The following is a 118161-nucleotide window of genomic DNA, read 5'->3' on the forward strand; positions in this document are numbered from 1 at the left end:
GTCTCCCGGAAGTGAACACATCGAAAACTAGGAGCAGATAAATTCCGGAAAACCAGAATGCTAAAAGTGTTGACCAGCTATTAAAACGAAATGTGACACATCATATTTGATATTCAAACACTAAATGTTGTGACCCAATAATAATTATTACTTAATCAATAACAAAAATATACAGAACATACACACTCGTAACAAGCTCCACTGTATAGGATGTTGGGGTCCATTCTTGCAACAAAGGAAATTCTGTCTCCTTCCTCCAGCTCGGCAATTTCATTAAGACGGGGCGGATCGAGAATGATTGTGGTGCATGGGTCCCCAAGGCAACAAAACCAAACACCAACCGACCACCATGATTCTTTCTTCATGATTTTAGGCCAGGATCAGCAATATTCCAGCTATATGGCGACGGTCTGTAAATAATCGTGTCTGGACCAGACAATCCAGTGATCCAAACCAAACCTTTCTGATCAGTTTGCTCGTGGTTCCATATGCTTGACTATACTATAAACTATATCGAATCGTCACTTTGAGAGAAGACAGAATGCGAAATCCAACGCTGTGTTTGAGTGAATGATGTTTTGAAAACATACATAATGTAGCTAAATAAATAATCGGATGTTATAGTTTGTTTGTCTTAACAAGATGTTTTAGTAGACTACACATTTTATCCGAGACTTGAGAACCCACAAAACAACAGTCACTACAAACAGATGATGGTATCCCTCTTTTGATCTTATCTGCACTGCCATACGTCTACCTGTCGAGTTTTTATCCAGTCACACGATTTTAGTCCGAAAAAGTCAAACAGGTGACTGTTCAACCAGTTCAGTGCGGACGTGACTGTTCAACCAGTTCAGTCTGCACGTGACTGTTCATACAGTTAAATCAGCATGTGGCTGAGCAAACAATTAAATCTGCATGTGACTGTTACATTAGTTCAGTCTGCATGTAACTGGTATTATATTTCTGCCCTCTTTTGAATTTTCGGATGTTTCATTCTCAATATAACAGAATAACTAAAAAAAAAGAAAACAGATATCGTCCAGATATAGAACCATAGACGTGTCACATAGACGTGTGTCCTGGCACAGACCAACGCGCATGTTACATCTGTGTCCAGGCATACATCCATAGAAGTTCTTACGGAGACGTTGACGGAGGCAGATGATATAAACTCCAGAAATGTCCGTGTTGCCACACGGCAACTAGCCTATTTATATATATTTACTAATAGGCATTTCCCGAAAGTTCAGAAACAAACGAACATCGTCAACACTGTAGGATGCCCTAGAATAAGTCTCCCGGAAGTAGACACATCGAAAACTAGGAGCAGATAAATTCCGGCAAACCAGAATGCTAAAAGTGTTAACCAGCTATTAAAACGAAATGTGACACATCATATTTGATATTCAAACACCCAATAATAGTAATTAATACTGAATTAAATGACAAAATATACAGAAAATACACACTCGTAGCAAGGCATACATCCATAGACGTGTTACATGTATGTGCAGGTATAAATCTCTACACGTGTTTCATCTGTGTCCAGGCCTACATCCACAGACGTGTTACATCTATGTCCAGACACACATCAATAGACGTGTTACATCTATGTCCAGACACACATCCATAGACGTGTTACATCTATGTCCAGACACACATCCAAAGACGTGTTACATGTATGTGCAGCTATAAATCCCTACACGTGTTACATCTGTGTCCAGGCCTACATCCACAGACGTGTTACATCTGTGTCCAGACACACATCCATAGACGTGTTAAATCTATGTCCAGACACACATCCATAGACGTGTTACATGTGTGTGCAGCTATAAATCCCTACACGTGTTACATCTGTGTCCAGGCCTACATCCATAGACGTGTTACATCTACGTCGAGACACACACCCATAGACGTGTTACATCTATGTCCAGACACACATCCATAGACGTGTTACATCTATGTCCAGACACACATCCATAGACGTGTTACATGTGTGTGCAGGTATAAATCCCAACACGTGTTACATCTGTGTTCAGGCCTACATCCACAGACGTGTTACCTCTTTTTCCAGACATAGACACACACACGTGTTAACCTGTGTCCAGGCACAGATCCATGTACGTCTTACATCTATGTCCAGACAAGGACCCATGCACATGCAATCCTACATCAACCCATGGCCCCAAGGGACCAGCGAACTAGGTATTTATCTTACCCAGCATCTCAATGTCAATTTTTAACTTTTCGAAGCATGGATATCGGATCTTACACTTCAGCCAGCCTGTGTGAATCAAACGATTCGAATCTTGCATCTTGTTGCTTTTCCCTGCAGGTATTCTCTTAGTAAAATCTCCACGGTGTATTTTCCCTTCTTCGTATTCACAATGTTTTCTTAGCGATCGCTAGATTTTACAGACGACATAAGAAAAACAGATTTAAAGTTATCTCCCTTCCATCCGTTTCCATTCGCAAAATATCGGTAATTTCCGTGCATCATGCATCTTTCAATGTTTTTTCGACAGAGAGAAGTACTACAACGAAGTACCGAATGAGTTGCCATTGGCAGCGGGGTACATTGCAATATACCTCGCTTGTAAGAGGGGTACACTGAATAATATATAAGAGCGCTTTGCCGATGAAAACGGCATTTATGTGTAATGTAAGATAATAAACTTTACTCTCAAAATGTGCTTGAAATTTTCACTCTCCTGGGTATTTATCAATTATCAGAGAGAATGTGTAAATTTTCACAGAAATCAAGGGGTTTGGGATATAAAATAAAATACAATAAAATCCACCTTCCCGACCTATAGTTCTTTGAAAAAGTGATGGCCTACTTTATATATGGCCTAATGGATAGTTAACTGAAAGACCGGCAGTAATATGAAAATCAACGACAAACACACGCCACTCCGTCATGAGCGTCTGACCAGACAATCCTGTGATCAACATCACGAGCATTGCTCTACACAATTGGTATACGATGATATGAATTAACTAAGTCAACGAGCTCAACCACCCGATCCTGTCCTAACCCCGGACCTTCACGGGTAAGAACATATTAAATCCAAAGGAAGAACACCATCAGTGATTTGTAATGACTATCGGATTGTTGGTTCTCAAGTCTTGGATAAAAGGTGTAAACGCAGAATGTTCATTTAGCTATGATGGTTTTGTTGTTGTTGTTTTGTTTTTCTTTTTATTCTCTCCTTCTCTGTGTGTGTGGAGGGGGTGGGGGTGAGGGGGTATTTCTCTCTCTCTCTCTCTTCTTTGGTCTTTGTTAACATTGTTTTATTGTCCGTTAAACATGATTTAGCTATGGTGTTAACCCAATGTAAAGGGAACATGCCAAGGGAAAAGGTCAGTTGTTATGTTGTGTGCGTGTTCTCAACTGTTGGATAAAGGTTGAAGCTTAGAAAATGCAGCTTTAGGCAAACAAACTGTAAATTCAGATGATTTATTTAGCTATAATGTTAAGACAATATTCACTCAAATAAGACGTTTGTCATTACAATGCACTATTCATTCATACACAAAGGTGACGTATGGAGTTCAAGTTCTATTTCTCTCAAAGTGACGATTCGGTGCATAGGAACATCAGTACATTCATTGAAAAGAGGCACTAACAGGACATTGACTAATAATCGTCTCTAAAGTGTCACTTAAAGTTATCATTCATACGAGATTCGGACGTTGACGTCAGTGACGGCACTTTCAACGTCAGCAGATACACGTAGATACAACGACGGTGACCCAGATGGAAGCTGGTATGTCAGCTCGTTTGTTGCCATGGACACCGGGGTTGATAACTCAGAGTTGTCATAAATGGTAAAGTTGATGGAGTAGTCCTGTCTGGATGACGTTACGACGACGCGGGTTGACTCCGATGAAGGCGACAACATAAATACAGGACGGTGGGCGGAGGAGACGGTGAGATCTGTCAGGTTCTCGCTCTCAGACACCGTTTCCATGAAGGTCGGCTCATCACACCCACTGAAAGTAATTCCTACCACCTGGAAGGATCGTTTTATCACCAGATAATCATAGCCGAGGTCATAGCATGCACGCATAACGTCACAGGCACCTTCCTCAAAAGTGGTGGAACGACCCCAGTAGATGATGTTAGCTCGGAGGAAACACTCGAAAGCCTGTCTGATCGGCATGTTGTTTTCTTTCACTATCTGGTAGAATGCGCGGTTGAAGATACCGCTGCTGTAGTGAACATCGACGTCGTCGTTGTAGTCCTTGGTGTGGTTGAGAGACCTACCGTCTCTTCTAGGGTTTTCAAAGTAACGCAGGGCACCAGTGGTACTCTTAAAGATTTCAGATCCCACCAGCCAGTCATTGGAACCACGGGCAAACATCTCAGTTGTCTCCCCTGTAATATCCGAGAATGCTTCGTTGATGCCGCCAGACTGATCGTCGTAGATGAGGTTGGAGTTTTGGCTTGTGACTCCATGGGCAAGTTCGTGGGCTACGACATCCTGGTTGACCAGCGGATAGAACGTTCTTCGACCGTCCCCGAAGGTGAGACTGCTACCGTCCCAGAAGGCGTTCTCGTAGTTGGTACTGTAGTGGACGAATAGCACTGGCTTGAAGTTAAGGGGGGTGATCTTGTACCATTCGATAAACATACGGGCAGATTTGGTGCCAAAGTTCATGGCGTCCAGAACGGGGGAGTAGGCACCGTTGACAGCGTCGTCGTAGCCGTCGGCACACGTATAGGTGGAGGCGACACGACTGCTCCTATCTGTTCCCTGTTTCAAGTCTACCACTTTGACGTAGGCGTTCTCTAGAGTGCAGATGGAGCCACTGACGGTAGTATTGAGGCACAGAGGAGGAACGCCGTACACGTATTTACCGACCTTCTCGTTGCCGCCTTCACCTCTGGCAGGGTCGACACAGGCTGTTGGGTCAGTGGTTGTTGGTGCTGTTGTTACTGGCGTGCCTGTGTTCCTGCCTTGAGTTGTATCTGCGTCACACTGGTCATCGGTGGTTTCTTCGCTGGAGGTAGGGTCCTCAGGAGTCGTTGTCGGCTCGGGCTCTGGAGAGGTGTTTTCTTCACATTCGTCCTGACGTCTCACCACGACGCTGTCCTGGATATTGTTGAAAGTGAGGAGGACACTCAGGTCGCAGGCATCCACGAAATAACAGGGCCGACTTGGCCTGTCACCCTTCATGTAGAAGAAGTTGATTTCATAGGTCAGACGAGCAACGCCGTCCTTTTTTACGTAGACGTTCTTCTTGACCTGGAAATTACTGACCTGAGACTCTGTGATCCCTTCCTGGTTGAGCGCTACCCTCATGACGGTGGCGTGTGGTTGCTGACAGTCCTCGGGGTTGGGGATATCTTCCTCCAGGGATGTGTAAATTTCACCACTGACAACACCCGTGTAACCGAGACTGGGGTTGACGTCGGCAGCTACATTCCCTCCAACTACTTCCAGACCCCCGTAGGTTTGCTGGAGACGCTCCTTGACCATCCCACGTGCTGTTTTTAGCGACCCCCCAGCGACGATGGCGTTCTTCCCATGTAGCCCCAACTCTGAACACAGCTCTGCACGAGTGCCGTGATATCCGGGCTCTGATTTCAGACGTCGGGCGACTCCAGCAACATTCACTCGCCATGCCGCCTCGACACTGTACACAGTCAGGGCCAACAAACCTGAAAATAAAACCAAGCATATGAACATATCTGTTTTGGCCATTATAGAATAATCATAGAGATCAGTCACCAAGCAAAAATAGGCGATGTGTATCAATTCAATGGGGTACAGCTCAGTATACCAGCAAATACATTCCCTGTATGAGCATCGTGACGTGTTAACTGTTTGGAGTGGCCCTTGACATTTTTTTTTTTTTTTTTTTGGGTGGGGGGGTCAGTGGGTTGGCCATGTGGTTAAAGTGTTCGCACGTCGCGCCGAATACCCAGGTTCGAGTCCCCAATATGTGATGCGCATTTCTGGTGTCCCCCCGCCGTGAGATTGCTGGAATATTGCTAAACGCGGCGTAATACTAAACTCACTCACTCACTCACTCCGTGACATATAGTTGAAAGTTCTGCTCAACAGTCAATGAGAGTGAGTGAGTGATTTTAGTTTTACGCTTAGGCAGCAATAATCCAGCTACATGGTCACTGTCAGCCCTTAACTAATAGAGTCCCAGATAATCCAGTGATCAACAGTGTGAGCATCAGTCTACGCAAATGGGATGCGATGTCTTGTGTCAACCGTGTCAACGAGCCAGACCACTCGATCCCGTTTGTCGCCTCTAAGGACAAGCATGTGGTACCGAAGATCAGTTTTAGTATCGGTTCTAGTCAATACGAAGACTGATACTAACTTACCTAGGTGTATAAGCGGGAGATTCATCCTGTTCAGACAATGGTGTGACTGGTCTGTAAGAAACGGGAAAACAAATATTCAATCTGCGTATTTACAGTATTGAGGAAATCAGACTCAAAACCTATAATAAAGGGTTCGAATGAGAGGTGGGGCTCTTGTTTCTTGGTCTCTCAGTTCTATATACTCACGGGTTGCCCCAAATCTGCGAACTGTTTATATCTAGTAGCCGTATTTAACTAAAAAATACTTTTCACACGATGTCAAGTACATCCCTCTCGGTGTTATGAAGCTCGTCCATTTAGTCAAGTAGATGTTATTAACTAAATAAGAAGTATAACCAAAGCTCCACTTACCTGTGAGGAAGTGTGAGGAGGATCCTATTCCAAGAGGAGGATGACCAGTGACCAGTGTCCACGGTTTATATATCATGGCGATACAACAACGGACACCTGCTCTGAAAAGTAATAATTAACCATCTATGTCCCCCAGCTATTTTTTCAATGATGAAGCCCACTCTGCACCACTGCAGACAATGATGTAAATACAACTCTAATTAAGAGAGATACAGGTCAGGTTATTCCATCAATGGACCCGAGGAATGTCCCACGTGTTGTAGGTTAGTATTATGTAATATAAGACTGTAATTTACGTTATCACTGTATTAATTATAATAATTATATTGTAGCTATGTGTCAGTGATGGAATATAATATACTGCAGTTTTGCAGATGTTTGTGTAAAATAGATTGTGAGTTAGTGTGTAAGTTTACTTTTATGCCTTACACAGCAATATTCGAGCTATATGGTGGCGGTCTGTAAATAATCAAGTCTGGACCAGACAATCCAGTGATCAACAAAACTAAACTCATTGAAAACTACGAAATCATATAATCTCGAAATCAGGATTTGTAGTACGAAACATTTTTGTAAACATTTCTTGTTTATTTTTGCTAATGTATGCGTTTTCCACATTATTTATTCCTTTTAATGAGAACGAGAATTTCCACAATTACAAACTTTTAAATGCTTTCATTTTGCGATGATAACTTTCACATATACATGTATGGAAGCAAGATTTTATAAGCCATACACTGCCTCAATAGTGGCGTTCCACGGCAAAGCAGAAGAAACACGTGTATCTGGGTACATTGATCCAAAATTTTACGACAGATGAATAACATTCATATACACACGCACACTCGCACACTCGCACACTCGCACACACGCACACACGCACGCAGGAGACGGTATAATTTGAATGCTTTCACAAGCGACGTTCTCCTCAACTCCCTCAATCATTGCTCCATAAACACAAAAGGCATACTGTCAATAGCTTAGTCAACAGTGCAACTTTACAAACCACATATCTGATCATTTACACATGAAAGAGGCGATAGCCAAGCGATGAGAGTGACGATGTCTTTGAGTGGGAGTACTGACTGTCATTGAAAGTAAGACAGAATGGGTAGAAATATTTCTACTCGTACCCCCGTTTATTTTGCGTTTGTCCCTTACCATGACACGTTCTGGCGATTTCACTCAGTGATACCTGCTGAAAAAAACGTGTTCAAAGGGAATACATAAAAAAAAACACTCAAAACTAGTTATGGCGGTCCAATTTTGACGCATCACTGATAAGAATAGCTCAGATTTGTTGATAGGTAAGATACAAAGCGTTCACGCTGTTCATGTTAGTGAACGCTATGTATCTTAGCTAATTTGTTGCTAGGTAAAACTGACATGCCTTTGCATGTGTTCGTGACACTGACACCGAGAGTCAGAACATGTATCATCTTTTTATTATAATGATTTCAAAACAGTGGCTCATGATCTGTTCCTTGTTCATCCACTGCGACAGCCCTAAAAGTCACGTGTGTCCCCTGCTTGTTATTGGGATTATGCAGCACGATGCCGGAAGTATATAAAAATGTAAACAATAAACACCTCGGGAAATCTCGCACATTACACGACTCATAGATGTGATGAGTTCATCACTTAAAGTTAAATACATGCTTCTGGTAATAATTTTGTGTTACGGTTCGGCCTCTCTTGTAATTATCGGTCTTTCAGTGTCGTAAATCGAGGTTCGACCATTGCCATTTGTGACGGGACAAACAAGTGACGTCACATTAAGCTGTATGACACAATAATCACGAGAAGATGTTTGAACCCGAAATGGTTTTACGAAACGTCGACAGGCCAGTCAATTCTAAGAGTCTTAATGAGTAATGACGATGACTGAAATATGGCTTTTATATTCGAGGCAACAGTCATAAACCCAACCACGCCATAAGTCGCTTCACAAGGATAGCCTCAATCAATCAGCATGCTAGCATGCTATCACAGAACGTGTACAGTTCTAAATACATGTGTCATAAAGTGACCGGTAGCTTGTAAATCATCTGCTAATATTTGCACTGAACAACAGCCAGACCACCAGTTGTATGGAGTTTATAAGACTGCAGGGGTATCTTTCGTTGCTTGCGTCAGTGGCTGCTTCAAAACTACAAAGGAACTTTAAATTAAAGTTGCGCCGAACACGAGATGTGGGCCTATACATTATACTCTCGGAAAATATGAATACATACAACGCCTTTCAGAACATAACTTGTGATCTCACTTTCTCAGTAAAGTACAAATACTTGTACTTTGGGGGGTTAAGACCCACACGGGATTCGAACCCACGCTATCAGAGTTAGGCTCCTAATTATTAGCACAAAGCCAAGGCTTTAACCCATCGTGCAGAGTTATGTGCCTTGGGCACACCAGGCACCTATGATCATGTGTTCCCGCAAAGGCAAACTGTAACGCAAATGGGGTTGCGGAGTATAGAGAATATGACAAGTCTGCTATATGCAGCTATATACGTGTTACATCAGTGTCCAGGCATAAATCCATATACATGTTACATCTGTGTCCAGGCATACATCCATACACGTGTTACATGTGTGTGCAGGTATATATCCCTACATGTGTTACATCTCTGTCCAGGAATAGATCTATGTATGTGTTACATCCGTGTCCAGGCATACATCCATAAACGTGTTATATCTGTGTCCAGGTATAAATCCATATACGTGTTGACCTGTGTCCAGTTACAGATCCACATACGTCTTACATCTGTGTCCAGACAAGGACCCATGCACATGCAATCCTACATCAACCCATGGGCCCCAAGGGACCAGCGAACAAGGTATTTATCTTACCCATGCGAATCTTGCATCTTGTTGTTTTTCCCCGCAGGTATTCTCTTATTAAAATCTCCGCGGTGTATTTTCCCTTCTTCGTATTCACAGGGACTACATTTGAACGTTTTGTGAAATGTTTTCTTAGCGATCGCTAGATTTTACAGACGACATAAGAAAAGCATCCATTTCCATTCGCAAAATATCGGTAATTTTCGTACATCATGCATCTTTCAATGTTTTTTCGACAAAGAGAAGTACTACTACGAAGTACGGAATGAGTTGCCATTGGCAGCGAGGTACACTGCAATATACCTCGCTTGTAAGAGGGGTACACTGAATAATATATAAGAGCGCTTTGCCGATGAAAACGGCATTTATGTGTAATGTAAGATAATAAACTTTACTCTCAAAATATGCCTGAATTTTTCACTCTCCTGGGTATTTATTAATTATCAGAGAGAATGTGTAAATTTTCACAGAAATCAAGGGGTTTGGGACATAAAATAAAATACAATAAAGTCCACCTTCCCGACCTAAAGTTCTTTGAAAAAGTGATGGCCTACTTTATACATGGCCTAATGGGTGGTTAATTGAAAGACCGGTAGTAATATGAGAATCAACGACAAACACACGCCTCTCCGTCATGTACGTCTGACCAGACAATCCTGTGATCAACATCACGAGCATTGATCTATACAATTGGGATACGATGATATGAATTAACTAAGACAACGAACTCAACCACCCGATCCTGTCCTAACCCCGGACCTTCACGGGTAAGAACATATGAGATCCAAAGGAAGAACACCATCAGTGATTTGTAATGACTATCGGATTGTTGGTTCTCAAGTCTTGGATAAAAGGTGTAGACGCACAACGTTCATTTAGCTATGGTGGTTTTGTTGTTGTTGTTTTGTTTTGTTTCCAAAGTTTTGTTTTGTTTTCTTTTTCTTTTCTTTTTTGTCTCCTTCTCTGTGTGTGTGGAGTGGGGTGAGGGGGTATTTCTTTCTCTCTCTCTTCTTCTTTGTTAACATTGTTTTATTGTTCGTTAAACATGATTTATCAATGGTGTTAACCCAATCTAAAGGGAACATGCCAAGGGAAAAGGTCGGTTGTTATGTTGTGTGCGTGTTCTCAACTGTTGGATAGAGGTTGAAGCTTAGAAAATGCAGCTTTAGGCAAACAAACTGTAAATTCAGATGATCTATTTAGCTATAATGTTCCGACAATATTCACGATATAAGGAAGAACACCATCAGTGATTTGTAATGACTGTCGGACTGTTGGTTCTCAAGTCTTGGATAAAAGGTGTAGACGCACAACGTTCATTTAGCTATGATGGTTTTGTTCTTGCTGTTTTTGTTGTTTTGCTTTGGTTTTTTTTTTGTTTTTTGTTTTGTTTGTTTGTTTATTTTTCTTTGTGTGTGTGTGTGTGTGTGGGTGGGTGTGGGTGGGTAGGTGTCGGGTGGGGGGTGAGGGGGTATTTCTCTCTCTCTTCTTTCTTCTTTGTTAACATTGTTTTATTGTTCGTTAAACATGATTTAGCTATGGTGTTAACCCAATGTATCCTAACATGCCAAAGGATTAAGGTCAGTTGTTATGTTGTGTGCGTGTTCTCAACTTTTGGGGAAAGTTTGAAGCTTAGAAAATGCAGCTTTAGGCAAACAAACTGTAAATTCAGATGATTTATTTAGCTATAATGTTAAGACAATATTCACAATATAAGACGTTTGTCATTACAATGCACTATTCATTCATACACAAAGGTGACGTATGGAGTTCAAGTTCTATTTCTCTCAAAGTGACGATTCGGTGCATAGGAATATCTGTACATTCATTGAAAAGAGGCACTAACAGGACATTGACTAATAATCGTCTCTAAAGTGTCACTTAAAGTTATCATTCATAAGAGATTCGGACGTTGACGTAAGTGAAGGCACTTTCAACGTCAGCAGATACACGTAGATACAACGACGGTGACCCAGATGGAAGCTGGTACGTCAGCTCGTTTGTTGCCATGGACACCGGGGTTGATAACTCAGAGTTGTCATAAATGGTAAAGTTCATGAAGTAGTCCTGTCTGGATGACGTTACGACGACGCGGGTTGACTCCGATGAAGGCGACAACATAAATACAGGACGGTGGGCGGAGGAGACGGTGAGATCTGTCAGGTTCTCGCTCTCAGACACCGTTTCCATGAAGGTCGGCTCATCACACCCACTGAAAGTAATTCCTACCACCTGGAAGGATCGTTTTATCACCAGATAATCATAGCCGAGGTCATAGCATGCACGCATCACGTCACAGGCACCTTCCTCAAAAGTGGTGGAACGACCCCAGTAGATGATGTTAGCTCGGAGGAAACACTCGAAAGCCTGTCTGATCGGCATGTTGTTTTCTTTCACTATCTGGTAGAATGCGCGGTTGAAGATACCGCTGCTGTAGTGAACATCGACGTCGTCGTTGTAGTCCTTGGTGTGGTTGAGAGACCTACCGTCTCTTCTAGGGTTTTCAAAGTAACGCAGGGCACCAGTGGTACTCTTAAAGATTTCAGATCCCACCAGCCAGTCATTGGAACCACGGGCAAACATCTCAGTTGTCTCCCCTGTAATATCCGAGAATGCTTCGTTGATGCCGCCAGACTGATCGTCGTAGATGAGGTTGGAGTTTTGGCTTGTGACTCCATGGGCAAGTTCGTGGGCTACGACATCCTGGTTGACCAGCGGATAGAACGTTCTTCGACCGTCCCCGAAGGTGAGACTGCTACCGTCCCAGAAGGCGTTCTCGTAGTTGGTACTGTAGTGGACGAATAGCACTGGCTTGAAGTTAAGGGGGGTGATCTTGTACCATTCGATAAACATACGGGCAGATTTGGTGCCAAAGTTCATGGCGTCCAGAACGGGGGAGTAGGCACCGTTGACAGCGTCGTCGTAGCCGTCGGCACACGTATAGGTGGAGGCGACACGACTGCTCCTATCTGTTCCCTGTTTCAAGTCTACCACTTTGACGTAGGCGTTCTCTAGAGTGCAGATGGAGCCACTGACGGTAGTATTGAGGCACAGAGGAGGAACGCCGTACACGTATTTACCGACCTTCTCGTTGCCGCCTTCACCTCTGGCAGGGTCGACACAGGCTGTTGGGTCAGTGGTTGTTGGTGCTGTTGTTACTGGCGTGCCTGTGTTCCTGCCTTGAGTTGTATCTGCGTCACACTGGTCATCGGTGGTTTCTTCGCTGGAGGTAGGGTCCTCAGGAGTCGTTGTCGGCTCGGGCTCTGGAGAGGTGTTTTCTTCACATTCGTCCTGACGTCTCACCACGACGCTGTCCTGGATATTGTTGAAAGTGAGGAGGACACTCAGGTCGCAGGCATCCACGAAATAACAGGGCCGACTTGGCCTGTCACCCTTCATGTAGAAGAAGTTGATTTCATAGGTCAGACGAGCAACGCCGTCCTTTTTGACGTAGACGTTCTTCTTGACCTGGAAATTACTGACCTGAGACTCTGTGATCCCTTCCTGGTTGAGCGCTACCCTCATGACGGTGGCGTGTGGTTGCTGACAGTCCTCGGGGTTGGGGATATCTTCCTCCAGGGATGTGTAAATTTCACCACTGACAACACCCGTGTAACCGAGACTGGGGTTGACGTCGGCAGCTACATTCCCTCCAACTACTTCCAGACCCCCGTAGGTTTGCTGGAGACGCTCCTTGACCATCCCACGTGCTGTTTTTAGCGACCCCCCAGGGACGATGGCGTTCTTCCCATGTAGTCCCAGCTCTGAACACAGCTCTGCACGAGTGCCGTGATATCCGGGCTCTGATTTCAGACGTCGGGCGACTCCAGCAACATTCACTCGCCATGCCGCCTCGACACTGTACACAGTCAGGGCCAACAAACCTGAAAATAAAACCAAGCATATGAACATATCTGTTTTGGCCATTATAGAATAATCATAGAGATCAGTCACCAAGCAAAAATAGGCGATGTGTATCAATTCAATGGGGTACAGCTCAGTATACCAGCAAATACATTCCCTGTATGAGCATCGTGACGTGTTAATTGTTTGAAGTGGCCCTTGACATCTCGGGTTCAGTGGGGTGGCCTTGTGGTTAAAGTGTTCGCACGTCGCGCCGAATACCCAGGTTCGAGTCACCCAATATGTGATGCGCATTTCTGGTGTCCCCCCGCCGTGAGATTGCTGGAATATTGCTAAACGCGGCGTAATACTAAACTCACTCACTCACTCACTCCGTGACATATAGTTGAAAGTTCTGCTCAACAGTCAATGAGAGTGAGTGAGCGATTTTAGTTTTACGCTTAGGCAGCAATAATCCAGCTACATGGTCACTGTCAGCCCTTAACTAATAGAGTCCCAGATAATCCAGTGATCAACAGTGTGAGCATCAGTCTACGCAAATGGGATGCGATGTCTTGTGTCAACCGTGTCAACGAGCCAGACCACTCGATCCCGTTTGTCGCCTCTAAGGACAAGCATGTGGTACCGAAGATCAGTTTTAGTATCGGTTCTAGTCAATACGAAGACTGATACTAACTTACCTAGGTGTATAAGCGGGAGATTCATCCTGTTCAGACAATGGTGTGACTGGTCTGTAAGAAACGTGAAAACAAATATTCAATCTGCGTATTTACAGTATTGAGGAAATCAGACTCAAAACCTATAATAAAGGGTTCGAATGAGAGGTGGGGCTCTTGTTTCTTGGTCTCTCAGTTCTATATACTCACGGGTTGCCCCAAATCTGCGAACTGTTTATATCTAGTAGCCGTATTTAACTAAAAAATACTTTTCACACGATGTCAAGTACATCCCTCTCGGTGTTATGAAGCTCGTCCATTTAGTCAAGTAGATGTTATTAACTAAATAAGAAGTATAACCAAAGCTCCACTTACCTGTGAGGAAGTGTGAGGAGGATCCTATTCCAAGAGGAGGATGACCAGTGACCAGTGTCCACGGTTTATATATCATGGCGATACAACAACGGACACCTGCTCTGAAAAGTAATAATTAACCATCTATGTCCCCCAGCTATTTTTTCAATGATGAAGCCCACTCTGCACCACTGCAGACAATGATGTAAGTACAACTCTAATTAAGAGAGATACAGGTCAGGTTATTCCATCAATGGACCCGAGGAATGTCCCACGTGTTGTAGGTTAGTATTATGTAATATAAGACTGTAATTTACGTTATCACTGTATTAATTATAATAATTATATTGTAGCTATGTGTCAGTGATGGAATATAATATACTGCAGTTTTGCAGATGTTTGTGTAAAATAGATTGTGAGTTAGTGTGTAAGTTTAGTTTTATGCCTTACACAGCAATATTCGAGCTATATGGTGGCGGTCTGTAAATAATCAAGTCTGGACCAGACAATCCAGTGATCAACAAAACTAAACTCATTGAAAACTACGAAATCATATAATCTCGAAATCAGGATTTGTAGTACGAAACATTTTTGTAAACATTTCTTGTTTATTTTTGCTAATGTATGCGTTTTCCACATTATTTATTCCTTTTAATGAGAACGAGAATTTCCACAATTACAAACTTTTAAATGCTTTCATTTTGCGATGATAACTTTCACATATACATGTATGGAAGCAAGATTTTATAAGCCATACACTGCCTCAATAGTGGCGTTCCACGGCAAAGCAGAAGAAACACGTGTATCTGGGTACATTGATCCAAAATTTTACGACAGATGAATAACATTCATATACACACGCACACTCGCACACTCGCACACTCGCACACTCGCACACACGCACACACGCACGCAGGAGACGGTATAATTTGAATGCTTTCACAAGCGACGTTCTCCTCAACTCCCTCAATCATTGCTCCATAAACACAAAAGGCATACTGTCAATAGCTTAGTCAACAGTGCAACTTTACAAACCACATATCTGATCATTTACACATGAAAGAGGCGATAGCCAAGCGATGAGAGTGACGATGTCTTTGAGTGGGAGTACTGACTGTCATTGAAAGTAAGACAGAATGGGTACAAATATTTCTACTCGTACCCCCGTTTATTTTGCGTTTGTCCCTTACCATGACACGTTCTGGCGATTTCACTCAGTGATACCTGCTGAAAAAAACGTGTTCAAAGGGAATACATAAAAAAAAACACTCAAAACTAGTTATGGCGGTCCAATTTTGACGCATCACTGATAAGAATAGCTCAGATTTGTTGATAGGTAAGATACAAAGCGTTCACGCTGTTCATGTTAGTGAACGCTATGTATCTTAGCTAATTTGTTGCTAGGTAAAACTGACATGCCTTTGCATGTGTTCGTGACACTGACACCGAGAGTCAGAACATGTATCATCTTTTTATTATAATGATTTCAAAACAGTGGCTCATGATCTGTTCCTTGTTCATCCACTGCGACAGCCCTAAAAGTCACGTGTGTCCCCTGCTTGTTATTGGGATTATGCAGCACGATGCCGGAAGTATATAAAAATGTAAACAATAAACACCTCGGGAAATCTCGCACATTACACGACTCATAGATGTGATGAGTTCATCACTTAAAGTTAAATACATGCTTCTGGTAATAATTTTGTGTTACGGTTCGGCCTCTCTTGTAATTATCGGTCTTTCAGTGTCGTAAATCGAGGTTCGACCATTGCCATTTGTGACGGGACAAACAAGTGACGTCACATTAAGCTGTATGACACAATAATCACGAGAAGATGTTTGAACCCGAAATGGTTTTACGAAACGTCGACAGGCCAGTCAATTCTAAGAGTCTTAATGAGTAATGACGATGACTGAAATATGGCTTTTATATTCGAGGCAACAGTCATAAACCCAACCACGCCATAAGTCGCTTCACAAGGATAGCCTCAATCAATCAGCATGCTAGCATGCTATCACAGAACGTGTACAGTTCTAAATACATGTGTCATAAAGTGACCGGTAGCTTGTAAATCATCTGCTAATATTTGCACTGAACAACAGCCAGACCACCAGTTGTATGGAGTTTATAAGACTGCAGGGGTATCTTTCGTTGCTTGCGTCAGTGGCTGCTTCAAAACTACAAAGGAACTTTAAATTAAAGTTGCGCCGAACACGAGATGTGGGCCTATACATTATACTCTCGGAAAATATGAATACATACAACGCCTTTCAGAACATAACTTGTGATCTCACTTTCTCAGTAAAGTACAAATACTTGTACTTTGGGGGGTTAAGACCCACACGGGATTCGAACCCACGCTATCAGAGTTAGGCTCCTAATTATTAGCACAAAGCCAAGGCTTTAACCCATCGTGCAGAGTTATGTGCCTTGGGCACACCAGGCACCTATGATCATGTGTTCCCGCAAAGGCAAACTGTAACGCAAATGGGGTTGCGGAGTATAGAGAATATGACAAGTCTGCTATATGCAGCTATATACGTGTTACATCAGTGTCCAGGCATAAATCCATATACATGTTACATCTGTGTCCAGGCATACATCCATACACGTGTTACATGTGTGTGCAGGTATATATCCCTACATGTGTTACATCTCTGTCCAGGAATAGATCTATGTATGTGTTACATCCGTGTCCAGGCATACATCCATAAATGTGTTATATCTGTGTCCAGGTATAAATCCATATACGTGTTGACCTGTGTCCAGTTACAGATCCACATACGTCTTACATCTGTGTCCAGACAAGGACCCATGCACATGCAATCCTACATCAACCCATGGGCCCCAAGGGACCAGCGAACAAGGTATTTATCTTACCCATGCGAATCTTGCATCTTGTTGTTTTTCCCCGCAGGTATTCTCTTATTAAAATCTCCGCGGTGTATTTTCCCTTCTTCGTATTCACAGGGACTACATTTGAACGTTTTGTGAAATGTTTTCTTAGCGATCGCTAGATTTTACAGACGACATAAGAAAAGCATCCATTTCCATTAGCAAAATATCGGTAATTTTCGTACATCATGCATCTTTCAATGTTTTTTCGACAAAGAGAAGTACTACTACGAAGTACGGAATGAGTTGCCATTGGCAGCGAGGTACACTGCAATATACCTCGCTTGTAAGAGGGGTACACTGAATAATATATAAGAGCGCTTTGCCGATGAAAACGGCATTTATGTGTAATGTAAGATAATAAACTTTACTCTCAAAATATGCCTGAATTTTTCACTCTCCTGGGTATTTATTAATTATCAGAGAGAATGTGTAAATTTTCACAGAAATCAAGGGGTTTGGGACATAAAATAAAATACAATAAAGTCCACCTTCCCGACCTAAAGTTCTTTGAAAAAGTGATGGCCTACTTTATACATGGCCTAATGGGTGGTTAATTGAAAGACCGGTAGTAATATGAGAATCAACGACAAACACACGCCTCTCCGTCATGTACGTCTGACCAGACAATCCTGTGATCAACATCACGAGCATTGATCTATACAATTGGGATACGATGATATGAATTAACTAAGACAACGAACTCAACCACCCGATCCTGTCCTAACCCCGGACCTTCACGGGTAAGAACATATGAGATCCAAAGGAAGAACACCATCAGTGATTTGTAATGACTATCGGATTGTTGGTTCTCAAGTCTTGGATAAAAGGTGTAGACGCACAACGTTCATTTAGCTATGGTGGTTTTGTTGTTGTTGTTTTGTTTTGTTTCCAAAGTTTTGTTTTGTTTTCTTTTTCTTTTCTTTTTTGTCTCCTTCTCTGTGTGTGTGGAGTGGGGTGAGGGGGTATTTCTTTCTCTCTCTCTTCTTCTTTGTTAACATTGTTTTATTGTTCGTTAAACATGATTTATCAATGGTGTTAACCCAATCTAAAGGGAACATGCCAAGGGAAAAGGTCGGTTGTTATGTTGTGTGCGTGTTCTCAACTGTTGGATAGAGGTTGAAGCTTAGAAAATGCAGCTTTAGGCAAACAAACTGTAAATTCAGATGATCTATTTAGCTATAATGTTCCGACAATATTCACGATATAAGGAAGAACACCATCAGTGATTTGTAATGACTGTCGGACTGTTGGTTCTCAAGTCTTGGATAAAAGGTGTAGACGCACAACGTTCATTTAGCTATGATGGTTTTGTTCTTGCTGTTTTTGTTGTTTTGCTTTGGTTTTTTTTTGGTTTTTTGTTTTGTTTGTTTGTTTATTTTTCTTTGTGTGTGTGTGTGTGTGTGGGTGGGTGTGGGTGGGTAGGTGTCGGGTGGGGGGTGAGGGGGTATTTCTCTCTCTCTTCTTTCTTCTTTGTTAACATTGTTTTATTGTTCGTTAAACATGATTTAGCTATGGTGTTAACCCAATGTATCCTAACATGCCAAAGGATTAAGGTCAGTTGTTATGTTGTGTGCGTGTTCTCAACTTTTGGGGAAAGTTTGAAGCTTAGAAAATGCAGCTTTAGGCAAACAAACTGTAAATTCAGATGATTTATTTAGCTATAATGTTAAGACAATATTCACAATATAAGACGTTTGTCATTACAATGCACTATTCATTCATACACAAAGGTGGCGTATGGAGTTCAAGTTCTATTTCTCTCAAAGTGACGATTCGGTGCATAGGAATATCTGTACATTCATTGAAAAGAGGCACTAACAGGACATTGACTAATAATCGTCTCTAAAGTGTCACTTAAAGTTATCATTCATAAGAGATTCGGACGTTGACGTAAGTGAAGGCACTTTCAACGTCAGCAGATACACGTAGATACAACGACGGTGACCCAGATGGAAGCTGGTACGTCAGCTCGTTTGTTGCCATGGACACCGGGGTTGATAACTCAGAGTTGTCATAAATGGTAAAGTTCATGAAGTAGTCCTGTCTGGATGACGTTACGACGACGCGGGTTGACTCTGATGAAGGCGACAACATAAATACAGGACGGTGGGCGGAGGAGACGGTGAGATCTGTCAGGTTCTCGCTCTCAGACACCGTTTCCATGAAGGTCGGTTCATCACACCCACTGAAAGTGATCCCTACCACTTGGAAGGATCGTTTTATCACCAGATAATCATAGCCGAGGTCATAGCATGCACGCATCACGTCACAGGCACCTTCCTCAAAAGTGGTGGAACGACCCCAGTAGATGATGTTAGCTCGGAGGAAACACTCGAAAGCCTCTCTGATCGGCATGTTGTTTTCTTTCACTATCTGGTAGAATGCGCGGTTGAAGATACCGCTGCTGTAGTGAACATTGACGTCGTCGTTGTAGTCCTTGGTGTGGTTGAGAGACCTACCGTCTCTGCTAGGGTTTTCAAAGTAACGCAGGGCACCAGTGGTACTCTTAAAGATTTCAGATCCCACCAACCAGTCATTGGAACCACGGGCAAACATCTCAGTTGTCTCCCCTGTAATATCCGAGAATGCTTCGTTGATGCCGCCAGACTGATCGTCGTAGATGAGGTTGGAGTTTTGGCTTGTGACTCCATGGGCAAGTTCGTGGGCTACGACATCCTGGTTGACCAGCGGATAGAACGTTCTTCGACCGTCCCCGAAGGTGAGACTGCTACCGTCCCAGAAGGCGTTCTCGTAGTTGGTACTGTAGTGGACGAATAGCACTGGCTTGAAGTTAAGGGGGGTGATCTTGTACCATTCGATAAACATACGGGCAGATTTGGTGCCAAAGTTCATGGCGTCCAGAACGGGGGAGTAGGCACCGTTGACAGCGTCGTCGTAGCCGTCGGCACACGTATAGGTGGAGGCGACACGACTGCTCCTATCTGTTCCCTGTTTCAAGTCTACCACTTTGACGTAGGCGTTCTCTAGAGTGCAGATGGAGCCACTGACGGTAGTATTGAGGCACAGAGGAGGAACGCCGTACACGTATTTACCGACCTTCTCGTTGCCGCCTTCACCTCTGGCAGGGTCGACACAGGCTGTTGGGTCAGTGGTTGTTGGTGCTGTTGTTACTGGCGTGCCTGTGTTCCTGCCTTGAGTTGTATCTGCGTCACACTGGTCATCGGTGGTTTCTTCGCTGGAGGTAGGGTCCTCAGGAGTCGTTGTCGGCTCGGGCTCTGGAGAGGTGTTTTCTTCACATTCGTCCTGACGTCTCACCACGACGCTGTCCTGGATATTGTTGAAAGTGAGGAGGACACTCAGGTCGCAGGCATCCACGAAATAACAGGGCCGACTTGGCCTGTCACCCTTCATGTAGAAGAAGTTGATTTCATAGGTCAGACGAGCAACGCCGTCCTTTTTGACGTAGACGTTCTTCTTGACCTGGAAATTACTGACCTGAGACTCTGTGATCCCTTCCTGGTTGAGCGCTACCCTCATGACGGTGGCGTGTGGTTGCTGACAGTCCTCGGGGTTGGGGATATCTTCCTCCAGGGATGTGTAAATTTCACCACTGACAACACCCGTGTAACCGAGACTGGGGTTGACGTCGGCAGCTACATTCCCTCCAACTACTTCCAGACCCCCGTAGGTTTGCTGGAGACGCTCCTTGACCATCCCACGTGCTGTTTTTAGCGACCCCCCAGGGACGATGGCGTTCTTCCCATGTAGTCCCAGCTCTGAACACAGCTCTGCACGAGTGCCGTGATATCCGGGCTCTGATTTCAGACGTCGGGCGACTCCAGCAACATTCACTCGCCATGCCGCCTCGACACTGTACACAGTCAGGGCCAACAAACCTGAAAATAAAACCAAGCATATGAACATATCTGTTTTGGCCATTATAGAATAATCATAGAGATCAGTCACCAAGCAAAAATAGGCGATGTGTATCAATTCAATGGGGTACAGCTCAGTATACCATCAAATACATTCCCTGTATGAGCATCGTGACGTGTTAATTGTTTGAAGTGGCCCTTGACATTTTTTTTTTTTTTTTTTGGGTGGGGGGGTCAGTGGGTTGGCCATGTGGTTAAAGTGTTCGCACGTCGCGCCGAATACCCAGGTTCGAGTCCCCAATATGTGATGCGCATTTCTGGTGTCCCCCCGCCGTGAGATTGCTGGAATATTGCTAAACGCGGCGTAATACTAAACTCACTCACTCACTCACTCCGTGACATATAGTTGAAAGTTCTGCTCAACAGTCAATGAGAGTGAGTGAGTGATTTTAGTTTTACGCTTAGGCAGCAATATTCCAGCTACGTGGCCATTATCAGCCCTTAACTAATAGAGTCCCAGATAATCCAGTGATCAACAGTGTGAGCATCAGTCTACGCAAATGGGATACGATGTCTTGTGTCAACCGTGTCAACGAGCCAGACCACTCGATCCCGTTTGTCGCCTCCAGTGACAAGCATGTGGTACCGAAGATCAGTTTTAGTATCGGTTCTAGTCAATACGAAGACTGATACTAACTTACCTAGGTGTATAAGCGGGAGATTCATCCTGTTCAGACAATGGTGTGACTGGTCTGTAAGAAACGGGAAAACAAGTATTCAATGTGCTCATTTACGGTATTGAGGAAATCAGACTCAAAACCTATAATAAAGGGTTCGAATGAGAGGTGGGGCTCTTGTTTCTTGGTCTCTCAGTTCTATATGCTCACGGGTTGCCCCAAATCTGCGAACTGTTTATATCTAGTAGCCGTATTTAACTGAAATACTGTTCAACACGATGTCAAGTACATCCCTCTCGGTGTTATGAAGCTCGTCCATTTAGTCAAGTAGATGTTATTAACTAAATAAGGAGTATAACCAAAGCTCCACTTACCTGTGAGGAGGTGTGAGAGGGATCCTATTCCAAGAGGAGGATGACCAGTGACCAGTGTCCACGGTTTATATATCATGGCGATACAACAACGGACACCTGCTCTGAAAAGTAATAATTAACCATCTATGTCCCCCAGCTATTTTTTCAATGATGAAGCCCACTCTGCACCACAGCAGACAATGATGTAAGTACAACTCTAATTAAGAGAGATACAGGTCAGGTTATTCCATCAATGGACCCGAGGAATGTCCCACGTGTTGTAGGTTAGTATTATGTAATATAAGACTGTAATTTACGTTATCACTGTATTAATTATAATAATTATATTGTAGCTATGTGTCAGTGATGGAATATAATATACTGCAGTTTTGCAGATGTTTGTGTGAAATAGATTGTGAGTTAGTGTGTAAGTTTAGTTTTATGCCTTACACAGCAATATTCGAGCTATATGGTGGCGGTCTGTAAATAATCAAGTCTGGACCAGACAATCCAGTGATCAACAAAACTAAACTCATAGAAAACTAAGAAATCACATAATCTTGAAATCAGGATTTGTAGTACGAAACATTTTTGTAAACATTTCTTGTTTATCTTTTCTAATGTATGTGTTACACGTTATTTATTCCTCTTAATGAGAACAAGAATTTCCACAATATTACATACTTTTAAATGCTTTCATTTTGCGATGTTAACTTTCACATATACATGTATGGAAGCAAGACTTTATAAGCCTTACACTTCCTCAATAGTGGCGTTCCACGGCAAAGCAGAAGAAACACGTGTATCCGGGAACATTGATCCAAAATTTTACGACAGATGAATAACATTCATATTCACACGCACACACGCACACACGCACACACGCACGCAGGAGACGGTATAATTTGAATGCTTTCACAAGCGACGTTCTCCTCAACTCTGTCAATCACAGCTCCATAAACACAAAAGGCCTACTGTCAATCGATTAGTCAACAGTGCAGCTTTACAAACCACATATCTGATCATTTACACATGAAAGAGGCGATAGCCAAGCGATGAGAGTGACAATGTCTTTGAGTGGGAGTACTGACTGTCATTGAAAGTAAGACAGAATGGGTACAAATATTTCTACTCGTACCCCCGTTTATTTTGCGTTTGTCCCTTACCATGACACGTTCTGGCGATTTCACTCAGTGATACCTGCTGAAAAAACGTGTTCAAAGGGAATACATAAAAAAACACTCAAAACTAGTTATGGCGGTCCAATTTTGACGCATCACTGATAAGAATAGCTCAGATTTGTTGATAGGTAAGATACAAAGCGTTCACGCTGTTCATGTTAGTGAACGCTATGCATCTTAGCTAATTTGTTGCTAGGTAAAACTGACATGCCTTTGCATGTGTTCGTGACACTGACACCGAGAGTCAGAACATGTATCATCTTTTTATTATAATGATTTCAAAACAGTGGCTCATGATCTGTTCCACTGCGACAGCCCTAAAAGTCACGTGTGTCCCCTGCTTGTTATTGGGATTATGCAGCACGATGCCGGAAATATAAAAAAATGTAAACAATAAACACCTCGGGAAATCTCGCACATTACACGACTCATAGATGTGATGAGTTCATCACTTAAAGTTAAATACATGCTTCTGGTAATAATTTTGTGTTACGGTTCGGCCTCTCTTGTAATTATCGGTCTTTCAGTGTAGTAATTCGAGGTTCGACCATCGCCATTTGTGACGGGACAAACAAGTGACGTCACATTAATCTGTATGACACAATAATCACGAGAAGATGTTTGAACTGAAAATGGTTTTACGAAACGTCGACAGGCCAATCAAATCTAAGAGTCTTAATGAGTAATGACGGTGACTGAAATATGGGTTCTATATTCGAGGCAACAGTCATAAACCCAACCACGCCATAAGTCGGTTCACAAGGATAGCCTCAATCAATCATCATGCTAGCATGCTATCACAGAACGTCTACAGTTTTAAATACACGTGCCATAAACTGACCGGTAGCTTGTAAATCATCTGCTAATATTTGCACTGAACAACAGCCAGACCACCATTTGTATGGAGTATATAAGATTACAGAGGTATCTTACGTTGCTTACGTCAGTGGCTGCTTCAAAATCACAAAGGAACTTTAAATCAAAGTTACTCCGTACACATTAGAAGATGTGGGCCTATACATTATACTCTCGGAAAATATGAATACATACCATGCCTTTCAAAACTTAAATTGCGATCTCACTTTCTCAGTAAAGTACAAATACTTGTACTTTGGGGGATTAAGACCCACACGGTATTCGAACCCACGCTATCATAGTTAGGCTCCTAATTATTAGCACAAAGCCAAGGCTTTAACCCATCGTGCAGAGTTATGTGCCTTGGGCACACCAGGCACCTATGATCATGTGTTCCAGCACAGGCAAACTGTAACGCAAATGGGGTTGCGGAGCATAGAAAATATGACAAGTCTGCCATATGCGAGCGAAGCGAGCAAATGTTGGCAACGTACTTTCCTCGCTTCGGATCGAAAAATATTTTTCATAGCAAAACAAAATATCGCCACCATCAAAAGTATACACCCATTTCTTCACTCTGTTGTCCCCTCACATTTCCAACCCAATGTTGAACAATTATCCACGTGAAATATTTGTTTTTCCAAATTATATAGCGCAACTGGTGGTAGATCAGACCGTTCTTCGCCTCCACTCCCCCTTCCAGCTTCCGGTTCAACGGAGTGAAGGAACAGGAGGGTATTATTCCATATGGAATACTTACAGTTACCTCCCCTGCTTCATTTGCCCGTGACGCCAGAAGTGGTGGGTTCTTTTTTCATGTACAATACATGTTTCGTAAATTCTAACAATAGCGACGACAGATAAGACAAATAAACTCCAACAGGTTCATGATAAGATTAAGCAGTATGGTATTTCTTCTTGATTTCTGCTTATTCTTGTTCCGTTACTTCGTTCAACCGGAAGCTGGCAGGAGTAACGGACACGAGGAACGAGTTTCCCTGTGGTTCCAGTTCCGGTTTGTTCCCGCTATGTTCTCAGCACTGCAATTATCCTCGGTCTGCTAACTGGATACACAAAATCTTCGAGAACCAAAGAAAAAAATACCGTGGCCTAATGTCATGCTTTTCTGTCATTATTGCTCACGGTTTACGAGGCTCTTCATTCGACTGATTGTAACTCATACGTGCACGTGCGACCATAAAGGTTATGAGACATCATATGTTGTCTGTGCTGGCATTGTGCTAGAGGGCTTTCCCCGTAAGGATAAGCACACCTGTCATAGTTAGTCTATCAACACTTCTCGAGACCATATGCATAGAGAGAAAGTTTTGGGGGAGAAAATAAGAATAATGTATACTTTTGTTTGTTTATGTCGTTGTCAACATCCAATTACAATGAAGTAATAAAGTGTCAGTCTGACAAATTGGGCTTTACGGGTAAAGCTGATTAACTGTTTATTGTTTCAATCCCTCTTTCGAGATAATAATTAATAATAGTAGTTATTCCAACAAACACACTCACTCAGGGTGGTACACATAAACATCAGAACACAACCAACTCCATTTTTTTAGCAATAATTAACCGTACATAAGTACAGCAGGATGTTTTCGCTTGGTGTCAGGGTCAGAATGATTTACAGCCAGCGACAGCCCTCAAGTGTTCAACAATAAAACTCCAGCACGTTGAAAACAGTTTATCCTCTCCCTGTCGCCGATTTCAAAATGGCGTCACGTGGATGTCAGGCCCACTATAGACGTCCCACACCTCACATATGGACGTGGTGTCTTTGTTTGTTGATGTATCGTGTGTTGACAACGGTGATAGGTAAGTCAGCTCTTGATTATCCGTGTTATTGTCACAATCACTGAGATACCAAACGAGGAAGAGAAAAGAACATTATAAAGACTGAATTTAATTACGTCTATAAGACGGTTGCGGTAAGCAGTACAATAACCTACTGACAATACTACTGTTACTGCAGGTAGGCTACTACTTTGAGGAGGAATCATGATGGTATTTCACTTGAAACACGTCATTTCCATAGGGTGAAATGTCTTCTCAGTGCTGATAGACACAACGGTTCTCTTTATTGGCATTCCGCGAGATACACAATAATGGTGATTAATGGATGTTTCTTGTCAAGTAATATCTGTATAATATATGGCCTACAATGTCGTGTTAATTAGATCTTTAACTCCGACATGATCTCATAATGTGCCTCTAACTAATCACTCACGTACAATAAATACAAATTACTCTTAATCGGAAAATGGTTCATATTCATTTTCTTAACATGTTGAATCAATCTTAAAAACAACAAGTGGAATCACAACACTTTTGTCGTTCAGCATTACTATATTTCAAATGGTTATACCAGGTATTCCGCACACCGAAAACATCATCCAGACTACAAGGAGCAGCTGGTGGAATTCTGCACTAGGATGTGAGGGGTTAGGAGGAAAGCTCTACATACCACCTTCCTTTGAAAGTCATCAAGATCTGGAGGCCATTTTGGATCCCGGGAAGACATATTGGATAGGCGCCATGGAGTACTCAACTTGGACTTGGACTTGTACCTATTAGCAATGTTTTAAGCTATATTTATCAAATCAGGGAATTTCAATAAACTGTGATGTTATAGGTGGTTTTGTAATGCCTCAGAGACAAAAAGAGTTTAATAGATGGAATATGTAAGTCTACACATAAGAGGTGCTATTACTGAAGGAACAGGAGTCATTATAATATGTCTGGGTAATATTGGTATCTCCTTGCATATACCACATACAAACACTGTCAGCTGGCGAGCATCTTGTGTTGTGTTCTTGTGTACTTAATTATCAGTTTACTAATCACAAATTATTTTAAGCTAAAAGTAACACACATATACACACACACACAAACACACACATACATACATACATACATACATACATACATACATACATACATACATACATACATACATACATACATACATACATACATACATACATACATACATACATACATACATACATACAGTATCGGTTTACTAATCACTAATTATTTTAAACTAAAGAGGTATATACACACAGATATATATATATATATATACACACATATACACACACATACACACACACACATATGTATGTGTGTGTATGTGTGTGTGTGTATATATATATATATATATCTGTGTGTATATACCTCTTTAGTTTAAAATAATTAGTATATATATATATATATGTGTGTGTGTGTGTGTGTGTATGTGTATACACACACATACACACACATATATATGTGTGTGTGTATGTGTGTGTGTGTGTGTGTATATATATATATATCTGTGTGTATATACCTCTTTAGTTTAAAATAATTAGTGATTAGTAAACCGATACTGTATGTATGTATGTATGTATGTATGTATGTATGTATGTATGTATGTATGTATGTATGTATGTATGTATGTATGTATGTGTGATTCGAAGATGTGTTCGTGACACATTTGTCGCGCTGTGGCTGATTTAATGTATTGATTTGATAATTCAATGTGACAATGTCGACCTTATTTGTTAATCCTGGTTCCATGTTAATACTCCAAAATATATTATTTTCATCCAGTGACAAAACAGAGTTGCATCCTCCTAAGAAAATGCACAATAACTCACGTTATATGTTATTCTTTACGTGGTCTGATCTTCCAGCTGATAACTCCCCACTGTATGAACATACGGGTTATATACAGTTCCCCCCAAGTGGAAAGCCGACAGAGATACAAGGAAACGCGGCCTTCCTGTGTCATCTACGTTGCGGCAAGACATATACAAGAGTCGGTCTCAGCGTAAGCTGTTTTCTGAGTCTGTGAGTCAGTGAATGTATAATTGTTATCAATGATCACCTTGAAATTGCAGTATGTGTGCCCATCACCTCAATCCCATTACCGAATTATTGTTATTAATTTGAAATGAAGTATATTCATTTTAGTAGGATTTTTATGGGTTTTCTTTCAATTTTAAAATGTTTGTGATGTTGTTCCAGGGAAAGTCCTGTTACTGCCTTGTTGATAAAGGATATCACACTAACATAGGCAAAACGGTTACGGAAGTCAGATGTCCCGGGAACTATGACGAATGGTGTGGAGATGGCAAGGGCGTGTCAGTGTATGAAATAGGTATCTATTTCACCATCAGGTCCAATGTCATAACATGGCTGGAATACTGACGACGCGATTTTCACTTACTGAAACACCTCTATGACGTTAATCTAGTATTTTATCGATACATTGTTTTCAGGAACTGCACTTCTTGTGCACCTCGTAATGCCCACTGAAACCTATCATTTCAGTTAATGTAAGCTGTGAACTGTTCTTCCTTTTGACCTAATATGTTTTTATTCGGGATAGAATTGGTCTTCAGCAACCCGTGCTTGTCGTGCGAGGCGACTAACAGGACAGGGTGGTCGTCTTCGCTAACGTGGTTGACAAATTGCCTCGTATTTCAGTTGCGTAGATCGATGTTCATTTTGTCAATCACTGGATTGTCTGGTCCAGACTCGAATAATTACAAACCGCGGCCTTTTAGTCGGAATATTGCTGAATGCGGCCTAAAACTAAATTCACTCATTCATAATGTCAATCACTGGATTGTCTATTCCAGACTCGATTATTCCCAGACCACGATCATGTGACTTGAGTGCGGTAATACACAAAGAACAGTTTCATATCCATATGCAGTTCATGGTTCTGTGCCAGACAGTTCTCAGAAGGCGTCCTGTATGTGGAACATGACTTAATTCATATGCCTAACACAATTCGGCCGTTGTTTTTCAGTTGACATTGACATCACCCAAGCACCCGACGGACAGTGTGTTTATGCAAAGAAAAACAAAAAAGGATCAAATCTGTACTCCTCGTCTTTCCACAACGATGGTAACTGTAGCACCCAGAGATCACTCGCATATACACAAACAGGTAACCCCGTTTATCACTCTTTGCTCCATACATTTATAATTTTGTTTGTTTGGGTTTTTTCTTTGTCAACTTGTAAATTCATTGTGTTACGGTCAAACATTTGCCGTGTCAAGAAATAAGACATCCCCTCAGAACCAACAAAATATAACACTGAGAAGTCTGAAATTTTCAATAATTTGTATTAACAGAAAGCAAGATACAGAGATTCACAATAGAGGTTTCATATACAATATAAATGAGTCAAATCTAAAGTAATGTGTCATAAATATAATGTCAACTCATCGAAGTCTTGGTGTGAGAGTGAGGAACAGTTTTACTGAATGTAACACATGCGGTCAGGCAGCGGTTATGTAGGTCAAGCGTTGACGGAGGCAGGTTGATATACTCCAGTTATCTCCGTGTGTCGTCAACACAACCAGCCTTTACAGACAAAGTCACCGAGTCTTGAAGTCTTGAATATTCGAGCACATACGACCATCGCCATCAAAGTAGAATTCTCCCGGAAGTAAACAAATAATCAAGGGGGGTAACTCTAGAGCTCTTCCTTAAAGCTCTGCTGCCAAAATACTAAAAGCACTGAACATTATGATACGAAAGTGACCCATAATAATTATCACTTAATCAATAATACAATTTACAGAAAGTACACTCTCGTAACAACTGAAATTCAGGAATGGACTGAAACTCTCCTTTGAATAGTATTCTAGCACGTAATGAGAATATCTCGCTGCAACAGTTACAAAATTACGTTAGATGAGTAAGTTTACGTTTACGCCTCTCTCTGCTGTATAGCGGTGTAAATAATCGAGTCTCTACCAGACAATCCAGTGATCAGCATTATGAGCATATGCCTACAACAAGCTGAAGAATTAGTTCGAGTGTGTCGCAAGTTCCATGTATTCTTACGGTTAAGAATTTGTCGTGACTAACGATGTAGGAAACCCCCTGTGAACCAGCGAAACAGAACAAAGACAAGTCTAAAAACATTCAAATTATGTATTATTATGCAACGAGAGCAAGGTATACAAAGTCACAATACCGATTCAATTACAATACAAGTGAGACAAAATCCAAGGCAACGGGTCACAAAATATAATGTAGCAAACTCACCAAAGTATTTGTGAAACAGTTATGCCGAATGCAACACGGCGAGCGGTCTGAGGCGGTTTCAGGCGTTGGCGGATATTGATGATGATAACTCGAGTGAATGTGAGTCCCACCAACACGGCAACTAGCCTTTATATATATATTCAGTCATTTCCCCAAAGATCGGGCACATACGACCATTTCCAGCACTAGTACCGTAGAAATCTCTAGCTGTCTGAAGGAAGTAACACATAGAAAACCATACTCTCCTACCCAGAGTTATACGCGGCGAGCCAGCATAGTATGCTATGCTAAGTCATCGCCGGGCTGGAGTGTGAGAAAACCAGATAATTTCAGGACAGCCTGCTACCAAAATCTCAAAAATGCTGACCATCTATTATACGAAATGTGATGCATCATAATCATTATTCAAAACACTAAACGTTGTGACCCAGTAATAATTATTACTTAATAAATTACAAAAATATACAGAAAATACACACTCGTAACAGTATCACACACCCAGTTCTCATCCTGCTAGTTGAAATAGGAAGGAGGGGATATCTAAGGCCACAACGAGTTCCATCTCTAATGAATTAGATGTTTTTGTTTAAGGTTTAATGCTGCACTCAGCAATAGCTAAATAACGACAGTATGTAAATAATCGAATCGGGACCAGACCATCTAGTGAATGACATCATGATCTACGTATCTGGAATACGATAACGTGCATTGACCACGTCAGTTTACCTGACCATCCGATTTCGTAAGTCACATCTTTCGCAAATCATAGGCTGTCGAAGACCAATTCCTGGAACTCCACTGGTAAATTACGTGCTCACCTAACCTTGTAAAACTGGCCTTAGCGGCTGTCATCATTGTTCACAGACGGAGTACCCAGTTCAGGTAGATGCCGAGGCAGCTCTTGTGTTGAGCATGGGTACAGAAGCTGGGACCAGTCCGAGGCTAGATATACACTGCTGAAAGTGTCTGACGCCAACCTCGACGACCTGACTGACGCCATGGCGTATTTCGCTTTCTCTCATAACTACTACACGTACTGGATTGGCCTGAGACGTCTGTACCGACGGGTGTGGATTAACGGTATGTTACTTGCTTGCTGGTTGTTTTTTTTTCGTAAGGCGGAACAGAGCATCTTTAGGTAATACACCTTTTAGTGAAATGGAAAGTTAACACATTCTGGTTCTTATGTCATTCTGCGTCTTAATATTTTAATGTACATTATTCAAAAAAAGAAACGCAAAATGAAATTCAAAACTGATACTTACAAGTTTGTACACATATGTAAACTCAAGCACTTTTTAGGGTAGCACATTGTTTCCGGAATATTTTAGAAGATCATGCATGACCAAATGCAACCAAATGCAAAGATGATTTTGAACGGTTTTATTAATCAGGGTTGTCATGATGTGCGTGAATGTCATGCAGCACGAATATCAGGCACAAACGATTGTTTCTCACGTGTATGATTACAGTATGTAACTATAAAGGACTCAAATGAATCTCACATCCACGATCTTTGCAAGTACTGTATACGAAAATGGGACGTCTCAGCACTGCCGGTCGAAATCAGGCAATTGGACGATTGCAGGCTGGCGAATCAAAGAGTGAGGTGGCAATGATCTTCAACGTTCATCCAAGCAAAATAACTGCACCTCATACAGCCGCAGATCTGTACTTGTGCTTGTCCAAGACAATCTGACGGCCAATCGCTTCACTGACCAGATTCTCCGTCCGCACGTCCTTCACCTTGTTGACCATCAACGACAGCTCTTCCAACAGGACAACGCCCGGTCCCACACAAAGTACGTGCCACCGTGGACTACCTGGCCAATAAGAACATCAATACCCTCTCCTGACCCTCCAGATCCCCGGATCTAAACCCAATCGAACACCTTTGGGGTCAGATAGATAGACGGGTACGTCGATGTCGTAATCCATCACAGAATCTTCAACAGTTGCTCCACATGCTGCTGGAGGAATGGAGAGAAGGATTCCACATCAAAACATCCAACGACTGATTCGATCTGTACCCAGGAGGTGTCGGGACAGCGGCAGCAGCTGGAGGTTTGTCATACGAGGAACTGACTTCAACACCACCTGGTGGAGAGCAGTAATAACTGTTATTCTCATGAAGTATGGACAAGTTTACAATGCATTGCTCCACAAAATTTCATTCATGTATCTTTGCTTTCCGCTGATTTACACGTCCTTGAATAACACCAAATTGTCATTGAGATTTGGGTTTTGCGTTTCCTTTTTGAAGAGTGTATATTAACGCCATTAAATTTGTCATTGAGTGATGATCCCAGTCAGAACTATCGTTGTGACTGTTATCTTGTGAATGAATTGTTTTACTATGATGTAAGAGTGCTTCATATAAATATGTTATAATGTACGTAAGGTTGAATTAAGAACTTAGTTCATGTGTTGAGACATAATATATTAATGTGTGTTAGGTGTTTTCAACTTGCTGGAGTCCTGAAAGGACTACGGTCAGTGGCCAGGGATCTTTAACTAAGTCCGAACGTAGTTCGAGAGTTCAGCTTCACCCACCGAAGGAAGTACATCCTCCGCGTTGTATTTCAAACCGTAGGATAACCCCAGGCTTGTCGTAAGAGGCGACGAACGGGATCAAGGGTGGTCAGGCTCGCTGACTTGTTCGACACATCATCGTAACCCAGCTGTTTAGACTGATGCTCATGATGCTGGCCAGTAGATTGTCTGGGATTTACAGACAATACATTAGTATGTATTACTTACAGACCGTCCCCATATTGCTGGAACACTGCTAAGTGCGGCGTTAAATAACAAAAAAAACCCAACCAAACAAACCTAGCCATGCTGATATGACATCGTTCTCGTGACTTTCTGGATCATTACGTATGCATATTACAGTGCTAATCTACCACTATTTACAACGGGTGTTTTCTGCCATCTAGGTAGTGACGTCAACCTGGGTAATGGCGTCCACAATGACCAGCACTGTCTGTCTATACACAAGTCCCTCTACAACCACACACATCTGTCCTGGAATCCCTGTGATCATTTGCAGATGTCAGTGTGTCAAGTCGGTATGTGTTATCTCACAGGGGCTTGTATTGCTGAAAATAAAACATCCTGATGTATATGGATATCAGTGTAGGCTTGTTGGACCCAGGATGTTTTATTTTCAGCAATACAGGCCCCTGTGATTTAGCAGTCATCGAAGAAGTGATGTTGAGCCTTCGTATATATTACCCGTGGGGTCCAGAGCCCGTTCCTCAATACGACCTTAGCACTAAGCTGATCGTAACTTCCATACTTTGACATAGCTTTTGGGCCTGACGTAGCTACCCGTGAAGGTCCCGGGGTAGATTAGGCCTTCAGCAACCTATGCTTGCCATAAAGGGCGACAATGCTTGTCGAAAGAGGCGACTAACGGGATCGGGTGGTCAGGCTCGCTGACGTGGTTGACACATCGGTTCCCAGTTTGGCAGATCGATGCTCATGTTGTCACTGGATTGTCTGGTCCAGACTCGATTATTTACAGATTATTTACTCATCACTCACCCCTGACGTAGCGCTACGGTCGCTTTTAGGAACGGAAACCAGGGGAACCCACGTACCAACCAGTTTCCATAATGTGTATTCAGTGCTGTCAATATCGTGTGGTTGTGTGTGGTTATAATCTTGTATAAGATGACTATCCTAAACATTGTAAAAAATGAAAATATCACCCTTCTATTTATGTTGTATATTTATTTCATCGTTACAAGCCACGTCCTGTTGTTGCAGGAACGGTTCTATTTTAATTGACTGTGGCAGTAACATCAGCTCTGTTCGTTTCTGTTCTATTTTAGGCCCTTTTCTGTTTTCATTTCATAGCTGTCACTATTTACCTTCAGCGAGAACACTTAGTTCTTCTACAATCAGCGACTACAGCACCATGACATCTACGCCGACATCCTCACCAACATGTACCCCTGTAGCAGAGACGGGGACCTCACCGGGGACAGATTCGCCCTCTACGACTCACGTCAAGTTCACAACAAGCAGCTCTGCAATTGTCCAGCTCAATACGGGTATCATTTCTTACATGGTTGTATACTAGCACTAATAACCAAAGAGTAACTTCTAGTTCAAAAGACTCAAAAGATATACACATAAAGAAAATGTATTGAAATGATCAAAATCTCAGCGAAATGTAGTGGAAGCTATCTAAGCTGGCACTCATTGGGACTGAAGAAATAATCCGGTTTATGCGATGTGCTGGATTGTAGAGCTGATGCTAAATGTCCAAGCCACGGATGGGATGATGTTTTATGCCAGTGTTGACAACTTGCCGGATTGGACAGATGCCGGTTATGAAGGCTTCCAGTGTACATGTTATTTGCACGACAGTTGCCAATCAAGGTTGAGCAGCAAAACAAACTGTCAGTGTAATGGATGAAATTCAATGTAAGGGCACACACACCTCCGCAATTGTTCACATGTTCAAAGACAAGTCACAATTTATTTAAACGCACAAAGACCCTCCAGGGGTATAGAAAAAGTGTTTCGTCGGACCACTTTACGTCCGATGCCATTCTTCTTGGAGGGCTTGGGTCATCAGTTGTTCTTTGAGTTGAGTATCTGTGGAACAAGACGGCCCGTGATATCCGTGAGATGTTCTTCCAGGAACACGTCTGGTGAGCGTGACTGTCATGGCAATACGTTGACATTGACTGCAAGGACACGCCTATTAACGCTCAGTTGTCACAAATATGTTAACGATGCCACTGGTGTTTCTTTTACCCACGAATTCCTCCCCAACCTCGAGGAACACCCCCTGAACTGAAGGGCATAAACGCAACATGCCGCCTGTCGATCTCCCCTTTGCCGGTCAACACGTCGTCTTCCATCTGTTCGGAACAGACAGTACTGGCTTGCATCAGTGCAGACGACAGTTTGGGCCCATTTCAATCCCAGACGACGTTGTGTCATCATCAACTCTCTGCTGTGTCTGTGATCATTACGTCTTTGAGACCTGCCTCCCCTGGGCACTTAGGCTTACCAAATGCCCAAAGACATCGTCACTGATGAAGTCATTCTGAAGATGCCAGTCTTCGTTTAGCGTAGTTACGCTGGATCAGCCTGTTCTAATCGGACGTCTGCCCAAAGGCCCTAGAAATGTGTCCACTGGTCCTTAATATGCCTAAAGTTTCGTTTGGCCGTCAGTTAGTTAAATCTTGAGGAAAGTATATCAAAACAGAAAGCCACTGTCACCTAATGTTCAATGTTCACCTAATGAGAACAGAATAAGTGAAATGGTAAACTTGTTGCTATTAGCATCTCTATGACATATTGGCATGAGACATTGACGCAGCAAACAGGCATCCTCTCTTTTTCCTAAGACCTACTTGGACCAGAAGTAAGATCTATTTGCTCCCAACAGATTAATCGAACCTTCATACACTAAGTAGGCCTAGTGCAAATGTTTATATTAACCGTGCAACAACATATATTCACTATCTAGATAGTTTGTTGACATAACGAGATCATCTGCTTAAAGATGAAACATCAAGAAACCAATTTACGCAGGTATCCTCCACATGCATGACTGTCAGTTGTCTCCCCTTCTCCTGAAACAGCGACATAAGACTCGTACCTACACATTCTTTGATCAACATTCAAAGCCACTGTATAGTTTTCATAAGATTTTTGAAAGACAGAACATTTCCAAATTTGATGCACCTGTTACCAAAATGGCGTCTGTTGCGCTTCACTGCTTTGGTTTGTACCAGTCTTTTACAACTAACTTTGAAAGTATTTGTGGTATGTTTCCATTAATGAGTACAAAATGCTGATCAGCAATGTATATAGAATAATAAATATAACAGTTCATGCCACAATACCCATGGCTTCACTCACTCTATGTTACATCTTCTGTGCATTGTGTTACAGGCATTCGCATAGGTATCTCAGTGGTCTGTGTGGCCATACTCGCAGTGACGGTCGCTGTTTTTATGACCATCAAAAGGTAGGTGGGACGACACACGAATACTACATATTTCCTGTATACCATGTAGTTTGCTGCTCCAGCGAACTCGATTATATATCTCATGAAATGGAGACTGTTAATAAGAAATCTTCAAGAGAAGGCATGCTTGACATGAAACGGTATCCGGGAGATTCGGGTTAGAACTGGTTTTTCAGTAACCCATGCTTGTCGTAAGAGGCCACTGACGGGACAGGACGCACCTGGTTGACATATTGTTGTTGATCACTGGATTGTCTGATCCAGACTTGATTATTTACCGTCGCCCTATAGCTTGAGCATTGCTGAATGTGACATTGAACGACAAACCAACCAACCAGTGACATGGAATTGTTACAAAATGAGAGCTTTTTCTGCCTTTATGTTCTGTGTTGTACATTTCTCCAATATATTAACTGACTTAATACTGCCTTCCAGACGCAAGCTGCTCTTCTTTGGTAAAAAACCAAAGATTTACAGTGACGTCAGCGCCAGGTTTGAAAACAGTGCGTATACGACATCTTCAGAGGAGCACATCTACGACACCGTGACGGAATACCCAGAGAGACACAGTCAACCACCCATCCCCGTCGCCACCGTCAGACCCATGTCAAACGTCTATGTGAACGTCCCTAAGTCCAAAGAAGAAGGGTATGATGTCCTTTCCCAGTGTAGCTCGTTCTTTCCTCCTTCCGTAAAACCGTATGATCGTGTAGTAATGGGCGGTGATGGCACAGTATCTCACGGTGGTTACGATCGAGCGAGAATCTCAAACGGACGGCCTAAATTCAATAGCAGTTTGGGTCTGGATGATAATGGGTGTCCGGATCAAAATGAAAAGATCAATCATGAAGACGACCCTAGACAAGTGGAGAATGGTCATTCTGCGAAACCAGCCAGAGCAGACGACAAAAATCCCACAATCCCGGGTTCACAAATGACGTATGGCCAACATCAGAACAGAAGAGTTGCTGATCCTGTGTATGTAAACGTCTCCCCACGTCAGCAGAACTTCAGCAACGACGGCTATGTCAACATGGAAAACGTCTGTAGAAACGCGATACCCTCGCATAATCGATGTTACTCTAACAATGGACAGGTGGTGGGAACAGAAATCGCCATTGAAAAAGATGGACGTCAGCGTCCACGAGAAGCGACAGACGCATGACGAATGTTCGACGTCCTCATCAGATCATATAGATAACAGTATCCTGCGTTTATGATATACTGCTTTCATGGTGGACTTACGTCCCATTACGTGTCCGGATCCAAAGATGGTTGCCATGACTAGCCTTATGACAAGAAATACATCTAGGAGTGAACTCCCTTGTAAGTTTGTTGCCGTGCCGGCACATAGAAAACTGAATTTATCCAGGCCACTGCTTCCAGATTCAGAACGTTATCTAAATATATCTAAGCATATAATCCCTGTTGTTTGACCCAGTTATATAGAAACACGTACTGAGATTTTTTACTCGGTGTTGTACTCGGTGTTATTCTAGGTTCACTTCCATAAATTCCACACACTCAACCTTTATGTATATCACTTCTTAATGCCATTTCAAAGAGTGTGTTTATAATAACATCATATATTTCATGTCTTATTACAGACAACACCATTCTGCTTTGGAGATTGCACCTGCATGTTCGCTTTCTTTGTTGACTGAGTGTCATCGTGAGATCATGAGATGTGATTATACATGCAACAGTGGTTATCACATATACTACAAATTAGTTGCTTATATACATATAGACCAGAAAGCTGCAACTGTCAGCAGATCGTAGAGATAGCGGAATATTTCCGAGTTACCAGATCCTATGATACTGGGAAATGTACACTGTAAGTATTTAGCTCCGCTTCCGTGTTTTCTTCTATTCATATGCACTGTCAGTACTGACACATGTCTGAGACACAAGATATATGACACAGCCCGGTACTTGAACACAGAATGTTTCTCCAGGGTGTGCAAGAATCATGTATGAGAAGCAACACATGATGCAATCAGAATGGTAACTGAATACGAATTACCAATACATTGTCAAAACATGTCATTCCATCGATTTCAATTTCTGTGCTTTAGTTCGAGTGGACCCCTGCTGATGTCTATTATGTCAATCGCTTTAACTTACCTATGTTTCGACCTCTTAAAATGAATACATTTTAATGAATAAATTTGTCTTCCACAGCTGAGCCACGTCTTGATGTAAATATTCTGATGCCTTTGAAACAAATCATGACACGCATAAATATGAATATTTTCTAAACACGCATACCGCGAGCCTTTTTGTGATTAACAGAAATATGATACATACACGAGGGTACGTACGCGCATGGTTATGTGAGGAATACGTCACGTCGCTATATAGCTGAAACAATGCCGATACGACGTAAAATTTTAACTGACAAACATGATTCGAAACCGTTGCAAAGTGAACTATACGTCTGGTGAACTCTTTTACCAGTAAGTTTCTAATGTAAGCATATAAATTACTGCCTACCGAGTAAGCCTAACGTGGAGACAGATACAGATAACTTCTTAAAATTACACTTCATATAGTTAGTGGGTTTACTTGATGGCATGTATTTAAAAAAAGCTTTCATAGAGCCACAGGCAAACTGTAGCCCAAATGTGGTTGCACAGCGTAGAGAAAATGACCAGTCTTCATTATATGCGAACGAAGCGCTTCGCTCGCATATATGAAAACTGGTCATATTCTCTACGCTGCGCAACCCTACTTGCGCTACAGTTTGCCTGTGACAGAGCTGATGTGTCCTGCAATGTACAAGTTAGTGATGAAATATCTGATGTCCCATAATATATCGAAAGTATAGTATTCTATCGGTTACAGGCAAACCCTCATTATCGTTATGTGAAAAGGCTTATTGCTTTTCGGGTTTTAATTGGAATTAGATACCAGGGTCTAGATTTTCGAAGCTCTCTTAGAGCTAAGATCGTCGTAGGTTAATATTAATGTGTGACACTTACGATTTGCCATACATTAACACTAACGTGCGACTCTCGATGAGAGCTTCAAAAATCTAGGCCACTATTTCAATTTTGACCAATCTGAACCAATAACTTTCAGTATCATGGTGAATTGCACACTAAATTACAGCAACAACTTTCATGTTCTGTGTCATCATACTGCCATGTTGTAGAAACAAGAGTTAATATCACCAAGCCCCGATAATGATCTATATTAACGTATACTGGACAAAATGAGGGATATTCGTATTTTATCATTGATGTTTCATGAGTATGTTAAGTATCAATATTCATCATTTATGTATATCCCTAAATATTTTGTCCAGTATATTACTGACCTGCGCGAGTGCGCGTCATAGACTAAGTGTATGTTACTCACTTAAACCTTGGACGTTGTCAATTACAGAGCTCCAATTCAATCCAAAAACCGTTTCCGTAATCATAAAAATCCTTTGCAAAAGCAGAGTGTACGATGTAGATTGTCAACTGAGCATGTATTTATGAAACAAAAGATTCGAGCGAATCTTTCCCCAAGGACTGCGTGCGTCATGAAAACTTGCAAAGTCCTAGAAAGACATGTGTTACGTATTTTTATCAGTAGATCTACGGGGAGAAATGACAACGTGCACAGGCATATTTATCAATGTCATATTAATCATGCAAGCGTTGATGATAAAAGCTTCATTTTTACAATGCTCCAAATTATCCAAATTGACATCCCCTCGAAAACACATATTAGTACAATATCTCAGAAAGGAAACATATCATATCGGAATACACATCTCAAAACACTATCTAAGAGAGTTTATAAAAAGAAGAAAGAACAAACGGATTCAATCACCGGGGGCTACTCATTTCTTAGATCATTTCACCTATGTCACTCCAATAACAGTAAATTCAGACCGATTGCGTTTGGGTTCATTCAGATGACCGCGCGTTTCACCCTTGACGGACTGAGGGCATTTGGTAAGACAATGAGGTCCTTCCTTTCCAAATCCGCTGACACAGCAAGCGTGTCCAAAAATCCTATTGATTGGTGTCTCAGTAAAATAGAGGCTGCTCGACTCACAAACAACACTGCTTTCACTCCATTCAGCTGTGAGGCTAGCTCAAGAGCAACTTCTGGATTTAGACAATCGCATGAGACGAGGTCCAGTCTAGAAGGGAGAACCTTCTTGATTTCAGCAACCCACAGGACCTCGAAGTCTCCATCAGCCTGAACAAAACTACGCATACAGGATACAAGTATCTCGGTCTTCAAGTGAAGCAAGTCGTGTGCAGTCGCGGAGCTGACAAACAGTTGCAGACGACATTCAACTGGGACGTAAAAGCGCTGCCAGCTAACCATCGATATATATTCAGTGTTCGCACCACGGCGAAACCGTTGTCGCAGCAGCGTCCTCTTGTGACGAGATTCTCGATCAGCTGCACAAGACTCAGGCAGGCTTTCCTTAATAGGTTCTCTTGGCATCATGGGATTCGATTTCGGCGATTTCTCTGGGGATTCCGTTAAGCTGCTTTCACTTTTAGACGAGTTCAAGGATGAGTTAAGGTTTTCACTGGTTTGTCGTTTCAGCTTGAGATCATAATACTTAGAATACCACAGCTGCATGTCCAACCATACAGTTTTGGAATTGGCCATGCTTCCCCTGGGGTAAAGTGGACCCCACACTTTTCGGACAGGAATATACTTGCAGTACTTCTGAAGGTCGGATACGTGTATGTCCAGAGGACAAAACGATGATTCTGTATTGCTTTCATCACAATCGGTGCAGCTGCGAGATCGGAGGTGATCGCTGGTTTGAACCACATCACTGCCTAACGCGCTTTGGTTCACATTGCCGGTATGTGATTTAAGGAGATTTCCGATATTGTCCACCTTACAGATTCGTCCTAAACCCTTTCTGTTCTTGCAAAGCTTCTCTTTTCCTCTTTTGAAGACGGATTTTACTTTATCTAATGCTTTGGCTCTCTTTGCCGTTTTAACAATTTCATGTCCAGACCCCATCTTCGAGAATTCTCTGCAATGTTCACCGCGTAACCTGAAATTAAATCACACATTATTATGGCTCGATAATCGTTTAGTGGGAGATACATTTAATAGCGTATATAAGGACAGAATGTTGCTTAGTTTGAGACACGTTTCTTTGTTAATATTAAATAAACCGGACACCTTTAGAATATAGAACCACAACTAACCTTACCCTACCCTACCCTTCCCTACCCTATCCTAACCCTACATCTAGCCCTTACCCAAACCCTAACCCTAATCACCGACAGCTACGTATTATGATGTGTTTCTAAAGTGTGGTGTTGCATTCCAAAGTTAGGCCAAGAAACCTTGATGTATATGGGGGGATAACCAGAAAACAAACGTGTTATGTTCACTAACATGGCAACCCCAAATCATATTTAAATATTAAAAGCAGGAATTAATTCAACCCGCTAGGGAGTAACAATGAAATCCTGGACATCCTTGACCAATGTGAAGGATTCGGCTGTTGTGGATGTATTGTAAACATGTACTATTTGGGAGGAATTATCTGTTTCACACTTACTGTCATCTAAGCACTTTTAGGAAGGTGACTGAGTGAGTGAGTTTAGTTTTACGCCGCACTCAGCAATATTCCAGCTATGTGGCTGCGGTCTGTAAATAATTGAGTCTGGAAAAGAAAATCCAGTGATCAACAGCATGATCATCGGCCTATACAACTGGGAACCGATGACATGTCAGCTAAGACAAGAAGCTCTTTCAGGAAGGGCTATGGTAATAACAGTAATAGATTAGTAATACATAATAACCTTAATGACCTAATAAAGTACGGGATTTGTGAAACATGAATATAAACCAGTCTAAGTAAACGTATCCTCAGTACTTTTCGTTACACTCCACTACTGAGTCTAACAAAACCTTATGGGAGGTCGCGTCAGGTAACCTTTGAGATTGACCAATCAGAACACAGCTTACCAAATCGCGAAAGTGCACATTCGCACATAACTTTTAAACTTCTTATCTCGAAAAGGTTCGTACCCAAACGATTCCGAATGCTATTTAGCGTACGCTCGCTTCCGGGTAATGCACACGGCGTGCGTACAGCCATGACAACAATGAGTAAACAATCGCTGAAAATAGTGTTTATGGCAATATTCAAGGATGTTATCTTGCGGAAATATTAGCTAATGCTAACCATGTCAACAGAAACCCCAAAGCGTATATACTGCAGGTCAAATAATTGTGTTATATGCGGATTTTTGTTTGTGGAGAGATCTGTGTCGGTGACCTGAATATTTTGAAAGTCCCTCCGATCCCTAAATAGTGGCCGTTGTCTGATTGGTTAAATCTATTTAACCGTCTCGCGTTTGATTGGAAGGTCATTGGTCGCTCAAAGGTTACCTGACGCGACCTTCTACTAGGTTTTGTTAGACTCAGTGGTGGGGTGTGACGAAATACACTGAGACTAAGTTTACTAAGACTGGAATATAAACACCAAGTATTGCAATAAAATAATCACGGCAGACATGAAAGATGGTTTTATGTCTATATGATCCAACATTTATTCGACTGATCGATTCCGCCTGTCATACAGTTTGGATTTAGTTGGCTTCGTTCAACGTTTGTGTGTGTGTTAGTGAAGTATCCGCAACACAGGGAGTCTCCACAGGTTTGCAAGTCTCTTCAAACAGAGGTTACTTGTCATATCTTCCTACGAACATGTGACAAGTAACCTCTGTGGGAAGAGAATGCAGGTTTCCTGGTACATGACAAACTTCTGTTTACAGTAGTGAAAACGTTCAGAGTTTTGAACAGTCTGTGATTAGTTGACAAAGCACCTCGTACCAGCAAACACAAATGATAAAGTTAGACAGGGCGTCACGGTTAACAGTTTGAGTAAACTTATCCTCAGTACACTGAGACCAAGTTTACTTAGACTGCACGGTTAAAAGACAAGAACGGGATTGAGTGATCCGAAATCAGGCAATACAAAATCGAACGACGAATTCAATTTCAGCATACTGTTCAGTGTCAATGTACTGGAGTGCGTGTTACATTACCGTAAGCAATGTGGTCCAAATTCGTACATTGTTATAATACCAAAATACATATATAAAAAGAATCTAGTACAGACCACACACATAACGAGGAACCCAATGCTAAACAGAAAACGTCAAGGTGAATTCAAGACAATATAGGCACCATAGACTTTCTTGTTTTCGGCACAGGGGCTTATAACGCTAAAAACTGCCATCAAGGTATTTATTGTCCCTAATGGGGTATTAGTACTATAAAAGGATCCTTTTTATAGTACTAATACCCCATTATGGACAATATATACCTTGAATCTTGTGGTTTTCGGTATGTCTATAAAGATTACGATGGAATATGAATTTGAGACTATATTATTGATATTAGATTAAATTCAAACAAAATGATGACAAGAAAAGCAAACAAAATATGTTACCACATACTCCTAACGAAATCGATGCAGTAACATCACTTTAACATGACTTTATTCACTTACCTACTGACGTCATTTTGTTTTTCAGAAATGTTATCCGTTAGGCCCAGTTTGCACTTTGTTGGGTTCTTCGCCGCCTTTAGTCTTTTTTTCTTCCGAAGAAGCAGCGGCATGATTAAATTGGTTCAACAATCCCCCAACCCCATAGTATATAGCTTTTAAACGAAGCGGCCAACCAGCGCGTACGTAAAATCATCTGAGAGCCGCCTGTGACAGTTACAGCACGTGACTTTGTTTACAGGTGGCGCTGTGATTATACTTCCGCTTCCGGAATAAACACATGTTTCGTTCTGCTGAAAGCAATGTGCAATCGGAAATTTGTTTTGTGAATCCATAGTTTGTAGTTGCGTTGTATGAAGAGAAAGCAGACACAATCACACTACTTTATTCACAGCTATGGCTAGACTGATACAGGAAGGAGATCAAGTCCTGCTGAAAAGAGATGACAATTCAGGGGTGTTTCAAGTGAAACGAAACAGGTAAAATCTGAACTAAGAAACGTGAAAGGTGTCTTCTTTATTTTAATTCCTGAAACAAAATCATGTATTTCTTTTATTACAGATAGAGTTTATTTTTATTGTAATTCAATTTTGCTTGAATAAATATTCCTGATATTTTCAGATGAATTGTTATAGGATTTTGATTGTACTTAAAATATTACATTTCATGACTAAATATGTTGGTAAGAATTATGGGAACTAGTATGTTCAACGAAAAATGTTCAGTTAATGGTTAGTAGAAAAAACAAAAGATGTAAAATAAAAACAGTTTGCATGGTGCATTAGGCTAAATTAGGTTATCTATCCCCCTATTCATAATGAATGATACATAGTATAGAGTAAATTGTTAGTCTTGAAAAATTATTGCAGCATTTGTAAAACTCTCTAATCAATGTTGAATATATTATTTTGTTGTAACAAAATGAATTTAATAATACATTAATTGTAACATTTATATTGTCAATGCATGAATAACTTTTACACGCCCAAAATGTAATAACAGTAAATTATTTAACACTGTATTTTATTCCTCATGCATGGAAAATACTAAAGTTAATATTTTTTAGGTTTTCACTTACCAAATCATTAACTCATTCAATAGAAATAGTCTTACACTTAGGGTCGTTTAGTATCCTCTATCAGGGACATGGCCTAACAGTTTATAATCCACAAGTTTTAAAAGTTTCAAGAACTGTTTAAATTTTTTCTCATCTAAGGTATATCTTGAAGAAGTTATGTGCAGCATAAATATATCATCTGTAATAGTAAGAAAGAAGAAACTAAGAAAGTGTAATCCGAAATATGACATATATGTTGCATTTGACCACTTTCAAAATGTCATTGTGTAATCATACAATTTGTGTGACATGTATATGTAAAGTCCACACAAAGAACACTCAAAGCTTATACATCTGAATGTTGTACATGTAATGTCGTTCATCATTCCATTTTCATCATTATCAATGTCAAATATGGAGACTCCGAGCAATGCTTTCAGTTAATCAACAACTCTGGTAATTGTAACTTATTTTCAGACAACTTCACTTTGACAAAGCCAAATTTACATTAAATGGACTCATTGGGCATCCATTTGGTGCAACGTTCAAGGTAGAAAGAGGAGAAATGATCAGAATTGATGATGCAGAAGAGGTTCTTAATGAACTAATGGAAGCAGAATCATCAGGTACTGTATCGTGATATACCAGTATTTCTGCAAATACAAACAGCATGGTCAGTGTGTTGCAATTTGATGTAGGATAGACATCCTACAAACATATATCATTGTTTGGAGGATTTCTGGCCCTGTTGCAGTCCCACGTTTTTTATTGACAATAACAAGCAAAGTATTGGTGTCATTGCCCATTTTTGAAAATCTTCTCTACCCACAAAGTTTTGACATCACACAATGACACCACCCACACAACTAGTGTTAAGAAACCTTGTAATCTGTTAATTCAAATGTATGACACTGAATGTATAAGGTAATGCACATTTATGGTGAAGTGACTGAATTAATCATCTATTATTCATTTCAGATTTGCTGTAAACACAGTTTACCATTTTAGACCATGTTGTAGTACATGTTCCTGAAATGTTTCATTCTGAGCACTTCAGATTTAAGGTGTCTTTTAAATTAAATAATAATCAAGTATACTTGATATTCAAAAATGCCATTTGTTGTTGCAGCAGCTGTCCGTGGTAAGGACAACCGGGACTTGGTTGCTGCAGGATCAAACCAAAAGCTATCTCAAGATGACATCCTCAAGATGAAGGAAGACGGCAAGAAAGGAGAGGTAATCTCCCTGAGCCTCAGTTACAAAGGATTCTTTTGATATAGATTTTTTTTAATCCAGTTCCTGGGAACCAAGATGAATTCCATTTGGTTTATACTTTTTCCACTTTGTTCCAGGAAATCATTCAGGAGCTGATTACAAACAGTGAGACATTTGAAAACAAGACAGAGTACTCACAGAGGAAGTATCTGCGGAAGAAAATGAAGAAGTATGCAAGAAGGGAAAGGAGACTTTGTTCAAGGATTTTCTGACAATTTTCAGATATCACTTAATGTTTTGATTATTGTTGTGTGTTAAATCACATTATACCTCCATTTAAATGGTAAAAGCATGGAACTGTCTGCATCATAAATCCTACATAGCAGGTAAACAGAACATGAAATAGTGTGTCTACATCATAAATACAACATAGCAGGTAAACAGAACATGAAATAGTGTGTCTACATCATAAATACAACATAGCAGGTAAACAGAACATGAAATAGTGTGTCAACATCATAAATACAACATAGCAGGTAAACAGAACATGAAATAGTGTGTCAACATCATAAATACAACATAGCAGGTAAACAGAACATGAAATAGTGTGTCTACATCATAAATACAACATAGCAGGTAAACAGAACATGAAATAGTGTGTCAACATCATAAATCCTACATAGCAGGTAAACAGAACATGAAATAGTGTGTCAACATCATAAATACAACATAGCAGGTAAACAGAACATGAAATAGTGTGTCAACATCATAAATACAACATAGCAGGTAAACAGAACATGAAATAGTGTGTCAACATCATAAATACAACATAGCAGGTAAACAGAACATGAAATAGTGTGTCAACATCATAAATCCTACATAGCAGGTAAACAGAACATGAAATAGTGTGTCTACATCATAAATACAACATAGCAGGTAAACAGAACATGAAATAGTGTGTCTACATCATAAATACAACATAGCAGGTAAACAGAACATGAAATAGTGTGTCTACATCATAAATACAACATAGCAGGTAAACAGAACATGAAATAGTGTGTCAACATCATAAATACAACATAGCAGGTAAACAGAACATGAAATAGTGTGTCAACATCATAAATACAACATAGCAGGTAAACAGAACATGAAATAGTGTGTCAACATCATAAATACAACATAGCAGGTAAACAGAACATGAAATAGTGTGTCAACATCATAAATACAACATAGCAGGTAAACAGAACATGAAATAGTGTGTCAACATCATAAATACAACATAGCAGGTGAACAGAACATGAAATAGTGTGTCTACATCATAAATACAACATAGCAGGTAAACAGAACATGAAATAGTGTGTCTACATCATAAATCCTACATAGCAGGTAAACAGAACATGAAATAGTGTGTCTACATCATAAATACAACATAGCAGGTAAACAGAACATGAAATAGTGTGTCTACATCATAAATACAACATAGCAGGTAAACAGAACATGAAATAGTGTGTCAACATCATAAATACAACATAGCAGGTAAACAACATGAAATAGTGTGTCAACATCATAAATACAACATAGCAGGTAAACAGAACATGAAATAGTGTGTCAACATCATAAATACAACATAGCAGGTAAACAGAACATGAAATAGTGTGTCAACATCATAAATACAACATAGCAGGTAAACAGAACATGAAATAGTGTGCTTACAGCTGAAAGGAATAGCTGTGTGGATGTTCTTAACAGAAAAAGAAAGTGTCATTAATCATTTGAACATCAATTGATAGGATTTGATGTTTTCTGAAGAATTTGTTTCAGAGGGAAACCTGGAATAAATATACATCAGGTAATTTATGTTCTCTTAGCAGAGAACTCTTTCATATACAAGCATCATCTGTTGTTTTTTTTGTTGTTTTTTTTTCAGGCATATCTTCATCTTCACAGCCCTGAAGCCAACGGCCAGATTGCTTATTGAGATGGTGTATACCAAATCTCCTGAAAAAATCAGGCAAGTATGTCTGAAGAAATACTGGTACAGCAGATATATATGTATTGTGTAGTTTCAGCTGTAAGAATTTATCAATGCATTATAGACTTGATGATGCACAATACCAGTATATCGGATTGATATTTTTGAAATTTACATTACATTTTAAAATTACCCAGACATTATAACCTCAATGATAATGATTGCTTCTATTATCTTGCTGCCTTTTGTGAAACATACTAAATGTATTGTATATGCTAACATCATACTCACTCTGGGGTTTTTTTGCAGAATATTTTTCCTTAAAATGAAAAAGTTGTTTGACAAACTATCATTAAAATATTGACACAGTTCACTATTTGGTATGAGGGAGGAGTGCAGAGAAATGGACAGCCAGGTGTGTGAGAAAACATGGAGAGAGCAGAGCACAGGATAATGAATAAATAACTTTCTTGGCACATGCTTCTTGAACACCTGGCTGTGCCTTTTCTGCACTCCTCTCACGTAATAAACAGTGAACTGTGTCAATATTTTAATGATAGTTTGTTAAACAACTTTTTTTATTATTAGGACAAAACAATTTGCAAAACCTCACAGAGTTGGTATGATGTTTTGATTATGATCAACGTTTCATTGAGTGTATTATGCTTATTAGTTTTCGAGTGACACTGCAATTCATCCGTCCGCTTTGAGCCATACAGACTGTAGTCCTTGGTCCTTGCAGGGTGGCAACCTTAAAGTTATGTGACTTATACTCATTTTAGTTATGTAACCACCATTTCAGCCATCTCCGAATAGACAGCTTGTCACAGATCCTGCAATGTGCCAACATCATGGCCGGCATCGAGGTTGCTATTGTTGACACTTTACAGGGGCTGGTTTTGGGGTCAGTGATGGAGAGAATGGGAGGTAATTCATGCTGTTATTTCACATGTAAAATGTGCGTGAGTGTGTGTCAACTTGTCAAATATTGATAGCTTTAATATAGCTTTAATAGCTTTTGCGATTGACAAATGGAGTTATTTATCAAGATAGAGGTACATGTTTGGAGTCAGTTTGGAGTCTGATGTTTGTGAAAAATCTTAAGTAGATATCCCAATTAATGTTTTATAGTTATGTCACTAATGTTATGACTTTGGTGATATGGTAGCAATGACTTTTTCTTCTGTGATAACAGAACAAAGACTTGTTGAAAACAAAGAGGCTTTGCAGTTTAGTTTTGTATTATTGCAGTGAATTTTATTTTTTAATGACAAGCCATTTTTATCCAGTCATTCTTCCATGGACCCTTAGTCTGTAATCACATATAATCTCAGCTGACTTGTGTATGTTCCTTATGCTGTACAGGTATAGGGAAGGTTGTCCAGTTCTACCCAGGGTCAGATCTCAACAGGTACTGAGTTTTTCTGTTTTTTGCGCCACTTTCTGACAATATTCAAGGAATATCAGAAGTCAAGAGTGGAAGAAAGAAAAAATGGTTATGTGAATAAAATGTATATCAATACCAATTCCCAATCAGTGCTCAATACTGCATCGTGTGATGAAATCTCTTGATAATAGCATCGGTATGGATTACCTTTCTATAAAATATAGGTATCTGGAAGATCTCAGGAGAAGATTTTGGTATGCAAAATTGTTCTTATCAGATTTATTTCACTGTAAACTTCCAGACTTACATTTTTTTCTTTTATTTACTTTTTAACAGGAATGTGTTAAATTTCTTCGACTTCCCATCAGGATTCAAAGACAATTTGTACAATTTTGCACTTAAGAACTTGTCTGAATTAAAGTCAAGTAGTCAAGGGACTGTTGAGTGCCCAGATACAAAGATGGATACTAAGGAAATGGGAGATAACTCTGGAGAGACAAATTGTGACAATAGTAATAAGAGTGGACAAGAATGTGCTGAATGTCCAGATATGAAGATGGAGACTGAAGAGAAGGGAGATAACTCTGGAGAGAAAAGCTGTGACATTAGTGGTAACAAAGGACAAGAATGTGCTGAATCACCAGATATGAAGATGGCGACTAGTGAGAAGGGAGATAACTCTGGAGAGAAAAAGTGCGATAGTAAGAACAGTGTTCTATGTCAGGACAGTCATGTAAAGGCAGACGGCAGTCTGTCTGGGGAGAAGAGGAAGGGAGATAACTCTGAGGTAACCCATTAACATCAAATGAAAAATGAGATTTTGCTTTGCCTACATTGTACCTTGTGGAGGAAAGTTAAACATGTTTTCCATGTAGTTAGTTTGTGTTTTGTTGTAGAAAGAAGACAAAAGATTGGAAAAAGCCAGAATTCAGGAATACGTGAAAACTCTTATTTTACAGAAGGATTTTGACTGGTAAGAATAGGTAGAACAATTACATAAAAATTTACAGTATCTAGCAAAACATCACTTTCAGTATTTCAGTTATCAGAATTCATTAATTTTGTTTTGTAATAGTTAAACCTCATATTGACCTGGGCCCGCTTGCACAGAGCAATCTTAGTTACAATCAATCTTAGGCCCCTACAATCAACTTTACAATCACCATACAATTGCCCTAATCCACTTGCACAAAGACGATCTTAAGACATCATGGACTCTTCAACTCTTCAACGTTGGACGTAGAAATTTCTTAAACTCGACTCCTGTCTACAGTTGTCTTCAAGTGCGCATAGCATGCAGCGCAAATACAATGTGGAACTGGTTACTGCACACAGATGACATTCCTTCTTTAATCGCACCTTGCAGATTTTTCATGACAACAAATATAAAAAAAACAAACAAACAAAAGAAAAACCCAAACAACCCCAACCCACAAATCTTTGAAGTGAATAATAACGTTGAAGGAAGCGATAACGTAGAAGGTAACATGTATAATCACTCGTACCTCAAGGGTTATTCTCTATTTTTTCTACATTCTAATTTTTTTATGAACTAAACATGTGATACTGCAACCACAGAAATATCATGTTTTATGCAAATACTGAAATACAAACAAATACATTAACAGATTGGGTCTTGAGTTATTGACCTAATAATCATGAAATTAAAAGATAACACATAAATAGAATTTCCTTATGACATAACACCTAAATGTACCATGATTTGCCAGTGACTGTCAGTTGAACATAGTTTGGCATCGATGTTATTTGGAGTAAAATCCCATATATATCCCACAAGCATTAAATTTGTAAGGATATGAAAGTGTGACATGACTGTGGGAGTGTTTCTTGATAATTATTTTTTCGCTTTGTTAAAAAAAAAATCACATACCCTAGCTAGTGTATTTTTCCGTTTGAAAAATACTTGTATTATATTTAAAATATATAGATTAAAACTCTTGTCTCTCGTCAGATTCAATTTTTACAAGTAGAAAAAAACATAATTTTGTACTTTATCCAACTGTAGATTATTTCAATGATAAACTAAGACAAAATCATTAACCGAAAAGAAATATGTGGATATCTGTTCTGTCACTACAGAACATGCATTGTATTTGGGCATGGCAGATTTTATGGCAACGGCATAATCTACAAAGGGAAACCACTCCCATCTTGCGTAAAAACTAAAATTAGCTGCCCTTGAGTTATTGAAAAGGTCATGGCCACTGCTAATCGCATGTAGACCCCCTTCGTTAGATCTACTATCCTTTCTTTGTTTATCAAAAAGGTATGGTGTTCATACTTTTCCCAACACTGAACCGGGTGAGAATTGTACTCTATGATATCGACTCGATAATGATGTTGTTCACTACCGCAAATAACGATATTTCTGACGTTAAATCGATGTTGCATTCTCTGTGTCGCTGAAGTGTCAAGGCGAATCATACAGTATTATGCAATATGAAAGCAATCCCCAAACGTAGAGCTAATTATTTGCGTGAAATTGACACCAACTTGGACGCCATTTTGCTACTGACTACAATGATCTTAGCTCCTTACAATTGGTTCCGACCAATTGTAAGTTTTGATTGTAACTTACAATGATCTTAGCCTACAATTGCTTTGTGCTAGTGGATGGCGATTGTAGCCGAAGCCTAAGATCGTGATCTTAAGGATTTACAATAATTGTAGCTCTAAGATCGTTTTGTGCAAGTGGGCCCTGGATCTCATCTTAGTATTTCACCTTCAAGCTCTTGGTATACCAACCAGTGCAGAATCTGTATAAGAAAAACATTCTAGGAATTAATCTATAGTGTCTAAGGTTAATGTTCAGTATAATCAAATGATAATGGTAGCTTCTTTGTCTACAGTTTGATTGTGGCCTGCAAGCACCACCCGACACCTATAGTCCTGGCACTGCTGGAATATGTTGCCCCATCGAGGCCGGTTGTGGTGTACTCATCTTACAAAGAGGTATCTTTTCTGCCAGACTGACCTCAAGGCTGTTCATTATCCTTGCTACATGTTTAGCAGGGTATTGATATGTGCTTTGTCATTGCACATTTGTCTTTTTCAGAGCAGAACTTTAAAACCTTTCAGTATTTCTTCAATAAACTTAGCACATGCAGGTGAACTGATGCCTTTTGGTAGTCTTGGATTTGATTAAAATATGGCAACAAATTTGACCTTGACTAAACGTGTTAGTGCTCTTGTCAGGAGCTGAAGTTTAAAACTGTTGAATATCTTCACCAAACCTTGACAGATAGATAGATTTTGTGATGAACTGGTGCCCTTTGGTAGTTTTGGATTCCTGATTATAATATTTTTGGCATTTCCATGGCAACACATTTGACTTTGACTGAAATTGGTGTTGGTGCTCTTTTACAGAACCAAACTTAAAACCTTTGAATACTCTCCTTCCACTTAGCAGTACAGTCACTGTCTTGGTTGACACATACCAGTTGTGTAGATCGATGCTCATACTGTTGATCACAGGGTTTTCATGTGCAGATTCTCTTATTTACAGACTGCTTCCATATAGAGGGAAGATTGCTGAGTGTGGCATAAAACTAAACTCACCCACTCACTCACTCACTCACTGCTATATACACACCAACACATTTGACCCAGTGATAACTTGTTGACCATTCATGAAGAGTATTTTGCCATTGTGGGGGGAGTTTGGTGACCTTGTCTTCTTGTTCTTGTAACTAACTAGGGTATCAAGTGGTCCAAACTGTGGTCAATATGACTGTATTGGGTGATCATGCGAAACAATGTATTGTACCTCTACAGCATTGAAGAATGCTCCCAGTATCAGGAATGATAAACCAAGGCTGACAAGTAACACTGAGATTATGAAAGAAAAATCAAAGTAACACCCTTTAAAACTGTAAATTCAGACTCCTCTGTTGCTGGCTAAATATGAAGAGAACCTCACAAAAGCAAATCATAGTGGTCATGTTTCTTGGAAGACGTTCTTTGATCTCACCCAAGTAGTAAGTCCTGTGGAAGGCAATATTTGAGGAGGACCTCTTAAAAAAGATGGAGTAATTGTTAGGCTTAACATGCCAATAATTTGCATTTTATCGTTTGCTGTAGAAATTGAAAGTTATTTCATATGTAGTATTTCATAAGGTACCTCTAGCCCTATTGGTCTGTAAGTCAATGATGTTTTGTCTGATGCAGGCACTGATGGTCTGTAAGTCAATGATGTTTTGTCTGATGCAGACACTGATGGTCTGTGAGTCAATGATGTTTTGTCTGATGCAGGCACTGATGGTCTGTAAGTCAATGATGTTTTGTCTGATGCAGGCACTGATGGTCTGTGAGTCTATGATGTTTTGTCTGATGCAGGCACTGATGGACTGCTACAACTGTGTGAGGGAGCGAGGTGGTGCACTGAATCTCCGACTGACCGAAACATGGTACAGAGAATACCAGGTAGGAGACTGTTGGGGTTACCAGGGGTTAAAGTCAGGGGAATGTGTATTTTCACAAGACCAAGTGTTGTCATCAAATTGTCATGTACCTAATACAGTATTTGTATCGTGGCTCTGGACATGAAGATACAAACTGCTTGTTTTATGGATGGGGCATGGCATATATTTCTCTCTGATGGCTCACTTAGCCTGTACACACCCTGATGCAGATGATATTGAGATGGGGGACAACTCAGTAACTGTACAGCATACCTGCACTTCTAGTTCACAATCACCATAACTATATAAGTATGCAGTTGATCGGGAATTGGGGCGTGGGATCATTCACTCCACAACCTATGTACATGAAATGATTATAAATGATCACATGACCTCATTTCTCTGGCTGAAATATGCTAGTGTGATGTAAAACCCTCTCAACTCAACTCAACTCCTTCACTGTATGTCCAAAAGGTACTGCCAGCTCGGACTCACCCAACTATGCAGATGACAGGTACCGGTGGATACCTTTTGACATTCACCACGGTCAGTCGCTAGGTCAGCACCAGGAAGAATGTGCAGCATTAACCCACCATCAAAGACTTACAGCAGGCACCTGCCTAATTGGATCCCAGTTATAAGAAACATATGAGTATGCAAATATGTTCTGACATGACAAATTATGGACTAGAAAAGCTAGCTGTAGTCAACCAGTGTCGAATTGCCAGAAAGATAATGATCAGACATCCAGGAGCATGATGTTGTTTTAGTAGGCTCTGTCACAGTGCGAACAAACTTTTACACTATCTGATTTCAGTCACAATCAGGACCATGGTGTACATTCCTAACTAGGCGCTTTCTAAACTAGAAATATGGATGTATATAGAGGATATTTTATTCGTGCCCGTGTCATACTGTGTTTACAATACGAGTGCCTAAATGTTTCCCGAGCAAGTGTCACATTTAGGCACAAGTGTTGGAACATAGTATATTATGGGCACGAATATAATATTTTGTTGATTACCAAAGTCAAAATACACCCAAATCTCCTTTCAAGCATAGGATAGCTACCCACCGTCTCCGCATGTAGACCGCAAGATGAACCGTGATGTCATAGCACTGTTTATGACGTCATGTCACCATGACAATGTAATATTTTGCCCTAGGGCATCATATGAACCCCAGTTTGTTCGCCATCATAGGTAATAATATCTTTTATCATGAATGCATGATTGTCTCCGTGCTGACATAATTGTCTTAACAACCTTCCCTGTTAAGATCATCATATGAGTAAAAACTGAAGGTGTGAAACAAAAATATCTATATCATGTGTTGTTGTTTATGAAGAACCATCTTGCGCCATACTCACTTATGTTTATGAACTCCAAATATATTTGCCCACCAGTCTGGTTCTCCACAATGACCATCTGACTGTATGGTTCAGTTCAGCTATTGAGTGACGTTAGTTTTATGCTACTTTTAGCTGTATTCCAGCTATATCACAGCTGGGAACACTAGAAATGGGTTTCACACATTTTACCCATTTGGGGAATTAAACCTGGGCCCTTGCATGACGAGCGGATGCTTTAACCACTCAGTTTTGCTCTAGACATACTCTTGCTCACAGACAATAACCACTTATTACAATACTGCATCACCTCTGATTCATTGCTAGATATTTATGCAGTTGTTGTATTATGTATGTTGTTACGCTATTTGTTTCCAACATTACAGCAATATCATTGGAGGCATTACCAGCAAGTTTGTTTGAAATGTGTAGTTTCATGCAGAATGGAACACTTCAGAGTGTTGAATGAAAGCAGAGCAAAACCCTGCTCACTCACTCAATCTAACATATCATATGCATCAAAATAACACGCACCCAAGTGAGTTTTGAATATACCTTTATTAATATAGTTCATGGAGTAAGTAAAAACAAAAATTCATAAGTTTATTATATTAACCCTGTCTGAATTTCTACAAGCATGCAAAATGAAGAACAGTTTGAAATATTTCAAGTGAAGAAACTATCTGACCAGAACCATGTCCACAAACAATCATCACCATTCTCATACTTCAGGTGTATGTCTCCAACTTGCTCCATGCTTTCCTCAACACTGACACTGAAACAATTTGACCTTCACATGAACCCTCAAGGGAGGTGACCCCACCACAAACATGTCGGTGAATGAGTGAGTGTAGTTACACTGGATACACTCAGTATTCTAGCATTATCACAGCAGGAGACACCACAAATGGGCTTCCCACATTAAGCCCACATGTGGGGAGTTGAATCCGGGTCTTGGGCGTGACGAGCGAACGCTTTAACCATAAGGCTACCCCACTGCTCCGAACATGTCGGTAGTCACCTAGGGTTAGTGTTAAGGTATAAAAGGCACATACACAACTGGGCTTTCATGATGATCAATCAATAAGGAACTTTAAATAACTTTTTGGCACACAAATATGTAACTGGCCTCTTTGTCAATACATATACAACTGTTTCATTATTATTACTGAATGCTGATTTGTTATTTTTGGTTTCGTTTGTTTATTCAACATCATGACATTCTGCAAACGTATAACTAAACACATCACATGAAGATAGAATCAAGTTGAGACAAAGGTAGACAACTTTTTATCCCACCAAAGTCATCAACTGATTTGCCTCTCAAGGGACAAGGAGGACTATTTAAAATTGAGCCTCTGATGAGATGTCAAAATGTTACCATACCAAGCAGTGATACAAGTCTGTTCCTGAATTAATCCAGTTATCATTCAACCTGATGTCTGTACATTCACAGCAACCATTTGTAAATAAGGCCTTAGAAAGTCTGGGTTTTCAAAAAACACCATAATCACACCAATAAAACCTCAACCTGGCACTAAGCATTTGTTTCCAAACTGACACCAGAAAACAAATAGAGGCCATAACTTGGAAACCTGTATGTAGAACAGACAGAGCTTAAATATGTGAATATAGTTTTGCTTACATACCTGGATTTCACTTAACATATGATATTCAAAAATGAAGTATTTTTAAACCAGAACCTTTGATTTTTACATGAGCTTACATGGGCGAACATGACATTACGAATGTTACTATCAAACATGAATATATACAAGCTTTCACCTTAAAAAATATTCCAATATGGGCATTGAGTAACATATCGAGATCTTACAGACTAATAACAGAATAGACTAAATTCAGTGGTGCAACAGAGCCTGTATATAAATGAGTAAATTAAAACATATAAATAACTAAAAGAATAAAAGAAGCATAAAAACATGGCACAAGAATACAAAACAAATATTGCACAGAATGAAAAATCTGACTGGCCATAGCCATAAAGGGAGACTACTCTCACAGACAGCTGTCCTAGCAGTTTGACCCAAGGTTACTTTCTTTGCCAGAAACGTACAAGGATATTGTCCTCATTTTCTTGACTGCTTATGGTTGATTATTCAGATAATCCAGTCACAGATAGGAGTTTCATGTCCCCATCTAAAGGTCTCTCTAAACTCACATGGTATGTAATCTGATTTGCTGATAAGCATGAATTCAATGACCTTTCAGCATGCATACATAATTTTTACCTTGACTTTAGGAAGGTGATGAAAAACTGGAATGAACTGTACAAGATTCTTCCCGAGAGCCAAGAAAATGTAATGATGTATTTGCGACAGCAGAAAAAAATCCATTCCAATTAATCAAGTTCTTTTCATTTATGTGAAAACCTTGTAAGAGGAATGGACGTTTAGTCATTTAAACCTGACGTAAAATAAATATATGGTGTAGAACTAGTAAGGATAGTCATCAAAACAGAATTGGCATTTACATGCATTTACATTACAACTGTTGATATATATATATATTGGACAAAATAAGTTAGGGATATGGGTATTTTTATGATTGATATTTTATCAGTGTATCAGTGAGCAGATAGATCATTATTCATAATTTCAAAATTTACATACATGTATATCCCTAACTACTTTTGTCCAGTATATATAGCAAACAAACCATATTGCTGTATCCAACTATCAAGTTAAAACACACACAGACAACATAGTTTAAACACACTGTGAAGAGTAGTCTCCCCTAAGCAATTAATAAATATTTCAATGAACTGTACTTGTTCCAGACATGGGTCAAGCACTTGCTTTCCTAGTCTCAATATGAAGGCGGCCTGATTAACAACAATTTTCAAACCAACACTTTCAATATTGTCAAAGAAATGTAACTTTTAAAAGTACTTCAGACAGATAAGAACAAACAAAATGAAAGGCCCAATGCAGCACTTTGAGCAAGGCGGGCCATCCCTGCCAATGGACACATCAAGAACAATTTCATTAATATCAGATCAATAACTCAAATGCTTTGCTTTTAAGCCCAATCTTTTTGCTCTTGAGCCAATCAAATGTCAGTTTTTCTGAACAGTTTTGCTCAAAACAATTTGGTTATTGATGCGACTGTGTTCATATTCAAATGAGTGTTCTAACGTATCAAAATGGAAACAATTGTGCTACTGTTATGGAATACAATTTCTCGAACCTTCCATTAAAATAGGCTTCCGAGATACAGAAATCAGATACACTGTTTCACATGCTGCACTTGAACACTGCAGACGTAAAATGTCTTGATGCTCATTTGCCTGTAAGAAATTTGTTGAAAGATGTTAGATCTTCAAGCAGACAAAGCATGAATGTAACAGATCTGAACAAGAGTGTCTACTGGTCTGGTCTAGTTTTGATCTCTGATAAACCACAGAGGATATGCTTGCCTCTGGGACATGTCAATAAGACAATAACACAAGATACAAATCTAAATGTACTGCATATCCATCATCCAGATAATCAAACTAGGGTGATATCACCTGTTAAACCCCTGCACCATGTCACATGGGGTTGACTCAGTGATTATGAGAGTCTGACATTTGACAGATACTAGTGTGTGAAATGATACTACTGTAGAAAAGACTAGTGGTTATTAATACACAACATTGATGAACTGGTCACTTCAGGCAATGTGTCCCAGTCTCTAACTGAATCAATTTCCAGTCTTGTTGACCAATCAAAACATTGCACTGGAAACCTGATGTATAACAATGATAACATTAACAATAATGAGTACATATATATTGATTCCACAAACTTGTATTCTGACTGTGCAATAACTTCATTTCCCCAATCAATGGATCAGAGAACTCTTAAAAGTCATTCTCAGCTCCCCTGGGAATCTACAGCCCAATCACCAAGAGGTGCTAGGTGTCAACAGCCATAAAACCATCTCATCCTATCAGTTAAAACACATTTTAAAAACTGTTACTGTTTCCAACACCAAATGCGGCCATGGTTCACTAAAAAATAAAATTTTATGAGAGGAATTTATGATTAAAAAATGAGCAAGTCTTTGAGCCAAGCTAGATTTCCATAAATGTAAACTTTGTTAGTGGATCAGACAGAACTATTTAGCCTTCTTCTTTCCAAGGTCTTTCTCTATTAGTATGAAGTACTTGTTTTAAGTTGTAGTTGACAGGCATGCCAGTTATAATGCAAGAGGCATTCCTACGCACTAACATCATGTACATATGAGCAACAGGCTATTATATTTTATAACAGATATATGATGAATATCACTTCAGTAAAGAATCTCATATAACTTTGTAGTTAAAGCAAAAGGAATGTTGAGCAATGTAATATACACTAATTGCACACATAAAGCACTCTATATTATGTCGTTGATTGAATTCATCACTGAAGCAGTACTTCATTAAGGAAACTTAAAGCTGTCACTAAGCAGGTAACACACAAACAATGGTGAATCAAGAAAATGTTTCACATGTGAGTTTTCACATCTTGGTTAATCATGTCAATTATGCCTTGTAGTAATGCTGAAAATGGATCATTCTCATTTATGTAGATCACTATATCTTTGTTCCATTAGAACAAATACTCCGGAGCCATTCATTTCTCCAGCTTTGTACACAGCCACATGACGGAGTGACAAAAATAGCATGCCAATCAAATTACAATCAAGTATGTACTCAAATAGTGATTTGGGAGATTCAAAAATCACATCAAAATCATGACTTATTGAATACGTAACATTCTGCATAAGTGAGGATATAGAAGGAATGAAGGCAGTGTTAATGGATATTTGATCATTCTGCTCTGACAGACTTAGCATGGATGTTTCTCAAGGACGTTTTTGTTCTTAATGCCACACTCCAAATAATCAGAACAATCCAGTGATTGACATCATGAGCAATCGCTTGCTACAAACTCATAGCTTCATTGCATATGTATCTTCAACATTTAATGGTACTGAAGTTTTATAATGTCTACCTAATCATCAAAATCCAAAAACAGCAATGAAGGATATTTACAGGTCTACAGGCTAATAGCAATAGTATTAATAAGATAATAATATCAGATGTGCTAGAGATAGACTCTGGAATGGACTACTTGAATGTATGTGAGTTTTAAAGGTAGTGTCTGGAAATAAGACAAGGGACATCTGTGCAGAGCATCCATCATTGATATTTCAGAACATGGACACATCATTTCCCTGTCACCCATACTTCCACCAACATCCACTGAAGAGCCCATTATCTATGAACGAAGCAAGACAGCCTGGTTCAACCATGTTGGAATCAGCAGGTGTTACAACATAATTGTTCAGACAAACATAGCAAAAAGAAACTTATGATGTATCGATGGTGAAGTATGTAAGTTCAACCCATTATTTACCCATATTTACCCATATTTACTGGATGCTTACACCAATTTGTGAGTGAATAAGTGTGAAGTTTGTGAGTGAGTGTAATGTTCAAGTTTTAACCCGACACCACTTTCAACAAGATCTCAGCAATATGATAGCAAGGGACACAAGAAAAGGGGCTTTACACATGTGGAATTGAACCTGGGTTTTTGGCATGATCACCAAACACTTTGACTACTGGACGACCCCATCTCCCCTGTGAGAGTGAGTGAGTGAGTGAGTGAGTGAGTGAGTGAGTGAGTGAGTGAGTGAGTGATGTTTAAGGCCATATTCCATGTTGGCTATATTCCTGTTATGGCTGTAAATACTCTGTCCAGACAAAATCAGTGCATTCCGAACAAAAATTCCTTAAAATGAATTCGCAACGTTGACAAATTACCCACTTATCCGGAAATCCGGCTTCCATAACCGTACAGTCAATCTCAAATACAAAACACTAAATTATGTGCATTTTTGACTTGTATATTCAGATGGCTAAGCACCTGCATGTTTACACATGCGATTACCAAGGGCCTCGCATGCCGTAACATGAAAGAAGTCAGCAGTCTTTGAAGCATGAGAAGATTAACTACCTCTGAGTAGCAGGGTGACACTGAGTTAATTTTGAGGCGTGTCAATTTGTGAGTCACTATAATTAATTAATCTGGATGATCAAGCAAGCCTGGACAGCTGTGAGCAAACAGACAATTGCTAATTGCTTTCGTCAAGTGGATATTATCCAATCAAATGAGGACCCACATGAGGACATGGGTATGAGATATTTTATGTATGCACTGATATTTGTTTAATTGTAATCAATATAGATTATGTTTGATGCCTACTATGTTCGTTTCTTTGTACGTTTCTTTGTACATATGGCCCGTGGTTCAGATATCCGAAAAAATTCGCTTATCCGGACAATTTCAATAAAAACACAAGTGTTCGGATCATCGGGGCACGACTGTATATGCCTCTCTGAATGTTTCAGTCACTTACTAAAAATTCAATAACTTCAATACTGACTGTCTGAGAGGAACATTCACCTACCATGACTCCCTGCAAATAGTAGCTCTTCAAGAGGGAAGGTTCAGAAGTACAAATCTGACTTGGATGAGACTGAGGGGTGTTTGAGCTTTGCATTATGGATTCAAGCTGATGTCATGACTCCTAGGATGATGTTAAACAGAGCCATGTGTTTGGTGATCATTTTACAACAAAAATGGAGAGGCACTTTGTGTAAAAAAGTATAAAGAATCACAACAGCAGCAAGAAAATAACATGGACAAGTACTACTTGCCATAATCTGATATATATATACAACATACTCATAAATAAAAAAAGTACAACATAGTGGCTTTAAGTTCACCAATAAAGGGATTTTCTTAACAATAAAAGGGCCTACAGCAGCAATAAAGTTAAGATTCATTTTGAAACTACAAAAACTCATTACCATATTGTACACAAAGAAAATGTAACAAAACATACCCTAATCCCACAACATAATCAACTATATGGAACTGTCAGACTATATGCAACACACTCATTAAGTTACACCTAAATCTCACATTGACCATTAATACAAATTAAATCTCCTGCAAAACAATGAGAAAAAAATAATTAAAAAATACCCAAAACACTTGACAATATTTCCCTGATATTTCAGCTGATATTTATAAGGTTTATATCTTACAGCATGGATATGTCGCCTGGAAAGTATTACCTCGGATGGGTAAATAGAGTGACAGTGTCAAGTGTGTGGTTCGTGCATTGTTATTCAAGTGTTCACAGGCAGCAGATATCAGTCCCTACCTGAGCGTCAGCTGACAAATGAATATTACCACCTTTGTAATCAAACATCACCTCAACAACAGTCTGAAACAAATTTCAACATCCATGACAATACATGATCAGTATTTGTCTCTTGACTCTGGCATTACAGAAAGATGGCCACAGCATCAGCTGCCTGACAGTGGATCTAAGCAAGGAATATACCTTGAAGTACCTGAGCACGTTGACAGTGGAGTCTGTCCTTCATGGAAGATGTCGCATACATGGTGCCATCAACATATTTACACAGAAAGACCAGGGGTTCTACAAACACTCCATACATACACACAAACAACTGGAAAGGAAACAACAGCTCTTTACATTTCTACATCTTTAGCAGGAAAGAAAATGCTGATAATGGCACATGAAACATGAAACTAAGGCTGCCCATCGACATCATATGTACAGAACTGGAAAACAACATGGAAGACAGTCACACACCCTGTATTGCTCCTTTGAGTTTGAGGAAACACTCAAATATTGCCTGAGTGATACAACAGGAATGAAAGTGAATGAATGGTTAAATTTTCTGTTTCAAGGTAGTATACATCATAATGGTTTACTAATCTCCGTGCACATTACATATCTCCTTGCCATGTAACTAATCTCAAGACCATATTACACACCTCTCATGACATCCTTATGCATATCTATGCAAAGGATAAAGAGCACTTTACATATCTCCTTGCTAGGGATCTGATATCTGGTAAGAACCTAAAATGTCTCCTTAAAAGGTATTGGATATTTCATGAGAACCTTACATCTCTTTACACGCCAAAGCACATTTTTGAAAAGGAATTGCCATATCATAAGCAGCTTACTCAATGCTTGAGAGGAGAGCTGATATCTGAAGATTATAGATTACATCAACGCAGAATTACACAATAAAATGGCATATAATAAATAAGGATTGTTTACGAAGCTATATATTTTAGCTAATTCTATCAGGACACTGTTTCTGCTGTAATGAAATGAATGAACGCAGGTACAGATATATACAGATGTGATAGACGTATGGATCAGATATATCAGGGTGACAGGCTGGTTATGTTCCTCATACAAAATATTAGTGAGTCAATAGTTTCACTTGGCTAATCATATGTACATGTATAATCATGATAATAAACAGTCGTCTCTCATAGTGACAACTTTTCACAAAATCAGCACAAAAATCAGCTTCAAATGAGCTTTATCACTTTGTTCATGGAGTAACAGAAGTGTGGTGATTTGAATTAAGGCACAAGATGACCTGGCACAGAAGACGAGGTAACAGAAGGAAGCCACAACAAGAAATATCGCGATCTGTTCACATGACTGGTTCATACACCACAGCAGTAGCTGCTGGTGACTTGAGGCAGGCTGGGTATCACAGAGGAGGACCAAGGAAAAGAATCACATGGAGAGTGACGGCAGTGATGACTTCCATGCCAACATCCCCAACACTAGAAACGAGATAAAGGATCACAAAGAAATTATGGACCTTCATGACATGACCACAGACTGAAGAACTGTGGTTGGTTGATGATGAACTATATACACAAAAGTGACAGCCACAATGCAGAAGTATTGATAGATCATGAATCAATATTTAACAATGGATGCTAAGGCCACTCTGTAACTGCACACTGAAGAAACGTGCATGAATTAAATATGCTGGCAATGGTAGCTTCTACTTCTGTACTGGCAGGCTGTGGAAGAGTGTTAAATGGTGTTTGGGAGTGACGGCAGTGACTGTCTCCGTGCCAACATGACAGCAGGCTGAAGGTACTGCTGGAGGAATGTTATGCTGAGGGGCTGCTTTGTCACCATATCCTCGAACGGCATTTTCTCAGACATAGGTTTTGGAGCTCCACAATCAATCTGGAAAAAAAATATGGTGTGTTCAGAAGAATGATGATGTGGATAGACAACTTCTTTATTATGTGAAAGGCGACATTTTGACACTGATTCTAACGTCATTGGCAAGCAAGTAATGAAGAACGATGACCCCGATAGACAACTTCTTTATTCTGTAAAAGGCGACATTTTGGCACAGATTCAAACGTCATTGGCAAGCAAGTGATAACATTAGAATCTATGGGAACATTGCCTTTCACAAATATATCAATGAAATTATATCAATCTTCATTACCTCCACTCATTTTTATTATCACGTCTTGGTGATTCCAGTTGTCATAATGAGGACCTTACATGCTGTATCATCAGGTTTTTAAGGGATGGAATGAGTTTAGTTTCACTCTGCTTTTAGCAATATTCTGCTTCGCACACTGAACCCATGTGGGCAATTGAACACCGGTTTTCGGTGTGACAAGCAAATGCTTTACCCACCAAGTTATCCCACCACCCCAAGCTGTTCTTCAACTTCTCTTGAATAATGTATGACATTAGCTGGGGTGACGGAGTAGCCCAGTTGTTAAAGTATTCACTCGTCACTGTGAAAGCACGGGTTCGATTCCACACATGAGTACAATGTTTGAAGCCCATTCCTTGTGTCCCCTGCCATGATATTGCTGTAATATAGGTAAAAGCGGCGTGAAACCCAACTCATTCACTCTCCCAGACCTGCTGTTTGTTATATGACGTGACTACTGTACTGCATGCTCTCATCAACAAGGGACAGTTTTGACTGACCTGCATCAAGTAGGTGACCATGGAGTGGACCTTCTTGTCCTTTTGTACCGGTTCTATGATCCACCCACTGGGCAGCAGCTGAAACACATTGTGGTCAATACTCAGGTTACACTACAATGAATCAGAACCTGCTGTTCAACAAGACTGAATCATCTGGCATTGTGATTGGATGATTTTTGTGTTTTTCCAAACATATTCTGGTAGAGAAGCAGTTGACATCGATGATATTTTGTCTCATAGTCTAACACCCAGTTACCATAGTCGCCTTCAGTGCAGACAGAAACATCTGGCAGCTATGACTGGACCTTTTTGTGAAAGATTTCTGTGTGCTCTAAATATAAATCCATCAAGTAACTAAAACTGACCATATTTCGTAATATTTAATGCTGTATTTTATGCAACTAAAACTTATACTCAATGTCAAGCGAGTGACATTTTGCATGAAACTGGGGTCTGTTTAGCCTCCAGCTGGCTGAGGTATTATATTTTCATAGTTTTATTGCTTGTATAAGGCCTAATTATGCACTATTGTACATGTTATAGCTACTAATGGCTTTGTATTCTTATTGATAAAAGAAATACATCATTACTTTAGAACTTGATGGGACAATTTTTGGTCTCACACATTTTGAGTGAGTGAGACAGTCAATACTCAGTTCATACACACATATACAAGCTTCTGTTGTTTTATAGCAGCTCTTTGGGAGTTTTCTCCTATTCTACAGACAGATAAACCAGAATGTCCTCCCAAATACTTACTGTAGCTCTCAGGGTGTCATCCCTTGATGGAGTTGTCACCTACTCTACAGACGGATACACTAGAATGTCCTCCAAAATACTTACTGTAGCTCTCAGGGTGTCATCCCTTGATGGAGTTGTCACCTACTCTACACACGGATACACTAGAATGTCCTCCAAAATACTTACTGTAGCTCTCAGGGTGTCATCCCTTGATGGAGTTGTCACCTACTCTACAGACGGATACACCAGAATGTCCTCCAAAATACTTACTGTAGCTCTCAGGGTGTCATCTTTCAGTGGAGTTGTCTCCCATTCTACAGACAGATACACCAGAATGTCCTCCAAAATACTTACTGTAGCTCTCAGGGTGTCATCTTTCGGTGGAGTTGTCTCCCATTCAACTGACTGATACACCAGGATATACTTTTCTCCTTCAATTCTCTCACTTTGGATGACACAGAAATCACAGCTCTCTTTCTTTAAAATCTGATGCACCTCATGGTACAGATATACTGAAACAGACACAGGAGGACATACACAACACCATAAACAGCAAGCTATGTCCAGAGACATTAGGACATATTACTGAAAAAATTACAAAACTGATCAGTCAAGATTTATTAAGTTTATCACAATCTCTTGACTATTCAGAAAGGATTTTAAAGAAAAATGGAAGCTCACTTATCACTTCCTTTCTGAACAAGATGTGGTACTATTAGCATCAGAATAAACCATCTTACCTATTCTAAGATTTTCTGAAATTGTCTGCAAGATATCTACTTTCTGAAACAAAGAGAGGTAACAGGTGTCACTATGCTATTGTTTCACAGATAAATACACCAATGCTATAACACTGTCATATCCAGTTGAGGGGGTGGTGGGGTGGTCTAGTGGTAGAAGTGTGGGCTCATCACGCTGAAGACTGTGTTTGCTTTCCCACATGTGGACAATGTGTGAAACCATTCCTGGTGTTTCTTGCCATAATATTGCTGGAATATTGCTAAAAGTGGAAAAAACCTACTCAATCACTCACTCATTCATCCAAGAAGTCAGTGTTGTGTTCCCTGCCATGATATTGCTGGAATATTGCTAAAAGTGGCAGAAACCTACTCAATCACTTACTCATTCACTCAAGAAGTCAGTATTGTGTTCCCTGCCATGATATTGCTGGAATATTGCTAAAAGCGATGTACTCTCATTCACTCAAAAAGACACAGTGTGGACTATCCACACCAATCGTTACAACAAGCATCAAGTTCAGGACATGGGCATAGCAGGGTGGAGTCATATGAAATGTATGCTTTACTTCATTGCCAAGAAATGTACTATGAATCTGCAGTTGTGACAAATCTAATGACCGAGTTACGTTTTACACAACCTTTAGCAATATTTCATCAATATCACAACAAGGGACACCAACAATGGCCTTCGCACAATGTACCCATATTAAGAATCTAACCCAGGCCTTCAGTGTGACAAGTGAACACTTTAACCACTTGGCTATCCCTAAGCCAAAACAAAATCTCACGATTCAACAATACTGCCTTATGTTCCTAAAGGTTTAAATATGTAAATATTTGTGTCCAAATATACATATAGGAGGCAATATTTTTAGTGCCAGGTAAAACATATATATGATAAGAAGATAATGATCTTCTTTAAATTCTCTAAATCACACTACCAACCATCAGGAAGATTTTTATGGAAATTCCAAAGCATATATTTTTAAAAATTATATCATCGCTTCTTTATTATACCTGAGACTAGAGAGAGTCCCTGCAACTGATTTTTAGGTGGTCTTAGGTGTTAGTCATTGTACCTTTAATGATTCATCATATGTAAATCTTGTCCTGGGGTTCTTGAGGGCCTCCCACACAGTCTGGGGTGGGGCTTCCACCAAGCCCTTGCCCAGGTAACTGAAACACAGAGGTAAGGTTGTATGGGTATAACACTGCATTCAAGAATATAGGAGCTGCATCGAACACAATAAAAGAACAGTTAACAATTTTTATACTGCTCAGATTGTGCCATGCATTTATTTTAATGACAAGTCTAAGCGTCATGTCTCCAGTACATTTTGTTAATTGCAAGACAACTTGAGGATAATGGTGAGGGAAAATCTTCTCATCAAGCAGACTAGAAATAGAAACACAACACTATAGGTACTTAAATTATAAATGTAAGTCATAACTGTAGGCATTTCATTTATTATATTGATTTGGTGAATCAAATACAATAAGTTATAAAAAGGCTTCCTCCACAAAGTGATCTGAGCAGTAAGATTATCATCAGCCTTTGTTAAACTATAGATAATACAATCGTCTAAGAGCCAAGATCCCTTTACAAAATTGGGCCAAGGAGATGTATCAAAAGCATTCAATAATGGCAGCAGGTTATCTGATTTGACACCACCTGCAATGATTATCTACTGAGGCAAACATTACATACCTTTGCACATAAGTCCCTGATTTGAACCACCTCTTCAGTATCACTACGTCACTTTCAAAACCATAAAACCTAAACAAATTGCAGAATATAATGTTAAAATTATGCAAATTTCAAAGAGCTAGGAAAGAATTAAAAATATTGAGTGTGTGTGAATCATTTCTTGACATTTAAAGCTGTGATATCACTGTTCAATTTCTCAGGTTCTACCGATTCATGAGGACTACCATCAGAGGATTTTTACATGTCCTCAGCACTATTAACCAGCCATAGGGACCAGAATTACGAAGGCCCTCACACACCATAAACATGGTCAACAAAACTCTATAGGTGTCTCAGCATATTTTATCAGTCATGAACCCACGCCTGTAAAACTGTCATTGAATAACAGATGAACCATAGCAATATATGGGAATTGGGTGGTCCTTAAATTATTTCAGCCATGACATTGACATCCTTTCCTTACTCCCCAAACACTACGTACATCCATCCTCCAGCTGTGCTGAACTGCTCCTCAGCTCCCTTGTCCAGGTCGATGTTGGATGCCCTGAGAACCTGGAGGGAGAAACATGCACCAACTAACCGACATGCATAGCGTCTCCCCCTGGCAAGGAGGCAAACTGACAAAACATCAAGTTTAGACCCTTGTTTTCAGGGGTAGAATTTATGAGTCCATGATGTCTTGTGTTTGTTGTTTATACTCCAGCCATATAATGGTAATCTCAAAATAATGAGGTTAGGATGAGACAATTAACAGGTTAATATCAGGAGCATCAATCCACACATCTGGGATACAATGTCAGCAAAGAAACAGGTCAACAACTAGGTCATAGGTATTTACCACAATAGTGAAACCCAATATTGTGGAGTTGACAAACCATAGATCAAAATTAGAGAGAACTTTCAATAACAACAGCAGATCCTGGCACTACTAAGAAAGAAAACTCTAGAAATACAGGGAACACCATGTCAGCTATTCTCGAAACGTTCGTAATCCTACAAACTCTTTAAGCCCATTCTTAACACACTGGCTATGATCAAACTTAAGAATTCTTAGGTCTAAAATGTTTTGAAAATAAGGGCCTAGTACTTTCGAGCACTGGACATAGTTTTGACTGATGCTTTGAATAGTTACCTGGGCAAGTAGTTCTGCAGCAGCCTGATTGGCTATGGTCTTGTACTTAGACAGCAGGGCTGGATCTGGGGGAGAATAGTACACACCTGTACAAACTGCTACAAACACAATCATTGACATGCACACTTCTTGGGCTTCTTGGACTAAATTGGTCTGGTAAACGTACTTAAAGATTCATTTCACATTGCTGCTACTTTTCACAACTGGCAGTTTGAGGGTGGTAATATCTGATGACTGTGGATGTGGTTTGTTAGGCTGGTTCTATCAGATGATTGTGAACATGGTTGTTAGGGTGGTACTATCAGATGACTGTGAAAGTGGTTGTTAGGGTGGTTCTATCAGATGATTGTGAAAGTGGTTGTTAGGATGGTACTATCAGATGACTGTGAAAGTGGTTGTTAGGGTGGTAGTATCAAATGATTGTGGAAGTGGTTGTTAGGGTGGTTCTATCAGATGATAGTGAAAGTGGTTGTTAGGGTGGTACTATCAGATGACTGTGAAAGTGGTTGTTAGGGTGGTAGTATCAAATGATGGTGGAAGTGGTTGTTAGGGTGGTTCTATCAGATGACTGTGAAAGTGGTTGTTAGGGTGGTAGTATCAAATGATTGTGGAAGTGGTTGTTTGGGTGGTTCTATCAGATGATAGTGAATGAGGTTGTTAGGGTGGTAGTATCGAATGAATTGTGAAAATGGTTAGTAGTGTGGTAGTATGAGATTACTGTGAAAGTGGTTGTTAGGGTGGTTCTATCAGATAATTGTGACAGTGGTTGTTAGGATGGCAGTATCAGATGATCGGGAAGGTGGTTGTTTGAGTGTTCGTATCAGATGATTGTAAAAACATGGTTGTTATGGTGATAGTATCAGATTGATATGAAGCCGATTGTGATGATTGTTGTGCAGGTCTTTGTAAGGATGGATGTGAGGGATGGTTTGTTGTGAGATTGTGTTTTGAGGAATGTTTGTGTGAGATGGTCAAGCTGGTGCTTTTGACGGGTGGATCAAAAGAACTCATGTATCGGGTAGTTGCAAGATAAGAAGAGCCTGATGATATATCATCTCACCTGTAAACTCACAAGGCTGCTCCATGACAGCGTCTGGCACACTATGGGACTGAAAGTTCTTCCTTCTAGCTGCCTGTCTGAGAGCTGCCGAATCACTGACTGACCTCTGGAGAAGCTGTTTACTATTCTCCACCGTCTTCCTCTCAGACATACTGCCCTGATGGATCTCCTCACTCACTGTCTGACTTTCTCGAGGAGCTTCAGGCCTACATTCAGCATTCACAATAGTCTCTGTTTCTGCCTTCTCAGAGGCAGATGAACCAAACTTTAAAATACTAGAATACTTTTTCATCTCTTCTTTTTGAGCTTCAATTTTAGATGCATTGTTACTTTGAGCAGTTTTTTCAATGAATGATTTGAACTTTGTTAACAGTTTGTGTGATTTTTTCCCTTCTGTCCTGGATTCTTTCTCATCTGACTTAGGCGTGCTGGATGTAATGTTTGAGGCAGATATGTCTCGGGGCAGAGACAGCGTAAGAAGGGGTGTGGCTTGCATCTTACGCATGTGCAGAAACTCTCGCAGAGATCCTAGAGTTGCTGCTGCCATCTCCCCTGATTCCTTCCCATCATTCCTTGAACTCCATGTTACTATGGTTACCAAACTCTGGTCAACTTCTACAAAAGCAGAAACATATGATATCAATTCTAAACATAAGCTTTGTAAAAAAAATAATATTATGTCACAGACAAATTAAATGTTAAACAGAGCTGAAAAACAATGTTGTTAACCTTTTAAAATAAGGTCTGTTTTAGTAAGAGTTTGTAGTTCAGATATTTCTCAAAACATTGTGACATAAGTGTGCAAGTTACTTCATACAAAAACTTTATGGATAATATACTGAAATGAATAAAAGAATGTCTTCATGCAAGCAAAAAAGTAGAAGCAAATATATTTTGTCTACAATGCACTATCATATACACTGACACATGCAAACAGAGGAGATGGTGTTTCAAAGGGTTAATTTTCAGCTACAATTACAAAAGAACATGCTGCTATGATATTCAACATCACTACACATGCTCCAAAAGAATCCAAACGGCAATTTCCTTTGTAAATATCAAAATAACAAAGCCTATTATTTCATCACTTCTGTAAGGATGGTTGAAAAGTACTGAACCTAGAAGCAAGGAATGTACACCCATAACCATTTGTCAAATGCAACACTATCCATGCATAGCAGTTGTCACTAACAGCAAATACCATGCCTTTGGGGATTATTTGATGCAAATACACAACAAGGCAGCACTACTTCTGTAGCTATCAGAGTGACTTGGTATTCCTTAATGACTTGGGGGAAGCCTTTAACAGCTGTGGGATCCACCTCTAAAGTATTGATGGCAGCAGATTGGAGACTGCAAGCCATTTTGCAAAAATATTCAGCAACCAACTCTATTAATGCAGTCCATCGTATCTGGCCTCAGAACTCTCTCAGTATTACAGCTTAATTTACTGTAACATTATACCGAATGGTCTGGTATGATAAAATCATTCCAAGCTGTTTCAACCAGATAGTGATTAGTTGAGGGACTTTAACATCATATTGGTCAGTTTGCCGTTAAAATAATGATATATCCAGAAAATACTGGGAGGAAACCCATGCAGTCAGGCAAGGATCTACATTAGAACTTATCACAACATCAAACCCTGAATCTTTGTATTACTAGAGGTGTATCTATATGGTAAGGCCATGACATAATTTTTAATAATATGAGTGTGATATGATTTGTATCTTGATAACAGTAAATTTCATATCCTGTGATCATATTCTTCATTATTATCAATCCAGAAATACTACAGAATCCATACACACTTGTTCTGGAATAGTCTGTGTTAATAACATCTTAACCTGATATAATCATGTCTCTAGAGCAATACAGGAGTGATAAACCAGTGTATGGTATCATAAGTCATGTATTGCAATACACACAATTGCTGTATGATGACTGACTATCACAGTCTAGGTTCTCCCCATGGGTCCCCCTTTCCCCAATATCTCCTTCCCATAAGATAGTCTGAATAAAGATGACACATTCAACATAAAGACTGAAGTGCTTCTGTTTCTTTATCCTTTAATTCTTATCCTTATGAGCCTGCAATCCAAGAGAAAAAAGACCCAGGAATTGGTATATGAGAATGACAGAACAAATTATCATAAATATTGATTACTTATTTGGTAAAACCAATATTACTTCCTTTTTTTTCCTCCTCCAAAGAAAAAAAAAAAGTGAAAGCCAGCATTGGAAGTAAATTTTAAAAATTACAAGTCAAAGAAACATTCCTTTTAAATGCTAAAAGCATTCTACTCATTTCAGTTTATGAAATGTACAGGAGTCAAAATGCAAACTAAAATAACATTTTTTTGTAAGATCAGTTTTGGCCAATAAAAACAGGATTTTTTTTGTGAGTGGGGCGAATTCATTTTTATTTGTTTTCATATTCTTTAAAAAATATGACTAGTTGATTCGTAAAACAAGAAAAAAATTGATATAGCCTTAAAACAATTAATTCCATTGGGGAAGATTTCAAGAACCTGCCGGAGAGAAAGGTTAAAACAAGTTTGAAACTATCCATCCAAAACTGTCTACTATTTACAAAGAAACCAAGTCAGTATCAGACATACTTTACCTCCACCAATGACCATGCCTGAGTGGACCAGGAACACCATGCACAGGTCAAGTGACCGGTAAAGGAAACCTTATACTGACCAAACCAACCTTCCACAGGTTGGGCAAGGAAAAATGTCCATGCTTGTCTCTTCTCATTCATCTGAAGCAGCCAGCAGCATCCGTTATCTTCTCTGTGCCAAAACCTGAACATGGGATGAGTTTATAGAACACATTACCATAGCAAGGTGGTGCATTCATAAACATCACTGAGTAGAGACTTTCTCATAAAACATAATGCTGCTGTTAGTTAATAATTATTGTGTGCACATATTATTGAATATCATTTGAAACTTCAACGAACAAAGGATCAGGTGACCCGAAATACTGATGACATTGTTAGTTATACAATATATTTCAAGTGTCTGACAAATGTAACAAATCACGAGTTTGCGGCTATCAACACAACCAAAAATCAAATGAGCAAACAGTCAAATGGTTGAATTTGGAAACACTGACATTCTTATAGTGATTAATTTCATAACTATTTCTGACTTCTCAAATTTCTTCATTTCTTCAAATTAGTGGTGATCTAACTAACAAAATTTATCAGTACAAGAAAAAACAATTAAAAGAAAAATTAAATAATGTATTGTAGTATTCTAAAGCTAATTGTGGACATGCCATTTTATCAGCATATAATTTTTACATACAGCATAAAAATAAATGTTTTGCATAAGCCTTTCACACAAAATTAATTCTTGAAACACACACAAATAACAAACAATAATTAAACAATTGTAAAACAAAACAGTGCCTTTCAAAATATATGATGTAAACATGATGCGATCAGAAAATAAATTTCTCACACTGCAATACCTTTGAATAATAAACTGAAACACTGAAAACACTCTCAAAGGTTTTGAACACATAATGCACCACATCAACTGCAAAGACAAGTGACCTTCAGGAAATTAGAGTAACCTCCCTTTGTGTTATGAAAGCAACATGGCTACAGCAAGGTACAGGCAGTTCCTCAGACTGTGTGAAGAATGGCCATTAGACAAGACAAAAACTGGAAGAGATCTCGCTACAGTGATACGCCAGAGAGTTGGAGAAGCTTTCAAACAGGGTGAGGCCTCACAGATAAATGAAACTCAATGTGATGAAGCCTTTGAACACTTGAACAAAATCAACATGAATGCTTTCAAACAGAAATATGAAAGGACATCAGAAACTGGTGCCACGGGAGCTTTGAAGGAACAGTGTACACTTGTAGTGTCTACAGAGTCTCTGGAAGAGCTTAATAATGCAGATATGGGGTTTGTTGCAAAGATGAAGAGGACACTTGGATTTGCGGGTTAAACTGAATATTCACAACTACTCAGCTGGCAGCTAGTATTATCTCTGATCTGTCAATGGTGGTTCAACGTTGCAGTCACAATGATGACAGGTTTAATGAGATGAAGACTAAGGATAACATTGTACCCCAGTCTGTTAAAGGCCAAAGTGGTGTGAAATATTTCCATGTTTGTTCAGTCAAGAAATACCTGCTATGTGTGTGTGTGCCAATCTTGGTTGCACATAACTAAAATGTGTGTTCACTGTCATCAATGATGCAGAAGGCATCCATGAACGCTGGACTTAGACAAATGTACCCACAGTCAAAAGTGAAGTTGTGAAGAGATTGTATGAATAAAACAATAAATCATACTGGGATTTTCTTTATGCCAAACATGATATTATGTCCTTGAATACATTTGCCTTTTGCTTCTTTTGATCTCCAACACGTGGAAATAACTTCCATAATAATTAATTATGATCATGCCAATACATATATGATATGAAGGAAGCTTGTACATATGGAACAAAATGACGACACATATTAATGTGGAGAAACATGCCTCCAAATTCTACATATGGATCAGAAGCACAAGAGGTGCAGTCTGTTATTCATTACCCATGCATGACTGTCATGGCAATGTGACAAATGTTTTTGTTCTTGAATCTGTTCAGAAAGTACACTGATGACATCTTTTACACTGATCAAGACACATTCATGTACACCAAACACTTACATAATTACAACAGTGGATACCTACTAGGTCCTGATGTGGCACAAAGGAAAGCATACTTGTGTAAGCTTCAGTAAAATACCTGTCATGTGTTTTGTCTCAGAACACCAACTTTGTAACACTTATATAACGGTAAACTGTACATAACCGGGTCCAGACCAGATAAACCAGTTATGAGGACAATAAGGACATCAATCTACACAACCGGGATAAGATGGCGTGTAAACCAACTATGCGAGCCTGACCAGGGCTTGTAAATTCCACTCGTCCACTCATGTTGACAAGTAAAATTTGCTCCGGGCAAGAGGAAAACAGAATTTGCTTGTCTTAGAGGAAGAGTACGTTTTCTGACCTGACTATTTTTGAAAACAATAAGTTGAAGTTTCAACATTGTCATTCCCAATTAGCAATATTGGCAAGACTTCCGCCCGTATCCCCACTAAATTGAAACAAGGAAATATTTTTTGAGTGGCAGTTTCAGAAGTTTAGAATATACGTTTGAGTTTGGTCAGATACAATGCAAGAAATATGATAAAACTAATCCTCATCAGATGAGGAATATATATTCAGGTGATATATAATTTGGCAGGAATGAAGTTTAAGGGGGAATACGAGCAGAAATCTTTCCGCTGTATTTTCAGTTTCCCTGAAAACTAATTGTAAAGTTTAAGTCTTGATGTGCATTTGGTATCCATTTTGAACAGATATCGTGCACCATGTTTTTTGTACCCTAGAGGCTTCAAATATCGTGATTGACTGCTATTAAAAAACTGACCAATGAGAAAAATCATCACAACATGAATGTCACTGCAGTCAAATCAGAATAAGCTTTACTAATGGGAATTTCCTGCTTGTGATAACCAATCGTTTATTGTCAACTTTTCCTCTTTGGTGATTTCTTTTATTATTATACAAAGGTAATATCCAAATTAGATGAAATACTTGTCACATGTATTTCATCACGCACAATAAACTGAAAATTACATTAAACATACAAGGTGGAAACTGATTTAATCTAATGTTTTAACAATCCTGACATTTAGTAAATGCACTTGCAGGGTATAATTGATATTTTCAACGAGGTAAGTTCACTAATTCATACTTTGTTGGGTTTACAGTTTCCATGAAGGTGATTTGTAATCTGCTATTTTTCTCAAATATTTCAAATTTTAACTGCATATTGTCTTGCAAAGCCAAAGGAAGTAACTTATATAACTAATATTGTGTCATCGAATGTGAGGTCGGGGGTTTTCAACAGATTCAGATGATTCACAAAATTGATCATTATTTGAAATCGGCAGATTAGCTGAAAATTAGAGGAATAAATAGAGGTTAAAACTGGTGTCTGTACTGTTTGTATGTGTGCTCTGTTAGGCTCAACAGTTGCAAGATAATACAGGAATCATCAATTCTTGTTAATAAATAAGTCAACAGTAACAACTTCACACTGCTTTTTCCTGTTGCCATCCCTGCTTTATAAAGCAACATATGTTGAAATCAGTTTTCAGGAACATGTTTGAAGTTGTAAGCTTCAAATACCCTCTGAACACCTGTGTACCATGTGCAGAGTCTTTTACCTCCCATGTTTATCATTTACAACAATTAAAGGCACACTATCACGCCACACCGCTCTAAACATCAATATTGCATTTTGCTCACAATACCATATATCAGCCCTTATTGATGCTGCCATATAACTTATTCTGAAAAAAAGTGTTAAGGTTACAATATGAAATAAAAAAGGTCAAATTTATGGTGTAAATATTTACCAAGAGACCAAAACAAATATGTTTAACATTAAAAAACTACTTATGACAAATGACCTTCATAGTTTCAAAATGCTCAGCCTATATATAATGGATTCTTAGGAACGAAGATGTAAACTATTACATGAATGATAATATTAACTACCATATTATACTTTGTATTATCATAACATACCTTTATTTACATTATACATATTAACTTGTATTGCATAGTCTGATTATATGCATATATGTATGTGGATAGGCTTGTATACATATGTGTAAACCATATTGTTTTGTGAAACTGTATATATATGGGCCCGATGGCATTTGTACGGAAATAGAGTTTTCATTGATTAATTGAAAAGTTTAATGCAATGTTGCAATAAATTGACTCTTGCGCCTTCTACCAGAAGAACTTTATTTCAAGAGAATCCCACAGGGTTATGTCCCTTGGACGGTTCTTTACAAATGTCCTGTAATGCAACTTTTGATTGAGGCCAGTTCAGCAAACACTGACAACACCCACATGTGGCAGTTTTCAATGTACATTCCATATATGGCAAGTGTAATCTGTTTGGAAGCTGTTTGCCTCAAAGTTTTAATTTTCTGTTTCAGGCAAGTCGTAAGGGATGATAAGTCTTTCTCTGCATCAATGGGATGCCAGAGTGCATATGGCCCAATATATATATAACAGACCAAAATATGTTTAAAAACCATGACAGTGTGCCTTTAAACAGATAAACAGAGATTGAAATATTAATCCCTTGTTACCCTACAAATTGCTGTGATTACAAAGATATCTACAAAGGATACGGTATGTTTCTAGTATTTACATGTAAGAATACAAATGGCAAGGTCGAAATGATTATTTATATCTAGATTTAGGTGTGTTCTTTCACCTAATGAACCAGTCTGAGACTGGTGTTATCTGGAGGTAGAAGTTAGACCTAGAACCCACCTCCTGTATTCCTCCGTGGTTGTCTGAGTGATATTGGGTTGCCACCAAGCATCAAAGGGTCTGGACGGACGTTGACATACTCTTTCCTCCTTCACAAGGTCTTGCTTCACCGGCATGGGCGGCACACCCTTAGACTTGACGGGGACATCATGGGAGCTGACATCACGAACATATGATGTGGCTACTACCCCTGGCTTCCATTCACATGTCATGGAGATATCTTTGAGGAGCTGAAGTACAGACTGAAAGGAAAAAGAAAATCACCTTCAGAGATGACTACACAGAGCATTGTAACTGTAGTTTAACATTGTCAATATACCATTAAAAAGTAGGGGGATATTGGATCTACAAGATTATGGAGATATATTACTTTTTCTCACATGTACTCGCTAGTGGTATGCTCACGAAATGGAATATCCCCTACTTTTTTGAATGGTATATATGATAGCTGGTTTTTAAAGAAAGGACTAATATAAGCATGATAAACATAACATGCATCAGACAAAAATTTAAAATGAAATTTGAGAAAACATTGTTTTCCTTGAGTTGCTGAAGGAATGCAAGTTGGAAGCTTGGAAGATGAAAACACTCAAATTGCAGGCTCTCAAAAATGTGAGGTTGACTATTTTGCTTAAGGACACATAGTGCCAAATTATTTATGTCTGCCAATCCTAAACTGTCTTCAAGCAACATTTTAACAGCATGTGAGTGGATTCAGTCCTTATACTACATGAACTCATGATGTTAATACCCTTCAGTATAAGCATCTGTCTACAGTCTGTGTTCAGTTAGCTCTTGAACTGTTTTTTATTACAACAGTTTTCCCAGGATGATATTTAAAGGTTCTGATAACTGTATACTAGTTCTTAGATTGTTGTTTTTCTTTTGCACCAGGAGGAACAGGTGATTATTTTGTCAATAATTACACACTCCATAACATTACTGCAGTCACTATATTATGGCTAATTTTCACAGTGAGAGAAAGGGCTATCAGTTTGCACTCAGGAACATTTAAGCTATAAAGCAATGTTCCATCTCGTCACATTTTCATTTAGTCCAGGATGTTACTGCACTGTGACCAAATGAGTCCAATATGTTACTGCACTGTGACCAAATGAGTCCAGTATGTTACTGCACTGTGACCAAATGAGTCCAATATGTTACTGCACTGTGACCAAATGAGTCCTATATGTTACTGCACTGTGACCAAATGGGTCCTATATGTTACTGCACTGTGACCAAATGGGTCCAGTATGTTACTGCACTGTGACCAAATGAGTCCAGTATGTTACTGCACTGTGACCAAATGGGTCCTATATGTTACTGCACTGAGACCAAATGAGTCCAGTATGTTACTGCACTGTGACCAAATGGGTCCTATATGTTACTGCACTGTGACCAAATGGGTCCAGTATGTTACTGCACTGTGACCAAATGAGTCCAGTATGTTACTGCACTGTGACCAAATGGGTCCTATATGTTACTGCATTGTGACCAAATGGGTCCTATATGTTACTGCACTGTGACCAAATGGGTCCTATATGTTACTGCACTGTGACCAAATGAGTCCAGTATGTTACTGCACTGTGACCAAATGGGTCCTATATGTTACTGCATTGTGACCAAATGAGTCCAGTATGTTACTGCACTGTGACCAAATGGGTCCAGTATGTTACTGCACTGTGACCAAATGAGTCCAGTATGTTACTGCACTGTGACCAAATGAGTCCAGTATGTTACTGCACTGTGACCAAATGAGTCCTGTATGTTACTGCACTGTGACCAAATGAGTCCTATATGTTACTGCACTGTGACCAAATGGGTCCTATATGTTACTGCACTGTGACCAAATGGGTCCTATATGTTACTGCACTGTGACCAAATGGGTCCTATATGTTACTGCACTGTGACCAAATGGGTCCTATATGTTACTGCACTGTGACCAAATGGGTCCAGTATGTTACTGCACTGTGACCAAATGAGTCCAGTATGTTACTGCACTGTGACCAAATGGGTCCTATATGTTACTGCACTGTGACCAAATGGGTCCTATATGTTACTGCACTGTGACCAAATGGGTCCTATATGTTACTGCACTGTGACCAAATGGGTCCTATATGTTACTGCACTGTGACAAAATGGGTCCTATATGTTACTGCACTGTGACCAAATGAGTCCAATATGTTACTGCACTGTGACCAAATGAGTGCTATATGTTACTGCACTGTGACCAAATGAGTCCTGTATGTTACTGCACTGTGACCAAATGAGTCCAGTATGTTACTGCAGTGTGACCAAATGGGTCCTATATGTTACTGCACTGTGACCAAATGAGTCCTGTATGTTACTGCACTGTGACCAAATGAGTCCTATATAGAAGGTCTTGTGCTTAGCCAGTTCCTCAGTCCCCGCTGTCTTTTACTGACAAGCTGCCACTTGTTATTTATTTTTGTTTAATGCAGCACTCAGCAATATTCGAGTAACTTGGTGATGGTCTGTAAATAATCTAGTCTAGACCAGACAATCTAGTGATCAATATCATGAGCATCAATCTATAAATCTGAGATACACTGATGTGTCAATGCAGTCAGCAAGTCTGACCACCCGATTCCGTTATTTGCTGTTCCACCCCAGATGTTCACTGTCAGCTGACACTCACTTAGTTCAGAATGCCATATTTGGTCATACCAAAGCACAAGCTAACACGACATGCTTGTTCTTAAGAGACAGTAACTCCCAAACAGTAACTATGGGATTATGTCCTTGAGAGACAGTAACTATGGGATTATGTGTCCTTGCCAGTAACTATGAGAGTAACCTTGAGAGAGGAACTATAGGATTATGTGTCTTTGAGAGACAGTAACTATAGAATTATTTGTCCTTGAGAAACTATAAACACAGTAACTATGGGATTATGTGTCTTTGAGAGACAGTAACTATGGGATTATTTGTCCTTGAGAGACTATAGAGACAGTAACTGTGGGAATATGTGTCTTTGAGAGATAGTAACTATAGGATTATTTGTCCTTGAGAGACTATAGAGACAGTAACTGTGGGACTATGTGTCTTTGAGAGATAGTAACTATAGGATTATTTGTCCTTGAGAGACTATAGAGACAGTAACTGTGGGATTATGTGTCTTTGAGAGACAGTAACTATAGGAGCATTTGTCCTTGAGAGACTATAGAGACAGTAACTGTGGGATTATGTCCTTGAGAGACAGTAACCATAGGATTATTTGTCCTTGAGAGACCACAGACACAGTAACTATGGGATTATTTGTCCTTGAACCCATTGCCTTATGGCTTTCCTTCAGGCAGTAACTAGAAGGCTGATACTGTATGTGTGCTTGAGATACTTATGTGAGATCAAGTTAAATGTGCATGTTATTGGCCACCTGACCCTAATCTGGAGGTGCATGGTAGTGGTTCATTTATTCAGGTTCTCTCAACAGTTTGTGCTGGTGAATCATGTTTATATGAATAAATATTTACAAAGATAATGCCAGCAGGGCAGAGATATTCTGAGGGTCAGTGTGAAAAATAGGTTTCTCAAAAATTATGATTAATTCTATGTTCATATATTTCTGTCCTGTGACTGAATACTTTCTTTATTCTATGGTATTACACCTTATGGCTCAGCTGACTGACACAGCACAATGCTGGGCCTGTATGCTTGCAGTGTGTTGTGCTGTGCTGTGTTGTGTTGTATTGTGTTATCTGAATCTTTGTAAAACCATGTCACATCCATCACCATTTCCACAAGCCTGAACAGGCCTTGAATACTGATTCCGCCTCTCATACAGAGTGCAAAAGAAGCACCTGCACTGTAGAGTGACTACTCCCACTTTCTTAGCATCTGTTTCTTGGTAGTCAAATTATAATGTTCACAGCTCACTCTCTCACTTGATTTCCACTAAAAACGTAATACGCAGGACTTTCTAACCAATATGACAGAAAGAGTAAAAATAATTTAATATATTCTTATTCTTAAATCGTAACAACATTTGCTAGTTGCAAACTCCTTGATATTAACTCAGACTCTCCTACCAGTTGTCTGTCTGTTTGATCAGATAACAAAATCTTAAATTTACTATTAAAAAATTATCAGACTATCAAGTGAAAAATGCCCAAATTCATAACAATTTCTAAAGAATGCCACAAATCACACCACTTGCAGATGATGTTGTTCAATGGTGTAGTACAAACATTCACCCAGAAAGAATAAAGCTGTATTTGCCTAGGACATTTAAGGCACTCTTCAGTATAAATGAATTTCTGAAAGGAAACGGTCATACTTCTTCCACATTTCTCATGAATTTGAGACTATTACATCTTGTAAAGGCTTCCTTTCGATTGTGCAAAACACAAATTTTGCACTTACATATTAAGTACATATTGTGTATTAGCTAGTCTCCCTCACAACCCCTGAACTAGGTATTTTCCATACAGCCTACCCCTCCCTTCAAAGCTGAAGTAACGCCCCATGTGAATCAAGTCTAGACTTCTCCAGGAATCTCAATCTGAAAGTCTCCATAGGGGTTCTTAGTAGATGTAGATGGGTTTATTTGTAACAATCAAAATCATATATACTACAAACAAAAAATATGGGAGCACGTTAAAAGTTGATAGTCATATATCAGCAAGATCATTTACATGCCAAGGTAGATGATACTTTGTGTGCTTAATAACCACCTAAAACGACATGTTAGAACATGCAGTGAAGCAAATGAATCAATATTCATTGAGTGAAATGAAACATTGTCAAAAACAGCGAAAACCAAGGGAGCTGAAACACATCAGCGCCATGTTTGATTCAAATGCCCAAATACAACCATTTAATCTAGCTTAACATAATATGACCTCACCACATTTAAGTTCATATATGACTATCAAATTTTAAAGTGTTACAGGTATATATTTTAGCCAGGGTAGTAAGACACCACACAGGAACAAAGATGATATTTAGGAGACAGTAAAGATAGTACTAGCACTCATTGTGTGTGTACTCGTGTTAACTGTGATAACAGCAGATGAAGCATTTGAGACTGAGCTGTAATTCCTAAAGCAAATATTGTTCAATGTAACTTGTAAGAAATATTCTTATAGGTCAAATATCAATTTAAATGCTCGGACACACCCATGATTAACATAATCAATATGTGAACACCATATTCGTCATGCTAATACCTTGTGTCAAAATGTGTCACAACATCCATAGAATACAAAATGCCACAACACGTTCAAACCTGTTTCAGGTATATTGTGTGTAAAACTAATATTCAAATAAGTGATGCATATGATCAGCTGATAATTACACTATTTCAATTTTCTTGTTCATATTATTGTACTGTATTTGATTGAAATCAGGCACAGAGGCCAGCTGTTATGTTTCCATTTTGGAACCACCAGCGCTAGTAAATCCAGTAGTTCAAGTTTTCACTCATCACATCAACACAGTCTAAGGCCAGGGCTAGTGGAACTGATGAAATATGGTTGAAAGGAGCATCAAATGATACTCACTCAAGATGAAGGCGGCAGTGTGATCTAGTGTCTAAAGCCTTCACTGGTCACACCGTAGATCTGGCTTTGTTTCCTCACATGGGTACTAAGTGGGAAGGCTATTTCTGGTATCCCTCAGCCATTCCTTACCAATATTGCTGGAGTATTGTTATAGCAAAGATGCCAGCCACAAAATCACCATTACATTTGTTCTTGTCTTTCTTTTGGCAAAATGTATTTAACCAACGAAAATATAAGTTTTTGTCAATATATCAGAATTTTGATAAAGATTTTTTCAAAGTTTGTAGAATTTCTACTGCAATTGTATTGGTGTACTTTGAAGCCAAAATTTCTTAGTGACTACAATAAAATCGTAATGTTGGCATCTCTGCTAAAGGCCTGTTTGCTCGCTCCCTCCCTCCTTCCCTCCCTCACAATGTGAGTCTACATACTAAGGTAAATAATGAATAGTTTTGTACTTTAAATGTGTGTCGAATTGAAATCGAAATGTGATACTAAGAACGTGAGTTAGCAGAATTAACTAACACCGATGACTCATAGATACAGTTCATACGCACCAGATGTTGTGTGGAAAAAACACCTGTATGTGAGAAGCAAGCAACATGTGCAGCTATCAGGGAACAAGTTGCCCCATACTGTATTATGTGTTCCTGACAAATGCCATATCAGCCTTATTCAGGCTTCATCATTGACGCTTGTCCCAGAACACAAAACAGTGCAAAAAAGAGGCCAAAATCCAATAATGACAGTGCTCAGTGGCTAATAAATTATCAATTCCGATCAGGTTATCAATACTTCAATTGTGCTTCAAATTTGAAATGACTTTGACTCACAGAAAATGTATACACAGTAAACATTTTTGTCTTTTTGAACTAGGACTATCCTCGAGAACTAGAATTATCAGGTTTCTGCATTAGTCTTTGAAATCCTGTAGTCTGTCCCACAGTCCTTGAACTGCATTAGTTCTCCTTCTGTCTAGCTGGACAGTCTGCTCCAGATTCTATTATCTACAGACAATATAGCTGGAATACCAGTACTGCTGAACAAGGCATTTTTAAAAAATACAGACAGACAAAAAGACCCCAACAATTTGTCTTTTCTAGAAATCTAAATCACTTTTCCAACATGAAATGTGGACTATTTGCCATACTTCAGCTATAGTTGTGACGCACACTGCATCAGTTTTCCTTCTGCCAAGATGTTTCTGCCATGCTAGTCCTAAATGAAACCGGACTAGATTTCCTCAGGTTCTGTATCTCCCATCTGTTTGGAGCTCCTTTTACTCTATCAGTTTCCATCAAAATTAAACATAGTTAGAAACTGAAAAACAGCTAAAACAAAGTCTAAAAAACAGCTGAATAGCACCCAGTCAGGCAAGGCATGGCATGGTACAGTGTGCTGTCGGCATAGTAAACATGGCTATATGTCATGTTACCCGGTAATAATCATGATAATCCTTCTGTCAGCATTTACAGAATACTTGTGAATTGGTTTTCATAATTAAATGATTTCATAAACCTGTTTTCTTTATCCCTTAAAAGCATAAACATCATCACAAATTGAAGAGACAGACCTAAGCAAATAGACGTCAGTTGGTTCTCTTGTCCTTTTAGCCATGAACTAGTGAACATGATGGAAATCTGGAAGAACGACTTGTCTTTTCTCATGTCCCCATGTCCCAATCGTGTAGACTGATGCTCAAGATGTTGATCACTGGAAAGTCTGGTCCAGATTCTATTATTTACAGACTATATAGCTGGAATACTGCTGAATAAGGCATTAAAAAAATACAGAAAAACAAAAAGACCCCCATCAATTCGTCATTTCTAGAAATTTAAATCATTTATCCAAAATGAAATGTGAACTATTTGCCATCCTTCAACTATAGTTGTGACGCAACTGTGAATCACCATGATTGCCCTGCAAGAATTTAACCAATCTTTTCACCAACGGTCAAACCCACGAATTATCCATTAAAATGCATCTTGTCATGCTTATCATGCTAATTAACATGATTTACATAATTAATGAGCCCTGTGAGTCGAATACATTTACATTAAATACATGTGCAATATGTTTTGAATAAACATTGTGACATGAGCTATTCACCAACTGAACCAAAACAAAAAAAATCATTGTGTTCTGTTCATTTGTAGAGCAGAACTCCAGATAATTTGTCAAGCAACTGAGTATTTACTCCCATGTCTGTTTATGTATGAGTAATTGCATCTTTTGAGGAGTAACTAGCATTTTGTGTACTCCCACTAGTTAAAAGAATTGAGTAGTTTTACACAGACCTTCTTATCCTTATTGAGTACTTCACTCTTCTAAACATATAAATATAAATGAATCTCAATAGACTAAATTTGTTTAGTAATCATCATATTGACAAACATTTGGCATCCATTTCTAAATACTCAACATGGAAGTCATGTGACTATTCGAGTAGCACCCGGAGAAGGGCTAAGCCTATAATAGTATGTGTATATATAGGCATTGCCTACCATTAACTAATACTGTTTTAGAGTTTGGGCAAAACAACGAATCATAGTCAAGTTCAGATAACTACGTGAAGTACGCAAGGTATTATAGACCTATTGGGTTTTAAGTGAATCTGACGCATTTTTTTGTACTCCCAAATTTGTAATTAACGGAGTAAATCTGATTTTTATTGAGTAAAATATGCGCCTTATCTGCAGTTCTGATAGAGTTAGATAGACAGATGAGTTTGTTCAGTTCATGAACAGGTGATCTGGGTGGTTTCGTTGGGTGAGTGAGTGGTTTATGCTGCAGCCAGCAACAACATCATGATAATGGTGAGACAGAATCGGTGACACAGGTAAGACACATTACCCAGAGTAGGAACCATGTGGGTTTGTTTGTGTCTCGAATACTCCAGATTAGGGCTGGGACTAAGTTGACAGAGCTTGGATACACAGGGTGGATGACTAATGAGTTAGATCCAGGTACCTATCTCAATACCCAGACCTGTTAGAATCATGTGACAGACATATATACAATACAGGCCCCCCTAAGTAATTGAAGGAATTACAGCAAATTTGAAGGAATTGCATCTCAAATGTAAACAAACGCAGCCCACTCGCGAAACAATTGCAGCGATATCGGTAGTTTAGCGGTAATAACAGAAACACATCGGCCCTATCGGAAGCAATGTCGGTAATACTGGAAACACGATCGGCCATCTTGGAGATTTTTCGGTCGCGAGCGGAAACTCACGCAGCAAAACATGGCGTCGTTGGAAGAAGCGCCCGTCTCGGTGAGATTTGTTTTTAGTTTCTACTATTACATTTTTATACTTATCCATCTTTGACCACCCGTGTTGAATGCGTTTAGGTATGAGGTGTTGTCGGGGCAATAGCTTATGTTTTTAGGAAAAGATAGTCACTCTAGGAGAGTGTCACAAGTCATGCCCCTGTAGTTTGTTTACATCTGAACATCGAAGTCGTGCCGATGATTACGAACGTGCACCAGATATAACATTGTTTTGTAAAATGTGTTTAAATTTGTCAATTGCACTTCGTAGCAAGAAAAATTATGGCTCATAAACTTCTTCATGGCGCACGTTCATGATGTTCGTAATCATCGGCACGACTTCGATGTTCAGATGTAAACAATCTCCAGGGGCATGACTTGTGACACTCTTCTGCAGTGACAATCTTTTCCTAAAAACATAAGCTATTGCCCCGACAACACCTCATACCTAAACGCATTCAACACGGGTGGTCAAAGATGGATAAGTATGAAAATGTAATAGTAGGAACTAAAAACAAATCTCACCGAGACGGGTGCTTCTTCCAACGACGCCATGTTTTGCTGCGTGAGTTTCCGCTCGCGACCGAAAAATCTCCGAAGATGGCCGATCGTGTTTCCAGTATTACCGACATTGCTTCCAATAGGGCCGATGTGTTTCTGTTATTACCGCTAAACTACCGATATCGCTGCAATTGTTTCGCGAGTGGGCTGCGTTTGTTTACATTTGAGATGCAATTCCTTCAAATTTGCTGTAATTCCTTCAATTACTTAGGGGGGCCTGCAATAGCAGTACCATATCACTGCTGATAAAAGCATCTGTGAAACATTGTTTATTCTGTATAGCTTGATTCATAAAAGTTTTATCAGGCCCTTATCTGTTTCCTTATCTGTATGAATACAAATTTTTCCTCATCCTGCTAACTTCCTGGTCACTATGACCACAAACCAACACTTCCTGATTACTCGATTGTGTTGCCCTACGAATATTGTATAACTGCATCAATACCAGATGATTTCCGATTACTCACTCACTCACTAATAAATCAGTAGGGGTGGTTGGTGGGGTAGTCTTGTGGTTAATTAACTTAATGTTTTTATCATCCAGGCCCACGTTCAGTTCCAAACATGGGTACAATGAAACATATTTCTAGAGCCCCCCACCATTATTGCTGCTATATTGCTGAAAGCAGTATAAAACCAGACTCATTAACTGATAAATCTGTCACACCCAAAGGCTGGACAAGAGATCCAGAGATTGATATTGTGAGTAATGACCATCGTTGTCATAATACACTGACATACTACACCAGTACACCAACCAAATCCAGAACATAACAACAAAATCTAGTTGGGCCCCATCTTTACAAGCAGGAAAGTTAACTGTCAACCTGTCCTAACCTGAAATTACAATGGGGAAGCAGGAATTAAACAATTCCAGATGGAAGTAAATAAAGTCAAGTCTCGTTAATCCGAAATCATTCGCTGCACAAAATGCAAATTGTCAGATTAATAAATGAGACTAAGTTACGCTTATTCAGGGAGAGGTATATTTGTATTTTGACTACGACTGGCTAAGAAGGATTAAAAATTGGTAATCAACGGGAGGAATTATGAATGATTATCAAAATGAAAACTGTGTCATCCATAAATTATTCCTGTAATGAAGCAATATTCTACCAAAACAATTTTGTACCAAAGACAGAATGCAATCTGCTGCAGGTTTTACAGACTGAGCATGTTGAATATATTACTCATTGGTGGTTGTTAGCAACTCATGTCACAATGTGTCACCATTCACCAGCTACACAAAATTGCTGATGTCCTTCGTGCAGTGTGCGAAATAGTTTCCACAAAGTTTGCTAACCAGTCAGGCTAGCTTTGCCTGACAGTTAATAGGAGACAATTCACCAACCAGAAATCTAAATGTAGAAACTTAGCAAAAGATTACATAAACAGATAGTCTGTCGTACAGACACTGAAGTATATATATATCCAAGAAAGCCCATGCAAGTCTAGAAAATGTGGCAAGTCTAGATTTCCATGGCTTCAGAAAATGAAGAAAGTCTCAGGGCTCCATTTCATTATATTATTTTTTTTCACTATGAACGTTTTTTCAGTAAAATATGTTCATTTCAGAGACTAGCTGTTAGTCTAATAAATAGATGGAAATATGATATTGTGGGCATGACACAGGTTTTATCAATAAGCTGCTACTATGAACATTTTTATCAGGTGATAATCTTGCATGATTCATAAGTGTATCAACGGGTCAGAGAGTGGGATATATTAACAAAATGACCCAAGTGACTGTGGAGATTTACCATGTTTACTGGCCTGACTGGATTTTTACCAAGAATGGGCTAACTGGCCATTGGGCATTTTGTACACGGTCTTCATGTATCATTTTTCACTTTGGTTCAGAGTAAATTCCCAAATTAATGTTTGATCAACACTACACATTGCTTTGTTTGTTGCTTATTCCAGCTGTATGATGATCCAGTGACCAACATCATGAGCATTAATCTACACAGTTGGGATACATTGACATATAACAACAGTGGAAGCTGTCTACACTGGTGCTAGTTAGGACTGAAAAAGTCTGGTTTGGACAGAACGCATGGTTACTTACATCCAGACCTAAACCAGTTTAGTCAAGTCTCACATACATTGTTGTATACTGCGGTTCTCTCAATTACCATTACTAAATAGAGATTAAATTATTTTTTGTCAGCAACCACATGGTTCCAACACAGGATTAATTGGTGACAATATAACACATCCTTGCCAATTGCCTGATTAAACAGAGGTAATCACTGCATAAACACATACCTGGGTGGCTCATTTCATGTTGAGATCAGGAATTGACAGCTACCAGATTGCAGAGTTTTTATAAGAAGGTAAATGTTCTAGACACAGACTGGGCTGAGATTTTACACCTTGTTACAACTTGCTGGATTGAACAGCTGCTGGTTTTGACAGCTTTCACTGTATTTATTTCACTCCATTTGGAGTTTTGGAGTTTTCACTGACATTTGTTTTCAGCTAATACCATCATCTGAGCAAGTCTAGATAAATCCGTGCTTCCTATATTCTGACAGGTTTCATGAAGTTTCAGTAACCCTGTTTGTGTGGAGGTGTGATAAATCACAAGGTGTGTAGCATAATGCATCATATGATATCTGCAGAAATACCCATTAATCAAGTAAAGCTGTGGGTAGACATACTAGCCCTGCGTCTGGTGCTGGTGTCTGCTGTTGGCGTCTGCTGCTGACAAACACTACAGAATCAGCAACAGGTGTCCCTGTACAGACAGCCAGATGTGTTTGATCATGTGTCAGATACTAATGAATGGTGTCTAGTGGTGAAATGTCAGACCATCTAACCAGGAAGCTGAAAAAACATCGTCTATGGAAACAGGGACACTTGTTATCAAAGTGCCCCCAGACTATCTTTATAGATGTTTATGGAGGCTCTTTGGAATACATATAGCCTCTAACATACAGTCTCTGAAATAAACACATGTGACGGAAAATGACAGTTCTTAAATTTAATAAAAATTGTACAAGACACCCTGTTTTTCAGAAAACTGCAGTTATCATGGTAATCAAGACTTAACAACAATATCAAAAGCAGTTGAAATCGATATTTCAACTGCTATTGTTAATCCTGTTATTGTTGTATTGTCATCACATGCTCATCTCTGCTGTATATATATTGTACTCCCCCTGCCATTCCCCACACGCTTGAAAACGGTATAAGAATCTATACCGAAACGTCGCTACCCTGCAATAAAGAAGTTGATCATCCATAAAAAATTCTTGTCATCTTTATCTCAGCAACTTCTAGAATGCCTCTCAAACAGTTTGAAATCGATGTATTCCATATCAGAAGAACTGTGTACAATACTATGCCATGTGATATATTCAATACCATAAGAACTGTGTACATTCCTATGCCATGTGAAATATTCCATACTGTAAGAACTGTATACATTCCTTGCCATGTGCTGTATTCCATACTCTTTACCTTACCTATGGGGAGATAAAAACATTCAAAACAAAAAAAAAAACAGTTCAAATTGGGAAAGTCTCCTGCATGTTTATCAATGAGTGAGACTGATGAATCTTTATTCAATTTCTAAATTTAATTGTTTATTTTGTCACTCATATTAAACATGCTAGCAAGTCAAACCATCAGACTTGTTAGTGTTCATTGTCGATGTGTTTCTCCAGTTTACTTATGGGTAGTGCCAAGACAAGGCGCCAAGACAGAGTGCTTGAGAAGATTTTTCTTTCTTCAGTAAACTATGATCCTGAATGGCAAAAGGATATTAACTTTACCAGGGAAATCTTAAGCTTTAATCAAATCATGATGCATGGTCAACATTTATTAGTGAGAGAAATGCAAAACATAAATTTGCCAAGGTCTGTGATGGAAAGTACATGGAAACAATCTGTCTGCATGTTCTTAAAACTCTAGAGGATGCAACCTACATACCATAAAGAACCCCTGGGTTAGAATGCATGTTTTTAAAACTCTAGAGGATGCAACCTACATACCATAAAGAACATCCGGGTCAGAATGGGTCTTTAGGAGCTCATGTTTCCTATCAAGCAACTAACGAGACTGAGTGTTCAGGTTTGCCATTTTGCTTGATTTGCCTCCAATTCCTCGAAACAAACGTAAGTTTTTACTCATATTTCAAGCTGAGTTTGAAAAAATTGAAACAGCTGAATTTTTAACTTAACCGTATTTTTAATATAAAAAAGCCCATAAAAACTTAAGTCATCTATCAACCAAACTCAAATTGTCTACTATATTTGACTTTAATATCGACTTCACTTCATCTTGGGAAATGCATTTTCTTGTGTTTTCTCAAATTTGATTAAAACCTTTAACTTAAGTCAAAACTCAGACTTACATTTGTTTCCAGACATCAGGCCCAGGTCATCTTATCCAAAACATGCAATCAATGCTCATGATCTAGTCCAGACTCAATTATTTAATTATTACAGGTTTAAGCATTAATACCATTCTCCATATATGCTCAGTTGGTTGGGGTGAAACCACTCTTGATTGGGCGTGAAACAACCCCTAATACAGGATGAATTGACCTGGTTTGGAACTGGAATGAAACAACCAGGGTGAAACAACTTGGAGTGAAGTGACCCAGAACCCTTCACATAGCTGGAAAGTGGATATGGCTGCATGATATTTAACAAAACCTAACATAGAACAAACTACCATGATACAGACTACATGACTATGTTGGAGCACTATCTGCAGAGTTACTGAACATTGTGGGTTGAGTCACAGAGTGATATAATGAATATATAGAATGTTGAAATAACATCATGTTGAAATTCTGGGCAACAATCAAGATCAGATAGCCATCAGATGTGTTCAAGGTCGTATATCAAGCGACACAGCAGTTGTCATCAACAGCAGTTCAATATACAGTAAACTATGTTCATAAAAAACTGATGATTATTACAAAAGGTTTCTGCATCTGAGCCACTTGCTGTATGTTACTGTCAAAATGAGCATTACAACTGAAACTAGTGGTCCCATTGATTTCATCACAACTGTTGTTTACTGCACCAGTACATACATAGAGGATACTATCGGAGTGTCCATGTGGTACTGTGCTACAACATGAGTGCCTAAATGTTGGCGTTTCCCGAACAAGAGGGAGGGATATATCAATATATTAGGCATGAGTGTCATAAACATAGTGTGGCATGGGCACGATTATAATATTCGGTTTATTACTAAAGTCATCAAACTGAGAAAAATAAATCCAAATCTACTTTCAAACACAGGCTGGCTACCGTCACCACATGTAGAAGGCAATGTTATAGTAGAAGAAACATAATGTCATAGTATTATTCATGATGACACGTCACCATGACAAACTGATATTTTGCCCTAGGGCACCTATGAAAAATATGAACCCCAACATTTTCTCCATCGTAGGTGATAATACAGCATCTCATTAATGACATTGTCTTCACTGTATATTACCAACTGTTGCTATATATTACAGATGTGTGTCAATATTGTCATATCTTAAGAATTCTACACACTGAAACAATATACTAATATGGCGTGGGATTAAGTCATGAAGTTGGTCACAGAATTATCTTTATGTATTCTTTTAAACAAAGATTGCAACCTTCAACAGTCATTTCAATTTCCAGTACTTAATAAATGATTAAACAGTCACTGCAGTACTAAATGAATGATTCTGACACCTTCCACAGTCACTGCAGTACTAAATTATAAATGAATGATTCTGACACCTTCCACACTCACTGCAGTACTAAATTATAAATGAATGATTCTGACACCTTCCACAGTCACTGCAGTACTAAATGAATGATTCTGACACCTTCCACAGTCACTGCAGTACTAAATCATAAATGAATGATTCTGACACCTTCCACAGTCACTGCAGTACTAAATCATAAATAAATGATTTTGACATCTTTAACAGTCACTGCAGTACTAAATCATAAATGAATGATTTTGACATCTTCAACAGTCACTGCAGTACTAAATGAATGATTCTGACACCTTCAACAGTCACTGCAGTACTAAATGAATGATTCTGACACCTTCCACAGTCACTGCAGTACTAAATCATAAATAAATGATTCTGACACCTTCCACAGTCATTGCAGTACTAAATCATAAATGAATGATTTTGACATCTTCAACAGTCACTGCAGTAGTAAATGAATGATTCTGACACCTTCAACAGTCACTGCAGTACTAAATGAATGATTCTGACACCTTCCACAGTCACTGCAGTACTAAATCATAAATAAATGATTTTGACATCTTCAACAGTCACTGCAGTACTAAATGAATGATTCTGACACCTTCAACAGTCACTGCAGTACTAAATGAATGATTCTGACACCTTCAACAGTCATTGAAGTATTAAATGAATGATTCTGACACCTTCCACAGTCACTGCAGTACGAAATGAATGATTCTGACACCTTCAACAGTCACTGCAGTACTAAATGAATGATTTTGACACCTTCAATAGTCACTGAAGTATTAAATGAATGATTCTGACACCTTCAACAGCCTTTGCAGTATTAAATGAATGATTTTGATACCTTCAATAGTCATTGCAAAATTCCAGGAACTATTCGGACATGTTAGTATGTTAGTCAATGCGGTAGAAGAGACATTCATTTGGGAGTACTTTTCATCATTTACATGCAATTAAATCAACCGTGACATCACAGTTGTTATGACAAGGCTGAATACAGCTAAGATGAAAAAAACCCACGGACATGGCAAACACATGACATATATCATCCTCGATATCTCCACAATATCCTGGATGCATCTATGGCTCTTACTGATAATTTTATTACCTCCCTTGGCTGGCCTTTTATCCAATCAGATGTCTACACTGGGAAGTTGAGCCTACCGATCACACATCACTTATGCTTTCTAAACTATCTTACCAATTAAACATGGCAACACAAATCATGCAGAGAAACTCTGAAAAATGTAGAAGAACTTCTTGCATATATTTTATCAAATTTTCGGACTGAATTTGTCTGTATGATTTCCCCCAAATCTGAGTTGCACTGCACAAAAAACCTGCACAGCTGTGACTGCTATCTTTGTTGACACTGACAAGCTTGGTTGTAATGGCAGCTTAGCTGATTGGCTACTGTGAGAACATGGAGCCAGCAAAGGGAGGCAATAAAAATATCTGGACGACTCGTAGATGCATCCAGGATATAATGACAATCTTTGACAACTGTAAGTCTATGTTCATGTAGAATCATATTTGTGCAAGCGGAACCTGCTTTTACTGAGTTGTGATAAAGGAACATCATAAATACTGCTAACAAAACCTAAAAAATATACTCATTCTATTCAGACATTGACGCCCACCCAGAAACAAAAACAAAACAAACAAACAAAACAAGATCATTTGATCTTAGGGAGATCAAACCAGAATGTTTAGGTCAAGAGAAGGTATCTCTTACTGAGTTTTCTGATTAAAGTCCACTTTATCCTGAAGCTGAACTGACCTGTGAAGATGCACGTAGTTTACTGAAGACAGCAAAGACCTTGAGGCTGGCTGTGTTGGAGTTGGGAATGGTGAGGAAGTGGAACCATAGTCGATGATCATGTACGTAACAGTGGATCTTCCATCCCTTCTGACATGACACTGGGAATGGCTGGAACACAACAACAATGTTAGTCCAAAGCAATGTTTTAGAGTATATTTCACTGGCTCTGCCTTTTATAACCATGGTAATAAGATAATGCTTCATAAATTAAGAAGATGTTTAAATGTTCAAAATTTGATAAATATCGCGATGAGGAGGTAACAAATATAAATAATTTAAATCATGTAATTAATGTGAGCATTTTATTAATATGATAAATGCAAAAAGTACATCTTCCATTATTAATATGACACATTTCAGTCTGACCATGTCTACTTTAGAGAACTTAATCAAAGACAGAAAACGTAAATCTCTTATTGCATTTATTGTCTTCAGGTTGTAAGTTCATATCTATGCATTGCTCAACAAGTTGAATTCAGGTCATTTGGTAAACAAAGAAAATAACAGAAAAAAATGAAGAAAAAAATGATTTATACAAAAAATTCAGGGTGTCACATTTCATCGTCAACACAAATTCCTGAGTTTGCATTAATTCTGTGACACATTTGAGACTAGATCCCCGCCCTTACATTAATTTCATGATTTACACCATCGGCCAATGAATACACTAACGAGTCAGCAATTGATGCATTGTACAGCATACGCAGTGAAAAGATAACCAATACACTAATTGACATGTTTTTATCAAGGCAAAAGCATTACTTTATCAGTATCACATTACATGTGATTAAACCATGTGTTAGTTGCAAGGTCATCAGTTCCCAACTGTGCAATATGCTGTTGATCACTAGATTGTCTGGTCCAGGCTCGATTGTTTACAGACAGCCGCCATATAGCTGGAATGTTGCATGAGTATCAATCTGAACGACTGGGATCCAATGACATGTGTCAACCAAGTCAGTGAGCCTTACAACCCGATCCCATTAGTAGCCTCTTGCGACAAGCATAGTCGCCTTTTGTGGCAAGCAATGGTTGCTAAAGACCTGTTCTACCCAGAATTTCATGGGTCAATAAACTAGAGAGTTATGACAGGTCGCAACATTCCAAATGCTTTATGGATCGGATCCAAAAACTTATACAAGTTTGCAATATATTTTACTTTCATGTCTTCAATTCATTTCATTGATTCATTATTGCTTCCATTAATTTTGGCAAAATCATAAAGGATTGAGTAAATCACACTTATTTACACCAACCATTCATGCTATTACTTTAAAAAATTTAGCCTTCAAAGGAATGTTAGCTAAAGGGTGCCATTGGGCACAGACATATAATTAAGGTACACCTTTTCAAAATATGTGTGACTCTATATCTCCTGATGATCAAATTCAAACATCACAACAATTCTGTCACATCAATTTAGAGTTTATAATTAAGTAAACATTATGTAAACCTATTAACCTGAGAACTCTATTCCTGAACACTATCATAACTGCAACTTGTGCAGATTAGTAAGGCTTCATTTGTGCTGGATATATATACTAACACTTAAACTTAAGTTAAACTACATCATCCAAAACATATTTTCCTGGGCTCCATGATTCAAAATGGCTTGTGAGATTGAGTGTGATTGATGAGATGCAAAATAAGTTTTCAATCATTTGAATTAGTAAATAGTTTTAGGAGGTGCACCTCCTTGGAACTTGGAAAATATTTCATCCATGCCAATTTTAATATTTACAGTGTCATGCCATACAAATCAAGCACTATTTTCATCACTCAAAGGATAAATATTCCATAGGTGTCAAACTCGAACTCACTAACATTGATTAAAAGTCACATTTGCTGACTCATGACAATACTATTACAACATTAAATATTCGTGGTAGAAACAGGGCTGACGGAAATGTCAATGATGACATGATCAATCACTTAAAACAAAGGGAGAAAGAGAGAAAGAGAGAGAGAGACAGAGAGAGACTAGCAGTTAGTGAGTCAGTCAGTGCGTTTAGCTTTACATCACACTCAGCAATATTTCAGCTTGATGGGTCTGCATATAATCAAGTCTGGACCAGACAATCAAGTGATCTACTGCAGCTTAAAGTTAAACTAGTTAAATAAGACGATAATAATACTGTAAAATACGCCAACCAAGTCAGTGTGTCTGACAAGTATTAGTTGCTGTTCTAAGACCAGTTTTAACTGTGATCTTCACAGGTCCTGTTTTGGCATGAAATCTTTGAAGGAAATTTTGAAGTTGAGTGCATAAGAAAAGCATGGATGTTAACTTCTTTAGCAACAAATCAAACAGAGCAACAAAATTTGGGACAGTCCACAGATTGTGATAAGAAGCTTGAGGACTACGTATTACATGATTAAGGTTTGCCAGGATTTGACAAACATGTTTTTTGCTCTTATCATGATCCTGGTCACTGTTTTCGGCTGGTCAGACAAAAAGTAGTTATTTCACCATGTTAATACAACCATGGATAACTTATCATGTTCCCAGGATAGATAACACCAGTTACATTTGAAACATTACTAAAAACAGAGTAAGGACTGAATGACCGCCTACCTTTGCATTTTTTATAAGATCCAGGACTTCTTCGGCTGTGACTTTTTCTTGATTCTGAAAATGTCATTGAGTTGTTGGAATCATAAAACGTTCACATATTTTCAACATTCTTCAATTCTTTTTTGACATAAACTGTAAACTGTACACTCACACATGACTAAAGAAACATATTTTTATTAAGTTCAAAGTTAAAAAGGACGAAACAATGCTTCAAGAATGCACATGGTCCATATTGCTAAAGAAAACTGATCATCATTGTCAGCGTTACTCGGTGGAAAATCAACATGATTAATGAAAAAATTTCATTTGCAAAGCAGGATTACATTATTATCAACAACAAAAATATTGTGAACCAGAAACTGCAAATGAATATGTTTTTTTCTAGTCTGGCACTGCTGGTCAAGGGAATCAATTTACTAATTTCCAAATGCCCAAATTACAGTGCAACTTGTCACAATTGGTGTATAAGCCTTGTCAACAAGATAAAAATAACATATTATAAGAAATAATATTTTAATATCAAAAATGCATCATACCATATTCCTTAAAACACTGTGATACATAATCATTATGTCCTTTTAACATCGTGTAGTACTGTTAATATTATGTGTCTAAATTGTATACTGTACATTAAGGCTGTTACCAGGTTACAATACACTCACATATACAATGAATCAAACAGTAGCCCTTCATGAATTCAATTCATTATTTGTAGTCACCAGAACTGAATATGACTGAATATTTTACAATCACCAGTTATTACTTCGTCAAATTAACAGTTAACATCGGGGTTCCATATTGTGCATCAATCACTTAACTACAACACTGTTTTCGTGAACAATTATCCGTCACCCAAATTTTGTGATGCATATTATATTCGCCACATGGTGTATTCGTTGCAGCCCTGCAAATTACAATACACACATCTCACTGAGATTACAGCATTTTTCTTTCAAGATAACCATTCTCCAAGTTGGGAAATACTGTAATAAGTAGTAATTATTCATTGTCTTTGTTATCATTAGCTACTGGACTGACATATGTCACCAATCATATGACTGATTGTCAGTTTCTGCTATCCCTCAACCAAAATGCAGACTAGTTCTTATCACTGAATCAGTGAATGCTAAAAACCTGTCCTGGCACTGACTTACCTATCCCCTGAACACATTAACAGTGAGTGTGGTAAGATGGTAAGACTACAGAATACCTGATACCTACCAGCCATCTTTGAGTGAGTGAGTGAGTGAGTGAGTGAGTGAGTGAGTGAGTGAGTGAGTTAGTGAGTGAGTGAGTGAGTGAGTGAGTGAGTGAGTGAGTGAGTGAGTGAGTGAGTGAGTGAGTGAATATCTAACATTGCATCAGCAATATTTCAGCCATATCATGACAAGAATATGTTTGATACTGAAATTAAATATGTATATATTATAAAAATCTGTTGTCAAAGGACAGCAAAACAACTAGATTGTCACAGCTGCAATTAAAACTAGTGTGGAAAGTCAACACTAGCAGCACAATATAAAACACCAGCTATACATCACCAAAAACTGGAGGTAAATCACCATAATAGGGATCATGGGGACTTACAGTACATTTGCTTCCTACATGGACCCTAGCTGGACTTACATCATCCTGTCAGTTGTTAGCAGTTTAGGAAATCTAGCCATACATTGAAAAGACATGATTTTTACAATTAAAACCAAGGAAAGTTATAATTTACTTTGAAGTTTGTGGACTTGCATACCTTTCAGGACAATAATTTAACAGTACTTAAACCCCCTCAAGGATACAGTCACTCACAATCTGAGTTACTAATTCAAACTTCCAACAATAAAATATTCATCAATAATTGAATATCAGTTGGCAAATCTAATTCGTTTAAAATTGCAGTCCACTACTGAGCCTAACAAAACCTTATGGGATGTCGCGTCAGGTAACGTTTGAGATTGACCAATCAAAACACAGCTTACCAAATCGCGAAAGTGGACATTTGCACATACCTTTTGAAATTTCTGTCTCAAAAAGGTTCGTACCCCAACAATTCCAAATGATACTTCTGGGTGATGCACACAGCGCATGTTATAAACATGACAACAGAACGATGAGTAAACAATCACTGAAAATAATGTTTTTGGCAATTTTCAAGGATGTCATCTTGTGGAAAAGATTAGCTAATGGCAACCATGTCAACAGAAACCAGAAAAAGCATACATACTGCAGGTCAAATAACTGTGTTACATGCAGATTTTTGTTTGTGGAGAGATCTGTATCAGTGCCCTCAATATTTTAGTCCCTCCAATCTCTAAGTAGTCTGACTGGTTAAATCTATTTAACCATCTCACTATTGACTGAGCGGTCATTAATTGCTCAAAGGTTACCTGTTGTGACCTTTTACTAGGGTTTGTTAGACTCAGTGGTGGAGTGTAACAAATAACACTGAGACTAAGTTCACTTAGACTGTTAAGAATGCAATAATAAAATGAGGTCTAATATTGTTAAAAAGATCCATCATAAACATCATAAACACAGATCTAAACAATATGGCCAGTAGGTATCTGGTATTCTGTAGGTGTACCATCAGAGACCATATGATCTATTATAATTATGGTCTCTGGTACCATAAGAGTTAATAAAATTCTGTTGTTATAATGTTGTTAAAGCATTGCCAAGACTAAGCAGAGAAGTATTTTTTTATGTATGTTTCATGGCAGTTCTAACTCCTCTGGGTAAGAGTTACACACATACCAGTTCTAAAAGGGTCTCTAAAAGTTCTCATGACATGCATTACCCAATCCTGTTAGCATCAGTTACACCCACTTAAAATGTATTCTATTTATCAGGATTATTTCGAGGGTTTAGGTTTAGGTTTATAGAAAAAAGACACAGGCCTATATTCTTAGGCATAGAATTTATTAAAATAAATACAGGGGTCATATTTTCCTTCTCTGAACATCATCATTTAAAGGGGCACTGATGTGGAGCGAATAATGCTTCTCGCTGACGGTCTAATTACGAAAGCAGACCGCAAATTGGTCAGCGCCCACTCCTTCGACCGTGACGGACAAAGGAACTGGGCTCCTGTCCATATTAGCAAAATTTCTTCACTAAAACAGTCAGGAGGCCGGATGCCCATCACATGCCATTTGTTTAAAAATATCCATGGAATTCCTTGTCTGATCGTAACCATATATCCCAGCAGTGTAGTTCTTTTCAGATGCTTGGATGGTATACTTACTGATCCAATTTGATCCTATTTCTGTGTTTTTAACCTCGATATTTAATCATGTTACATGAAAATATGATGTCTACAGGCACGTAGCAAGCCATTTGTTTCAGTACGGAAGATTGCAAAGCTGTATATTTAGGTAGTTTTGAGTGTTGGTTGAGCTGTGATAGCAAATAGCATGCGTAAATTTTGGTAGCTATGGTAGCTACAATGGTTTATTATTTATGATAATAAAACACACAGTTGATTTATTTGAATTCATAAACAAAAAACGATGACCTTGGCTTTGGTAGAGAAATCTGAAATTGTCTTACGTAAAAAAAACTTATTTCACTTATTTACCCAAGTACACAGCAAATGCCTGTGTGTATTCCTTATGTAACGAAATTCCGTTGGTATCCTCAAAACAGTTTCGGCCCATAAGTGTTTTCAGGCTGCATGCGACACAGAGATTACATCTTCCTTGCTGTAACTCGCGTTTGATGGTGTAAACCTACACGTGTTATTTGTCATCATTCCCTTGATGGTCAATTCATGAATTTATAACAGGTATAATTAGTAGCAACACCACTTCGGTTACTCAACAAAGGTTCCCATTTGGCATTTCTCCTGTCTGGAGTAAATACTCAACATTATAAATTAAGGTCTGTAATGGCAAATGTATTGTGTGTTATGTAATATGTGCATGTAAGTGATGCAAGAGGGTTTATCACCTGATTTACAAAAACAAACATCGATCAAAGGATTAACCGATAACACACTGATTGATTAATTACTTTTGTTCTTCTAGCGGATTTGTCAAAAGGCAGTGTGTGTAGATGACTACACCCTGTCGTAAAGTGTGAGTGCAAAAACAACATCCTCCCTTCAAAGAATTAACCACCCTTGCGTTGATTGATTGATTGCTCAATATTGGTCAACTAAATTACTTAGAATAGTGGACATCATACAATTAGTTGCCAGGTGTGCTATCTTGGGAGACCAATGAGAGGTTTATCTAGTTTTCACCAACGAAAGACGTGAAACTATGTGTTACTTTTTCGCAAATGAGACAGTTGTAAGACACGTGACACAGAGCAGGATTATTTACCAGCTGCAGATGAATGGAATACGATTTCTTTTACGTGGATATTGATGGATACATTCCTGAACAAGGTAGTAGCCTGACACTGTTGCTATAAAATTAGTCTGTTTTACGTTCATTATTTGCATTTTGTTTTAATTTAGTTGTTGTAGCATTCAGCAGAATCTGTATGACAGAAAACACACACTAGATCGCGTATGTGTGTGAAATAGGATCCACATTGGCAATCTATACAATGTATAAATGTTGCTGTTATGTTAGAAATTTACTATGAGTATAAGCAAATCGTGTGTTCTTTTATTAATTTTCAGAATCATACAAATATGACAATAAACTAATTAGGGTTATGAGACAAAATATAGAGACGTACATTGGCTTCGTTATTTTTCCGTCCTAATAGTTTTTTACCATTTCTACCACTGGCAGATGATTAACCTTCAAAGTGTTTCATTTGTTTTCATAATACATTTGTAATGAAGTACAATTGACTTCACCTCAGTTTATATGTCTATAATCAAACTATCAATTGCGCTTACGGACTGCGCAGCAGAGGTCACGAACCAGTCACGAATTCTGGGATATCATCCGGGTACTCACGGGAGAAAAACAATAACAAAAGTTTACACCAGTCCACGGAAAATGCTCCGCATCAGTGCCCCTTTAACAACATATCGACATGAAAATAGTAATTTGAATGTTTCAATAATCACACTATTAACTAATCATTCATTCATCTCATCTCAACTCTACTGCCCCGTTTCTATTATCCATGTGAAACGCCATAACAAACGTGCATACTGAATTCGATCGTCTGCCGAACAAGAAAAACACAGGTGCTCAACAGGTGTTGTACATTTCCTGACTGAACATTAGCCATTAAGTGATGTACCCTACCTGAGCCTGAGTACCTGGTGTATCTGAACGATAAACAAAAGGTGCATTCATAAAAACACACCACAATCTTCACTGATCTCTTACCTGTCTTAAAACATAGGCCCGACCACTTATCCACCTCAATAAGGACAGATATTTAAGACTGAACACGAATATTGTGCAAAATATCGTTGCGAACGTCGACAGGTACAGTAGTTCCATCCTGCACTGTCGCTTCCAGTCTGGCTAAGATTCGTCAGCTTGGAGTCAGAATGATGTGAATGAGTCATGCAGATGTACTCCGAAAGAAAAATCGAACATCACAGGTATCCCCCTTTCCTGAACTTCGTTTTATTTAATCATGTGACTTTTTCCTGCACGTTGGTTTGTTTTAATCGGAAGTAACTGATCGCTTCCCTCCCTTTGCAATAATGCACCCCTAAAGACTGCTGAATATAGATCTGTGTTTTAACGAATAGTGCAGGTATTGTTATCTGTTGCGAGAAGGAACTTCTTTTCACCTCCTTAAATTTTAAAGTCTTCAACGTCAAAATAGTTGTAAAAGCTGTCGATCTTGGGTCATTTGTTTTTTGCGCATAATAATACAGTAACCAGTGTAAACTTTTTTCTCTATAAAAAATTGCGAAGGGCGCATTTCTAGCAGTATCAGAGAAGGGTAGGGGTATTATTTGACGAATCTAGACAGTTTGTAACATTCGGTGCCCCAAGTTCAACGAGAATATATATTTACATCATAACACAGACGAACGAACAGATGTATCGAAGCGGTGGTAAAATCCCCCGATAGGCGCGACGTTAACATACATACAGTGCGCTGTTTAATGATGGCGCAAATTCAGCTCACTTACGAAATTCCTTTCGCGGTATTTGTCCTGCTACCTTCGTCAAATCCTGTCCGGCCATATGCATAGATCTACAAGTGTTTCTATTCGACTGAAATAGTTTATCATAGTTTTAGAGAGTTTTGGGTGGGTGTCAAGGTGTTAGGTTCGAAGCCATCGGTCACAATATGGGGGCGTTACTTCGGGCTGCCGATATGGGGCCGGTCAACAATGTGCAGAATCCTTTCTCGATGGGCGCTGGGAGGTAACAGACTCACTCAAGAGTGAGTGAGTTCAATTTTAAGCCACACTGTCCACCCGATCCTATTACGGCAAGCATGGATTGCTGAAGACCAGTTCTAACCAGGGTCTTAAAAAAGCAACGAGTATTTTCAGTGTAATATCTTCACAAATCTCGATAGCGATCTTTGCCTACATGTTACTGAAGGGTAAATATTCAAGACCACATAACTTTTACTGACAGTCATACTGATTTACATGTATCTGATAACATTGATAGCATCACCCGAACTCAACCACCCCCAGTGGCCGTGCTTCCGTGCAGGATTATGTCTCGATGGGTGCTGGGAGGAAACGGACAGAAGAGTGAGTGAACTTAATTTTAAGCCGCACCCAGCAATATATGTGCGTGTGTGTGCTTGTGTGTGCGTGCGTGCGTGCGCGTGTGTCTCAACCTGACCACCCGGTCCTAGCACGGCAAGCATGGGTTGCTGAAGACCAGATACCAACTTCTCACCATATGCATTTCACGATACCGTTAGCAGTCTTTTAGCATGATTACACAATGCCATTTAGAAAGTGGTCAAATGCAACATAAATCATATTTGGGATTTCACTTTCTTAGGAAAGTACAAATTCTAGTACTTTCTCGGTTGAGTCCCACCCGGGATTCGAGCCCTCAGAGTCAGTCACCTAATCGCCAGCACACAAAGTCAACCGCCTAGCCCGCTCAGCCACCGCGACTTCCGCGAAATGAAAGTCGGACAACTGGTAGTCTAGACAGCGTACTTTGTGTACCCCTCTGATAAGTGTAAATTAGCACGGCGCCCATGGCCGAGGGCTTTGATTACACAATGCCATTTAGAAAGTGGTCAAATGCAACATAAGTCATATTTGGGATTTCACTTTCTTAGTGCGGGTTCGAATCCCGGATGGGACTCAACCGAGAAAGTACTAGAATTTGTACTTTACTAAGAAAGTGAAATCCCAAGTATGACTTTTGTTGCAGTCTTTTAGCAACCTCACAGGATTGGTTACTAAAGACCATTGTAACCCGGATCTTCACGGGTCTGCTTGTGCATGGTGGTAAGAGACACAAGCATACCTATATTTCAAACAGATATATGTGCGTGTGCGTGCATGCCTTCATTTATCTATTTATTTTTATGTTTTACAGATTAGGATTGAAATGCAGCAGAGAGTGTTTGGGTGATCTTGGTACAGCCCGGCTGGTAAAGCTCATCCTTAGCTCAGAGTCCTCGCCCCCTCTACACGCAGCCCAGACAGCAAATGGGACTTCTCCCAGGAAACACTGCCTAGTCGAACCCACCAAGAACTTTCCGGAGAATATGGAGGCTCCCCAACACTGCAGCCTTCTCCATTACTCAGATTGTCAGAAGGGCTGCACATATGCTCTCGGATGAGAACCCGGGCACTCTCCTGATCTGCGCCAAGAGATGCGCCATTCATTCATTCATTCATTCATTCATTCATTCAGTCAGTCAGTCAGTCAGTCAGTCAGTCAGTCAGTCAGTCAGTCATTTTTCTATTTGTGTGGTGTGTGAGTGTGTGTGTGTGTGTGTGTGTATGTGTGTGTGTGTGCACCATAAACTCTATCTCTCTGTCTTCCTTTGCCTACACAGATAGAACAAGACAACAATGCTTAATAAAGTCGCTCTCGCTGTAACAAAAGCGTCGTTTAATCATGCACTACTACCCTTCCTTGCGGATCTATCTTCTAAATGCCATGATTAGCGATACAGGACACGATCAGATATATAGATCAGCCGATCAGTTAAGGGTTGTTGAATTAAAAATGCGTTTGATGATTTTTAACAACACGTGTCCCCAGGTATGTATACACTAAGAGAAGCGGACCCACAATATCTCATTTAGCCCCTGAATGAGCCTCCAGAGCGTTAATCAACAACCAAAACAATGAAGTAATTCACACTGACACACTCACTCACTCACTCATCCGCTAACTCACATGACGTTTAAGTAATGATGAACATGTATCACTTCTGGAATATACGCAAAAGATCCACCTTGCAGAGGAATAACAGCCATAAATTTTCATTTTACTCTCTTAATATCAATGTCTAGACGTATCAACATTTAACTAGATCCAAGTCGTCTGAATGACGATTAGAAGTTCACCTGACTCACAGACGGGCAATGCTACATGGAGAAATGTTATTAAAGAGGACATACACAGTATATATAAATTCAAGTAAAGTAATTATAGCCTAACAACGTCAGTTTATATTCACTTCTAAGAAATTATATTCCTGTACAGTGCTGTTCGTGACGGGGTATTGTATCAACGAGTACATAATGAGGGTGAGCATCATTAAAATCCCCGTAAGAAATCCATAATGTAACGTATCTCATTCGCACAGAGATCATCTCTACGGAGACGACGTTCATTTGACTACGTTTCAGGATTGGATGTCTATCTAATACCCAGACGATGCCACACAGACGGTAATTGTTTACCGAATCGGTGTCCTGGTGAAATATAACTATAGCGATTGATCTAAGTGGTCAGTAATTGTCATGTGAGGTGTGCTTTTCAGTCACAGACATCGCACTGGATTTATACTGAGTAAAAAAGGAAACTTCACATTCAACAGATGGTAAGATGGTTCAATTGTTAGAGTTCCATTGCTGAGATCTGTGTGATGTACACGATACACTGACAGTGCCACAATCAGTTCCATTAGGCTACCCCGCCGTTCCAAAACATGGGTATACAGAATGTCAAGTCATAATATGGACGTTGGGAATGGAGATTGGCAGCCCGCAACCGATTTCGAATTGTCTATGAGGACAGTCGACCTCTAAACATCTCAGCCATGGTTCGTGTAGCCGACAGAAATCTTATCACGCAGGTGACGTAGGACGATTTGACGGTCTTCTGTTCGTGACGTCACACGTGAACGACCCGACCTTGGGCGACCAGAAGTGGTGCCAGTTTGTTGTTGACGACCTCGCAAGTCATACACAATACGACGGCTGCACCCCATTGCTCTTGCGACGTCAATAACTGATCTTCTCTCTTGCAACCTGCCAACGGCACGTTCATGCACATTTGACAGTACACCATTGTTGCTTTATTTTGACATACACTGAATTAAAACGAATAAGATATGCTAACCTGGAAACAATGTAAATCCTGTGATACCTTGATGACAAGAGTGAAACGTGAGAAGGAAATGGACACGACATCATGAAACCATCATGGTGATTGACCCAGGGTACTTATCACGTACAAACTGTAACATACTAGATTATCACGGATCTGCCGAAAGCCAGAGGATGATATTACGACTGACAAATGATGAACTGACTTAACTCAGATTTCTGCTTAGAAAGATATATATTCCAAATTTCTTTGGGTTGGCCATTTGTGTCGGAGAACGGAGTGAAAATAGATTCGGGCAGGGACAGTCAACGGCAATGATATGGCTTTATATATAATTTTTAAAACGAATTCATCACAAATTCTAAGAACCAATCTCGGACTCAAAGGTTATTGTTACGCTCCGCACGTTGTTTGTAAATGTGTTTGTATGTGGTATGGACCGAATACATTTATATCAAGGCGTGTTCAGTTTTGTTTGTTTAATTGTTTATTTATTTGTTCTTTAACGCCACACTACAGCTATATCGCCGCGGTCTGTAAATAGTCTGGATCAGACAATATCCAGTGGTCAACAGCACGAATATCGATCTACAAAACAGGGATACAAAAACATGTGTCAGTCAAGTCAGCGAGCCAGACAGCCCGATCCAGTTAGTTGTCTTTTACATGTATGGGTTTCTAGGGATGGAAAATGAAAGTGACGTTGGTCTCTGACGTTAATAGCTTCAGGAACTTAATGAAGTCGAATTTAAAATTCGAACCCTCGATTCATGGACAAGGCACTCCTCTCTACGATTTCCGACACATATGTCTACTCTGTCCTTTGTATAGTCAAAGAAAATCCTTCAAAACTCATTTCACATCTGCCAGACGTGAAAAAGAGTTACACTGATTGAAGTTACACTACGGTTTGTGATTCAGTTGGTTTTAAATGGTGTTTGAAATCGCTGCGTGGATCGGCTGTGTAGTTGTTTATGCAATAGAACTGCAGTAAACAGTCGCATGCTTGACAGTATCGGAATTAGCACGGACATTCGTACATTTCTTTATCAAGTCAATTACTGCCTGGCCTGAAATTTGAAGACGATCTCGAAAGGAGACTAGGTACTTGCACAAGTCTTCGGGACGAAATGTGGAGTCCAAACGTTTGAAATACTTACAACATTAAACATATGTGCACCAGGGCCTATAAAGTTCATTTTTCTGTTTAATGGTCAACATTCGATCGTACCGGGGTGTGGGGAGGGTGGCTAGATCTGCGCAGTTAGCACCTGGACCTATTATGTGACGATTTTGAAGACAGCCTTTGTATCCGTTTTGTCACTTATCTCTCTGTTTTCTGGCGAAGAAGCAGACAGTGAGTCATCTTAGCTGTACATCACATCTGATGACCAGCTGTCCACAATGTCCGAACTGTAGACATTTAGTCATCTTAGCTGTACATCACATCTGATGATCAGCTGTCCACAATGTCCGAACTGCAGACTTTGAGTCATCTTACTTGTACATCACTTCCGATGATCAGCTGTCCACAATGTCCGAACTGCAGACACTGAGTCTTCTTACCTGTACATCACTTCTGATGACCAGCTGTCTACAATGTCCGAACTGCAGAAATTGAGTCATCTTACCTGTACATCAGTTCTGATGATCAGCTGTCCACAATGTCCGAACTGCAGACACTGAGTCTTCTTACCTGTACATCACTTCTGATGACCAGCTGTCTACAATGTCCGAACTGCAGACATTGAGTCATCTTACCTGTACATCAGTTCTGATGATCAACTGTCTACAATGTCCGAACTGCAGACACTGAGTCTTCTTACCTGTACATCACTTCTGATGACCAGCTGTCTACAATGTCCGAACTGCAGACACTGAGTCATCTTACCTGTACATCAGTTCTGATGATCAGCTGTCCACAATGTCCGAACTGCAGACACTGAGTCTTCTTACCTGTACATCACTTCTGATGACTAGCTGTCTACAATGTCCGAACTGCAGACATTGAGTCATCTTACCTGTACATCAGTTCTGATGATCAACTGTCTACAATGTCCGAACTGCAGACATTGAGTCTTCTTACCTGTACATCAGTTCTGATGATCAACTGTCTACAATGTCCGAACTGCAGACATTGAGTCTTCTTACCTGTACATCAGTTCTGATGACCAGCTGTCCATAATGTCCGAACTGTAGACATCTTACCTGTACATCACTACACCTGGGCACAGAGTTAGACCTGGCACATCTCTGCTGTCGATTATGTAAATATCAGATAGGGTCAAACAGACAACCAAACAACTGTTGTAAGTCTGTTAAGGTATCGGAGTTACGGTCACCTTATTTACCACTATGATCGTTTTGTATAACAACGGCACCCCAATACCTGCCAATACCCAAGTTTCTATTACTGGTGTAACGCTCTCACGCCAAACGGCGTTCATCACTTGATCACTTAAAATCACAAAACTAGGTCATACATCGTTTGCAATGACCTTTCTGGGAGGGGAAGTTGAAATTAGGGAAGCTTCTCCCCTGAACCAACTGAGGGGATGTGACACTAGGCCCCAGGCATCTCGTGCGTTCTTCTCCCTAACGGTTGGGGGATCTGCACTCTGTAATATTTCTTTACACGTAAATCATCACCCGATCACCACCTCGCTTCAACACGTAGTGCTTCTGATTGCCTCAGTGAATCTGTGAAGAAAGTGCAAAACCACTACCCACAAAATACGACACGTCTTCGCTTAATGAAACAACGTTATAACCAGAAATTGGTCCACAAAGAAACGGTAGATACGGTGCAAGAAGGACCAGATGGAACTAACACTGGAACTATCTTGTAGTGGTTCGGACCAGTTGAGCTACGTTCGTTAGCCACACAGTGACGTTTATAGAATCAGTTTTTGCCGTTGTGTGTTGAATTAGTACTACACGACACGATTCAACACCAGTATTTCATTCAGAAACACCTGAATCTGTGAAAATATGGTGTAATTTAAACGACGGCGTTTTTCTTTGTTCTCCCAGGGCACTGCATAGACAAGCATAGTCTCCTTTTATGGCAAGCATGGGTTGCTGAAGACCTATTCTACCCCGGACCTTCACGAGTCGTCAACGTCTATGCGTGTCAGCAATACACTGCACTCTCGTGTACCGAAAAAAGTAATGGTTTGAGCACTGTTAACTGTCTTTAGGCTGGTAATTAAACGTGAGTGGTTAAATGGTTCTGTTAATATCGCTACAACCACCCTAAGGGTGTGAATTCATACGACGATGCTCGTGTTTCTAAAAAAATGTTTTCACATATTTATGCCGGTAAGTGTTAAATCGTGCGATTGTGTTTTCAGCGACATTTAATTCCCCGAACCCTTTTGTTTTTTAGTCCATTTTCTGACATTTAAAATGATTTGAAAGTACAGTAAGTTAATAAATACGTCTTATCGCTCAAGAGACCAGTCACCATCACGCAAACTATCAACATATCTGCTCGCCTTTCTCATGTATACTCTTCAAAAAAAGAAACTTGACATGTTGTTTTGGAGTTAACTTACCGAGTGAATATAACTGAGTCAAACATGGTATCATTGCTCAGTTACAATAAAACCATCGCTTTACAAATTTCCAAACTATTATTATGGAGAAAGTCTTTGACTTTTTGAGGCACTTGGTCTGTGTAAAATGTCAGTAGTTGGTCTGACCGTCATGAGTATCGATATCAGCTTGGCAGCGGTGACCCATAAAAGAAAGGAAATGCTGAATGCGGTCTTGAGAAATGTTTTTGCTACTTCTTCTGAGGTGCTGTGGGCAGGTCTTGCGTCTGAAGTGGCAGATTACGCTGGCACAAGTGTGGATCAAGAGTATCTCATAGATCTTTAATGGGGGACAAATCTTGTGATCGAGAAGGCTAAGATAACAACTGAACATTGCTTTGCAGGTTTCCTGCCAAACACGTGAGGTCGATCATTGTCATACCCCAAAGATCAACCATTGACGTTGACAACAGGAACGACGTGACGTTGAACTGGCCCTCTGGTAAAAAGTCTGACATCACATAGCCAACTGCGCACTGCCTGGACAGACATTCGGCGCAGTCTAGGGATTTGGATTGTTGTGGATGATGCGGCTGCAGTGTTTGAACAAAGATGTCTCAACCGGATGTTGACGATGGCCACTCCAGGTCGGTCTGACCTGGGTCTATCATTAGCACTCCCAGTATTTTTGTATCGAGTCCATAGGTTTGAGAAGGTCTGTATGGACACGCTGAAGTGCATTGCCACCTCTTGCTGCTATGCCCGTCATCGTAAAAACGGTCCATGTCGTTGTGTCGTTGAGCTTCTGTCTGTCTTTACATCATCTTGTCGTCTATAGCAGCTTAAGCAAATGCACGTGGAGTGCCATTGATGTGGCTTTTTAAAGCCTACAGTCATAGGCTTCAGCTCAAAGTGACACACAATTTAATGATGCACATGCATTTCATGCAGGGTGCGTTTTAGCGATTTACTAGAGACGTGAATGTAACGTTACGTTTTTGTTCGACATTTCTTTGTTCGAACGTTTTGACGTTAGCAACCATTCCCCTACATGTTGGGATTCAGCATAGATTGATTTCTTTGAAACATCTTAAATATTCAGTTTTTTCCTCTGCCAAGTTTACCCTTTAAGCGTATATTACAGAAAAAAACACTAAACGCTGACATATTCGTATGAATCGGTTTTATCCCAGATTAAACGCAGATTGTGCGTCACCTGGTGTGGCCAATGATGAAGTGACAAGCAGACGTTTTGTACAGCGTTACAACCTTCCACAGCTTTAGGAGAAGTTCCACTTATAAGTAAGTATCGACTTAACAGTAGTCACATACCATACGCACATTCAGTGCGACATTTAAAACACAGAGGGGGCGGTGGGGTAGCCTAGTGGTTAAAGCGTTCGCTCGTTACGCCGAAGATCCGCGTTCGATTCCCCACATGGGTACACTGTGTGAAGCCCATTTTCTGTGTCCCCCGACGTGATATTGCTGGAATGTTGCTAAAAGCGGCGTGAAACTAAACTCACTCACTCACACACTCAAAACAGAATTTTCAACTGAGATGGAACTCTTTCATTGAGTATGGTCGACAAAAAGTAAAGAATGGGCGCAAATGCGTGAGAGTGAGTGAGTGAGTGAGTTTAGTTTTACGCCGCACTCAGCAATATTACAGCTATATGGCGGCGGTCTGTAAATAATCGAGTCTGGACCAGACAATCCAGTGATCAACAACATGAGCATCAATCTGCGCTATTGGGAACCGATGACATGCGTCAACCAAGTCAGCGATCCTGACCACCCGATCCCGTTAGTCGCCTCTTACGACAAGCTGAGTCGCCTTCTATGGCAAGCATGGGTTGCTGAAGGCCTATTCTACCCCGGGACCTTCACGGGTGCAAATGCGTGAGAAACATAGATGGATTGTGGCATATCTGTAACGACAGATAAAATGGACCAGTGTGTGAGCCAGCCTGTCTGTTAATTTGTGTGTTTCGTGTATACATGTGTGCACACTAGTGTGTGTTTCCATCCGTTGACGTTGTTCTGCTTTGATGGACCCATGAAAGGAAGTTACGCCTACAGACCTTCATTCCAGACCACAACAGCTAAAAACAAGAGGTGGGCACGGTTCTGATTGACCAAGGACCAGTGCAACTTTCAAAACTCAAGCTTTTCAACTGAGAGGATGCTATTTCATCAGTTATGGTCTATAACTGCAAAAGATAAGGAGTGGTGGAAATGCGATAATGAGAAAGATTCTTGTATTATGGCATATCAGTGACAACAGGTAAAATGGGTCATCTGCTTGCGTTGACGCGACCGTGGGATGGATTCTCCGACAGCAGACCTTCCTTCCAGACAACAGCACCTGAATGTATGTTGTGAAGACCTTCCGTCAGACCACAGCTCCTGAATGTATGTTGTGTGACCATCCTTCCAGACCACAGCACCTGAATGTATGTTGTGTAGACCATTCGTCCAGACCACAGCACCTGAATGTATGTTGTGTAGACCATTCGTCCAGACCACAGCACCTGAATGTATGTTGTGTAGACCATTCGTCCAGACCACAGCACCTGAATGTATGTTGTGTAGACCATCCTTCCAGACTACAGCACCTGAATGTATGTTGTGTAGACCATTCGTCCAGACCACAGCACCTGAATGTATGTTGTGTAGACCATCCTTCCAGACAACAGCACCTGAATGTATGTTGTGTAGACCATTCGCCCAGACCACAGCACCCGAATGTAGCATAAGTACTGAGACTAAGGGCCACCTTGCTAGACAGACGAAGGCACTCTGATGACCACGGACATTGGTGCTCATTGACCACCGACTTGTGTCGTGGATTTGGAAAGACAACATGCTAAAAATATATTGGTTTTCCTAAAGTAGGTAGAAAGATGTAAATGTATTTAGTAGAACACGTCAAACATGTAGACTTTAGTAGAACATAACAAATAAATGTCTAGGTGTTGAGTGACAATATTATTGATGACAAAAGCCTGTCCATGGTGGGTACGACATATACAGGGTCTCCTATACTCATTCACAGTCAGACGCACCAGGCTAAAGTGTGACGAAACTTGTCACGCCCACTACTAGTATGTCTGGGCAAATGTCGAACAAACCAAAAACGTGATCCCAGATCTCTCACTCATGTATTGTATGTCCTCAGGATTATCAGCGATCAGCAACCTTGTTCGTCACGTACTGATATCGTTGTAATGGGGCATCTGGATCTGTAAAACCCTACTCAGTCAGATTTGACGTGTAATCGTATGTCGCGGCTTAAACGATCAAAGTGTGATGGGAAAGTAATGATTGCAAAAACTGGCTTTTCGTGTTTTCGCCACAGCAGTTCTTGCTCCTATAAAGGGAAACACACAGAGGTAGCCATATCAAGACCTGTACATAACACTCTGGGCAATGTTTCAGCGTTTTGAAGAGACAGCACAATGTACCTTGTTCCCAACGTACTTGAGAGTTGTTTAGAGTGAGTATGTGACTATGGTTTTACAGCGTCATTAGCAATATACTGGCACTACCACAGCAGGGAACAGCAAAAATGGGCTTCACGCATTGTACGTTCGGCGTGGCAAGCCAACGCTTTAGCCACAAGGCTACCTCGCCGCCACAGAATTGCTTAGACATTCTTTAAGCGTCTTAAGACATTGACATACAATGCGGCATTTGAGAACGGTGTTTAATTTCGAAATACATAATATTTGTTGTGGACGGTAAGCAACATGAAGAGAGGAATGACATTAGAACAACAACAACAACAACAATAACAACAACAACTGCTACTACTACTACTACTACTACTACCACTACTTATTGATATTATTATAATTATTATAATATCAAACGCATAACCTCATAAAGTTATTAAATTTACTTTTCAATGACATTTATAAGATCCCTTAATTTTACCTACAGACAGATATATGGATGAAAATGAAGAAGATCGAGAAAGTTTGATTACTGTCCCGGATCAACACAAAGACTGATTTTATTAACCCGTTCCTTTAAACAAGTCATTCGGCACTTTGTATACACGAGTCTGTGATGAAAGTGATTAGCTTAGCGTGATGTATGGCTTCAGATGGACACCATTGTGATGGTCATCCCCGGAGGTGATCGGTCCACTTTCCCGACAGAGTATCGACTTTGATACATTTCAGGATCGGATGGATATACGCGATGAAATACCCATGTGGTGACATACGCCAGACAACTGACCAACGAGTCTGTGTCTGGACGGTGTGCCGACGGCGAGATCTACCTATCGGACTCACCATCACGCGATTCGACAAACATCTGCTTTCCATCTAATGGCTTTTAACGCAAAGAAAAGAAGACATCTAGTTTGACCAATAGATTAGAAATGTTACCGAAAAGTTTTAAAATGTACCAAAGAGTCACCGAATCCCAGTTCCGGTACATGGAATTGCTACCTGTATAAATCACAATCGAATGGCCATTTCTTGTTTGTGTAACTTTAGCTGCCTTCATACATGGGTTCTAGACTTATAATCTAGTCTCTGAAAGGAACATATTTTAAAGAAACCAGAAGTCTTTAAATTAACATAATAAATAAATTAAAAAGATTTCAGAGACTTTCTTCATGTGTGAAGCTGTGGAAATCTAGACTTGCCACATTTTCTAGACCTGTGTGGGCTTCCTTGGACATTGTTGCTTCATGGTGTGTATGACAGACTAATATGGGTTCATACCTTCTATGATTTTAGATTTGGATTCTATTTCAAAATATTGGTTGCAAGCGTAGAACCAGGAAATACAACACAGGGGCAACGTAAAATCTTTCTTCAGTTCACTGAATTCCGGGTTATATTACTTTCTGGGTAAAGTCAGAAATACATGTGTCACAAAGCGCTGTATGCATTAGTATTGAGGAGACTGGAAATCGACGTGCTACGTTGAGAGACAGAACAGAGAAATCGCCATAACTATTGTTTCAATATGGGACTTGGCATGTGACAGTCGTTCGACACATGGGTTGCACTCTAGTCTGTCTCACAGTAACTGAACCACATTATTTTGCCTAAGCCTTCTCTGCAGTAGTAGTGCCTAAATCTCTGGTCTCCCTGGGGATCTTTTTCAATTTATAATTGTTTGTTTGTTACTATCAAAATTATATCTATTTAGAGACTAATCATTAGTCTGTTGCAACAAAGCCTACCCTGCCTTCAAGTTATCGGTAGAGTAGCAGACAGTGCTAGAAAACATATGACAACTGTTATGGGTAGCACGGGTGGGTGGTGGTGGTGGAGTGATGATGAATGTTTTAGAAAAGTACGTACAATGTGAATTACCCCCTACCCCCCACCCCCACCCCCACCCAAGTTCAAACTTGCTAACCCAACTAGTACATGTGAACAAACTTGATCACCCCCTACACCTACGTACCTCCCCAGAACCAAATAGGTGACCCCAACTTGAAATCATCATCACCCCTGGCTATAAATTATGAAATAAACATGCCGTTCCTGTGTATCCTGATAATCATTGTTGTGTTTGGACCTATAGACCACTCCGAAGAAGTCGCTGACACCGCAACCGTCGACACCAAGGAACCAGGTTACCATGCACTGTGCAGAGAACAAGAACTGGAGAGCTCCATCTGTTCACATCGTATCGTAGAGTGCCAGTGTTCTCGATGGGAAGATGGAGTACCTCGTAACCGTGTACAGAAGAGATTATCATGTACAGTTGGCAGCGTAATAATATTAATTTGGATTTGTTGACACAAAAGATGTTGCATTTTGCATTTCAGATCCCGCCGTTAGACTAGGCGAGGTAACAATACAGTCGTCATATTCCACTTGCTCAAACCGATCACCTCTAGATTTAAGAATGCGATCTTAGTTAAGCGGATTTTCAACGCTGGGTGTGCAAATATAGCCATCTTAGCAATTTATACATGGTCGGGACCAGTTGTACATTTCGACTGAAGCTTACAATACACTTCGTATAAAATCGCTTTGATAACTATTGTAGCCTAAGGTATCTCACTTTCCTGACATATTAGCATTCTAATGATAACCTTTACCATCAGGCTAGTACATGGCTCGAGTCAGACTGTGTTGGGAAGAACGGCACCATTTATAGTTGAGATAATTCTTGGAACCAAGGATGACTGCATACTGTCATCATACATTCAGTGTTGTCTTCGTGTACGCTATGGTTGCGCGGGCAGTGTGAGACACCTTTGTGTCATTGCTGTCTGTTCAACGTGTTTATTATCTCTTTCTGTTTTCTCAAGCCTGACATATAAATCGTCACATGACATGACCTGTCAGCCTACATATGGCAGGAAAACCATAAGAACGTGGGTCACTGAGCGAGTGAATATGGTTTTACGCCCCCGTCAGCAATATTCCAGAAATATCACAACAGTGGACATCAGAAATGGGCTTCACACATTGTGCCCATGTGGGACAGCGAACACAGTCTTCGGCATGAAGACCGAACGCTTTAACCGCTAGGCTATCCCACCACCCCTTAAATGCTTAGATGACTTTATACATCTGATTGAGATTCAGTGTCTCTGAGGCATCGATATTGGACGTATGGATCGAACAGAATGTGTAATCAAGGGGATAAATTGACGTCACCATCAAACTTGGTCCAGGCCGTCAAAACTCACTTTTAGGCCGATCTATTTGGTAAAGAGTGATCTGAATACACACAGTCGTATTGCGCATATTGACAAATGACAATAGTTACAACGTCAAAACCAAGAGCGAAATCGAGCATGGTTCCTCTTGTTAACAATATTCCAGACATTAGCCCCCAGTCTGTAAACAATCGAGCCTTGGCAGGACAAAACCAGAGCCTGATACTTGAACAACTAGCCAGTCACAGAAGTAAATGGCAGACCGTCAGCCCCATTCCACTGAACCGGCTATCCATACTCATTTGTCAGATCCCTCGACAAGCATCGGCTACTTGAGACCTACTCTTCCAGGAATCCCCACAGGTCTGGGCAAACCCTTGTACGTCTTCGTTCTACACGTCACTCGTGTACGCGGTATTAGCAACCGATCCAAATGGGAAAACTTTAGCTGCAGTTGTTGCGTCCCGGAAACTATGGGTGGAGACCGCCATTTTGGTTTTTCCAAATGGTATCTTTATGTAGAGTTCACTTCCGTTTTACGGTTTGTAGTCAAGCAGAGATGTGAAAGAGTGTTGTGTAAGCTCTGTGCACACTTCATAAATTTTCTAAGGACTTGATCTAGTCTGTTGTAATGTACAACTGACCTAATTACATTGTGTCTGTGCGGGTATGGGCTGTTTCGACTCCAGTCGTGATAGACAAACACACATTGGCACAAACCACCTGTTGCTTAACCAGTTCCGTCCATTTGTAATATATATGTATTATTTGGGATTATTCTTGCTGAATCAAGCACAATTTCCAGTACTTTTTGTGTGTTTCTTCGAATAAAGTTTCTAGAATCTGTCCTTAACAGCGAAACTGTAATCCCAAATGTAAGACGTCGCATTTGACCACATTTGACTTCCCACTTGTCAGTCGGCGTGTGTTCTCATAGGTCATGCTGATTAATACATCGGCTGTTAGATTTCCAGTGTAACAGACTAAGTAACCTAAACAAGATAGGAGACTTTAAAGACAATTAACATTAATGGTGAAATATTTTTGATTTATGTTTGTGATCTATCATCAGATCCCTCATTTGTGTTAGTAACTTAGTAAATAGTTAATGGTTCCTATTTGCATAATGAAACTGGGTATTTTAACAACGAGGAACAAAAATAGGTCCATTTCTTAGAATGTGACGATGACACATTTGTTTACGGACAACTGCTACAATGTGTTACTGCAATATTACTGTATTAGAGATTTTTCATTCGCCGTTACCTGGC

General features: G+C 39.6%; 7 protein-coding genes across 10 annotated transcripts; 2 read left to right on the forward strand and 5 right to left on the reverse strand.

The window, feature by feature from the left end:
- Positions 1-3677: 3677 nt before the first annotated feature.
- LOC137294976 (elastase-like) lies at positions 3678-6377 on the reverse strand. The gene is made up of 2 exons (XM_067826211.1): positions 6353-6377; positions 3678-5671 (listed from the first exon to the last, which is right to left on the reverse strand). The coding sequence occupies exons 1-2, from the start codon at positions 6375-6377 to the stop codon at positions 3678-3680; spliced, it is 2019 nt and encodes a 672-aa protein (XP_067682312.1).
- A 5059-nt stretch (positions 6378-11436) lies between these two features.
- LOC137295092 (elastase-like) lies at positions 11437-14115 on the reverse strand. The gene is made up of 2 exons (XM_067826379.1): positions 14091-14115; positions 11437-13430 (listed from the first exon to the last, which is right to left on the reverse strand). The coding sequence occupies exons 1-2, from the start codon at positions 14113-14115 to the stop codon at positions 11437-11439; spliced, it is 2019 nt and encodes a 672-aa protein (XP_067682480.1).
- Positions 14116-19182: 5067 nt separating this feature from the next.
- Positions 19183-21881, reverse strand: LOC137295132 (neutral protease-like). The gene is made up of 2 exons (XM_067826455.1): positions 21857-21881; positions 19183-21176 (listed from the first exon to the last, which is right to left on the reverse strand). The coding sequence occupies exons 1-2, from the start codon at positions 21879-21881 to the stop codon at positions 19183-19185; spliced, it is 2019 nt and encodes a 672-aa protein (XP_067682556.1).
- A 4041-nt stretch (positions 21882-25922) lies between these two features.
- On the forward strand, positions 25923-38465 carry LOC137294510 (uncharacterized). Of its 2 annotated transcripts, XM_067825540.1 has the most exons (10): positions 25923-26045; positions 26599-26793; positions 27905-28041; positions 28239-28371; positions 29029-29169; positions 31144-31359; positions 33219-33350; positions 34164-34340; positions 36202-36277; positions 36713-38465. In XM_067825540.1, the coding sequence occupies exons 1-10, from the start codon at positions 25943-25945 to the stop codon at positions 37440-37442; spliced, it is 2040 nt and encodes a 679-aa protein (XP_067681641.1). In that variant the 5' UTR covers positions 25923-25942; the 3' UTR covers positions 37443-38465. The 2 variants fall into 2 exon arrangements, with proteins under 2 accessions (XP_067681641.1, XP_067681642.1); XM_067825541.1 differs by lacking the exon at positions 31144-31359 and having other exon boundaries at positions 25951-26045; positions 36713-37533.
- Positions 38466-39895: 1430 nt separating this feature from the next.
- On the reverse strand, positions 39896-43962 carry LOC137294762 (uncharacterized). The gene is made up of 2 exons (XM_067825872.1): positions 43782-43962; positions 39896-41303 (listed from the first exon to the last, which is right to left on the reverse strand). Exons 1-2 carry the CDS (start codon positions 43889-43891, stop codon positions 40184-40186), a joined length of 1230 nt encoding a protein of 409 aa, XP_067681973.1. The 5' UTR covers positions 43892-43962; the 3' UTR covers positions 39896-40183.
- A 34-nt stretch (positions 43963-43996) lies between these two features.
- LOC137294761 (tRNA (adenine(58)-N(1))-methyltransferase non-catalytic subunit TRM6-like) lies at positions 43997-55147 on the forward strand. Of its 2 annotated transcripts, none has more exons than XM_067825869.1 (12): positions 43997-44257; positions 45313-45461; positions 45965-46071; positions 46188-46279; positions 47978-48061; positions 48825-48949; positions 49388-49433; positions 49746-50196; positions 50306-50382; positions 52280-52382; positions 53766-53852; positions 54305-55147. In XM_067825869.1, exons 1-12 carry the CDS (start codon positions 44175-44177, stop codon positions 54386-54388), a joined length of 1488 nt encoding a protein of 495 aa, XP_067681970.1. In that variant the 5' UTR covers positions 43997-44174; the 3' UTR covers positions 54389-55147. The 2 variants fall into 2 exon arrangements, with proteins under 2 accessions (XP_067681970.1, XP_067681971.1); XM_067825870.1 differs by having other exon boundaries at positions 44025-44257; positions 45968-46071.
- Positions 55148-55723: 576 nt separating this feature from the next.
- LOC137294172 (uncharacterized) lies at positions 55724-102885 on the reverse strand. 2 transcript variants are annotated; one of them, XM_067825160.1, is made up of 14 exons: positions 102584-102885; positions 97296-97349; positions 94679-94828; positions 77818-78059; positions 73148-73242; positions 70433-71047; positions 69373-69437; positions 68722-68792; positions 68241-68309; positions 67612-67708; positions 66533-66575; positions 66147-66304; positions 65052-65129; positions 55724-64280 (listed from the first exon to the last, which is right to left on the reverse strand). In XM_067825160.1, the coding sequence occupies exons 1-14, from the start codon at positions 102698-102700 to the stop codon at positions 64122-64124; spliced, it is 2013 nt and encodes a 670-aa protein (XP_067681261.1). In that variant the 5' UTR covers positions 102701-102885; the 3' UTR covers positions 55724-64121. The 2 variants fall into 2 exon arrangements, with proteins under 2 accessions (XP_067681261.1, XP_067681260.1); XM_067825159.1 differs by having other exon boundaries at positions 73139-73242.
- Positions 102886-118161: the final 15276 nt, after the last annotated feature.

This window comes from Haliotis asinina, chromosome 8, assembly GCF_037392515.1.
Source record: "Haliotis asinina isolate JCU_RB_2024 chromosome 8, JCU_Hal_asi_v2, whole genome shotgun sequence".
Classification (NCBI taxonomy): Eukaryota; Metazoa; Mollusca; class Gastropoda; order Lepetellida; family Haliotidae; genus Haliotis; species Haliotis asinina.

Coding starts and splice junctions, on each gene's coding strand:
- LOC137294976 (XM_067826211.1), bottom strand. CDS start 6,377: ATGAATCTCCCGCTTATACACCTAG. Junction 5,672..6,352: donor TCTCCCGCTTATACACCTAG/GTAAGTTAGTAT, acceptor TTTTATTTTCAG/GTTTGTTGGCCCTGACTGTG.
- LOC137294510 (XM_067825540.1), top strand. CDS start 25,943: ATGGCGTCACGTGGATGTCAGGCCCACTATAGACGTCCCACACCTCAC. Junction 26,046..26,598: donor TGTGTTGACAACGGTGATAG/GTAAGTCAGCTC, acceptor TGGTTATACCAG/GTATTCCGCACACCGAAAAC. Junction 26,794..27,904: donor CTCAACTTGGACTTGGACTT/GTACCTATTAGC, acceptor CTGATCTTCCAG/CTGATAACTCCCCACTGTAT.
- LOC137295092 (XM_067826379.1), bottom strand. CDS start 14,115: ATGAATCTCCCGCTTATACACCTAG. Junction 13,431..14,090: donor TCTCCCGCTTATACACCTAG/GTAAGTTAGTAT, acceptor TTTTATTTTCAG/GTTTGTTGGCCCTGACTGTG.
- LOC137294761 (XM_067825869.1), top strand. CDS start 44,175: ATGGCTAGACTGATACAGGAAGGAGATCAAGTCCTGCTGAAAAGAGAT. Junction 48,950..49,387: donor AGTGATGGAGAGAATGGGAG/GTAATTCATGCT, acceptor TATGCTGTACAG/GTATAGGGAAGGTTGTCCAG. Junction 50,383..52,279: donor TTACAGAAGGATTTTGACTG/GTAAGAATAGGT, acceptor CTTTGTCTACAG/TTTGATTGTGGCCTGCAAGC.
- LOC137294172 (XM_067825159.1), bottom strand. CDS start 102,700: ATGGAACTACTGTACCTGTCGACGTTCGCAACGATATTTTGCACAATA. Junction 94,829..97,295: donor ATCTTATAAAAAATGCAAAG/GTAGGCGGTCAT, acceptor GTTGTGTTCCAG/CCATTCCCAGTGTCATGTCA. Junction 69,438..70,432: donor GCAGCCTTGTGAGTTTACAG/GTGAGATGATAT, acceptor ATTCTCCCCCAG/ATCCAGCCCTGCTGTCTAAG.
- LOC137294762 (XM_067825872.1), bottom strand. CDS start 43,891: ATGCCGCTGCTTCTTCGGAAGAAAAAAAGACTAAAGGCGGCGAAGAAC. Junction 41,304..43,781: donor AAACAAAATGACGTCAGTAG/GTAAGTGAATAA, acceptor ATTTAATTTCAG/GTTACGCGGTGAACATTGCA.
- LOC137295132 (XM_067826455.1), bottom strand. CDS start 21,881: ATGAATCTCCCGCTTATACACCTAG. Junction 21,177..21,856: donor TCTCCCGCTTATACACCTAG/GTAAGTTAGTAT, acceptor TTTTATTTTCAG/GTTTGTTGGCCCTGACTGTG.